Raw genomic sequence first — 144,179 nt, 5'->3', positions numbered from 1 at the left:
TTAGAGTATCTGATGCTGTAAAAAAAGGGGGAAATCATTCAAAATCATTATGATTCCCTATTTCTTCTTCTATGTGAGGGGTCCAGAGTAAGCCCCCTTTTTCCATCTGACATCAATCCCTAACTCATGGATTTCTACATCGTCTTGTCTATTCAAGGTTCTGGTAAGTCTGTCTATAAACTGCAGTGACTTTGTCCAAATTGCTTGACCTCTCTGGTATTGTATTCTTGCCCTGAAAATCAAGCTGTGATCCCTAGGCTCCATACTAGTTTTTAAAATCTAAAAATCTGTGGCTATGCTGCACAGAGATAGGCCTGTCCTCAAAGAAGCATTCTTTATTGAGGGAATCATTTCTGTGTATCAATCTTTCGCATCAGAAGAAATGCACCAAGTCACAAACAGTAGGATGGAATGGAATACTTTCCCAGGAAACCTAAAGAGCTTTCCAGAATGGCCAGGGTGCTCCACTCACACCAGCCTTTGCAATCACACTTGACCCAGAAAGAATCCATACCATCTGCAAGGATGAGTGGCTGTAAAAAAAAAAAAAAAAAAAAAAAAAAAAAGGACAGGGATGGAAACCACAAGATATTTCAATAGCTGGAGCGAATTTCAAGAAGCAAAGGCTGGAATGACAAAGTGGCAGTAGACAACCATGCCATCAGTCCATGATTTTTGCCATGGTTGGGTCTTCAGCTACCAATTGTTCCCCAAGCCTAGGCTTGCCTTAGCCCCCAAAGACTTTAAAGATGAGGCTGGGAGGAGAAGCAGAGCAAGGAGAGGGTGAGGTATATGAGTGAGGTTGACAAGTTACCTCAATGCTTCCCCGAGCCCTGACTGAGGTAGTGTTTGTGCAACCGGTAACCAGAGCTGCTCATGTACAGTATGGGCTCCCCCCCACCCTGCCTGCTGGGCCTGCAGGGTGTGTCAGTTATGTTGAAACAACTCTGGGCTCCAAAGGATGGCTCATCACCAATGGAATACTGTACCCAGGCGCTGCCCTGGCCTAAGGCATCTCCGGGGTTCTGCTGCGTCAGGAACCCGGGGCTGCAGTCTTGGCTTGTCCTTTTTTTCCTTTACTTTTTTCTTTTTTCTTTTCTTTTCTTTTCTTTTTCGTCTTCCAAATGAATGGTGACAGGCAGCCCAGGGAGGGACAGTGTGGCACGACACTGGGGAATGCTAGATGGCATGTACTCTCATCCTGAGGGATGAGAGTAGAAGATGCCAGCAGCTCTGGGAGCTCTGGTTTAGTGACCTGGTGTCATGGGCATTTGCATGACTTGCTCTATACACATTTCCTAGACCAGAAAGCAAGGGGAACTACCTCCGTTCAGCAGGAGAGGTGAGTCCCACTCACCTTGGGTGTAGAGATTCCATTCTGTCCCATGCGTTAGAGGACAGTGGCACCTAGGGGATCACACACGAACACATAGACACACATGTGGATGCACATGAAGGCCTACCCTGCCACCATGCCTCTGGCTGTGACTGAGGAGCCCCAGACTTTCCAGCACCCTGGTGAAACCCCACTGTGCTTTCTGTCATGGGCAACAATGGCTGGAACCAGATGGACCAAGGGCTGAAGAAAGTGTCCCGGTGTGGCATTAAAGTTGCTGCAGTTGCTACTGGTACTCATGTAGGGGACTTCAGCCTCTGCCAGGGCAGTCAGAGCACAAAACTCACTCCGAGATCCAGACTCCTGCAGGGTCTCTGGGTACAAGTCCCTGCTAACTCCATACCACCCCAGACGTTCCTGACCAAGAATGAACGTCATGCCCATCCTGGAGCTATAGTCACCCCTGCAGGGAAAGGCAGGTTGGGTGGGGTCACCTTGGAGGAGGCTCCCCAAAGAACACCTGCTCTGAGAATGGTACAGATGATTCACCATATGGCATGCTTCCCTCCAACTCAGCTCAGACTTGGTGCCCAGCCTGCTGGCGGGGGCTTGGAGCAGTCCTAGAGGATGGCTCTTAGGTGAGTCACAAACCAAGAGGCTGACCATTTGCACTCATGGGGGACCCAAGACTTACTCAGAAAAAGGCAGGCGGAAATAATTTCTAGTCACTCTCCCTTCTTCTGGCTTCTGTTTGCCCATGGTGATGATGACAAGTACCATAAGACATGCTGATACGCGTTTTCACTGCTTCCAAACTGTTGTTGAAAGTTTCTGGATCATGTTAAGCAAAAAAAAAAAAAAAAACTTAACTGGAGAAGGCACTACAGTTTCTCAGTGTAGGTGATCAAATTATAAAGCCGATCACCTGAACCTTCACATTCAATATGGTAGCCATTGGCTACCCATGACAAGTTAAAATAAAATTAATTAAAATTTAGAATTCAGTCCCCAGTTACACTAGCCACATTTGAAGCACTCAGTAGCTACATGTGAGTACAATATTGGACAGCTCCACTATATACTCCATCATCACAGAATTTCTATTGGACAGAGCTAATCTAAATACATAGCAAGTGTTAGACGTCCATGTGACTGCTCATTCATTTGTTTATCAACAAGTATTTATGGAGGGTCAGCCATGTGTTAGCAACTGTGGGGGGAACAAAGATGAAAAACAGGTGGCCCCTGCATCCCAGCAGTATGAAACTGATTGGGAGTATATACGTGTAATCAAACTGATGGAACTGTTCCATCTTTGGAATGAAACTAGATATCCAGGAGTGAACAAAACTCTTACAAAAGGCCAGCTTTAGGCAAGAGGAGCAGAGGAGTAGATCGACCTGGTTGGACTTGAGCTTATAAATGCTTCATCAATATCTGCAGCATATTTGTGTGTGATAACTTAGCTTAGACCTGAGTGACATGTGTCACAGTCACAGAGCAATGAAGCCAAGAACAGGGAAGCTGAGACCCAAACGCCTCCCAGGAGAACGTCTGATTGTGCCTTCTGAAGAGGGCAATCTTGTGAACACAGCTGGACAAAGAGAGGGCCATTTTCTCAGGCAATCATGTCCCAACCAAAGGGCTCGTGTAGGTTAATTTTTGCCATTCACCTCCTGGAATTCTGGAACACTGTGCTTCCCACCATACTTCTGAGAAAATGGTGAACAACCAGCTGGCTCTTTCTCCAGAACAGCTGTTCCTTGTTTGAAGGATTTTCACTGAATGATTTTTAAATGTTTTTAAAAGGTGTTCAAATTGGGCAACCACATTTGATATGCATAAAGTACAGAGTCTGGACAAGCAATCACAAAGCACCAAGAACTTCTCAGCTAGGTCATCTCGGGGAGGGAATTCCCGAGAAAGAAGACCATTGGAATAAAGGGCAGACACTGGTTTATTCAGTAGAAATACTATCTGAAAATGACCAGTTCAGGGGGAAGGAAGCATATGGGAAATTGTGAAGACCTGAAACAGAGCCCCCAGATGGACAAAGGGTATTTCAACCTCGAGAGGGTTCTAATAACTTATAGCTGGATGATATGAATTTGGGGGGGGGGTATATTTCTTAACAATGAGTGCTCACTGGAGGTGGTATGAATCATAAGAACAGGTGCTGGATCCTTCTGACAGCCAGGCTACACCAGTATTTTGAAAGACTATGGAAATAGGAAACTAGTATCTTTTAACTATAACATTTTGAATAGGGTACATATTCACATGATTCAGAATTCAAAAAATATAGAAAGGTTTTTCAGTGAGAAATTTTCTCCTCACACCTACCTCCTATCTGCCTGGTTCCCAAACCTCTCTCACTTCTACTTGGACAATCATTTTGTACCTCACCCAAATTCTTTTAGGTGTTTACAAGAGAAAGCAAATATATAGTCTCATTTCTCCTTCCCCTTGTCATACACAAAAGGTACCAGCTATATGCCCTGGTCTACCTTTTTCTTATATTTCTTATAACTGTCTTGGATATCTTGGAGTCCTTCTCTGTCATGAGCACGTCTCATTCTCTTTCACTGTTGCATGATATCCCATTGTACAAAGTCTACCATCACCATCTGTGGAATGGTCCCCTACTGATGGGCACTTAGCTGCTTCCTACGTTTCACCATTATAACAATCCCATAATTAATAATCCTAAATACACATTATTTCACATGTATACAGTATATCTCTATGGTCAAATCCCAGAAGTAGTCTAAGCAGTTACTATTGGATATATATTGGCAAATCACCCTCCACCAAGCTTCTACCAGTGGTGGCTGAAATTGCTAACAGAATGTGTCTGGGATTTTTGCCTGCATAATCCATGAAAGTGGGATCTAAGTAGAGAATTAATTTGCATTTCTCTTACTATGGGTGAGGTCAAGCATCTTCTACATGTTAAAAGGTCGTTTGTATTTCCTTTTCTGTGAACTATCTAATCATATCTTTTGCACCTTCTCAGAAGTTATTGGCTATTTTTAAAAGTGAGTTTATTAATTTTTAAAAGCAACTTTCTTATTAATTTCAAGTTCTTTCTTTATCAAGGACACTAGCGCTTTGTAATATGAGAAACAGTGAATAGAAACACAGAGCTAATCAATAACTCTCTTGCTCAAAGATGGTTTGATGATTTCCCATAAAATTCTTGACAAGGCAAAGCCTTCCATTCCCACTCCCCATGCTCTCCCCCACCCAACTTAGGTCACACCAGGTGTCTAGCTATCCCACTTTCACTTGGTTTTCTTCCTTGGGGCCTTTGTATTGGCTTTTTCCTCTTCCTGGAATGAAATTTCCCCTTTGTCCTCCTGGTAAATTCCTTTTAACCTTCTCAAGGCCTGTGGCACCTTCTCATTAGAAAGAGCAAGTGAGGACGGAGAAGATTGACAACCAGAAACTGTGAGACTCTCCCTCCAGAGCCTAGTGAACTGAGGGGAGACCCAGGCTGGGCAAACAATGATAAAGCAGTGCAAGTCAGGAAGTGAGGGTGAGTGGGAGACCCTGTAGAAGGCAGAGCAATGTGAGGTCCGGGGGAGGGTACAGCTCATGCGCATGCGTCTCTAAAACAGGTATGGAGAGCAGACCTGGACAAGACATAAGGGCCTGATGGGGCACCAGGCCTGGGCACATCTGTTCACCGGGCTGTGCTTCCAGAAGGGACCCAAGGACAAAGGACAAAGAACTTGGAAAGGACATGAAGTATGACTGCTTTGTCAAAACATGCAGAAGTAGACGCTAAACTATCTACTGCTGGTTGTTGACAGGAGGTCTTAGTTCCTTACCATGCCATCCTCTCCATGGGGTAGTCCATGGGGTTCTCACAGCATAGCGGCCAGCTTTCCGCAGAGTAAATGATCCCAGAGAAAGAGCAAGGAGGAAACTACATCCTGACCATAAGAAGCAACTTACTAAGCTCAGCCCATGTTCTAGGTCGGGGGTGGGGTGGGGTGGGGTGGGAGAATTAAGCTCCACTTCCGGAAGTCACTTACGGACTTAGTTTCAAACCACCAAAAGGGAAGGAAGGAAGCCAGACTTCCTGAACTGCTCCATTGTCCTGATCCCCAAAATGTGATGGATTATCATGGATCCAGTGATAATAGCATGAGGAGGCCCACTTGACAAGACTGGAATTGGGGTTCAGACACAGATGGGAAAGGTTAGGAGTCAAAATATAAGAGCACAGTCAAAATTGTCTCTCCTGGGATGGGGCTTTCAGGGAACCAGCATGAGGGGGGATGTAGAAGCCACGTGTGAGCATCGTTAGCCAAGATCTGAGCTTTCTCTTTATATAGGATGAAAGGATCAGAGGGATGGAGCAGAGCCTGAGAGATGAGAGGGATGAGGAGGAGAACCCCAGCCCCAGGCTCAGGGTGGACTGTCCAGCGGGCCCCCTAACCATGAGCTCAGAGACGCAGTCCAGCAGGTACTTACTACAAAACTAAAAAAGATTCAGCTTCAGTGAACAAAAATGTTGCCATCAAAATATCCCAAGGAAAGTCATTATAATTCCAACACTTATATAAGTTGTGTTTTAAGAGTTGGCATTGTTTTTCTTTTAAATTGTATTTTGAATTACATTATGGGGATGGGAATTCAGAATTTCTAAGGCACAATTTGCTGATTGGCCTCTCACAGCCCCCACCAGAGCTGTGCAGCTAATGGCCAGCCCAGAGAACCTGGCATAAGGAGTGCATGTGTGGGGGCTGAGATCCAGCCTGTGTCCTGTCTACCAAGCCTGGCACCCTGGCTCAGGGATGAGCCAGCCTGTAGGAAAGGACACATTTTTGTTGTTGTTGTTGTTATTTCTAGTTTCCACCAGCTTCTGGCTCTGCTAGTAGGTTACAGACCCACTGAATCCAATCCTAACTGGACAACTAACCAATCAAGCATCAACATGGTACCTTGGGCAGGAGTGCACGTGCTAGATGAAGGGTTTCTTACAGTCTCCTGCTTCATAATTGATCCCCAAGTATGGGTGGCACGGGGCTTCAAGGAGGCATGGAAGCAGAGCCTGAGAGAAGCAAAGAGATAGGAGCCTCTACCCAGGGCTTGTCCCCTATGGCTGGGAGCAACATGCTGTGAAAGCTGAATGGACCTGTCCTTCCAGAGTTTGGAAGTTGGCTGCTGGTGGCAGGATGTCAGCAGCCCTTCAGCAGTTCTGCTCCACTCCCCGACCTCACAAAGTGCTGTGCCTGCGCTATCCTCTGGGATGCTCCTCCCTTAGAAGAGTTCCATGCCATCAGTGGGGCTGTGAGTTCGTCCGGAGCAGCAAAGGGATAAGGGATGGGTGGCCAGGCCCCCCGGCATAATAGAGCCGGAATCTGATAGTAAGAGGTCATCCTGGACAGCTTTATTTGTCCACAGGATTTGGTGTCCGGAGCCTGTGGGCTCGGCTGTGCTGGAGGCAGTGACATATGCAAATAAGTCCCAGGCCTGTGCTGCTGAGACTAGACTGACAGCTTTATCACGCAGTACCCAGATCTCCGGGGGCCTGTTTATAAAGAGGCCTGGAGTCTTCTCTTGTCTTCTGGCAACTCTCCAACTTGCTCAGGCATGACTTAGCACAGAAATCGGGTTTGACTTTAAAAACGCTCCTTGTGATGGTAACTCAGCAGCCAAGACCGGCTCTGTGCTGAATTACTGAGTGGGGCGCATGTTTGCCTTCCTCAGGCAGAACCTTTCTTCTCTGGAGCTCCATTGCCTAACACGTCAGTTTAAATATGCAGCGACTCAAGGCTCTGTGCTCCCTCGGCCTAACGCTGAGCCAGATTCCAGTCATGCTTGTAGAGCTGCCAAGACACCCCCGGCATTAGACTTGACTCCAGGGTCATGGGCATGACAGATTTGGATGAACGGATATCTTGATGATCTCCAAGCTGTTGTCCTGCAGGAATCATATATTAATACAGCTTAAACCAAAATCATGAATTCATCCCCCCCAACCAACTCCTTCACCTGTTTTCTCTGTTTTCACAAACGGTGCCGCCAAGCACCCAGCTGCCTGAGCCCAGGTCTCAGTTCACCCTTAACTCCTGTGGCCTCCTCTTTCTGCAACATGGCGGTGGTCTCCAAGTGTGTCTCCGGAGCTTCTGAAAATACTTCTTAGGTATAGTCAGTCCTCTCTATTCTCACTACTCCTGACTTGCGGCTTTTATCTCTCCTTTGGGCTCCTGACTAGTCAAGCTCCCCTTCTCCCGTCCTTTTGTAATACCGTATCCTCCTATTACTGTCCCACCTTCACTGGTTCTTATTAATCGGAGGATAAAATTACACTCTTTAGCATATTAGTCAGAGGGAGCTCAATTGGAATGTGAATTTTGCCCCTTGCAACCCTCTGACCTTGGGTTAGTCAGCCTGTAAAATGAGACTGAAAGCATCAATGAGGAATGCGTGAGATAATGCGTATATGCGACATAATTTGATATCTGGTGTCTAGAAAGTGCCAGAAATCCTAACTTTTGTCTCCTTGTCTAATGAGTGACTTGCTACTCATTCTTAAGGCACATCTCAAATATTACCTTCCTTGAGATGGTCCCATTGCTCCCACCTTAGCATTCTCTTAACTTTTGTAACTCTCTTATAACCCGTTGTCTTGAAATATTTGTGTTCATGTATGCTCTTCTATCATATGGTGAGCACTCTAGGAACAGAGATGATTATCCATTCTATCTCCTTCGTTCAATAACAGGCACATGGTATTCCTCATGGGTCAGGCACAGGGCTGGACAATCCAGACCCAAAGAGGCATGAGATACTAACTCTATTAATCAGGGTGATTAATTATCAACAAAAGCATCTCCTCGAACTAGTTTAAACAGAAAGGGGTTTGTTTTATTTATTTGTTGAGTAGCTGGCAGAATCATGGGAAGGGCCAGGGCTAGGCTTGATATCTATACCGGCAGCAGGAATGCAGCCTGGAACTGTGCAGATTAGGACCAATGACACCAAGGCCATGTTCTAGGGGAGACACCATAGACCACAGCCACCTTGTGCTTGGGGCTGGATCCTAGAAACTCAACTGTACCTGCTCCCAAAGAATCAGATATCAGCACCAAGTTTGCCAGAAGATCCACTCTTTATTCTTTGCTTCTATTTAAAGACTCATACAGGTATACCTACTCAATGGACCTTCTATTACCTTCCTAGATCCCAGCTGCCAGGGAGTCCTGTAAATGCATTCCAACTCAAACAGGAAAATAGGCTATGACGGGTTTGCAATGAGTGTTGAGTGAGCCAAATTACGATATCCTGGCTCTTAAAGAGCTCCAACTCGGGGAGAGAGGCAGACAAGTAAACAGATATTCCAGTGTTATCAGCGTGGCACGGGGCTGTAACCAAAGGAACGGTCCCCAAGCCAGATGAGGGGGTTTTGTGTGGAAGATAGAGCTCTATATGCCGGGCTTTAAAAGTCTGCATTTGATCCTGAAGGCATGGGATAGTCATTGAGGGATTTAAATAGGTGTGCGATAGGGTCATATTTTAGTACTGGAAGGATGAAACTGGACTGGAGAAGAGCAAGGCTAGAGAGGAAAAAGCCAGAGCATCTGGCTTTAGGAGATGCATCTGGGTAAGGTGATGATGATCTAAACCAAAGAAATGTTAGGAGAGCTAGAGAAGAAGGACAGAGATAAGAAATATTTTAGAGGGGCACCTGGGTGGCTCAGTGGGTTAAAGCCTCTGCCTTCGGCTCAGGTCATGATCCCAGGGTCCTGGGATGGAGCCCCACATCGGGCTCTCTGCTCAGCGGGGAGCCTGCTTCCTCCTCTGTCTCTGCCTGCTTCTCTGCCCACTTGCGATCTCTGTCTATCAAATAAATAAATAAAATCTTTAAAAAAAAATCTTTAAAAAAGAAAGAAAGAAAGAAAGAAAGAAAGAAATATTTTAGAATCCATGATAGGTTGGCCATTAGGCCTGGAAGTCCAGTGGCCAAATCCCAGTTTGGGTGGTTGGGTAGGCTGTGATATGCTTCACGAAGATGAGGTACACCAGGAAAGGTGTAAATCTATGTGGACCGATGGCGAGTCCTCCAGCATGTGTGCTACTGAAGAGTTTTCAGTGGGGTAACTTAGAAGTGTGTGTGAGACATCCAAGTGGGGATGTTGAGAAGGCCATTAAATAATCCAGCTCTGCTAGTTATGAGGGAAGTGACAGCTGTTATCATAGCCATTGACTTGTTTTCTGGCCCACCCTACCCATCTTGTTTTGGGGAAAGTACCCTTTTGGGAAGCCATGGGGTTGGGAGGAACTGACCTCCTCTCTTATACAAGGGGACATTTAACCAGGCTGTCCAATCAGAGCCCGCCACCCTCAACCACAGGGCCTGGTTCAGGTGTGGTCACGTGACCCACGCTGGGCCAGTCAATAAGGAGCACACCCTCATTTTGCTGGACCCATCAGAGAGGAGGAGATGGTATGTTTTCATGAGGTTGATGGGTTGGTACATGAAACCGCAGAGTGGTTTTCCATCAGGTATCTGTGATCGAATATCAGGGTGCAGGATGTTACCAGGAGGTAGACTGGCTAACGAAGAGGAGATGTGAGTCACCCAGAGTGAAGTAACTTTGCATCTCCTGTGCCAGTGGCAGTACCAGGACCTGCATATAGCGAATGCTCAACATACATTTAATGAGGAAATGATGAAGCCTTTAAAACGTGTATTTATAAATACAGTATAGTCCTACAACTAGATTATATTCATTTAAAAAGTCAAACCTTGAAATTAAAAAAAAAAACCTATCAGGTGGATTTACTGGATATACAGAAATTTAAAGACAGTTGGATTCCAGGTTTTCCTGGGGGCGGGGAAAGGATCACACAGGGCATATTGTTTTGTATCGCACAGTGATTTCCCTTGTATGTGTGAAGACACAGTTGAAGAATATTAAACATATCACAATACCCAATACTGTATTCAACTAGATCCCCAATCCCTTTCCTTCAGATGGTTGACGGTATAAATTAACCAGCATCACAGCAGGACTGGCTTTCAGAGTCTAGGAAGCCTGTTTTCTAGGGGCTGGTGCACTCGGATACCTGGTCTTCTTAAGTGGCAAAAACAGCAAATGCAGTATGAATTAAACTGTCATTTTAATGAAGCAGAGATCCAACATATGAAAAGATATCTAAATACATTTTTCTTAACATTGCATACCATAATTAATTCCTAGCTTTTGGGTTGCATGTGTGCACCTGAACAGAACTAAACCCTAGCCATACCTCTCCAACTTGCTCCTTTCTTTGGCTCATCAGCAATGTGAAAAACAGATCTTGCAGATCTGGCCATCGGTAATTGATTTACTTGACCTCTCCTTTTCTTTCCATCTCTCCACATATACCAAGAACCAACATATGTCTTGAGCTTTAATTAAACAAATTACCCAGAAGGTATCAGCAACACTTGTCTCACTGGGAAAATGGGAATATGAGGGCACTTCTGGTACTTGGAGTTTGTCTTGGGCTGTTGGGAAACTCATGGAGAGGGATGCTGAAGCGAGAGAAGAGAGGAATAGAGCAGGCATGGCTTCAGCTGGCCATGGCAGAACAGGTTGCACACGTCTCCGCCGTCCCCCTCTTCCTCCCCACCTCTGCCACCAAAGCTGCAACAATCAGCAAGCCTGGTGGGAAGGCACTGACTCCCCTTTCTCTCAATGGATCCTTTCCTTCGACTCCCACAGTCTCCAGGGCTGTGCTCTTCTTGGCAGGGTCATGCCTCCCCAGTCTCCTGAGTCTGACTGAGGTGGTGTTGGCAGAAAGGAAGCCTGAATGTGCATGGGTAAATGGGAGTATTTCTTCTATCATAGGATGAAGAAATATTCATACACACATGCGCACGCACGTGCACACACACATACACACACACATACACACACACAGGCACACATACAACCAAGCATGAAATTTTCAAATCCCATGGGAAGTTCTAACCAAAGTGTTCAGCTACACCCCATTACCTTTGTCTGAAAGGCAGTGCTACCTCAGGGCTGATTTTTAGCCCAAGGGGCTTGGCAGGGGTGGGGGGGGGGTGCCCCGTGGCCACAGGTGAACTGTTAAACAGTTGCCAGCCCTTTCTACTGCCCCATCTCCTTTCTGAACCTGTCCGCCTTCCTGCTCTCAGACACCCTCTTTGTCACACCACCCTCCAGCTAGCTCACATACCCTTGCCCCATCTTTGGGAGAAAACACTGTAGTACTTAATAATGACCTTTCAAAGAACAGACAGAAAGGAGGTAGCTACAGGTGTGAGCAGGGACTGGAATATCAGCCAGTCATAGAACAGGTGCTCAGTTAACATCTGTGGAATGTCCAATATACAGAAAAGTACCTAGATTAACTCATAGAACCAAAAGAGCTTGTGGGGCATTTGGGGGGCTCAGTTGGTTTAACAGCTGACTCTCATTTTTGGCTCAGGTCATGATCTCATGGTTGTGAGATTGAGCCCTGTGCTGGGCTCCACACTGGGCATGGAGCCTGCTTAAAAGCCTCTCTCTCTCCCTCTTCCTCTAACCCCCCTCCCCTCCCCCTCTCCCTCCCTCTCTCTTTAAAAAAAAAAAAAGAGAGAGCTTTGAATGTCATACAGAAAAACCAGATTGTTCTTTACCCACCCTTCTATCCTACTCTACCCTTCTACTGGCTTCTCTGGACCTTGTTCCCCACACCCCCACCCCCCAGAAATTGTGGACTTAAACATGCTGCCTTAACTTAGCTAAGCCCCAAAATGATTAAGTAAGACACATATCTGGATGGCCAGAGGGGCCAGTTTTGCTGGTGAGAGCCCCAGACCCCCGCCATGTTGAGGTCAGGAGAGCTCTATTGTATCTAACATCACGCAAGCCACAGCTTGTAGGAGGAAAAAGTCCCCACAGGTCTGATTGTTTTTGGTCCAGTCCAACTAGTGGGAGCTCACAGTGCTGAGACGACGCTATTATGTGTGCGCACTGATTATTTGTCCCGTACTTCCTGAAATCATTTTATTCGATTATACAACAACTCTAGTTCTGTCACCCCACTTCACAGTTGGGCACATTGAGGCTCAGGGAGGTCAAGGACACATGGAACAGTGGCAGAGCTATGATTTGAACCCAGATCCAACTCCTTCCCTCCCCCAGCACTGCGGGACCTTACCTAAGGACACTCACCATCAGCAAAGGGTACCATCTATTCAACCACGGCATGTTAGAAGTCAAACCCGACCATTTGTTTCCTGCAGGCCAGCCTTCCTCTTAAGAGAATCCTATTTTGCCTGTTACAGAGACAGATATCCCCATAGAAAACCCTGGTGACCCATTAAAATGTTAGGAAGACTGCCTCTGGCCAGTCCAGGAGCCACGATGAGAACACAAATGGCATCCTCCAGTGATTTAAGCACTGGATTAGGCTGTGTTGGCTTCACAGCCTAGTGGGGCTGGTACAGGTACAAATACTATTAGGCAAAGCCACAGAAATAACAGACCAAATTAAGCTTTAATCTCCAGGCCATTGTAAGGATAATGAGTGTACTTTATAATAATTGCCAGAACTGAGCGCAGGAAAGAAAATGCTGGAAAAGGCCACAGCATCAGTTTCTTCCTTGGCAAATGAGCGATCAAGCTCCTGAGTCCCTAGGGGGCTAGAATAAAAATGCAGCACAATTCAGGAGGAGGGAACAGATTTAGAAACAGGCCGGCTTTACCAGTGTGTCTGCCAGCTCCAGGCACCTAGCTGGCAATGACCGTGATGACCACAAGGACGGCGCCTTACCCTGAGGCAGGCTTGCCTGCACATTTTCCCCGTAGGCTGGAAATCTAGCTCACCCATAAAACAAGGCTCCCAGGCAACACTCATCTCTAAGAGGAAGGGACTCTGGATTATTCTCATTTCTGTAGCTTCCATGGGGGGAACTCCCTGCTTCCGGAATTTCGTGAACTACCTGACCCTGTCCACCAAGCCTCTCTTCTCTAGAGCTGTTTGATTTATTGTCCAGAACCCTGGTGGGTAGCAGTCACCCATCACAATGGCTTGTCGTGCCTGGGAAGCAGAGCCCCAATGGGGGTAAATGGATACAGCTTTTGTCTCTCTGTGGCTCCTGTTCTCACTTACGCTTTTGCTCAGATGAAGAGATGGTTTTCTGCAGAACCACGAGGAAACTGGCAGCGAATGCCCAGGGAAGACTGAGCATTTGTGTACACATACCGGTTTGAGCACTGTTTTCAGTTGTTTTGGGTATATTTCTAGGAGTGGAATTGCTGAGTTGTGTGGTCGAATTCCATTTATATGTACCACACAAAATAGATAAATGCAGGGAGACAGGAAGTAGGCTGGTGGTAGCCAGGGGCTGGAAGGAGAGGGCCATGGAGAGTGGCTGCTAATGGGTACAGGGTTCCTTCTGGGGGATGGACATATTTGGGGTCGTATTATAGAGGTCGTATTGGCACCACATTGTGAATGTACTAAATGCCATTGAACTGTACTAAAAATTTATGATACGTGAAATTTACCTCAAAAATAATTTTTTTAAAAGCTAAAGCCTGGGGCACCTGGGTGGCTCAGTGGGTTAAGCCTCTGCCTTCGGCTCAGGTCATGATCTCAGGGTCCTGGGATCGAGCCCTTCATCAGGCTCTCTGCTCAGCAGGGAGCCTGCTTCCCCCTCTCTCTCTGCCTGCCTCTCTGCCTACTTGTGATTTCTCTCTCCCTGTCAAATAAATAAATAAAATATTTAAAAGCTAAAGCCTTAGTCGCCTGAGACCTGCCTTCCTAGGGACATACAATATAAAATAAAAGCTACTGAGAGATCTTAAGCCCAGATCCCTTGACACTGAATGCAGTTATGGGGTGGTCATATTTTATGGGGAGAAGGAGATGGTCTTGTAGTTTCAGATTCATTCATGGACAAAAATCTCCATACTGTTATGATTACCGTAGGTGTTTCTTAAAATATAATAAGCCCTTTAAATTGCTCTCATAAACAGTATTCACAGTCCTAAGAACAACTTTCTGGACAGTTCTTATGAACATCAAGGTTGAGAACTACTGAGGTAGACTGAACGAAGGGGAAAAGGCAAGTGTATGATGCACATGGTTAGTCCTTCTAAGTATTCCATCTTGAAGAAAAAGAGGGGGATCCATCCAGCATGGCGACTCTAGTTAATAACGCTGTCTTGGCTATTAAAAGTTGCAAAGAGAGCAAATCTTAAATGTTCTCGTCAAAGAAAAAAAAAGTCTGTAACTCTGTGCAGTGATAGATTTTAACTAGACTTACTGTGGTGATTGTTGTGCAATGTATGCAAATATTGAATCATTATGTTGTACACCTGAATCTAATATAATGCTAAATGTCAACTATATCTCAATAAGATATTCCAAGAGGACACAGCAGAACACCCCAACAAATAGGAAAACATACCATATTTTCTGACAAGATGACACGATGTTATTTTCCTCTCTTATATCAAGAGTATGCTGATCTTCTTAATTTGATTTTTAAATTTAGCACAACATCAATAAACCCATGCACAATAAAAAGGAAAGGAGGGTAGGCAATTTTGAAAATGTTCCTACTTGTTTGTAGGTTTTAGTCCCATTCTGTGGACATATTAAAACTCCATAATATAATATTAATACATGTTAATAGATTTGGTATGATGTCATCTCATTTGGAGGCAAGTTGAAAGAGTTTAGACTTCTGTTAAATGACAGTTTTCTAAACAAGAAAGGTAAAAATCATGATTCTCATACAGATATTAAATGATCACCAGTCAAAGATTTTATTTAACTTATTAACTGGCCAAGGAGAACTTGGTTAGCTGCCACCTGGGTCATAGTCTCTATTCTCTTGCATGGGGACTGCTAAACTCAGCCTGGCAGCCCCCTCTGGGCCTCTAGCTGGGCCGGGACCATCATTCCATTCCTGATGTTTTTCATACTCAAATGTTTCCTCTCCATGAACCATCCTGAGCTGGTGGATGGGATGGCCCTGGCTGGGGTAAACTTATAATCAGCAGTTTAAAACAAAGAGAGCCATACTACAGACCCAACATGAGCTCTCCAGGTCCATGCTAAAAGCTAGCTTTTCCCTGGGCTAGACACTGCAGGTCCTGGAGGGAAACCACAGGGAGAGGGAAGGAGCATGAGGCTGAGCAAGGGCATAGAAAAGACCCTGCCCCCACCCTTGAGAAGACTGCTGTCTATCCTGGGACAGTGGAGGCCACTCTGTATGAGTCAGGACTCTCTAGAGAAACAGAACCAATAAAATCTGCACATGTAGAGAAAGAGATTTATTTTTAAAAATTAGCTCACATCATTATGGATACTTGGCAAGTCCAGAATCTGTAGGATGGGCCAGCAGGCTGGAGACATAGGGGTGAGTCAATGTTGTGGTTCCAGTCTAAAGGCCATCTGCCACAGAATGTATTCTTGCTCAGGGGAGGTCAACCTTTTGTTCTCTTCAGGCCTCCATCTGACTGCATGAGGCCCACCTCCATATGAAGAGCAATCTGCTTTATTCAAAAGTCCACTGATGTAAGTATAAAGTTCATTTAAGAACATCCCCATGGACACATCTACAATGTTTGGCCAAATATCTGGTTACCTTGGCAGAAGCTGACACATAAAAACCATCACACGTTCCTAGGACCATAGCCTAGATCTTAGGAGCCAATGGGGTCAGTGGTCCAGGAGTTGGAGACTCTGCTGAAGAACAAGGCTGGTGCTGGGAGAAGAGAAAGGAAAATATGGCTTCAGCGTGACCAAACAGAAGGAGGTTGGGGAAAACCAAGCCCAGCCTTATTAATCCCTTGTCCACCTCTCTCCCTGCTACCCCCTGTTCCCTAAAGTAGCTTTACTACTGGTCCTACCTCCAGGCTTATCAAGGAATTTCTACTGAACTCCAAAAATGAGCCAAGACTGCTTATCATGGCTTTGTTCAGCCAGACCACTCTTGTGAGGACCCAGCGAGCATGCCAGAAAATTTGGACTTCCTTTTCTCAATTCCTGGGGTGCCCTGTGATAACCTCTCAGGCTTCTACCTGTGGATGCAAGGGAGAATTCTGGGACCCAGCAGCGTCGTGCTATGTGACAACATAGCACATGAGAGGATGTGAGAGGAAGAAGTTCAGCCACCCTGGAACCAGGGGTTTCTCTGTCTCTGCTGGGGCTTCAGGCTCTGGGTAGTAGGTTGAATGGTGCCCCAGAAAAGATATACCCATGCCCTAATCCCTGGAACCTGAGAATATGACCTTATGTGGAAGGGGGTTTTCTGGGGTATATGTAAATTGAGGATCCAGAGATGAGATCATCTTGATTATCCTGGTGCCCTGCCAGAACCAATCAACTGGTACCCCAGAACCCATTTCCAGTCAACACCTTTCCTTCCCTGGCCTGCCTAGCCATAAGTCCCTTGTAGGAGTCGGGTTGAAAAGTCCAAGCAGGGAGTCACCCTGCCTGAATCCGATCCCTGACCTCACTGTTTCCTAGCTCAGTAAACCCGGGAGAGTATTTACTTCGAACATACCTCATTTAATTACAATTCACAGAGACTGCGTTGGTCAAAAAGCGAAGGTCGGGTGGCAGCTCCGCATTGAGCGAAGGCATCTGTGCTGCTTCTCAACTGCATTTGTTTGCTTTCTATGGCCAGGTCACATTTTGATAAGTCACAACAAGATTTCAAACTTCTTTCTCATTGTTACATGTGTTATGGGGATGTACATGAGCTCTCCAGGTCCATGCTAGCTTTTCTCTGGGCTAGATGCTGCAGGTCCTGGAGGGAGACCACGGTGAGAGGGAAGTGAGAGAGAGAAGAAATTCTGTGGACAGCTTGCTATCCAAGCGATGACAGCTTGCTAGAAGCTCAGAAGTGGTTAGCATCTTTGAACAATAAAGCATTTTTCAATTAAGCATTTAATTAAGGTATGAGCATTGTGTTTTGGACCTAATTCCAGTGCACACTTATTAGAACACAGCATAGTGTAAACACGGCTTTGATGTGCCCTGGGAAACCGAAACTTTCATTGGACTCCTTATTGCGAGGTTTGCTTTACTGCAGGGGTCTGGAACCAGACCCACAGCCTCTCTGAGATGCACCTGCATTTGCATCGGCCTCAGTTATCCCTGCGTGAGCTTTCATTTCCTCCTCTCTGAAATGCAGACGCCAGTGCCTTCCTCCAAGGGCTGTTGGATGGATCAGATGTTCAACCCTCTGTAAATAGCAGCTATTAATATGTTTACGGAGCTGGTCCCTTTGCCTAGTCATCCTCTGTCTCTCATCAGGAGGCCTGGGACCTCTTCTGGTCTAACCTAGAAAGTTCTGTTTCTCTGATCGGGCCAGAAAGGCATCTTTCAGAACACGTGAGGACAAATGGCAACCAAGAGAACAATGTGGCAGATAGCATGCAATGGGGAGGGGAAACGGGCCCTTCAGTCTGACTCAACAGTGTGCCTGCCTGGACTTTCAAGTGGCAACAGTGCAGAGGGATGTTAGGGTCCATGACTCCAACAGATGCCTTCACACCTAGAACCACTGCGCTCCTCTGGGGCCCATTTGCACCTACCTAGGGTGGCGGGGCGGTCCATTCCCTGCAGCCTGTTGCACTGACATGCCAAAGAAGAATGAGAACTTGGACTTTCAGATGCTCCCAATTCCTCCCTACCTGAGTCCTGAGTTTTAAATTCATTAAAATGGGGGGCACCTGGGTGGCTCAGTCTGCTAAGCAACCACCTTCTGCTCAGGTCATGATCCCAGGGTCCTGGGATTGAGTCCCTCATGGGGCTCCCTGCTCAGTGGAAAGCCTGCTTCTCCTTTTCTCTCTGCCAGTCCCCCTGCTTGTCCTCTTTCTCTGACAAATAAATAAAATCTAAAAAAAAAAAATTCATTGAAATGTCAATTCATTAGAATTCGTTAAAATGGTATGCGAGTAAGTATTACGTTCATAGCAGCACTGTTCACTATAGGCAAAGTGGGGAACAACTCAAATGACCATCAGCAGACGAATGAGTAAACAAATTATGGTCCATACATTTAACAGAGTATGATTCAGCCATGAAAAGGAATGAAGCCCTGGCCCATGCTACAACTTGGATGAAACTCAAAAACATGGTAAATGAAAGAAGCCAGACACCACAGCTCATGTACTATATGGCCCCATGTATGTAAAACATCTAGAACAGGTCCTTCCACAGAGAGAAAAAGCAGACTGGTGGCTGCCAGGGGTGAAAAGAAGGGAGAATGAAGAGTAACTGCTTACCAGGTACCTAGTTTCCTTTGGGATGATGCAAATGTGTTGCAACCAGATAGTTGCACAACAGAGCAAATGTACAGATGCCATTGAATTATTTGCCTTAAAACGGTTAGTTTTTTGTTTTGTGAATTTCACCTCAATTTTTTTTTTATTTTTTAATGACAACCTTCCAACATGAGAGAATCCTGACTGGGGATTCTTTTGAAAAGAGCCAACTAAAAAGGCAGGTCTTATTGTCTGCACAAGATGTATTTCAAAAGCAACTTGTTCTTGGTTATGATATCCGTTTTTTTGCATTCAATTAAGGCTTCCATTCCAGAAATATTAGTGTTTTTTAATACCTCCCCCACACCAACTGTAAGTTCTTACAGCAGCTTTCTGGATTAACAGCGAACCCCATATTCTTCAGAACACGGTTGGCCAGAACGTTGGGCGTCCCTGTTGAACATATGGAGAGAAAATCACTCCTCTCGCTGATATACCAGTTCTTTAAAAAGTCTTCCCAAAAGATACTCCTGGTAGCCATTGCGCAAATGTGCAGACAAGGTAAGGTTACATTTGGAGGAACTCCTGCTACATCAGATGAACACACACCAGATGCCCTAGTCAACGCTGTGGATGCTCCAAAAGCAAAAGACTTCCCTGGGCCTCTCAGTTGGAATCCTCCCTCTCATTCAATCACTGTAGACATTCCAGGGTTGGGATGGCAGTTTGTCACGTTGGGAGTTTGGACTCTTTCTAGATTATATATGCGAGCTTCAGGATGCTGTCCTTATCTGCACTGTCCAAAATGGCACAACAGCACATCCACACTCCAGCCTGCAGAAAAGAGAAAATAGGAGCCATGGAGGACAAAGCCATTTCCTTTTAGGAACATGACCTGGAAATTTCACACATCACTACTGTCAATATCCTCTTAGCCAGAATCTTGTTGCTCTGTCACACCTAGCTACAAAGAAGGCTGGCCATGTGCCCAGCTTAACCTTCCATCACTAGAAAAAAAGGAGAATGGATACTGAGAAGAACAATTAGGACTCAGCTCCACTGTCTAACTAGTGTTCCTTCTTCCTCTCATATCCCAGTCCCTTTGCTGTCATTCAACAAGGGTTCATGCCCTACCTCTGACCCTTTATTCATGCTCTTTCCTAACGTGGAAGGTTCCATCCATTTCTCCACACCCATATTGCCTTCAATGTCCCCTCTGACCCCGTCTCTTCCTTCCTGACAACCTTCCCCAACAATCCCAGCCCTTAATGACTTTCCAAGGCATTCCTTGACCTTTATGTTTTCATTATACATCATGTTCCATGTAGCTAAGGCTAAATTTTAGAACTAAACAGTACATTTCTTGAGAACAGAGTCCCTATCGTATATTTTTCTTATATCCTCCATGATCTTTAGCTCAGTGCTGAGCACACATATACATTTAGTAATTATGCTCTGAAATGAATTGAATTTGGTTAGAATGATATCCTGAACAATTTGGGACAATATTTTTATTTTCCTTTAATTATGGTATTTTTTCACCTAAGTGGTCAGTATAATTTTATATATACATATATAAAATTACATATATGTATAATTATATATATACACACATATACCCATAATTTTATATAAATAAATACATATTTACAGATAGACACATATCTAAAAAGCTTAATCCCAAGGCACCTAGGTAGCTCAGTTGGTTAAGCGTCTGCCTTCAGCTCTGGTCATGATTCTGGGGCTGGGTGGAGTGTGTCACTGTTCAGTAGGGAGTCTGATTAAAAATTCTCTTCCTTTTCCCCTTCCTCTTTCCCTTTCCTTGCTCATGTTTTATCTCTCTTTAAAATAAATAAATAAATAAATATTTTTAAAATAAGTAAATAAATAGGATAATCATAACCTAAGCATTTAGCACAGCACCCAACACACAGCCACTACTAAGTAAATGCTAAGATGAAAAAAAAAAAGTCAAGGGCAAAGTATAAATGTAAACTGAGTTAAAACTTACTGGGATGCCTGGGTGGCTCAGTTGTTTGAGCATCTGCCTTAGGCTCAGGTCATGATCCCGGAGTTCCTGGATTGAGCCCCACTTCGGGCTCCCTGCTTGGTAAGGAGTCTGCTTCTCCCTCTGGCCCTCCCTGCTACTCATGCTCTCTCTCTCTTTCTCTCTCTCATTCACTCTCTCTCAAATAAATAATACATTTTTAAAAATTTTTTAAATATTTAAAAACCTTACAGTAAGAGTAAGGATCCTGGTATTAGACCCTGGTTTGAACTTTGGTTCTTCTATTTATTTATAGTTTTTTAGAGTTGTAAGTGAATTGATTAATGTGTGCTTGTTGATTACCTCCAGTTCCATGGACTCCACTTACACTTTGATTTGTAATGCTGCGGGCTTGAAGTCCAGAAATCAGATTTCCCAGATTCCCTTGCTAGTTGACTTCCAGTTAGGGTCTGCAAGTGGAAGGTACAACTGGGAGATTGGGAGGCCAGAAGAGAGAGGAAGGGACTTTCTTCTTCTTTGCACCTTCCTCCAGATGGCTACAACTGTGTCAACTTTTGACCCTACACCAGTGTCCTGTCACTTTCTAGAGGCCCCATCACCAGCCACACAGGGCCCTCTTAGCAGTCTCAGTGCGAGGTACATGATGGTCCTACAGCAGCCCAGCAACCAAGATGGTGGCTCTTCCTCTGCAGTCCCAAGTTCTGGTTATTCCTCTTTCCTTTGCTACCCCCAGCCTTAAGTTGCTTCCCTGTATTTACTAACCTCACTGGTTTCTTTTGGATGTTTCTAACACATTTGAAATCCATTCAATCTATTCAATATTCTCTGGTTAAGGTAGCTGTCATAATTTCTGTTTTCCTTATGGCATTTTGACTGATACAGCATGTGATGTGCTTAGTGCACTTCATCCTCCCAACAAATGTTAGTTCTCCCCTAGGTTATTCCATTCTCATGTTTTTTAAATTATCATGTCTTTTCAGAATTCTTGAGTTTTCTCCATGGACTCCCAGTATTCCACAAAGACACTGGTTCTCAGTCCTATGTATGAAGAATGGTCAACCGCAAAATCCTTAAAAATGCAGGTGTTCGGGGTATCTGGGTGGCTCAGTTGGCTAAGCGTCATGATTTGGGCTCAGGTCGTGATTTCAGGGTTGTAAGATCTGTGCTCAGTGGGGAGTCTGCTTCTCTCTCTCTCTCTCTCCCCCTCCCCACTGCTCATGCATGTGCTCTCTCTAAAAATAAGTAAGTGAATGAATGAATAAATAATATTATAAATAAATAATAAAAAATAAGTAAGTGAATGAATGAATAAATAAATAAATATATATTTTTAAAAGACAGATGCTCAGACCCATCTAGCACCTGAATTTCAAAGAATGGTTATGTGCATTTTGGTAAGTTCTCCAGGTGATTAGTTGTGTTGAAGTCTGAGGACCTCTAGTTTAGAAATTCAGAATATATGGTACATTAATGGTTTCTTAATGCCTCACAAGTGGTAAAATTTTATGTGCTTATTGGTATCTCAGAAAATGTTCCTTAATAATGACATTGATACTTTATCCCAATAACCAGTTGAATAATCCTTTCTTTCAGTGGCATCAAATTAAGACCAACTTGAGCTGTTTCAGAGCCATGGTACTAGATGTTTCTTGGCTCCATTTCACATGTGAGGGATAGTGCAAACTACCATGGACAGTGAGTGACACAATCAGGGCTTAGCCTTGGTTGAAACATGGGGCACAGCAAGGACAACTAACTTCCCAACATGCTAGCCTTATACCACCCAGATATAATTGAAACCCAGGATGGGGGAACCTAAAGGAGAACAAAAGAGAATACCTCAAACATTGATCACACCATCTGTTCTCTTGGCCACTTTTACCTCTTCCCTTCCCATTATGCTTTTATGCTGACCTAATCTAAGAAAAACTTAAACCCGTAACAGCACTTCTCCTTTAAGCCCATGTTTCTCTCACCCATCCCCCATGCCAATTTTCCTAGATTCAAATCAGAAACCCATGAAGAGCCCCTTGGGTGAAAAGTGATCCCATAAACGTTGAAGGAAGCTTTACCTTCACAGGACAATCAAAGCACTAGGTTATCATGAAATCCTGTTCTTTGCAATTATGGTTGTACCAAAATTCCATCTCAACAGAGAAATTCACAAGGAGCCAGCAAAGTATAAGGAAAGAAGGCAGAGCCCAGGAAGGGTTAGTGTAATAAGCTGGGTGACTGCAAATAATATGCCTTTATTTATTACTTTAACAAATAAATCAGAGCTTACATTTTCAAATAGTAAAGTTTTTTTCAACCATGCTGCCCATGGCTCATGATATTTTTAAATTATCCCTAAAACTTACTGCAGATTTTTATGAAAAATTCTCTCTGGCCTCAAATCTTCCATGAGTAGGTTTGATGATTTGGAAACAATTGAAGTTATTCGTAAGTAATCTGGTGACCAAGGTATGTGATCAAGGCTGGAAACACCATCATTTGGTAAAAACTGGCTGTAACTGGGGGGCACCTGGGTGGCTCAGTTGGTTAAGCAATTGCCTTCGGCTCAGGTCATGGTCCCAGAGTCCTGGGATCAAGTCCCATATTGGGCTCCCAGCTCCATGGGGAGTCTGCTTCACCCTCTGACCTCCCCTCTCATGCTCTCTCTCACTTTGTCTCTCTCTCTCTCTCAAAATAAATAAATAAAAATCTAAAAAAAAAAAAACTGGCTGTAACTGAAAAAAACCAGGACTAGAGGGGAATGTAAGCTAGTTGTGAGTACAGCTTTCAAAGAGGAATTGCATGCATTTTAGATGGTGTTGGAAGAAGTAATAGTCTTCCAGGATGACTATTTTAAAGGATGGTTCGCACCCTGAGATCATGTGTATATGTAAGTGTGTGTGCTTAATCAATCTGACATTATTATATTTATAGATGTTGCTCTCAGTTCTCTCTCTGCATATAAAGTCCCCAGCTGTCCAGGGTACTCTTTCTTGCCTATCATGACCTAAAGCAATGAGATTGTCTGAAAAAGACAGGGACCTTGGGAAAAAGATTGGTGTGCAAATCTGTACCTTAACTTACTCTTTCTATAATTTTAAGCAAATAACTTGAGCTCACTGCACTTCAGTTTTCTTATCTATATAATGAATATAACAGTACTTACCCCAGTGGAGTAATTGAGAGAATCAAAGGAACTAACATATGGAAGTGCCTATCACAGTGCCTTGACCCAGAACAGACACTCCATAAATGGTTACTGTTATTAGTGCAAACATTATTTCTTAAGTTTTTATTTTAATTCCAGTTAGTTAACGTATAGTGTTATGTTAGGTTCAGGTGTACAATATAGTGATTCAACAATTCCATGCATTACCTGGTGCTCATCACAACAAGGGCATTCCTTAATCCCCACCAACTATTTCACCCATCCCCCCCACCCACTTCCCCACTGGTAACCATCAGTTTGTTCTCTGTGGTTAAGTCTGTTTCTTGGTTTGCCTATCTTTTTTTCCCCCTTCGTTCATTAGTTTGACTTCCTAAATTCTACAAGTGGAATCATATGGTATTTGTTTTTCTCTGGCTGACTTATTTCACTTAGCATTATATTCTCTGGCTCTCTCCATGTTGTTGCAAATGGCAAGATTTCATTCTTTTTTGTGACTGAATTAAATAATTATATATATATATATATATATATATATATATATATATATGCACATACACTCATACATACACATCTTCTCAGTGGACACTTAGGTTTCTTCCATATCTTGGCTATTGTAGATAATGCTGCTATAAACATAGGGGGTACATGTATCCTTTTGAATTCATGTTTTGGTATTCTTTGGGTATATACCCAGTGATGTGATAGCTGGATCATGGGGTAGTTCTCTTTTTTAACTGTTTGAGGAGGCACCCTACTGTTTCCCCCAATGGCATCCCACCAGTTTGCATTCCCACCAACAATACAAGAGGTTTCCATTTTCTCTACTTCCTCACCCACACTTACTGTTTCCTGCATTGTTGATTTTAGCCATTCTAATAGGTATGAGGTGATATCTCATTGTAGTTTTGATTTGCATTTCCCTGGTGATGAGTGATGTTGAGAATCTTCATGTATCTGTTGGCTATCTGGATGTCTTCCTTGGAGAAATGTCTGTTCATGTCTTCTGCCTATTTTTTTAATTAAATCATCTGTTTTTGGAGTATGGGAACATCATTATTATAATCAGTGCATAGCTGTGGTGTCAAGACGGACTCTCCTCAATCGTTTCTCCAATGTAAAAATACTGATATATCTATTTATGTAAACTAAGCCTGGAGAAGTGTGATGAGTTCTAAGTAGAGGGGGGAGGAGCCAATGATAGCACACCAGAATTGTTTCTTCTTCTCTTGGTCCACCTATGGAATCTTGCAAAATGAGAAAATTATATCATCTCAAAGTACATCAGTCTTATTAATACAAAGAGATCTCATTTAACCATTAGTATTGAGAATGCAGTCTTTTGCATACTCCAGATAACTAGAGTTTCCCATTTAAGAACCAATACTTTTCCCAAAATATTAATCATTTGGAAGAAAAACACTCAAAAACATACCACTCCCCTCTCTACTTTTTAAAGCAAAGGACATGATTTAACTTTTTTGCTATAAGCCAGGGTAATCAATATGAACATCCATTGCAGTGTGGGCTCAGATCTGGGCCTACTTTTTTATTTTTCAGTCTTCTCCTTCCTTGATGTCGGACATTGTCTGGATATGACAGATTTGAGATGCAGTATGTTCCCCAACCTTGGAAATGGGCAGATACTCAGAAAATATCAATGCTCAGGTCAGTGGCCACATGCTACTTAGGAACATAGATTCATTAATAAGCAGACCTGAGGTGAGATCCTTGTAATCTTGAGCAAAGTACTATACTGAACCTCAGTTTCTTCATCGGTTCAATGAAGGTAAAAATAGTACCTACTTGAGAGGGGAGTCATGAGTCTCCAATAGGAAAGTAAAGTGTATAGCATAGCACTGGGCAGATAGTGAATGTTCAATAGACATTATCTACTTCCATTATCATTACCAGTAGCAAGCAAGGTCTCCAAGAAAGTCTGACTTCCCTATTGCAACATTCAGAGACACCCACCCTTCGTGGGTTTTTCCTCCCATCTGTTAAATAAGACTGATTGAAGGAGTAGTCTGAACAGTCAGTGACTAAAGCCTTCTCAATCTTTTCCCCCATAATCTGGTGAAACTCTCAGATGAGAGAATTTCAGCCAAAGAAGAACTTCCAGTAATTCTGCTAAAAGTCAATCATTCTTGTAAGGGCCAAGTTTCCTGTATGATTTGAATGGCCACCAAGCCCAGCTGGATCTGCCCCTCTGGACCACAGTGGGCTCCGGGGGACCAAACTCCTCTGTCAGATCAAGTCATCAGGCCACGGCTGGTGGTCGGTCCCTGGTGGCAGAAGGGCGGGAGGCAGGAAACCCCCAGAGCCTCTCATCTGGCACCATTGGGAGACTAAAAAGACATGTGCTATGGAGTGCTGGCAGGTGGCTCTGGCTGAGCCAGTGAGGATTTGGGACCCGGCAGCTCTCTGAGTGGTTCTTTTCTATCATGTGTATCCTGCGGGGCTAATGAGAATCTTCAGTGGTGGACTATGCTGGTTGTCCTACCACTCGGGGATATAATTTAGGGTCACTCTGAAGTTTCAGAAAGGCAGCAACAACAGAGGCAGCCTTTGTGCAGTCCAGATTGGGAACCCCTGGGAACCTTCCCACCCCCCACACCCCGGCCCACTTCCTCACTCCCATCCCCCCACCCTGCACTTCCCCATCCTGACACCACAAATACCAATGACAGGACCAATGACAGGGCTGCAACCAGCCCGCAAGTGTTTTCCCCCAGCACGTGCCACAGGGTTAGGGCTCCAGGCTTTGTACCAGCTTCCTGGCCAACACTTGCTTCTCCAGGGGACTCACTGCCTTGAAATGATTTTCCCAGGATAAGAGCCAGATTGGAGACCATCGGACAGTTTTTTATATATATATATATATATATATATATATATTATGTCCCCAGGCCTGTTGCCTCACCATCAAACCTCCACAACCTCCATTTAGGTATCAGCATCCCTCACCTTATCCAGCATTGCTTACTTATCAAGTTGGGGCTGGATGGGGTTTTTATAAAGCAAGTCATATTTTGAATATACTAGGTGGCCTTGAAATTGTGTTAGTTCTCTATTGCTGCATAGGAAATTATCCCCAAGCCATAGGGGATAACACAATAGTAAATATTTATTATCCTCACAATACCTGTGGGTCAGGAATTCAGCTGTGACTTAGCTGGGCAGTTCTGACTGGGAGGGAGAGGGTCTCTCCTGAGGTTAAAGCCACGATGTTGGCAGGGGGCTGCCGTCTCCTGGAGAGCCTGCTTCTAAGATGGCTGGCTCACCGGGCTGGCAGGTTGGTGCTGTCGTTGGTGGAGGCCTCATTTTCTCCCCACCTGGACCCCTCAGCCTATTTGAATGTCCTCACACCAAGGCCACTGACTTTCCCCAGCATGAGTGACCCATGAGAGAGCCAGGGGAATGCTGTCCTTCCTATGACTCAGCCTTAGAAGTCACATCTTACTGACTAGGAAAAGAGTCAGTCTCTCAGCTGGGGAGGGAATTAGCTCAACTTTTGAAGCAAGCAGTGCCACAGTATTAGTGAACACATTTTAAAGCTGCCACAGACAGAGTAAATCATTCATTCATTTGACAAGTGCTTATTGAGTACCTACTATATGCCCACACTGTTCTAGAAGGTTAGGATGCATCCAGGACAAAACAGACCAATGTCCCTGCCTGCCCTTGTCAAATTAAATTCTAGTGAAAGAGAGAGAGAGGAAAAAAAAGAAACAACCAGCATAACAAGGACATTTTGTAGTGTGTTGCTGATTTCAAGAGTCTGGCAAAAAAAGGATAGAGGAAGAGTGCTCCAGAATCCCAGAGTCAGAGTATAGTCTGAATAGAGTCATCAGGCTTGTCTTCACTATGAAGACAGAGTGGGGCAGGCAGGGATTTGGAGAGAGAACGGGACCATGTTGTGCCTGGCCTCATTGTCCACCATATGATGACAGAAGCCATGTGAATCCTGGCGGTTATCACCATGTTCCCTCATGGCTACAAGGATCAGGAGAGGGGTTTCTCTGCAGCCCATGAAAACTGCCAGCATTTCCTTACCCTAGGTCACTTAGGAGAAGGTGTTCTTGTGGCCATCCCCAGCTGCAGGTGACCTCTATATTGTTCAGGGGAAGCATCTATGCCATCCTGAGATAAGCTACAGATGACACTGAGCCCAAGGGGGAAAGACAGGTGTGCCACTCAGTCCTGAAGAGATCCCATTCAGAGGAACAGTACCTTTGCGATGCTGAATGTGTACTTTTAGTGCTTGATGGATTGTGGTGTTTCTACAACAGAAGGTAAGGTCAAGACCACACCCAGTGAAAGCCGCCCAGCCCAGGGAAAGGCAGAACTTTGAAGTTTTCAGAATCCTGGAGGGAGGAAGCAGGAAGAGGAAGACATTCCAGGCTTACGTGTGGCCAAAAGGAGGTCAGCACACTACTGGCTGTGTAGAATCTCTCACCCTTGCCAACAGGGTGCCTTGGCCTGGTGGAGCCAGAGAGGAAGCAGTGTGTAGACTGGGTGCCAGAGGATTCTATGGGGGCGCCCAGTTCTAATTTAGCCATCCAGACTGGCTAGAGGAGCCCTAGGGCTGGCAGAAGGGTGGGGGGTATTTGCACAGAGATGTGTGAATCCTCAAGGGGCAATTATTATCTAGAGAGTGTGATGATTTTTCCACTGGAACATGGGCTGCCCCTTAATCTCCATGAAGAGGGACCATATCCAAAGGGAAGAGAGAGGGTGAGATGCACAAGAGAGCCCAGACAGGGCTTCAGGGTCTGAGGGAGATGTGCACATGTAGCAAGAGAGGGTTCCCTGACAGGGTCATCTGTCCCACCCAGATGACCTGGCCCAAAGACGGTTGTGAGGAAAGAATGAATGAGAAAGCTCTGCCCCTAGAGGAGCTATAGACACAGGGCACTTACCATGAGAGCAGGCAACAGGCACCAGGATAACTGAGGAGAACATGAAGACGACCCTGGGTGTCAGAACAATCATCTGTAACCATGTCCAAAGCCCATGGAGGCTGACAGGGGCATAGGGTGCAGAGGTTGACTTATACCAAAGAGAACATTTATTCTTACTCAGAGGGCAGTCCCTGAAGGGTTAAAAGTCAGGGGCTGGGTGGGGGTGGATATACCTAAGTTTGTGTCCTGGTGATGTCACTTACTGTGTCAGGGAAGTCCCTTAGCCCGGTTACCCTCACCTGTCAACCTCACACAGCAAGTGAGAGATAAGTGAGAAAATACCTAACATGGTTCCCAGCCTCTACAAGCAGTCTTCAAAGTAGTCTTCAAAACAGCTGCTATTTTTGTTACTATTTTTACAAATGTGGACAGCCACTGTGGAGGCTCAGTTTGGTTTCCTTTGGAGTTGCTGCCCCATCCCACCCCCATGCACTTGGTGATGGTGAGCAGCTAACCCCAGGACATGTACAGAGATGGACAAGAGCCCAAGTTGGGTCCACCAGATTCTCTCTCCCAGGGATTGGAACCCTAAATGTCTTCATGCAGGAAGGCAGTTATAGCTGAGTCATCCTGTGACAGGGAATTTCCTGGAGTGGCTCTGCTATCATCCCTCCCAGGGTCTGAAATCCAACTCATCCTTCCAGAGTCTGACATGGCCAGCCTCCCGGCAATGAGCCCCTCATTGCAGTCAAGTATTGCCTCTGAAAAAAACAGTCACAGGGTGGGACATCACTGTATAAATGGCCATCCAAATGACAGTATGGGGACACAGAGGCCAGGAAAGAGGATGTGACCTTCCCACTTCCTCCCTTTCCCTTTTCAGTTCAGCCCATCAGGAGGACTTCTCTGCCCCCTGCCTTCTCTTTTTTTGATTACTTTTTTTTTTTTTTTTAATCAGTGTAATATATGTATTTAAATGTGAGAGTCAAATGGTGAATAGAATTGGGACAACTGGGTAGCCATCTGGAAAAGATGAAGCTGGATCAATATATAGGATAAATTCTAAATGGATCAAAGAATCTAAAAAATAAAAAGAAAACCTTAAACTTTGACTAGGAGAGAACATAGTTAAATTACTTTGTAATCTTTCCATGCAGAGGACCCTGCTAATTATGACTCATTACCCAGAATCTATCAAAGAAAATATTTCTAAATATGACTACATATCAGTCAGAAACTTAGCATAAAATAATAACAAAGACAAATGACAAACTGAAAAATAAAATTGCAATGCAAAGGATTAATTTCCCAAAAAGGTAAAGAACTCCTAGAAATCAAGAAGAAAAAGATACAAAAAAAATGGAATGTGGGCAAAGAACATAATTAGAGCATTCAGAAAAAAAGAATTCTAAATTACTCTGGAACATTTAAAAGATTCTTAACCTTACTCATGAGAACAGACCGGCAGACATTAAATTGAAAGAAAAACTCAAAAGTTTGGCAACACTGTGGGAAAATAACCACTTTCACAAAATTCTGGTGGGAGAATAAGATGCTACAAACCCTTTGGAGAGCAATTAGGCATCATCTATCAATAGTACCAATGTATTTGCCCTCTGACCTCTGGAAAGTTATCCCACAGCTTATGTGCTCACAAATGAAATAACATACGTATAAAGGTATTCACTTCAGCCTTGTTGGTATTAGTAGAACATTAGAAACATCCTCAGTGACTAGTGTTAAGAAAAAATCAAAAGTTTACTTAAAAAAAATCTATCCCATGCCCCACCCTAACCCCATCCCCAATTCTCAATTACCAGAAGCTTTAAAATCATTTAATTGATTTTTCAGATATTTATCTGTGTATGTCTCTTTTAAGGTATTTATATTATTTCTCCATTTTTAATTTAAGCATTATCTACTGATTTTCTACTAGAGAAGGGAAGTATTTAGCTCTATTATATCTTCCACCCCTTATGCACACACAGAGATAGTCAGTATTCACCTTCATTTTTCCCAAATGGTATATTACAATTTTTTATTAAATTCATAATTAATATTTGAGTATTATGACTATGTAATTATTGCTTACAGTTGAGACATAGGTATATAATCATTAAAATTCCTTTCTTGAACATTTTATTTTTGAAAGATTTATTCATTTGAGAGAGAGCATGAGTAAGGGGAAGGGGCAGAGGGAGAGGGAGAGAGAGAATCCTCAGAATCCTTGCTGAGCATGGAGCCCAACAAGGCTTGATCCCAGGACGCTAAGATCATGACCTAAGCTGAAATAAAGAGTCAGCTGCCCAACCGACTGAGACACCTGGGCACCCCTTTCTTGGCCATTTTAATTTTTTTCAGTTAATAACTGCCTTGTTTTTCATTTGACCATTTCATTTTCATTTGACCATTTTTAGTGTATTTATCAACAACGTATCCCCCAAATATTCCATGTATCATAAATCTGAGATCCTTTATCAATTCCTTTTTTTCCCTAGAATTTTCCCCTTCATTCTTTTGCTGTATTCACTTGTTTCCCTCTAGTCCTGCTGCAGAGAAGCCATCTTATGACCTGTCTTTACTATCACCCTGAGACTCTCCTTTGCTCACTTTATCTTGTATGTTGGATCCATTCATCATGGGGTCTGGATCCCTACTCTCCTAGATTTGGTCACTTATTTTAGTTAAATTCTCTAGTAGATCCTTAAGATAGAGTACATAGAAAAAATCTGATGTCCCTGTATGCCTGAAAATGTTTTCATTATACCTTCACATTTGGCATTAGTTTAGCTTTATACATCAGTTCAGAAATACTTTTTCCAAATGTTCCATTTCCTTCCAGCATCCACTCTTGCTGTTAAGAAGTCTGATGTCATGCTGTTTCTAGTCCTTTGCTGTGGTTTATTTCTTCTCTCAGGAAACCTCTCTGGAATCTTAATTCCTGGTGTCCTGAAATTTCTTGATAATATGCCTTGATGTGAGGTTTTATTTTACAATTATTTGTTTGTGTTTGGGCACTCCATGGGATTTCTTGAATTATTTCTTTGGTGATTTTCTTTCCTCAGTTTTCCCTGTTGTCTCTTTCTGAATAAGCTATAAGTTGAATTTGGGACTCTTGAATCAATACTCTCTATTTTGTATTATTTCTCTCTTACTTTCCAAATCTGATCTTCCATTTTCTTTCTATGAGAGTTCATTAATTTCATCTACTAACCTTTCTATTGCATGTTATTCCATCACTGAACTTTTATTTATTTTTTATTTTTTTATTTTTTATTTTTGAGAGAGACTGAGCATACAAACCAGCGGAGGGGCAGAGAGAGAAGGAGAGAGAGAATCTTAGGCAGGCTTCATACTTGGTATGGAGCCTGGCACAGGGCTAGATCTCATGACCTTGAAATCATGACCTAAGCCAAAACCAAGAAACAGACACTCAACCAACTGAACCACCCAGGTGCCCCTCATCATTGCACTTTTAATTTCTAGATGCTCTTTCTTCTTCCCTGATTTTTATAGGATCCTAGTCTTTTTCATAATTTGACAATGCTTTTTTTTTTTAAAGATTTTATTTATTTTATTTGACAGAGAGAGAGAGATCACAAGTAGGCAGAGAGGCAGGCTGAGACAGAGGGGAAAGCAGGATCCCTGCTGAGCAGAGGGCCCGATGCGGGGCTCAATCCCAGGACACTGAGATCATGACCTGAGCCGAAGGCAGCGGCTTAATCCACTGAGCCACCCAGGCGCCCTGACAATGCTTTTGATTATTTCTGCTCCCCACCTTTTTTCCTACTTCCTTCAGGTTTCCTTTTTCTCATTTGGTTTCTGTCTTTCATGCAATCAATCTGCCATGTTAAACATAAGTCTCTAGTCATTCTCAAATGTTGGAGTCTTCCAACTCCTAAATCTAGTCTCTCATGTGTTTTTTCAGACTGTTGACTTTTTAAAATAACTGCATAAGCAATATATAAATGTGTTCTCATTGTCAAAATTCCAAACACTATAAAAGTATACTGAGAAAAATGTAAAAGTCCACATATATTCCCATTCCTGTTCCCAAAGGTAACCACCGACAATTTAGTGTGCCAAGATATTTTCTACCATGGAGTCTAGAACATCTGTGTGTGTGTATGTGTGTGTGTGTGTGTGTGTGTGCATGCATGCACGCATGTGCTTGTTCTGTTTATTTAGACTACAAGAGTTATTTCATTTTGAATTGATTACCCAACATTTGAATATTAGGAGATCATATAAAAATTCAGATTCCCAAACTCTCCCTTAAAAAAATTGGAAATTCTGGCAACACTGGACCTATATGCCCATATTATGAGATGGCATCTTTTCTACAGTTCAGTTGGTCCCTACTGAACCTGTCCCTGCTAATATTACTTGCTTGGCTCCTTTAAGCCCTGGAGTTAATGATGCCTGGGTTAAGGTGTATACTCCGGTGGTGTATACTCCAGTGGTGTATACTCTGGAAGTTGTAACACATCCATCACTAATGAATAACAGAATAGTCTACCAGATCACAGGACAATCTGTCATAGGAAAACCTAGAGGGGAAAGGCTCTCACTTAGAGTGGCACGGAAAAGAGTGGGCTGGAGTGAACTGGACACTAGGTCAGTGGGACTATTGGACATGGAAGATTCTGTGGCAGCAAAATACACTTTCTGACTTCTCTATAGAAGAATAGGTACAAGCTGGAGGGCAGATGAGGCAGGGAGTAGCAGACACGTTGATCTACCAAGATGAGAGGACACCCGAATGAGCTATCTATCTGTCACCATGGCCATTGCATCACAAATGGCAGCCACTTACCCTCCTATAGCTGGTTACCAAGGCTGCTGACTCTTCACACTTTCCTCAGTCAGGGAGGGGACCCACTGTGCCATTTTTTCCTAAACAAATGCAAGGAGTCTTGGTGCCTGTAGCTCTGATTGCTCTGCACAATCCTACCTATTTAACCTGGTAAATAGCCACACGCCCCCTCATCCAAGGCAAATCATGACTTAATCTCAGACAATGGCTAAAGAATAGAGATTTTTATGAACGCTTTTATATTAAAAAGGGCTAAGGAGAATCTAGTAAAATCTTTTCTGTGGGTGGATACTTAGCTGTAAGAATATATTACATATTTGCCAGCAGAAGAAAACATCTCTGGCCCATTTTAATTCACTGCTAGATAAATTTTAGTGTTCTTTTTTTAAATTTCACAGGTGCATGGAATGATTTGGGAGAAAAGAGATGGGTTAGACCTCATCATTTGTCTATAGAACACAGAGCAAAGGGCTCTTGAGTGCTGCCAGTCTCCACTGTAGTAGTTTCTCTCTTGGGACATTTTTCACAGAAGGGCAGTATGACCCCTATTTTTGCCATTGTCATGTCCTTACCCCACCTTCAACTTTTCTTCCTCTTTCCCACCAGCCTCGCTCCCAAGGGTCCTATAAACTGTCTCCCATGGGCCCTTGCTCTGAAACCTGTACAGAGATTATAGAAACATTATTACAGCCACAGTGGATGTTTATTTTCTTGCTTCCGATGAGATACCAGCCTTTCTTCCACTAAATTGCTTCACTGTACTGAACTTGAGAAATGACAGGGTCATCTTTGGTCACAGTTTCACCCTGAGCAGAAATAAAGCGACATTGAATGGGGAATACAGATGGAATGATCCAGGCTCCCTCCGTAGACACTATTTTAGGATGCAGGCAGGGAGGAACGACAGAGAGGGGAGTAAGGAGACAAATTATATGATACTTCTCTCTCTTCTCTCCCACATTAAATGTCTTCCAGCCTTTGCTTTCATCTAATACTGCTATCATAGTTTCTCTTGAATGCTTCCCATTATCACATAGAAAAATGGAATTCTGAACCATGATTGAATCTAAATACTAAAATCATTTAAGATACACTACTCCTGGGACATACAGCAAAATGTAATAAGTTTCTCAAAATGTGACCTAATTATAACTGTCCTTTTAAGTTTTATTTCCCGCTGGGACCAAATGTCTGCAGTTAAAAATAGTTCTTGAAACAGGTCCATGTTGCCACAAAACTTTTCAGAGTCACTTAAATGTTATCCACATACCCAATATATTTTTCTCCTCTGTTCCTATGTGATAAAAGCCAGACATCCAGGAGAGACAGGAGGCCAGGCCACACTTCAGGCAGAAAACATGCTGGGCCAGAATTCTTACAGTGGAAGCCTTCCCATCTGACCAGATAAGGGGTCAGTTTCACTATTTCATTGACAACACGTGCATCAGTGATCCCATGTCATGGGGCCTTGAAGGCCGTCAGTCTGCCTATCTCTTTTCACGCCCCCAAGAATACCAGGCTCCTATGATTCAAGCTTTATTCTCATTTGCTACCCTGAATACTCCTTCTAGCACTCAGGCCTCGATCCCCCTCCATTTCCATGGTCCAAAACGTTCACTCTCTCCTTCCAGTGCCCGTTGCAACATATCTCCATTTAAAGGCAATACTGTCTTCCTAAACAGCAAAAGCCCACTCTCAGGGTGGCCAGCATCCCCTTGCTTTATTTCCACTAACTCTGATGGTCCTGGCTCCCGACACCAGGGTTTTCTAAGGACACTTTCAGAAGCAGTTGCTTTCTCAATGTCTCCATTTAACTCTCTGTGAAAAGGAACAAAAGACGAGGGGTTTTGTGATCTAAGGCCACACACCTGGAAGGTTCAACACATGTGTCCTGAAGTCAGACAGCCCTCGGCTCGAATTTTAGCTCCTCCCCCCACGCAGCTCCAGACACCGGCTTGAACTCCCCGCGTCTCAGTTTCCTCACCTGTGAAGTGAGGATGATAAAGGAATGACTTTAGGAGGGTGTTGTGAGGATTAACATTGACAGAGAATGCCAAGCAATTATCACAGAGCCTAGCATGTGGCAAACACTCAGTGGAGAGGAGCTATTATTATTAGAGCGTTTGAAAAAAATCACTTCTTCCAGCTAAGATAATGCCATCAGTGCAGATGCTATTTCGGCTTGGCAGAGGGTGCCAGGAGGATTCAAGCCAAAGATGGCTAGAAACTGAAGTACCTTAGTCCTCTCGGTGCTTTTCCTAGCCACTAGACCACCAGGGCGCACCTCTCGGTGCTCTTCCATTCTGGTTTCAACTCATAGGAGTGGTAGACAGCCAAGCAGAGAGGAAGGGCACCGCTGGGATCATACCCAGAAGGCTTGGGTGAGACCCCACCAGCAAAGACATGCCATTTCCCGGAGCTTCCCCAACCTGGGAAGGGGGAGCTGAGTTTTAATAAGACCAGATGCATTTTTGTTTTTCATTTCAGATATGCATATGTATTCTGTACTAAATGGTACCTGGGAATCCTCCCGTGGGAAGGGGGGTGTGACCAGGTGATCGATCAGCGAAGCTAGATCTGAAATACCGAGTCTGATGCTGGGATCTTTATCAAATGATACAGACAGGCCCTGAGAGCTCCCCACCCAGTCTTGGCTGAAAGCACTGCAGACTTCCACCGAGAGAAATGAGAAGAAAAGAAATGAATAAAAAAGAAAAAAAAGAACATTGCTGGCTGGGAGCAACAAAGAACAGGCAGGCAAAAACGAAAGCTGCGGGAAGCACTACTTGGCAGTGACTACAACTGGGACCAGGAGGCAGGAGAAGGGACAGACGGGGGTGGGGGGGAGCAAGAACCCCAGCGGTTCACTCGCTGTGTCTCTACCCTGAGCTGGGTGCCACCAAGGCTGAAGCCAGGGGCTCCGGTCTCCCCACGAAACATCTGGCATCATTTCTGGCATGTGTGCAAGGAGATGGTTGATTGAGTGTAGGATTGTAGAGCTCACACCTGAGACAAATGTAATGGGAACATGAGAACCTTCCATTAACTAGTAATAAGTGATATTAATAATACTGAGTTACTAGGGGCGCCTGGAGGGCTCAGTCGTTAAGCATCTGCCTTTAGCTCAGGGTCCCTGGATCGAGCCCCGCATTGGGCTCCCTGCTCAGTGGAAAGTCTGTTTCTCTCTTTCCCTGCTCAGCTCATACTCGTTTGCAATCAATCCCCATTTTCAACTCAGCCCTAAGCAACCTCTGATCTGTATTCCCTTTTCCCTTTCTGAATGGTCCACATAATTGAAATTACCTATTATGTAGACATTGGCTTCTAGCTTCCTTCCCATAACATAATGTTTCTGAGGTTGGTCCTCCCAATAGTATATCTACTAGTAGTTTCTTCTTTGTTGCTGAGTTGTATTCTACAGCATAGATGTGCCACAAATTTGTTTAACCCTTAACAATCCATGAACATTTGGAATGGTTCCAGTTCAGAACTATAATGAATAATGTTGCTATAAACATTTACCTACAAATCTATGTATAGTCCTATATTTTCATTTCTCTTGAGTAAATACCTAAGAGTGAAATCTAACCTTCTATTTGAAAATTTTCAAATCTATAGAAAGGTTACAAAAATGGCACATTATAGTACGTTCTTTAGCTCCATTCGACATTGGCAACATGGGGCCATATTTGCTTATCTCTGTCTCTGTAAGATATTTTTAAGTACCATTTGATAGAAAGTTGCAGACATCGTGATATATTACCCCTAAATTCTTCACCTCCTAATAGTAAAGCCATTCTCATCCGACACCACAATACCATTGTGTCAGCTGAGACCCTTTGCAACCATTTTGAATTTTCCAAAACTACCAAAAAAGTGGAAAGAATAATACACTGAAGTGAACCTCAATTTTGCCTCTATTTCGTGTATTATTGCTGTGACTCTTCTTTCTCAAATCTTCTCACTGCCACTGCCCCTAAAATATTTGCATTGGACCCTTCTCGGTGCACGGCCATGGAATATTCCCGACGTGTCATGCTCTTAACTCCTCTGTTGTTTATTCCCTGTGTTTTTAGGATTGGTTTCACAAGACTCCAAGGTGCCTTTAGCGTCTTGTCCTGAGGGATATTGCAAAATCCTCAAGACTTCCCTCACCTCCTCCTAGGCTTGGGTCAGATGTCATCGTCTTAATGACACCTTTCCTCCCAACGCTACTAAAAATCTCAACCCATCTTTCCCACTCACCAGTACTCCCTAACCCCTAAACTCTGTGGTAACTTTCCCCCCAAAGTACACATCACCTTTTAACATAATGTAGAATTTATGTTTTTGTGGTATTCATCCATTGCCTCCCCCCCACAACATAAGCTCTATAAAGGCAGAGATGTTCTTTTTTGTTCACTGCTGAATCCCTAGCCCTGACTTTAGTGCCTGGAACCTTGAGGGATCAATAACTACTCATAGAAGGACTGGCTAGAAGATGCATGTAGGCATATGCCTGGTGCGTATCCTGTAACCCATCATGAGGAGCAGTGACCGACTGACCCCAAGCCAACCATAGCCCACAGATAAGAGGGGTGGGAAAGGATCTGGGGTTTAGCCTCAAAGAAGGCTTCAGAAAACCATCAGCCCTTTAAAAACTGCAAAATGAACAGCCCCTCCCCCACTTTCAGGAGAGCAGACCAGAACTTTCCAAATAGAAAGTCTCCCAGTGCTTTTCTGAAGAAAGATATTTTTTGCCTCAGAGAGCAACCATGAGCAAGGAACTCTCCAGGGACCACAAAATCTGGAAATCCATCCCTGGGTTTCCTGGAGGAGGCAAATACCATGCTCTCCACTCCCCCAGCGCACATGCGTGTGCATACACACACACACACACACACACACCCTTCCTGGAACACATGCACGTGCCCGCAGCAGCCATGGCAGAACTCCTGGCCATCTCCATGTCTGTCGTCTCCCTGGGGCACACCTGACCCCAGGGAAGAGAAACCAAGCCACCAGTTCTGCCTGACACAAGGTCATCGAGTCCTGTCCTTGCTCCAGGAGCCTGAAGGAGGAACAAGAGGGGCCCTCAGTGGAAGAAATGCTGAAAGGAAGCTGACAAGGGCTGTGTGGGTCAGAGGCAGTACTGGGGAGGCTGTGAACAAACAGAAGTCATGAGGAAACACAGGGGAGCAAAGCTGTGAGATAGAGGAAAACCCTTTGAGGAATAGCAAGAGAGTGATGAATTCCACAAATCCTTGCCCCTGAGGTCCTTCCAGCTGCCCCGGGTTCCTCACGATATTGGGTTCCCATCTCTTCAAGGCCTGGCTGGTCCACAGATCCCGTGTTCCAGAAGTCTCCATCACCCTCACTGCTTTGCTGTTTCTTCATCACCAACCTCAGCCCTCAGACGAGGTTGAGTGACCTTTTATTTCTTGCAGCCCGAAGAATCTAAGTAGAACAGAAAGACATGCGCTTGATGTGCACAAGAGGCTACAAGGAAAGGCACAATCCCCAGAGATGGTGTCTCTGCTCGAGGAGTTCACTGTTTTCCCCCGTGTTTTTTTTCTCACCAGCAACACATCCACTTACAGCCTTGCTGTTCAAGGTGTGGTCCAAAACCCATCTGCAGGGACATTGCTTGGGAGAGGGTTAAAAAAAAAAAAAAACAGAACCCAGGCCCCCACCCCAGACCTACTGAACCCGGTAAATTATGAGAACATTAACGTTTAAGGAGCCCTGATTCCTCTCCCCTCCCCCCGCCCCGGTGGCTAATAGTCCCAAATCCATTGTCCCAGTCACCTTTCCACTCTGGGATTTCCATCTGCCACTGATCTGATAGCCAATGACAATAATTCTATGGGTATCAAAGCTATTGTTAAACATCTCTGCCTGTCACATGCAGCCTTCTTAAAGCTGTTTCTTTGCCTTTATCCTTCGGGTATCTTTTATTAGATTTTGTCTGAATGGTGTAATAAATGCTTATTATTATAATTTTTTTTTCCCAGAGTCTCATTCTGTTTTGGTAAAATCTTGTTGGGTAAATTCAAGGAGTGAGGGAGTCTGTTCCTCTACCCTGTTCTTCACAACCGTAGATGATCCCTAACGAGCATTTTAACTACATTCTTTCAACATACCGTCATCCTTAAGAAGGATCTATAGTTCAAGTTACAGCATGTTTTCATCTCAGAACACTGGAGAAAGAAAAACCTCGTCAAGGGATGAAACAACAAGAAATAAAACAGAGAGATTCACGTTTCAGGTTTCTCAACCATCTGCCCTTGACTGTGGACCACAGGGGTCAGCTACTGGCCTGGGTCAGCCATGCCACGCACGCTGGCGAGTCTGCGCACAGCTTTCAGAAAAGAGATCCTCAATGGGTCCAGGTTCTGTGTGTACCTCCCTCCAGCCCTCTGTTCTCCTGTGTGCCCTTTATTAGTCTTTTCTTCCTCCCAAAATGATGTCCGGAGGGCTGACGATGGGCTACTCACCGCACTGGATATTGGAGATGCAGCCGTAAAGAAGACAGATGTAACCCAGGCCCACCTTGTCGAGTTTTCTAACAGGGAGGACTGCATAATTAATCATCAATAAATCATTTCAATTATGAGTGCTCTGTAGGAGATTCACAGGATGATCGGAGAGTGAATGAGGGTACTTGACCCTGCCCGGGGAACTGCGTTGAGAAAATGAGGTCTGAGCCCAGGCCCAAAGGACACCCAGTGGGTAACCCAGGCAAAGAAAGAAGAGGGGTCCCGCTGTTTCCTGGTTGGCCTCTTTACCCTTTCTGTCCGCCAACCAAGTACCCCAGTCCCCACTTGGCAGCTCCAGCTTGCTTCCACACTGACCTTGCGCAATGCCCTGTGGTGCTGGCAGTTCCACAGCCCAGGCTTGGACACTTGCCTCTGTTCTTGTCTGTGTCCGACCTTGGCCTGGGTCATTTCCCACCCCACTTCACTCTAACAGCTCACAGTATCCCCACCCACTGGGGTAGCAAGACATGTGATGGCATCACTTTCCTTAGGTTATTAGAAAGCACTTCTTTCCAAACAGTTGTGTTTTGCTCTCCGGACAAGCCCTTAGGGCTTGGTGCAGGGTTCTGTTTGTGGTATGGTCAGTGGTTGTGCAGGAAACCATTTCTAGCACAGCTGCGTCTTGTTGGTGGCAAGCACCCTGCTAGGTGTTGGTGGCGTGGTGAGCGGGACCATGCTTGCTGGCTCGGGTCAGGGTGCATCCGGCTGCAGCCCTCGTTCAGGCTGGTAGCAACTGGAGTGACAGATCCCACATGCTCCTCCCCAGGTTAGACGAGTAGATGCTGGATTTCTCTCTCATTCTCAATATGTTCACTTGTTTTGCTCACTGGACTACAGCTTTTTCCAGAATGTCACAGGCATGTTTTGGGGTTTCTGTGAACAAGTGCTGCAGGAAGCACGACTCATTTGTTTATTAGGATGTAACCCCATGTTTTGAAAAACAAGTGGAAAAGAAAAAATGACCTATCCCATGGCTTTTGCTCTTTTCAGCAGGCCCTAAACTATGAACAACTGTTATTACCTTTAGTTTACAGAATCCCCATCTGGTTAGGTACTTTGATTTATGTTGGCTAGAATCCAGAACGGCTGATTTAGTTTATTTTAAGGAGTTTTATTTTAAGAAACTTTTGACATTTAAGAATTTAATTGGAACAATCTGTACCCAGAAATTTTTAAGGCAATCTAGGATTAAAAGATGTTTCTCACAGTGTGCAGGGTTTTAGAAGAAGGCAGGGCTCTCCACACCTGGAGAGTCTTTGTACTTCAGGAGTTTGTTCAAGGTGCAGCATGGGAAGGAGCACCTGGCTCAGTCAGTAGAGCATGCAACTCTTTATCTTGGGGTTGTGAGTTCAAGCCCCATGTTGGGTGTGGAGTCTCTTTAAAACAATTGAGGGGGGCACCTGGGTGGCTCAGTTGGTTGAGCATCTGCCTTCGGCTCAGGTCATGATCCTGGCATCTAGGGATCGAGTCCCACATCGGGCTCCCTGCTCAGCAGGGGAGTCTGCTTCTCCCTCTGACCCTTACCTCTCTCTTGCTCTCTCCCTTTCTCTCTCTCTCTCTCTCTCTCAATAAATAAATAAATATTTTTAAAAAAAACTGGGGGGAAAAAAGGTGTAGCAGGAGAATCCTCAGGTTGGGCCTTCCACCAGTGCTGAGATGTGAACAGATTAGCTACTTCTAAAAAAGTCTACTCTGACCTTCAAACCCATTCTTTAAGTTCAACTAATGGAGTTCTGCTGGGGTGGACTGTCCGCCATGGGCCAGTTACAGTGAGGTGGTGAAGGGCACGTTTTTTTCTCCTTTCAGATAGCCCTCATTAGCTGGTCAGGCCTAATTGGGACAGATTCAAGAAATCTGCCCCATTGTCTGAGCTAAAGGTCAGGTTCTCCTGGTTTTGAGAGGCAGAAACACTTGGTTCAGAGTTTTTTCACCCTGAAGCCAACTGAAGTCATGTCTGAAAACTCAAGAGCCTGGTATGGTTTGATACTTTGAAGAAGCATCCTAGCTTCCAGAGATTGGCCTAAACCCCCAGGGACATTATGTGAAGTCCCCAGAATCCTTAGTACTTTTGGGGGGCTACTGTTGATCTATGATCTCTAATATTGCTACAGATTAAAGTGAAGGGCCTCTCAGTCTCCATGAAAGAAATGAGAATGAGAGAAACCAGGGACCCTCCATACCCAATAAATCCTAAGAAGTTGGCAGGGAGGCATCTGGGGTGACTTAGTCAATTAAGTGGTCAACTCTTGATTTCAGCTCAGGTCGTGATCTCAGGGTTGTGAGATCAAGCCCCACTTCAGGCTCCACACTTAGCAGGGAGTCAGCTTGCAGAGTCTCTCTCTGCCCCTCCCCCAACTCGTACTCCTACACACATGCTTGCTCTCTCTCTCTATCTAAAATAAATAAATAACCCTTTAAGACAGAAGGAAAGAGAGAAATAAATGGAAGAGAGGCTCCTGTTTACCAAGAGAGGCTTTACCAAGGCTTTTCCTCTCTTTACCAAGAGAGGCTCCTGTTTGCCCTGGGTAGTGATCTTCCAACCATACCTCTGGCCCCTACTTCTCTCCCAAATTCCACTTTCGCTGCCAGGTCTCCCCTCATTCTCTACTCCCCTTTTCTGCGGATGGTACTTCCCTCCTCCCAGTCACCATCTCAGCGTGATTATCCACCTCACTCTGCTGCCTGAAGACTCAGTGATTAATTGTGGGTCTTGCCCAGTTTCTTCATCTCATCATTTAATTCTTCGTCTCATCATTTAAAAAAAAATACCTCCCTCATAAGGTTTTTACAGAAGGCCTTAGATGTCAAAAGTTTGAACTTTCTTTGAGAAAGAAAAGGGGAGAAAAAGGTGTTCACTTTTTCTAAGCACCTACTATATGTGTCAGACTCTATTAGAGTCTATTAGAGTTACGGGAGCTTTAGACTTGATAGATATAGTCCTCCCTCAGCTTTTCAGCTGTAATTCCAATGAATCTCCCATATGTCTCTTACTCCAAGCAAACTAGACTATTCTTTCTTACTTGAGCAAGCTCGAATTCTCTCCCAATTCTTTGTCTTCAGTCACACTCTTCTTTCTACCTGCCACAGGCCCCCCTCTTCAGGACAAAATCCTACACACCTTTTAAGATCCATCAGTGGTGTGCCAGTAAATACTAAACAACCAGCTCTGTGAACAGAAAGAGCCTGGATTTGTAGCGTTTTGCCAATTTTCGTAGTGTTAATACTCCCACCAAGGCCAATTTCAAGCTACCACCTTGACTTCAACTGACTCACAAAATTTCTGAACATCTCCCTATCAGTTCTCAGAGACTAGAAGGAGAAGGCTCCAGCATACTACTGAACCTGTGGTGTCACCTTTCTTGGTCCCCCCATTCTGTAGTATGCACGCCCTCCTCTGAACCTTGTTGGTAATTTGACCTCTCTCATGAAAAGTATTCTGGGTGATATTATGGTTGTCATGAATCTCTGTTATCATTAACTTTTCAAGGACACGAACCATGTCTTACTCATCTATGTTTTCACAGTGGTGCCTAGAACAACAGAGGTGTTCAATAAATATTTGCTACATTAGACCGATGATGAAGATTATCACTAGGGCCTGACACACGGTTGTGGGGAGGATACAATGACATCACACTTGTGAAGCACTTACCAGAGTGCTTGGCCTGGGGAGTGCTCAATTTAGTGACAGCTAATTTTACGATCGACTGTGGCTTCTCGCAGGAAAGGAGCACAAATTTTAAGAGCTAGTAGTGGTTCTCAACAACTCCCCCAGCGCAAAATACACACATATTAGAAGCACCTGAGGAACCTTAACAAATCCCAATGCCCAGCCCCATCAATCAGTCATCGGTATTTTTTTAATTTCCCTGAGCAATTTTGCTGTGCACCAAGTTTGAGGAACACTATTCTATAGGCTTCCAAACCTCTCCCTGGCTGATGAACCAAGAGTGTCAAAAAGGAAAGAGAACTGTCTATTCCTTTAAAAATCCTCCTGTTCACTAAGCAATTCCAGTAAATAGAAGGAAAACTCACTTGCAGGATTGCCTTACTTGGCGATCGTGTTGGGTGGAGTCACCTGGGAGGGACAAGGCTAAGAATGAGTAATGGAGGCTTCTGTAGGGGCAGGAGAGAAATGTCGCTCTGTCAGCACACTCCTGGAAGGGAAGTTTTTCAAGCTGAGGAATTTCAGAGGCATCTGATTTCAACGAGATTTGGGCCTTGTGATGATTTCATGCAGACTACATAGAAGTAAACTTTATTTCCATGAGCATCAGTGTATTCTGTTCCATTAGCATTTTGTTGTATTAAAATAACTGAGCTGTTGGGGTCCCTGGGTGGCTCAGTGGGTTAAACCTCTGCCTTCAGCTCAGGTCATGATCCCAGAGTCCTGGGATCAAGCCCCACATCAGGCTCTCTGCTCAGCGGGATGCCTGCTTCTCCCTCTCTCTCTGCCTGCCTCTCTGCCTACTTATGATCTCTGTCTGCCAAATAAATAAATAAAATCTTAAAAAAAAATAACTGAGCTGTTCAGGCTCGAAATGATTCTCATTCTCACATTTGTGGCAGTGAGGAGGGACTTCCTTTAAATCAAGACAATAATGCACTTCTGTCTTTGAGAAGCAGGTATCACTTTCCCCTTTAGAGTTGGCGGAGCTGAGCCAGTATGAAACCTGAATGGCCCAAAGTGGCAAGGGGATGCCAAAGAGGAGCCAAAGGATTCCTGTCCTAACCGCGGGACACACTTCATCTTTTATGGATGTTTAGTTATTGTGGATTTCTCATCTCTCTCTCCTGTTAAAGGTATTCACCAAAAAAAGAAAAATCCTTGGGCACCTGGGTGGCTCAGTTGGTTAAGCGTCTGTCTTCAGCTCAGGTCATGATCTTAGGGTCCCGGGATCAAGCCCCTCATTGGGCTCCTTGCTCAGTGGGGAGTCTGCTTCCTCCCTCTGCCTGCCACTACCCCTGCTTGTGCTCTCTCTTTCTCTCTCACTCTCTCTGGCAAATAAATAAATAAAAATCTTTTTAAAAAGAAGAAGAAAGAAAAATCCTTCAAAAGGATTTGATCTGAAAAGTAAAGTGCCTCTGCTTTAGTGGGTTTCTCCCTTTGTTTTTCTTATGAGCATGATAGCCTGGTAGTTCTCTTTAAAGGGGGAGTTTGGGGAAGAGAAAAGAGGGTAGGGATGACAGTATGTGTTACAAAGTCAGTTCTAGAGGTCTAATATTTCTTAAATGCCTCACTATGAATGAGTCTTCTAAACATGATTTTTAAATATATTGTTGAGACATCAGAGAAAATAGAAATGCGAGGTGGCTACGGAGATTGCTTCTAGCAGCACTGTTGGCTCCGTTGGACCATTGGCTCTGTTGGACCACGCCAGATGCTTTTTGCAAAAGCCATGTTTATTCTACTCTTAGTCCAATTTGGAACTTTCTTATAGAGACTCTGGATTGTCTTTGGAACAAACATTTTTAGCTATGCTATTCAGCAGATTATAATTCTTTTTCTCCTATGGTATATGCATAGAATATCATTTAAATATGTGGGGCTTTTTTTTTTTTTTCTCTTAAGGAAAATGTGCTTTTTAAAGAAATCTTGGCAGGACCTCAGATTTTAGATCAAGGCTCTATAATGCCATAAATCCTTCAGATTCATGGCATCATCAGAACTCTGGCTGCTAGGCGAATCATAGCCCCAAAACAATGACGTGCCTTTCTATTACTTTTTCTCAGTTCTAACAGTATACACTTATGAAGGACGTGTGTGTGAGACATCAACTTCTAGTATATCAAATTTATTCCAAAGTACAAAGGGACTACTTTATACCACTATGGGTAGAGCTCTGAGGCAGGAATCAAGAAGTCTACTATTATCTGCAAACATCACAGTCAATCCAAGTTATGAGAGAAAGTTACAATAGAATAGAATCAACAGAATAGAATAGAATTGACGGGAAGATCCAGCAGATTCGACTTGTTGCTGTAAATCTGAAAAGAGACAATAGCAGTAGAAATGGAAAAGTTCCATCTTCAGGTCCCACACATCATTCTCTGTTCTTTGCACAAGGACTCTGACAGAATCGTGCGGCTGCGCTGTTTGCATGACCATGAAAGGAGCATCTCAAATTCCCCTTTTCCTGAGAGAATGGAAAGGGTTGTGCAAGTTTCCTGTGTTCTTTAAAATCTGGGCCCTGCCCAGAATCCGAGTCACCTCAAGTCCCATTTTATAGCAGTTAAGTGGTGAGAAAAGGATGATAAACCAAGGTCGAGTATGGTTGCAAGGATGAATCGAGACTAGAAAAAGAGGGAGGGGACTATTGTTATTGCAAAAATTGTCTGAAGGGGAGAAGGGCGATGGGTGGGTCCAATTCTCTGAATGCCTGAGTCAGGAAGCTTTAGATGTCTCATTTACTGGGGCTACTAAGGAAGGAAGCATTTAATATACTAAGTATACTATACTAAATATGCTAATATTTATATATAATATATTAAATATACTAATTATTTACTAAATACATTAAATATACTCTAATATACTAAAAGAGCAACTTGCTTGGAAATGTACTCCCATTTTAACCCTGGGAATACCTAGACCGAAACTGGCCCATTTTTAGGTGTTCACCTATTGTGAAAGATGTTAAGATGCCCAAGTTCTAACTTCAGAAGATCTGGTAACCTGCCAGGTTTATAGCAAATAAAGGCGGGACATCCAATGTGCACATCTGAAAGAAAGACACTGCTTATCACTTGAGATTGGCTTCAACTGCATATAACAAACAAATAACATTGGCTTAAAGAAGACAGAAGTTTCCTTCTCTTTCATCCTATAAAAGAACCACTCAAGGCAATTATGGCAATTATGGCAAAATATGGCAATTACATGGCTATAGGGACCCAGGCTCTGTCATCCTTGGGACCTGGGTTCTGCCTCCCAGTTCAAGATGGCCGTTTGAGATCCCCCACAGAGGGAAGGAGGAGGGGAAGAAGGAAGAGATTGAGGAGCCAAGGGCACATAGCAGCTGTCTTTTTGGCAACTTTTCCAGAAACTGCCTTCCATGCGTATTCCTTGGACATAACTGAGTTCAATTAACCATATCTAGCTGCAAGGGAGCTTGGAAGACAATGGTGTTTACGGCAGGTAGTCAAGGCCAGGTAAAAACTGAACGTTCTCTTACAAGCGGGATGAGAAGAGATCCTGAGGTGGGAAGCCCGCAGAGTCACAACTCAAGCAGCTTCGGTGCTGATATTCAGGGGGAAGAGGCCACCACAAGTAAGTGGAAAGCCTAGAATTCAGGAGGCCTTGGTCCCTTCTCACTTCGCCCCAAGTTTCCAAGTGACTTTAGGAATGTCATCTGTAAAATAATAGCTATGTCATGACTAAAACTTAAATGATGTGACACAGAATATGATAAGCATATAAGATAAGTATTGGTTTCAAGTATTGGCTCAATCAATCACCTGATCAAAAGCACATAACCTGTGAAATTCAGACACACCCACAAGAGAAAATAGAATGGTCAAATCTTTGAGTTGAAGGGGACATTCAGAGATGTCTGATTCAACCTCTCTCCCAATGTAAGATTCTCCGCCACAGTAACGGTGACAGATGGTCCCCTGTCTCAGGCTTAAGCATTTTCAGAATGTGTTATTTTGCAGTTCCATTGATAGACAGCTCCGATTGTCAGATAGTTTATCTGGGTAATGATCTCAAAACTCCCTCCCTTGAACCCCTGTCTCCTGAAATAGCAGAGAACAAAGCCATTCTCTCCTCTTCATGACAGACCTTCCACAATTGGAAGACAGCTTTTATGTCATCCTGTAGTCTTCTCCCTTTCAAGCTAAACATTCCTGATTGTTGCAACTGTTTCTTAAATAACCAGGTGTCCATCCCTCACACCATCTGGACATCTTTCCTTCCATCAGTGTTTCTGGAACTCTGTTGACTACGCCCCACAGAAAGAAATCCAATTTATATATCATCAGGACATATATACATGATGTAAGTGAAGCCAAAGTTCCAGAAAACAGTAATCTATTGTGTTCTTTTTACTTTTTGAAAGGCTGGTTGCTGTCCACTAAGTGGATTTGATACTCACTTATAGGTGGCAACCCACAGTTTGAAAATCACTATTACACATGTGCTCTGGTCTGTAGATATTCTGAGAAGGTGGTGCCTTGATATAGCAGACCGATTTGAGTGAGCAAAAAGGGCTTCTAGTTCCTGAGTCCAACCCTCAGTGTCTTTAAGGGAATCTCAATGCATTAATCTTTAAAGTAACACCATCATACCATTGGCTGAACATTTAAGTCAGTTATAATTGACTTTCTCCATATGAGCAGCTTCCAAGCCTGCTTTTTCCCACCCTCTGCTTGTGCATTGATTTTTTTTAACCTAAATGCAGAGCTTTAATTTAATCTTGTCAAACTTCATTTTTTTAGTTTCAACTTTTTTCAATGTTTCAAAAACTTTTGGGATCATTTTTGTCATCAGTCCTTCCAACTTTATAGTATATGCATGTTATGTAAGTCAACTTTCCATAGAACAATGAGTTTTTTTATGGTTTTGCTTTCAGAGATTACTGTTTACCTAAAACTTTGCCTCTGTTATAGCTATTCATAAACAAACGATTGAAAATAAGCCCAAAAGACAGAGATAAGCCCAATGGTACTGGATAAGAAATAACATTTCTGAGAGGTGGGACTTGAGATTTTTATTTTTCACATAAGTTCCCCACTGAAAACTCAATTTAGATAGTGTCTACCCATCATGGGGCAAGAGGATGCCAGCATTCTTCAATTGGATGAACACTCAGTTTACGGAGATCAAACATATATGGACTGTATTGTTAAGGCTTGGGAAAATCCTCCCCCACCTCTGAAACACAGGAGAGACAGAGATCCTCTGATACAGTGGCTAGGAGGTAAAGTTAGGGCAAGCGTACTCAATTTTCATTCATTTATTCATGTATTTATTGTATAGGTATTTGCTGTGTCAGACATGAAGGAGCAAAAGCAGAGAGTTCTAAATTAGGCTGTGGAAGTAGGTGGCAGAGGAAATGCGAGCAGGGAGGTCAAAGGCAATCACCTTCTACTTAAGAAGGAGGTAGCCTGTACTAATCAGCCACTAAGTCTCATTGAGCTCAAGAAATAAGGCCTTAAGGGTGCCTGGGCAGCTCAGTTGGTTGGGCCTCTGCCTTTGGCTCAGGTCATGATCCCAGGGTCCTAGGATCAAGCCCCGCATCAGGCTCCTTGTTCAGCAGGGAGCCTGTTTCTCCCTCTACCTCTCCAAGACCAACCCTGGCTTGTGTGCTCTCTCTCTCTCCTCTCTCTCTCAAATAAATAAATAAAATATTGAAAGAAAGAAAAAATGACTTAATGTTACTAAGAATTAGCTAGACAAAGAGAGGCTACATGCTAGAATGCTCAGAGGTGAGAAAAACATGGGTACTTAATGAATGGCAAAGGACAAAAACACTCCTAGAGTTCTTCAAAAAGGACATAGTTTTGAACACATTGATTAAAAGATATTTACTTATGATGTGTCCAGGCTAAGGCTATGATGAGAAAACCAGAGGAGGTGGCTTCTTTTTTGTGGAGGAACACTGTCACTCTGCTGAGGCTGTGTACTGCAGAATTGAGGGACAGCTTGAGGACCCTGAATGCTGTTGCTCCCTGTGAGTTCTAAGCTCTAACCCAGTCAATAGGAGCTAAGAGCTGTTGGCCAGAGTGAAAGAAGGACTGAACATGTAGATGGAGTTAGCAAGAAAGAGAACAATTTTCTTTAAATCTTCACTCTAAGTTCCAGTCTCAGCCCAAAAGAAAGTATTTTTTTTCCTTGTCCTTGATTTTTCTACTTTTTTAAAACTTTTGGTTTTGGTTTTTCGGTTTTTTTTTTTTTTTTTTTTTTCAATTAGTAAAGGCATTCTTCATAGTCCAAAAATTCAAAAGATTCAAAAAAGATGAGTGGTCAAGTTTCCCTTCCTCCTCACCCATTGTGGCCCTATTTCTCTTCCTGGAGACAACTGATGTCACCATGTCTTTCTTTTATTTCCAGGAATAGTCTATGCGCATACAAGCGATATGTATGCATAGATACACCCACATCCTTTTTTTAGTCAAATGGCTGCCTAATACACAGATAATATTTTTTTTCCTTTTACAGAATTGACCAAACCAAAAGGGAAAAAGCATTTTTAGGTGGAAGAGAAGAGATTAGTCTTCAAGGAATAAGAAAACTAGTGAATATCACGAAGACAGAAAAAAAAAATTTTTTTTTAAATATGTATAGATGTATTCACCAGCCCCAACCCCGGTTTCACCATTTCTATATCTCAGCTTCTCAGGAATAAACAAGAATTTGAAAGGGTAAAAAGTATAAAGAGAAATACTGTTGGCTCTTCTTCAAGATGTTTACTAAAATCCTTGAATTATAAAAACATTTGCAATCTTTTGCTGTCAAATAGAAAAAAAACATGATAAAAGAACACTGGGTAGAATTATACTTTGTACTTAAAATATTATGTAAGCTTGAGAATTCAGAAAGCTACACAGGATAACCTTCAGAAATATTAACAATCGGAACTGACAAACAGGGCCATCTAATTTCCCCGTTTATGCTACCAGATTGATGTAGAAACCAGAGAAAGAATGTTCAGGCTGAAATGAACAGAAAGAACATTATTAAGTGAGTAATAGGATAATTAAAGCATGGAGCCTATATCTCAAGATAATGGTAATGGTAAGTGTAGTTTTAGCTCATTAATTGGATAAGAACAGTTTGCCTCGGTGACTCTTATATGTTTGAGTAAGGAATACTTTTTGCTTTGCTAGAAACTGAGAATGGAATTATGGAGTTTTGTAAAACAAATAGGTGTTGGCCACCAAAAGTGTAATTACAAGTCAGAAAACCTGGAATGAACTGGTCCTACAGAGATAATTTCCCCCTCCACATTATAGAATTCATTAAGATTCATAGAGAGAGGGTAAATCTCCCTTCTCCTAAAAGACTTCCACTTCAGAACCTTTTCACCACATTAGAAAATGTTTCATTACATTTGGGACTCAATACATTTTTATGTTTATTTATTTATTTAAGTAATTTTTATATTCAACATGGGGCTCAAACTCACAACCCCGAAATCAAGAATAACGTAATCCTCCAACTGAGTGAGCCAGGCGCCCAACATGTTTTTAACCAAAAACAATACTGCCCAGCTTGTGGGATCATGTACCTTATTCATCAGATCCAACCTCTGATAATTTTTGGCAGTTTCTAAATATCAAACTCACCCTCGAAGTGGGAGAATTTATCAATCTGATAATGTTCAAAAGAAAATGCCATGAACTCAGAAAGTAATTCCACAGGAGAAATTCCAGAAACGTTGTGAGCTAAGTCAGCAGCATTAAAATAAATGTGTGGTGATAGCCTGTCACTAACTCCCAAGACACCTTGAAGAGGACTTGCTCACTTAGATAGTTAAGTTCTGAGAGATTTGCTATAAGTCAAGATCTTAACGTTATAGTCATAACTTAGAGACATATTGCCAAGGAAATCCAAACTTCCAGACTTAGAGAATGATGACAAGAAGCAAATCCAAAAACTGTCTTGCAGCTTGAAATTGATTTTCAAGTTAATTCCCTAATAGAATCACAATTAGGTATACAAATAAGGCATAAGAATGAAAATGGTAGGAAATTTACCAGATCCTTAACATGGATGAGGTGATAGTGGATTTTAGTCTCTATTCCTCTAAAGTTTACTTCCTACATTTTTCACAATGATTATGTAATACTATGGTAATCAAGATCAAAAAGACGTTTAAAACTGAAAAAAAAAAAAAAAAGTTTGTTCCATCTGCGTATGTATTCCTTTTCCCCTGCATGCTGGGATGTCATCCTCAACATCTGAGCTGATTCAGGTTCCACTTATTGTTCTCAATAACAGTTTCCTAGGTAGACTGGAAAACAAAATGAGAAATAAAAACTAAAATACAAATCACCATTTTATGACATAGATTTCCTTCTGCCTCTACAGCAAAGCAATCTAAATACAGCTTTACTCTCAGCCTTTGAACCCAGGTGTCATCTTTGGCGTTTTCACTAAGGGGGAATGGTCAATGGGGAGCCATTGTCTCTTTAGTTAACTCCCCTCTCCCCTACCTCCCCCACCCCAAGTAATTCTGCCTCCTTCCATTAGATACTGGATATTTAGAGCTCTAAATGGTCCTCTGCCTTCTACCTAGAGCAGCAATTTCTGCATTTTTAACCAATCCTTCCAGCCATTCAGGATAAACAGCTATTTTAGAAGCTGGCCCCAGGTTCTTCCTTCCAGCTCCTAGGCCATCCCTTCTGGGGCCTCAGAGAACTCCCTCGGGGAGTCTTTGAGACCGAGGGGGAGGAGAGCCAACTTCAGGGAGCGTCTGGACACTCAAAGAGGAGGAAAATTGATTCCTCAAGTAAAAGGGCACCTGTGTTTATACCCAGATGCCTCTTGTCCTTCTCCCAAGGAAGGAAAGGAAGGAAAATTCTATGGAAGGCAAATGCCCAGGATCCTTCCTTCCTTCTCCAAATTCAGTAGACTCCATGCCAGACAGTGACCTTGAGAAGTCTCTGTTCTGGTGGTTCTTGGGGAGGGAGTTGACTGGCTGGTCACCAACAGCTCAGAAGGGCTGTCATTCCAATTCCGGTTTAGCCTGACGTACTGTAGGATATCTGAGGACACACGCAAGGACCTTCTCTCTGGCCTCATTAGTAAGGAGAGTTGTGCTTTTCCAGGGCTGGGTTTGTTTTTAATCTGGGAATTATGAATCTTGTAACAGTTCCGGCTTCTCCTGAGGAGGCTTAGCAAATCTGTAGCCTCCTTGTAGTGAGTTTCTGGGGCTTATCTCTTGTACTTTGTACTCACCTCACCCTAGTTCCTGACTGACTTGGCTAACTTTATTTCTTTTCTGTCATTTCTCTTACTTGTTTTATAGGATCGTCCTTACTTGTCTCATTTTGTGATATCGTACGTCCCTTTTAAAACTTCTTAACGTCTTTTTGGGGACAAGGTGGAACAATAAAGCCAAATCAACTTTTAAAATATCTGTTAGGGGTGCTCATTTTTCTACTATTTTTATCTTCTTAGCAGTTTCCCCCTAAATCCAAAAGTAGATCCCAATTCCATGATTCTCATTATGCAGATATCTTAAACTTCAAAAATGTGGTATTCATTCAACTACAAATCTTTAGCAGGCAGGGATCAGGTCAGATGAGGCATAAGGGGACTATGGAAAGCAGAAGGAGCCTTGGCCGGGAGTTTCATTTCCAGCTCTGCGGAGTACTAGGTGTTTGACCTTGGGCACGGCCCTTCTCTCTGGATCTCTTTCCTTGTTTATAAAATGAAGGGGTTGGACCAGGTCACCGTTAAAATCCCTTCCAGCTCTGAAATTCATTGACTCTCTGACCCACTGCGGGCGCTTAATAAATAACAAGCGTACTCACAAGAATGGCTTGCGTTTGGACACTTTGGTCAACAAATGTTTACTTGGCATCCACTGGAATGTGGCTGCGGTGAGGGACAAATCGGAGACGGCCCCCTGCGGGTCCTGTGGAGGCCTCAAACCTAAAAGGGAGACTTAGACATGTGTTTGTCCCCATTGCCTGAGGGTGCCAAGTTTTTACAAGATCACTAGAAGCTGAAACTCCTTGCCAACAAAAAGAACCAAAGGCACAGGGAGGAAAAAGTAGCATTCATGAGAAAGGGACTTCATCTACTTTTAGACAGAGAAAATTGTGTAGTCATTTAGAGTAGAGGGGGACAGAGGCTTAAAAAAATAATAATAATAAGGTCAATGGTTGATTTTAATACTCTAGAATTCAAAAAGAACCAGCTTAAGAATATGAAAGATACTATGTGTAATTTAGTTTTGCCATAAAATTATTATGCTTGGTATAGTTCTCCTTTAAAATTAATCATTGTTCATTATAAATGTGCTGATTGTTTTTGTTCTAAATTGTTGCACTTTTTAACACACATGGAATTCTAAGCTGCTGACGGCATCTCTTAGGGCTTGCCAGTTTATGACGATTGGGGCCAAGCTAAGAATAAGCCATCAATACTATAAAGAAGCTTGTGTGTCCATTAAGTATCCCATAATTATAAGAAGGACCCCCCCAAATTTTCAAGGAAAAAGCCCAGAAAGAAAGAAAGGAGGAGAAAGTCTTGCCAAATATAATTTTGCCACATACACAAAGGTAACCTCCTCATATCTCTTAGTTTTGCAAACCATTTCAGGAAGAGTAGTTAAACTATTTGCTGCATTTTCATCATCCCAGAGGATCTCGAAATACGGAGGATTTCTTTTGAGACAACGTGTCTTGATCTTTCTAAAGGCCATATTGTCACACTTTGCCTCATAAGTATTGACAGAGGCAGATTCGTGTTCCCGTTTTCGAGGGTCCATGTGTCCCAGGCAGAGCAGGACAAAGACTCGCCATCTGGAGGAGGGAGGGACGGGTTTGCAGACTCCCAGACCCAATGTCTGGACAAAACACCTGAAAATCTTTTCCTGTCCTGCAAAATTTAAAACCCTACCCCCCACATCAGGGCCATGTGGGCTTTGTATTAAAACAAACTCAGGAGCACCCTAATTCACATGCGTGCCTTCTGCCCCAGGAGCTATGCCTCACTCTGACTACTTTCTGCTTCATAGTAAGCATTTCGATTTCCTTCCAACCTTCCAAATGGAAATAAACGGGAAGACTTTTTTTTTTTTTAAGATTTTATTTATTTATTTGACAGTGAGAGAGGGAACATAAGCAGCAGGAGTGGGAGAGGGCAAATCAGGATTCCCCACAGAGCGGGGAGGTTGACTGGATCCCAGGAACCTGGGATCATGACCTGAGCCAAAGGCAGACACTTAACGACTGAGCCATCCAGGCACCCAGTCTTTTTTTTTTTTTTTTAATTGTATTTATCAAAGTCTTTCCCTGAGTGTTAGTTGGCACAGAGACACTTGGCTGTAGATATGACCTCTGGGAAATTAAAAAAGGCTGGAGTCGTTTCCCTTCTTTGAAGGTCCAGGTCTAGTTTTCTTTTAATGGAGACATTCAAAGTAGGGTAAAACTATATGGTATTTTTTTCAAATGCTGGGTTTTAAGAAGCTGAAGCTTTTAAAGCACACACACATACAGAAGTACAATGCAATAAGAAATAACGAGTAATTATAATAGTGCAATAAAATAAGGCTAGACAGTTCCAGAATGTATTAAAATATTAATTTATCACACATAACAAGTGGTGCAGCTTGTCATGGGATTAAGTCAAAGTTGCATGAAGATCATTTTATTTTGATCCCATCAGGCTTTTCTGTGATTCTGTGATTTTTTTTTATCATGCAATATTTTCTTTTCTTTTATTATGTTCAGTTAGCTAGCCTATAGTTACTACTTCAACTAAAGATGAAGATGAAGCTCTTAAACTGAAACCCGAGGCCCCAGCACAATGCTCCCCTCCCCCACCTTTGGCCACATAAAACCCGCTTTTATTTTTATTTTTTTTAAGATTTTATTTATTTATTCGACAGAGAGAGCACACGTAGGCAGAGCGGAGAGGGGAGGATGGGAGAGGGAGAGGGAGAAGCAGGCTCTCTGCTCCATTACAAAGCCCGATTACAAAGGCCCTACATGGACCTCCATCCTAGGACCCTGGAATCAAGACCTGAGCCAAAGGCAGACGCTTAAGGGACTGAGCCATCCAGGTGGCCCTAAAACATGCTTTTAAAGTCTTCAGGGCCACTTGCAGAAAGCATCAGGTACAGTTATGTTAAAACTAAGGAACTGAAAAGTGGCCGCCCTAAATAGAGGACCGCACCTCTCCTATCAATGTGCTAGGGTTTTAAAAGACATTGTTTTATCCTACGCAATCCTTCCTTTTGAAGACAGCAGCTCTCCTATGAATAGCTTTTTATATTCCTTATCCCTTCCTTGGATCTCCCATAGCTCTGGAGAGCACCCAACTTGATGACGTCACGAGGAAGCAAGTTCGGGCCATGCAAAGAGCATCCTATGTGGTAATCCGAAGTCCTCGTTTCTGTTCTTCTCCACTGTGCCCCTGTTCTGTTCAGTCAGCAAACCAGTCACCTCTCCCTGTCTTTTGGGGGGGCCTCCCACACTGATCACTGATATCTGCAATCTTTCTGTCTTCTCTCCGTGAAACAAGCTAACCAAAAATACGTTGGGGTGTTGATATCACAGACACTGTGACCTCTCTCTCCGTTAATCTGTAAATATTTTGAAAGATAATGCTTGACGGATTGCTGCTTAAGCAGAATCCCTTCCCCAGTCATACTCTGACTCTAAGGGAAGGCTTTTCTCAGAGCCTGGCTGCAAGGCAAACAATATGCTGATCTTAATAATTAAAGCACTTCCTGCCAGGATGCATTTTTGGTTGTAGGCTGTAAGTGCTCCAGAAAATATAAATTGGTCTAGTCATTACCCTTCCTCCAGCCCCTGGATCAGTGACGAAGCCAGAAACATTTTTTTTTTTTATAGAATAGCATCAAATATTTGATTTCTTGAGACTAATGATTAGATGCTTCTGGCAATGATGCATTGAAAAAAAAATAAGAAGAAGGCAGTCGTGGGAGTTCTAGATCGAGAAGTACACGAAAAGTTAGATGGGTGGTTGCAGGGAATTATTCACTGTGAGGATCTCATAATCACGTTTAAACTTTTTTATTTTGTTGAAGATACAGCTGGAAAGCCTTATGAATAGCTCATCTTCAATTGTATTTTATCTCTTTTAAACATGCCAACACAATTTTTTTTTTTTTTTTTTTTTTTTTTTTTTTTTTGAGGAGGAAGAGGAGGAGGAGGTTTTCAGGAAAAACAAACAGGGCAAATGACCATACATGGCTCCCTTTTATATCCTCAGCTCTTCACCCTCTCAGTGCCTGGCAGCTGCCCTCACATGAATGCCACAGAGAAAACAGAGGTAGTGAGAAGCACTCCAACAAGTCAGGGCTGGGTTCAAATTCTGACCCCAGCCATTACTAGCAGTGAGACCCAGAGCCACTTCGTGCCTCCATTTACTCCTAGAGCTTTCATGAGAATGAAAGGAAAGAAGATACCTGGTTTTCCTGAAATAAATTTGTAGTAGACCATGCTACTTCACAAGACCATTCTTGTGAGATGGTGAAGGTTCTAGAGGACATGAGGAGCTTCTTTGACAGTCTCAGTGTGGTGTGAGGTCTTAAGAAGAGGATGTAGGGGGGATGCCCGGGTGGCTCAGTTGGTTAAGCAGCTGCCTTCGGCTCAGGTCATGATCCCAGCGTCCTGGGATCGAGTCCCACACGGGCTCCTTGCTCGGCAGGGAGCCTACTTCTCCCTCTGCCTCTGCCTGCCATTCTGTCTGCCTGTGCTCGCTCTCTCTCCATCTCTCTCTCTCTGACAAATAAATTAAATCTTTAAAAAAAGAAGAAGAGGACGTAGGTACCGCCATAAAGAGGAGCCCTTGCCTTGTCGTGGTGGGCCATGTGGAGAACCTACCAGCCCCCACCTCTACTCATTCTCGGGTCCCTCCACCAGGCTGCCAACTGCCACCTACCTGAGTTACTGTCATTTGCCATCTCTTTGCTGTTCCTCCTCCCCGGTGGTCAAAAAGCAGGTGTGGTGGGTGCCACCATATACAGGCAGACAAGAATCCTCAACCGTGTAGGACAGATGCTAAAGACATTCAAATGATCACGATCAAATGCGGCCTTTAAAAAGAGACTTCACCCTTGCTTTTTTGACTGTTTTTGAGGAGTATTATTACGTGGCATGAGCAAAGCTTTCTGTATAGATCTAGTAAAATTTCTCATTTGCCTATTTGCGTTTTGCCCTGCTGACCTTCAGGAGCAAGGACTCGGGCCAACCCTGTGGAAAGCCCACCCCGCCCACGGTCACGGCACTTCCTGATCCACCCGTCACATAGAGTCTTGTCTAGTTGGTGCTCCTCTCCCAAGTTTGTTCTTCTGATGTCGAGGACCGTGAAGATCACTTAGGATAGTTATATTAGGTGGGAGGAGATATAAGCTCTTACTGGGCTTTTCAGGTCCCCTCTCTCTGCACCGAGGTCCTCTCTCCTGTTCTCTGAGATGCACTAGAATTAGGGTCTGGAGGCTGCTCCTATTAGGGCTCTGGTTTTTTCTACCAGTTTATTCTCTTCTTCCTTTTTCTCTGTTGTTTCTTTCTTGTTTCTGTACATTGCTTTTTCTTGTCTCCTTTCTCAACACCAGCATTATTTCTTGCCTTTCAATTCCTCATGTCTCATCTTTTCCATAGAAGGAATAAGCTTCATCATTGCTGACCAAGTCTATTTTTTGTTCTCTGTGGGCTTACGCTGAAACTCCATTCAAAACTGCCCGCATACACTGAGTCCTGATAAAACTATAGAAAGTGGAGAACCTACCCCCAAAATAAATAGTCACTTCCTTCTTGGAAGGGCCTTCAGTAGTGCAACCAATATGTCTTTCACTGAAAGCTGTGGAAGGCAAACTATTTCCATACCAAATGAGCTCCGTGAAACTAGCCTCCTGGGTGTAATCGACAAGTATTTCTGGAGCCTCAGGAGGGCCGGGCAGTATGAGAGGTGAGGAGTCCCAGACACTAACTGGTTTGGTATCTGTCCTTGAGAAGGTGAGTAAGCAAAAAGGCCCAACAATGATACCCCTTCTCCCATTCTATACCCTTTCCCCTACATTATTTTTCTCCATATCACTTGTCATCCTCTGACATGCCCTATAGTTTCCCATTGTACCGTCAGTTTTCCCACAACTAGAAGGGAGCTCCATGACAGAGGGATTTTTGCCTCTTGATTCAGGGCTGAATCCCTAGCACCTGAGCACTGCTTGGCATCTGAAGGTCCCAAACATAGACGCTGAAACAAATGAAATGCAGGTAGAATTAGAAATGTGGATGCAGGTCTATGGAATTATAGGAATCCACCTGAAACTAAGAGTCATCGTGTGTGTGTGTGTGTGTGTGTGTGTGTGTGTGTGTGTAAAAATGAGATTCAAAAGACCCCCCCACATGGGCTTCCTACTCAGCAGGGAATCTGCTTCTCCCTCTCCTTCTGCCCCTCCCCACACTGCTCATGCCCTCCCCACCCCACCCCCCCCCCCCCCCACTCTCATGCTCTCAAATAAATAAAATATTTTCAAAAAATCAGATTCAAAGACAAATTTGATGCTTTTGGAGCGATGTAAGTAGATTATCAAAGAGTTCAGAAGGGGCACAGTCATCTGGTGCCAGGTCAAGATCGGCCCAGGAGGGGGAAATGTGACCTTTTCTACCCTTAAAGCTTATGAAAGTGTGTGTTCTTTCATTGAGTTGTGTTAGAAATGTCTACATTTTCATTCAGAAAGAGAGGAATGGGAGCATTCTCAGGGCTTCCTTAGAACACAAAAGGCAACCTAGGTCATGGCAGCCATAGGCACAGGGAAGGAGCCTAAGAACTCAGCTGCGGGGAGTCCTGGTTTCTTTCCTGTCTCTGCTACATGACCTTGAGCGTGTTACTTTTCCTCTCTGAGCCCTGCTTCCTCAGCATAGAATAATATAGACCTTGTAGAGGTAGCCTAAAGATTACATGAGATAATGAATGTAGCTTTTAACCCAGCTTCTGCCTTTAAGCCCACAATAATAGAAAAGGTAGCTATTCTTATAGTAATTACGATCACAAGAGCAAAAAACAGAGCTCCTATCCTTGTGGCGTCCATATCATTGAGGAATGGGGACACCACATTGCTAAGAGGACATATGTAGTTTCAATAAAATCTAAACCAATTTCCCTCCCTACCCCGCTCTTTATTCCTATACAAAGTGACACTGAAGGCAACATAAATATTAATATTCCCAAGCTTTCCCAAACCTAGTAAGAAACTGAGAAGAGAGAGATCACGCTCATCTCTTTTTTTCTCCTGCTCCTGAGAAGCCAGGATGGTTTTCTTCCACTCAGAATATGGTTACCTGGGTGACAACATCCTTATCCGGCTCCTCCCCTCACACTCACACCTTTTCCACCCTCCATTACTTCTGCTAAAAAAGCTTTTAGCAGAAAAACTTTAACCCACAATTTTACAAGCTGCTATAGCCATCTATTTAAAACATTCTTGTTCTTTTCTGCATGCATGCAAAACATATTTGTAATATAGTGTAGAAAACTCCTCTTGCCTGTGGCAGAAGAAGGGAATTTAAAAAAGGCACACAAGGGAAGAGAAAGAAAGAAGGTGCTAGAAAGCAAGAAAGCCAGTGGGTCCTCTGGGCCTGCAGGGCTAACCTTCCTAGGGGTTGACTTTCTGGGATTGAATGGCTTTGTAAATTTGTGTTTGATTTCTGAAAAAAAGGGGGAGTTCTCAAGGTCAGGCTTGGCTTCTGAGTCTTCCTTTTCCTGCTTGGACTACTTGGGCACTAGATGAAATTTTGGCCTCATAAGGTAAAGCTCTCTTCTTTCCTGAAAGTTTTAGCCTAAACTTGTTATCCTCAAGCAGAGTGCCAAGCAGCCTTGGCACTGTTGTTATTTGGAACCAGATAATTTTTGAGGAGCAGTCCTGTTCATGGCTATAAGATGATTGATTGGCAGAATCCCTGCTCTTCACCCACTAGATGCCAGCAGCAACTCCCCCTCCAATGCAATAGTCACAACTAAAAATGCTTCCAGACATTACCAACCAAATGTGCCCTGGGGTACAAAATTTCCCCCATTTAAGAAGCACTGCTCTAAAGTTATCATTGAAGAGAGATTAGAAGTAGGCACAATATTTGCTGGATTCGGAGATGGTACCAAATTATATAATGTTTCGAAAATATTTGATTTACAAAAGTCGAATCAACGCATACCTTATTTCTCCCCACCACCAAAAAAAGTGCTTAGTTAAGCAAAGTACACCTATATAAAAACAATCCCTTCTTGGGGAGCCTGGCTGGCTCAGTCAGTAGAGTATGACTCTTGATCGCTGGGTCCTGAGTTTAAGTCCCACATTTGGTGTAGAGTTTGCTTAAAAAAACAAAACAACACCACAACCCTTTCTTAAAAATAAATGGCACAGGGCTGCCTGGGTGGCTCACTTGGTTAAGCGACAGACTCTTGATTTTGGCTCAGGTCATGATATCAGGGTTGTGAGACTGAGCCCCACAGTCTGGCCTCCACAGGCAGCAGGGAGTCCCCGGTGGAGATTGTCTCCCTCTGCCCCTCCCCCCCCAACTGTACTCTTGCACTCACTCTTGCTCTCATAAATCAGTACATCCTTTTGTTTTTAAGATGGCCCAATTAATACATACTATTGCTAAGTTTGAAAAAAAGGCACCATGACGACCAATTCAACTTCAACCTTAGGATTTAAATAAAATATTGAGAAGGTGATTTCTCCTATGAGCCTCCCTTTGAAACAGGAACAGAAGTTAGTCTTACAGTAGAGCAGTCCAAGGAACAAGTCTCCTAGAATATGTCTTTGCGTTTCCTGTTCCCTCTGGCCAGTAGACTTTTTCCAAAGAGCTATGCGTCTCGCTTACTTACTTCGTTCGGGTATCTGTTTAAATATGTCCCTATCGGAAAGGCCTCCCAAGACCAACCTTTGAAAATGGCACCTTCTCCAATCTGGCATTCCTTTTCTGGGAAGGCACCTCTCACTAGTGGATATACTGTCAATTTCATTTCTCCTTGTTGTCTGCCCTCTGCACCCCTAAAATGTCAGTACCAGGTGATCAGGGTTTTTGTTTTCTTCTCTGCTGTCTCCTTGCCCCTACGAGTAGTGCCCAACACTGGAGAGTTCTTAGTAAATATTTGTAATGGAGGTAGTGAGTGGTGGGCAAGGAGATGCCTGTCAGATCCAAGGAGGCAGGAGGGAGGCTTTTCACTGAGTAGGATGCCTTTTGAGTTTTGAATCCTATAAAAACAGTAGCTGCTTAAAACAACTGAAATGTAAAAGAAAAACATGGTTCATTTGGTTCTTCCTTTCACCAAAGGGGGCCAATCACTCCTGCCCCACACTACTGTGTAGGAGGGGGGTACATCAGACGTGTTTCTGCCACGTCTCATGGATCCTTGGTGTAAAACTGGCTTGTGTTTATTGTTTGCATAACATAAAATGACAAGATTGTTTTAGATCCTCATTCCTCATTTTGATGGACTTTTGGCCTCTTTTAAGTCATGTATCAGTGTTTCTTCAGTTTTTCAAGTATTTTCAGCCTTATAAAAGCAAAAAAAAAATAGCAAAACTATCACTATGTGTCATCTACGATTATGAAGAGCAATTATTTGAAGCGTATTATATCCACTTAACTTGATAGCTGCTTTCTGAGAAAAGTGAAGTGCAAATTCAAATTTTGTAAATCAAAGAGTTTAAATGCATCATGGAGACATTCTAAGATGATCCTGTGGTGAATATTTTTATTTTTCAAAATAAGTGACAAAAATCCTTGTATGACGCAAGTAATTATTCCTGGGGTATTGTGATTTATAATATGAAATATATATTTGGTCTTTGTCCCAGGTTTCCACTGTAGAGCTCCTAAAACCCTTGGGATTTCCAAAAAGATGTGAGTGACACACGTCTTTTGTTATGTTAATAAAGTGACTTTTGGACCACACCTAAGGATGGGGGCTGGTTGCCACGGGAACCAACCTAGGGATTAGAGGGTTGGAACTCTCAGTCCCAGCTGGAACTTCCCTTCCCATCGAAGGGAAGAAGGGCTAGAGTGGCCAATGATTTAATCAATCATGCCTATGTCCATTCTGGAAAAATCTAAAAGGACAGGATTCAGAGAGTACATGAACACGTGGAGGTTTGGGGAGAGTGGCACGCTTCCAGAGGGTGTGGAAGCCCCTGGTCCCTTCCCCATACCCTGCTCTACGCATTTCTAACTTCTGGCCGTTCCTGAGTTATCCTCCTTTTATAATAAACTGGTGATCTAGTAAGTAAAGGTTTCTCTGACTTCTGTGAGCCATTCCTGCAAGTTAATTGAAACCTAAGAAGGGTGTTGTGGAACCTCTGATCTACAACCCATTGGTCAAAAGCACAGGTGATAACCTGGACTTGTGGCTGGAGCCTGAAGTTGGCGGGTGGGAGCAGTCTTGTAATAGGGAGCCCTTGGCACGTGGAAGCTGATGCTATCCTCAGGTACGCAGTGTCAGAATTCAGTTGAATTGTAGGACACCCGACTGGTGGCTGAGAATTGCTTGGTGGTGTGAGGGAGAAAGCTCTACACACATTAGAAGTGGGTGTGGAACTGTAATCCCTTATTCTATCCTGGCCCATCCTTATCAGACCCAAGCTTCACACAAACATCACATCTGGCTTCTTGAGTGGCACGATTGAAAATACAAAGGGCAGGGTAGAATTACAAAGATCCTAAAATGTATCTGCCTGCTCAATGCATTTGAGCTCTGATGGGCAGGGTACATGGAATGGTCAGGGTCGGGGTGCACAAAAGTGAATAAACATATAAATGAATGAGTGACAAACAGATTTAGGACTGCTTTGTGGCAAAGCAAAAGCAGAAGTTTATTGCACAAGTCATTGCATCTTTTTGGAACTCAGTGCCAGGGAGCAATATAATGCGGAAAGCAATTTACGCAGAAAATAATCACTTTAGGCAACTTTTGGGTAGCCTGATAGTTTTTCTGGAGTGCCATAAGTATGCAGAAGACAGGCCAGCCTGACATTCAAAATTTAGAGAAGTAACAGCTCCTGCTGCGGCCAACACAACCACAGGAGGTGACGAGGCAAGCTGGGTATGCTCAAGGCATCCGAATTTGCCCAAACCGAGAACTAAGGGGTAGTACTGAGAGCCTCAGCGCCAAGCAACCTTTTCACCTGCTTTTACAAAGAAGAAATAACTATCAGCACTGTCATTTTGAAATTCAAAAACCGACTCTTTAAAGAAGCAACATGCCCAGATCACCTGCAATGATACAAGGATATTGGGTGGCAAAGGACTTGTTGCTTCTTCGGAGCTTCTAAGTCCCTCTGCTCTCTGGGCAGCTCAGTGCGGCAGGGTAGAATTACAATAGCTTAGTGTCCTTCAGGATACAGCCTGAGCACCTCCTTCAACTTCTCCATGTGCACTTAAATGTTTGAGCTTTCCAAAATGACAGTGTTGAATTGGTGTCCCCATTTAAAATGGACAGTTTCACATCAAGCTGCCATTAGTCTACATATGGCTGGCTTGGGCTGTGGACCTATCCCCTGGCCAGCCCCATCAGCTGCAGCGAAAGAGCACAGTTAGTCACTCAACATAGAAGGCACAAGCCATGACAACTTGTGCAGGAAATGATTACGCTACTTTGAGTAAAAGGCAGGTGTGCTTACGCTGGGAAGAGCTTATTTCCCAAGCAAACTGTGTCTCTTGATGGTTAGGATGTCCTAGCCTTCAGGGTTATCTGCAACCTCTTGCCTGTATATCTGACCAATCGTCAAGACTTCTCAGGACTTCTCTGTCAGATTGTTCCATTCTTCCCCTCTCAGAGCAGACAGACATGCCTTGCTCAGAGCCCGGTGCAGGAAATGATTTGCTGTCCAGCTGTGGGGAGTGTGACTGTCCAATAGCCTCCAGCAGTCGGCTGTTTCAGGCTCTGCCTCAGCTTCTCAGGTCAAAGTACACTTTTCTTGGGAGGCTCCCAAGCCAGTAACTGAACAAGATGGTGATGCAAACACCTAGCCATTTCCCCTCAGCTCAAGATTCCTCTAGCAAGCTATTGCTTTGACGGGGCTCCTCATGGGGCTAGCCAACTTGGTCAAATCTGATGGCCTTCTGACTGCACTGCCTGCCCAGCTCTGCTGCCTCCCCTACTCCTTGATAGGTCTTTTCCTCTCAGTAAACCTTTTGTAGGTATGTCTCTTTCTCAGCCTCTACTTCCTGGAGAATCTCTCTTCCCTCAACCCTGAGGGTTTGTCAGAGCCCATAGCAGGTTGTGGTGTCATTTGAAAAAGTCTCCCAAGATCCTGGACCCGTCCCAGTGATTCTCATATTTCCAGCTGGGAATGGTGGAAAATACTGCTGACTTTTTCCTTGAGAGGAGGGGTGTCAAGGGAAACACAACTGACGTGTTCAAAACTTGAATAATCAGCAGGTGAAAACAATGAAAAATGGGTACAAATCACTAGGCTTGGGTTCCATGTCAGGATTTTTTTCTTTTTTCTTTCCTTTCTTTCACGTAAAAAAAAAATAGCAGAAATATTCAGCAGCAATCAAATTAGTGGCTGTCTAAGATGGGAAACTCCAAACACTCGGCTATTCAAAAGGCTGTATTTATTCAGTGAGCGATTGGGCCTTATGAATTCTAAAGTCTAGGTTCTATGATTTGAATGAGAATTCAACTTTCTTCACCTGCTGCAGGTGACACAAAAAAGAAAACTGTCCTTGGGCGCCTGGGTGGCTCAGTGGGTTAAGCCGCTGCCTTCGGCTCAGGTCATGATCTCAGGGTCCTGGGATCGAGTCCCACATCGGGCTCTCTGCTCAGCAGGGGGCCTGCTTCCCTTCCTCTCTATCTGACTGCCTCTGTCTACTTGTGTTCTCTGTCTGTCAAATAAATAAATAAAATCTTTAAAATATATATATATATATTAAAAAAAAAGAAAACTGTCCTTGACTCTAATAGTTCACAATCTAATTAGCAGGACCCTGCCTCAAGCAGATCTCATTTAAAGTTATTCTATATAAATAGAACTGTTTACAATGCCATCTATTCTATACCAAATCTGTGTACTCCACCAATATGTAAAGTCATAAAAACATACTTAAAAACTAGAATTGAGCTACATACAACCACACACACACATATTAGAAGCAGAGACTCCTTGTTCCTGTAATTTCCTCCCTCTACTACAGGTTTGGAACTTTGACCTCCAGGTCACGGAATAAGAACCATCTATTTCTTTGAGCTTTTGTCCAGGTAGGAGCCAGACTAAAATGGAAAAGGGGAACCATCAAGGGGTTGTGTTGCAGGGGATTTTAATTTTGAAATAAAATAAAATAATTTTGAAAAAAAATTGTAGTTCAAAATTAAGATTTTAAGAAGTGCAAAGGTGAAAAAGCAAAGAGATAAGCAAAAGCTATAAGATAATACTCAAACTCGTTTGTTGTTTTTCAATATGCTAATTAAAAATTAATATTGGTCAATAGCAATATTCATCCTTTACACTAATCCTTAGGAATTTTTTAATATTTTTTAATTGGATGGAATATCAATTGGAAGAAATCAGCTTCTAGATATTAGACCTAAAGGGGAGAAAACCTAGGTATGCTTACCAGATCACATACTGTTCAAATTATACATATGAGTTTCCAAAAAATGAATAGGATAATATATATGTTGATATCTGCAAATATAGTTGAGGGCAGGTTTAAGGCAAGGTGAGTTTTAGGATAGTTCAAGCTTAGAAGTACAAATAAAGATGGGAGGCAGGAGACCGTACTGCCTAAAATCCTAGTGCTTAAAAAACCAGTGTCAGAATCTGGCTTTATTTGGATTCCTGCTCTGCCTCTTCCTAACTGAAGAATCTTGAGGGAGTTACTTTAATTTTGTCTGTCTCTGTTTTCTGTGAAATGAGAATAAAGAAACCTATTTCATATTAGTTATAAAGCACTTGGCACATAGATTGGCACATGGTAGGTGGCCAATTAATAAAAATGACCTATAAAAATGCAACATTAAAATAAAAACCTAATCACCTAATGATGACTTCTAATGTTTAAGTAGTTAAGCTATAGAATAGGAAGACTGAAATATGAAAATAATAGTTATTACTGATTGACCCTCTACTGTGAGCATATTAGCAGATATTTTGCTTACAAAATACTAATTTTCATGTTATTCTGATATGATTATCTCCATTTTATAGATGAAGAAACCAAGGATCAGAAGTTCAGAGAGGGGGCAAGGTCCTCTACACCCCAATCTCCCTACTATGCCAATTGCCTCTAAGAATTGTGATCAATCAAATCAATCTATAAATAAAATTATGAAATTTTTAAAAAGATTTTTATTTATTTATTTGACAGACAGAGAGAGATCACAAGTAGGCAGAGGGGGAGACAGAGAGAGAGGGGGAAGCAGGCTCCCTGCTGAGTGGAGAGCCCGATGTAAGCACTGATCCCAAGACCCTGAGATCATGACCTGAGCCGAAGGCAGAGACTTTAACCCACTGAACCACCAAGGGACCCCCAAATTATGATATTTTAAACAATGTAATAAATTGCAGACTTCCACATCATTCCTGTCAGATGTCACACAACATTTGTGGGAACATTTCCAATGGTGGGAAGCTTACTATCTTTGAGGTGGCACATTTCGCTACCAAAGGGCTTCTTGCTACAGAATTCTCCTTTATTTTAGTGAAATATGCTGTAATGGTTGATTGATAGCAGTGAAAGTAGAGGAATTGCCCTCTGTTGTAGTCGGTATGTTAACACATTTTACAGTGTGATTAACTTGTATTGGCATCATAGATCTTGTAGTGCCTGGTGGACCCTGGTCTCAAGTCTACTGCCAGTTTTTAATCTACTGGATTGAAATGAAAAGCAAGATGGGAGAGCCCACTGTCCTCCCTCCCTCTCAAGTGCCTTACTTTCTGGATTTGTGGCACTTACTGCCATTTCTAGAAGAGGCATGCATCAAGGCACATTTTTTGCAAAATAGAGAAGCTTTTCAAAGTTAGAAGAAGGAATGATTACCTTTGGGAGGGGCTGGAAAAATTACTAAGAAAAGTTATTCACTAAAATCCTAAAACACTGGCTTAAATAAGTTAATTCCTTCAACATGTAGTTAGCAGTTTGACCACCAAAATATCATGTTTATTTTAACTCATCAATGAATGAGCAGTAAGCACTCTATGTTTTTCAGTTATTCGATTATATACCCTTCTTTAAACAACTTAGTACTGTACATGGAAATCCAAATATATGTACCAGATAAATTACAATACTTCTCTCTCTCTCTCTCTTTTAATGAGGGGCAACATTTTGTTTTTTGTAAGACCTAAAATCTTTAGAACCTGGGAAGAAGTACTTCAAGATTCCTTTGAAGGTACGCTTCCTCAAAACACTTACTTGGTGTTTTTTAGACACATAACCAGTAAGACCAAAAAAAAAAAAAATTTAAAAATGAGGAAAAATAAAAGTTACACAAATGGCAAGTAAATACTTGAAAAAATGCCCAACATCGTTTGTCATTAGGGAAATGCATTTTAAAACCACAAGGAGATAGCACTACACACCCAGTAGAGTGGCTATTATCAGAGACCAATAGTATTAAGTGCTGACAGGATGTAGAACAATTGGAGCTCTTATATATTGCTTGTGGGGATATAAAATTGGAAAACAGTATGGCAGTTTCGTTTCTTTTCTTCTTTTTTAAGATTTTATTTATTCATTTGACAGACAGCGATCACAAGTAGGCAGAGAGGCAGGCAGAGAGAGAGGAAGGGAAGCAGGCTCCCTGCTGAGCAGAGAGCCCAGTGCGGGGGCTCAATCCTCATGACCTGAGCTGAAGGCAAAGGCTTTAACCCACTAAGCTACCCAGGTGCCCCAGTATGGTAGTTTCTTATAAAATCAAACATATACTTATCACAATCCCTCAATCCCATTCTTAGATATTTATCCAAAAGAAAAAAAAGCATATGTCCATGTAAAAACTGGTATGTGTTCACAGCAGCTTTATTCATAATAGCCAAAAACAAAAGCAACAACAAACAAAAAAAAATAGCTGAATGTCCAATATCCAGTGAATGGATAAAGACCTTCAGTATGTCCATACATGGGATACTATTCAGTAATAAAAAGAATGAACTATATAGACCAGCGCTAATAATGCCCAACTGATTTTTGGCAAAACTGCTAAAGAAATTCAATGGAAGGGGGCACCTGAGTGGCTCAGTGGGTTGAGCCTTTGCCTTCGGCTCAGGTTATGATCTCAGCGTTCTGGGATGGAGCCCCGCATTGGGCTCTCTGCTCAGTGGGGAGCCTGCTTCCCTCTCTCTCTGCCTGCCTCTCTGCCTACTTGTGATCTCTGTCTGCCAAATAAATAAATAAAATCTTAAAAAATAAAAGAAATTCAACGGAAGAAGGACAGACTTTCCAAAAAATGGTTCTAGATCAATTGGACATCTATAGTAAAAAAAAAAAAAAAAAAAAAAAAAAAAAAAAAAAAAAAAAAAAAAAAAGACCTCAACTTTGAGACTTTGAGTCATAGCATCCATGACAAGTATACAAAATAGATAACCATTTTAGGGCTACTTATACCATTATTGGTAAGGATTAGGTATGACTTAAATGATATAAACCCCAAATTAATAGGGACTTAAATGACATAAGGGTCTAGTCATTAACAACTAAAATGTGGATTAGGGCTAGTACCCCAATTCTCATAAGTTGTGAGAGCCCCAAGCCACTTGTGCTTTGATGTTCCCTTTCCTTAGAATTCCAGCTTGGTCCAGGTTGGCTGCCTGAACCATCCCTGGGTTTACATTCTGATCATTAGGAAAGAGAAGGGACAAAGCAGTGGTCATCCTTTTCCTTTATGGACACTTGCCAAGAGTCTCATCTGAAATCTCTCCTTCCACTTCTTGGCCATCAATTAATTTACAAGGCCCACCTTGGTGAGTGGGCTGTGAGAAGTATGATCTTTATTCCAGGTAACACTGTGCCCAGATATATATTAGAAACTGCATTGCTATTGCTAAGAAAAAAGGAGGAAGGTATATTGGAGAAAACTTTCAGACTCTCCCACAGGCTACATTTACATTTTCTTCTTCAAAGGTTCTCAAGCCTCTATCATCTTGAAAGCTCTGAACAAGAAATACACTTTTTCTATAAAAATCTAAACCCAACACTTACTAACTGAAGTGTCATTCATTCAATAAACATGGAAATAACACAGAAATACTTTCCTTTTTCAAGAATCTGTGCTAGTCCAGGACCAACAAAAACTAAGAATCTGTGATCACCAAACCAGCCCTACAAGAATTATTGAAAGGGGTCCTCTAAGCAAAGAGAGAGTCTAAAAGTAACATAGATCAGAAAGGAACGGAGACAATATACAGTAACAGTCACCTTACAGGCAATACAATGGCACTAAATTCATATCTTTCAATAGTTATCCTGAATGTAAATGGGCTAAATGCCCCCAATCAAAAGACACAGGGTATCAGATTGGATAAAAAAACAAGACCCATCGATATGCTGTCTGTAAGAGACTCATTTTGGACCCAAAGTGAGGGGGTGGAAAACCATTTACCATGCTAATGTACATCAAAAGAAAGCTGGGGTAGCAATCCTTATATCAAACTAATTAGATTTTAAATAGCATCCTTTCTTGATTAAAACTCTTCACAGAGTAGGCATAGAGGGTACATACCTCAATATCATAAAAGCCATCTATGAAAACACACAGCGAATATGATTCTCAATGGGGAAAAACTGAGAGCTTTTCCCCTAAGGTCAGGAACATGGCAGGGATGTCCACTATCACCACTGCTATTCAACATAGTACTAGAAGTCCTAGCCTCAGCAATCAGACAACAAAAAGAAACAAAAGTCATCCGAATTGGCAAAGAAGTCAAACTCTCACTCTTTGCAGATGATATGATACTTTATGTGGAAAACCAAAAAGACTCCACACCAAAACTGCTAGAATGCATATAAAAATTCAGTAAAGTGGCAGGATATAAAATTGATGCACAAAAATTGGTTCATTTCTATACAGCAACAACAAGACAGAAGAAAGAGAAATTAAGGAGTCAATCCCATTTACAACTGCACCCCAAACCATAAGATACCTAGGAATAAATATAACCAAAGAGGCAAAAAATTTGTACCCAGAACACTATAGACTACTCATGAAAGAAATTAAGGAAGGCAAAGAAATGGAAAAAACGTTCCATGCTCATGGATTGGAAGAACAAATAATGTGAAAATGTCTATGCTACCTAGAGCAATCTACACATTTAATGCAATCCTTATCAAAATACCATCACCTTTATTTCAAAGAAATGGAACAAATAATCCTAAAATTTATATGGAACCAGAAAAGACCCTGAATAGCCTGAGGAATGTTGAAAACAAAGGTGGAGGCATCACAATTCCAGACTTCAAGCTCTACTACAAAGCTGTAATCATCAAGACAGTATGGTACTGATACAAAAACAGACACACAGATCAATGGAACAGAATAGAGAGCCCAGAAGTAGACCCTCAACTCTATGCTCAACTAGTCTTCCACAAAATAGGAAAGAATGTCCTGTGGGGAAAAGAGTCTCTTCAACAAATGGTGCTGGGGAAAATTGGACAGCCATATGCAGAAGAATGAAACTGGGCCATTTCCTTACACCACACACAAAAATAGATGCAAAATGGATGAAAGACCTCAATGTGAGATAGGAATCCATCAAAATCCTTGAGAAGAACACAGGCAGCAACCTCTTCGACCTCAGTCACAGCAACTTCTTCCTAGACACATCACCAAAAGCAAGGGAAGAGGGGCAAAAGTGAACTTTTGGGACTTCATCACGATAAAAAGGTTCTGCACAGCAAAGGCAACAGTCCACAAAACCAAAAGACAACCGACAGAATGGGAGAAGATATTTGCAAATGACATATAAGATAAAGGGCTAGTATCCAAAATCTATAAAGAACTTATCAAACTCAACACCCAAAGAACAAATAATCCAATCAAGAAATAGGCAGAGGACATAAACAGACATTTTCTGCAAGAAGACATCCAAATGGCCAAACAGACACATGAAAAAGTGCTCAACATCACTCAGCATCAAGGAAATACAGATCAAAACTTCAGTGAGATACCACCTCACACCAGCCAGAATGGCTAAAATTAACAAGTCAGGAAATGACAAATGTTGGCGAGGATGCAGAGAAAGGAGAACCCTCCTACACTGTTGGTTGGAATCCAGGCTGGTGCAGCCACTCTGGAAAACAGTATAGAGGTTCCCCATAAAGTTGAAAATAGAGCTACCCTACGACCCAGCAATTGCACCACTGGGTATTTACCCCAAAGATACAAATATAGTGATTGAAAGGGGCACATGCACGCCAATGTTTATAGCAGCAATGTCCACAGTAGTCAATAGCCAATAGCCAGAATAGCAACTGTGTTTAATCCCTACCTTCTTGTAGCCAGATTATGTAAAGAATCTGGATGTCCATCAACAGAAGAATGGAAAAAGAAGATGTGGTATATGTATACAATGGAATATTATGCAGCCATCAAAAAAATAAAATCTTGCCATTTGCAATGATGTGGTTGGAACTAGAGGGTAATATGCTAAGCAAAATAAGTCAATCAGAGAAAGATAATTATCATATAATCTCGCTGTTATGTGGAATTTGAGAAACAAGGCAGAGGATCATAGGGAAAGAGATAAAAAAATGAAACAAGATGAAACCAGAGAGGGATACAAACCATAAGAGACTCTTAATCTCAGGAAACAAATTGAGGGTTGCTGGAGTGCAGGAGGGTGGAAGGGATGGGGTGTCTGGGTGATGGACATTGGGGAGGATATGTGCTATGGTGAGTGCTATGAAATGTGTAAGCCTGATGATTCACAGACCTGTACCCCTGGGGCAAATAATACATTATATGTTAATAAATTTAAAAAAAAATCATTGCTTTGTGACAAAAAAAAAAATCAATGGAAGAATAAAAAGAATAACTGTGGTCTTTCCAGAACCCAGATCCATCGATGGTGTTCTGTTTTCCCAAAGATGATGAAAGTGATCCATGGTCATCTTGCACATTTCACCATATTCCAGAATCTCCTGGTTCCAATAATATTTACTTGCCCTTCTAGAAAGTCCTTTGAGAATTTTCAGCAAAGGAGAACAGTAGGATATCATAGTCAAGGCCTCATAATAGAACATGCTCTTCTTTCTGGCTATGCAGAAGACATCAGGTGTTTTCCCTGTGTTTAACATTCCCTTTATTCTTGGTCAAGTGCAACACCCACTTCTCCCTGACCTCTGACTCTCAATTTACTCTAAGAAAATAATCAAGCCTTTTTTTTTTTTTAATCCCTACCCTCTTGTAGCCACAGATGCTGCCTAGCTGATATATTTATATATTTTAACTTATTTATGCTGCTCGTATGCATAAGCTCTTGCTGCCTGTGCTGCTGTGATAGGAAGAGTCACCAAAGGAAGGTGACCTCTTCTTATAAACTGCTTAGATAGATCTTTTAACAACTGGTGGTTTAGAGAAATGTTATATGCCTGTGTCCTTTCCTTTCACTGATCACTTACTAATTCAAATGTGCCTCTAGTTGTTATTTATCCTTTTTTTAATTGTTCAAGCCTGAAACTTACAACTATGTATTAGCCTGACTGAAAAAAATCAATGTTTAACAAATAAGTGAGGCATTAACTGTATGAAAGTTAGTCATGTCAAAAACACACATCTGACTCACCCAGAATAACCATCTTACGTCCTAGAGAGGGGGTTTGATATAAATTTCTTATCAAGTTGCTGAAATATTGAAATGTTTCAGGGATTCCTGAGGATTTCATGGCCAAGAAAGTGTGTGAACTCCTAAAAATAATTTCAAGTCGAGAGCAATTGCCCAGAGGAAGACCAGGAAAACTAGAAAACAGAAATTCTGCTCTTAGGTCCAGGAAAAATTTTATATCAGGGCCTGGGAAAACTGCCAGAAATTCACTTTGCCCTTGATTCCTTTTCCAGATGCCTGTTTTACTAGAGGGGGGATTTTTTTTTTTAAGTGCCTTCTGATATGTATGCATTCTTATTGTATTTTAAATCCTTAATGAATTCCAAATGTTCCCTTTGCTTATTCTTGGGTACTCCAAGACTGAAATACATGCCAGAAAGGAACAAATTCTTTTTCTGACCTCTTACTCCATGATTGCCACTGATCACTTCTGAATTGTAAATTATGCACTTTTGAAACTGTGAGCTCCCAGCTGCCTTTACCTTCCTCAAGCCATTGTCACCTGGTGACAAGCTCGACTGAACAAGCAGGTATGGTAGTACCTGTCTTTTTTTCCTTTTTCTTTTTTCTTTCTTTCTTTTTTTTTTTTTGTACATATAAGTACCTCTCATATGAAATGACTCCTGAATGTAGACAAAATTCCTGGTATGTATTATAAACCAGTACCTTCATCTCAGATTACCACTAATCTCAGTGGTGACTTCCAAAAGCTGTTCTAATACTTAACATCAAATTAAAGTCTTTACCTTTGATTTTACAAAATATAAAAACTATGATACCTTAAAAAATTTAACAGGTCAAGAGAATTAGAAGACAAGCCACATACAAGAGAAAATATTTACAAAAGACATATATGATAAAGGACTGCTATCCAAAAATATACAAAGAGCTCTTAAAACTCAACAATGAGAAAACAAAAAACCAGATTGAAAAGTGGACCAAAGACTTCACAGACACCTCACCAAAGAAGATCTACAGATGACAAATAAGTATATAAGATGTTCCATATCATATCTCATCAGGGAAATGCAAATTCAAACGGTGAGGAAAAATAACACCAATAACAACGAGGAGCTGCCACTACATACCTATTAGAATGGCCAAAATCCAGAACCCTGACAACACCAAATGCTGACAAGGATGTGGAGCAACAGGGACTCTCATTCATTGCTGGTGGGAATGCAAGATAATACAGTATCTGTGGAGGACAGTTTGGCAGTTTTTATATGAAACCAAAACATACTTTCATATACAATCCAGCAATCGTGTTCCTTAGTATTTCTCCAAAGCAGATGAGCTTTATTTATAATTGGCAAAACCTAGAAACAAATAAATAAACTGGTAGTCCAGACAATGGAACATTATTCAGCACTAAAACGAAATCAAAAGCTAGGAAGGAAAGCTATGAAAAGACATGGAGGAATGTGAAATGCATATTACTAAGGGAAGAAGTCAATGAGCAAAGTTTAGATACTCCATGACTGCAACTCTATGACACCATAGAAAAGACAAAACTATGGAGACAATATAAAGATCAGTGGTTGACATGGATACAAAGGAGAGATGAACAGGTGGAACAGAAGATTTTTGTATGATACTATACGGTATGTGTGTATGTATGTATGAGATGATTTGCATGATACTGTAATGGTGGATACATGTCATCATACCTTGTCCAAACCCACAGAAAGTACAACGCCAAAAGTGAAACTTGATGTAAAATTTGGACTTCAGGTTCACAATGATTTGTGAATTTATTTTGACAAAATAAACCATTCAATTTTAACAAATCAATTCTAGGAATTTTAACGGATATACTACTCTGGTGCAAAATGAAAACCGGGGAGGCTGTGCATGAGTTGCACATGCAACATGAGAGGCTGTGCTATGGATGAGTATCTGGGAAATCTCTGTACCTTCCTCTCAATCGTGCTGTGAATGTAAAACTGCAATAAAAAATAAGTTCTATAAAATATATGTTAAAAATATATATACATATGTTTAGAAACACAATTTAACTGAATAGATTTTAAAGATCCAATTGGCTTTATTCAATAATTCATGAATTGTGTAGCATCCTATCTGGTATATACAAAGAACCCTACAAAATGAAAGACTTTTATAGGCAGAGGGGGCAGGGCAAAACAAAAGGGGGTTAGAAGCAAAGAGTGGGTTGTTTCAGGCAAGGTCACCTTCTTTTGGGGGATGGCAGGGGTCTATCAGGTGGATTACCTCTGGAGTACTGACCAGGAAATTCCAGACTCACTGGTTGAGATTGCATTCCTGGGAAAAGCTGAAAATACAATTATATTAGGGATTAAGTCTTGGCTTAGCGACGTGGGCTTAGTACAAGTGACTCCATTTGGGGCTTGTTGTCTCTTTCAAAAATATATATATATATATAAAAGTGTGTGTGTGTGTGCATGTATACACACAATTGGCTGGAGACGTGAGGGTTAAGATAATAAAAATGGTGTCAAGCTAAATTCATCTTCCCATTAAAATATCATGAAGGAGTTTCTGAAAAATAAGAGTTGACTATTTATAAGAGGAGTTTTCACTTACAGTTTGGAGGAGGCTAAATCTAGAAACTTTATCATGGATAATTTATCTTGAAAAAGAAGAGTAAGCATTCCTGACTGACTCAGTAGGTAGAGCATGGGGCACTTCATCTCAGGGTTGTGAGTTCATGCCCCACATTGGGTGTGAAGCTTACTTAAATTCAAAAAATTTTTTGAAAAAAGGAGAGCGAAGTTGTTAGGTAGAAGTTAAGCCTTCAAACTGTTACTCCGTCGGAGTCTACAACCCCCCAAAGGTGGCGGCAAAAAAGGACAGAGGGCTAGGGAAGCAGGGGAGGCAGGTTACAGAATGTGATGCCTAGGCCCCAGAAATAAGGAGCTGCAGATAAAGCAGCCTGTGGAAACCCACTGAGAGCCCACAGTATTCATCCTTGCAGTTTTTACATTTATCACGGCTGATTAAAAAAGAACCACGGAGAGGCTCTGATTGTTGACAATGCAAATTCTCATCGCAGACAACTGGACGGTGAGTCAGGACAAGATCTTGTCGTGGTGGCTGCTCAGCAGGCGATAAATGTAAACGCCTGCTGGATTCCAGAATTTGGCCAAGGGAGCATGTACTGGCATGCTCCTGCAGCTTCAGACCCAACAGTTTTCAAGAGTATGGTAAAGAGAAGCAGAGGAAATTTCATCTATCTGTTGGCCAACTCAGATTGGAAGGCACTTCCCTCCTTGACATGTAATAGGAAAACAATCATCACCACAACATAAGAACGACCAAAAATTCTACAGTTCAAGGAAACAGAACGCTATCTGAAGATTCCAATGAAGGGCACATATTTGAAAATGACTTTCTGTAGGTAAAGATTACTCTAGAAACTGTCTGTGTCCTTAATAGAATGTGAGGAGCCATGATGTCTATCAAATAGTGACCCATCAATTAAGAATGCAAGGAAACAAACAAACAAAAAAGAATGCAAGGAAACTAAAAATTTCACTGGGAAATTAAAAATTTCATTGGAGGCCAGAAAGCAAAATAGACTCTGTTGATAATCAAGTCAGTAATTCATAGGAATTAGTGTGAGTTTTTTCAGGGAATCTTCCTCACCTTTCTATGGACAGTTGGTGCTTACAGCTCAGATTTCCCCAAACACACATAGCGTTACTTCACCATCCTTCACTGTAATTGCATTTAATGTCTGTGTCTGTCCAAGACTGTGAGCTCTTTTAGGGAGGGACCATGATCTACACATTCTTATCCCCAGTGAGCAACATAACCCCTAACCAGTGGGACCTCTTTAATGAAGTGCTTAATGAATTTATGAGATGAGAGCTCACAGTTGGCTTGGTTTTGCTTATGTCTTTGACTTTTAAATCATTGTGCAAAAAACCCCATCTATGACCAAAGTATCATAGAACATAGGGCTAGAGTCTGGGCTGTGAGGCTTGAATTTAAAAGGTATATGGGACGCCTGGGTGGCTCAGTTGGTTGGACGACTGCCTTCGGCTCAGGTCATGGTCCCGGAGTCCCGGGATCGAGTCCCGCATCGGACTCCCAGCTCTATGGGGAGTCTGCTTCTCTCTCTGACCTTCTCCTCGTTCATGCTCTCTCTCGCTGTCTCTCTCTCAAGTAAATAAATAAAATCTTTTAAAAAAAAAATAAAAAAATAAATAAAAGGTATGGGCTGAAAAAAATACAATTTTTTTTTTTTTTTAGAAAAAGCTAAAGTAACAGACAAAGGAATGAGGATGGCATCAAGAGTAAATTGTTTTAAATTTTATTTTCATTCCAGTATAATTAACATGTGGTATTAAATTAGTTTTGGTTGTACAATATAGTGATTGAGCAATTCTATATAGTACTAGTTCTCATTAAGATAAGTGTAATCTTGGGGCACCCAGCTGGCTCAGTCAGTAGGGGCACATGACTCTTCATCTCGGGATCATGAGTTTGATTCCCACAGTAGGCATAGAGGTTACTAAAAAATTTTAAAAAGATAAAATAAGTTTATCCCTCAATAAAGTCTAAAATGATCTATATATTGACCATATATATATAATATATATATATATATATATTATATATATATACACCCACTTTCCTTTAAAGCCTTGCAATCCTCTCCATTCAGTTGGCAGAAAGAGGTCTATTCAGGGACTGAACAGAGGTTCAAATGGGAAGATTTTATGGGACAGGCCTACAAGTGCAGTGCGTCGCTTTGGTTATACACCATTAGTCAGTGCTCACTCACATGGCCACACCAAACAGCAAGAGAGACACAATGGAGTCCAGCTGTGGCTCTGAGAGAGCACAGTGGGTTTGGTCAAGAGCTGATGAGTCTGTCTCTGGCACAAACTCCAGATTATTCCAACAATAGATAATCATAATCTAGAGTATTATGTGCAGCTCTCTCCTTTCTTACTTAATGTTTGCAATAATCTGATGGAATTGAGTATTAGTATGTGCAGTTTAGTAGCCTAAGGTCACATAGCTCTGATAGACAAACCAAGATTTGTACCCAATTCTGATTCCAAGGCCCACTGCACTATGCTGCATTTCTCCAATTAAATCATAATGTTAGGGGCGCCTGGGTGGCTCAGTGGGTTAAGCTCTGCCTTCGGCTCAGGTCATGATCCCAGAGTCCTGGGATCGAGCCCCACATCAGGCTCTCTGCTCAGTGGGGAGCCTCCCGTGTCCCCCCACCCCACCTGCCTCTCTGCTTACTTGTGATCTCTGTCAAATAAACAAAATCCTTTAAAAAAATCATAATGTTAAAGTGAGACTATAACCTGACTGATTGGCAATTAAACTTAAAAGATCACCTAACTGTTGCTTCATCAGTACAGTCCCATCTTTTGTGGTTTTTCCAATTTGAATAATGCACCTGTGCAAATTCCCCTGAACTCTTATTTTAATATATAGCTTAGATATGAAGAGGTCACAAGAGTCCCTTGTACATGAGTGGAGCCTATTCACTGCCTCATCCCTTAATTCTCATTAGTACTAATAAACTAACACAGATTTGTTTCCGGAGGGAACATCCTTATACCTCATTTTTTCTTTTTAGAGATTTTCATTTATTTGAGAGAGAGAGAGAAAACACAACCAGGAGGGGCAGAGGGAGAGGAAGAGAGAATCTCAAGCAGGCTGCATACTAAGCAGAGCACAATATGGGGCTCAGTCTCAGGACCCTGAAATCACGACCTGAGCCAAAACTAAGAATCAGGTGCTTAACTGACAGCAAGACCCAGGTGCCCCTTATCTCACTTTTTAAAGACAACTTAAATATATCATTTATTTTATCTTCATAACCTTTTGAACAGTAGAGACATCAGATATGTCCACTTATTAATAAATAATAGTTCTATTACTTTGTGCAATGAATGATGCTAAGCAATATATATGATTATTACTTACATATCTCATAATTATGAAAGACATATCTTATATGTAAGTTATTATATATTTATATCTTATATATATATATATAAAACTTCATTTAATCCTCAATACCACTTAATAAGTTAAGTGTTTTTATTACCAGTATTTTATTGATGTGGCAGTTAAGGCATAGAAAGTTGAGTAAATTGACTCAGGCAACAAAGTTGAGCAGTGAAGAAAATAAAATAGGTCAGGCTACATGAAATTCTCCCAGTAATTTTTCCCAAGTTCAAGTTCATAGTTCTTCTTTATTTTTTGTCATTATCCTTGCCATATATATTCCTATTCCTCAAAATACTTACCACTTGAGACTTTTGTGACTCTATTCTTGCTTCCCTCCAACTGCATTACACCTTTATTCCATGAGCTCAAATTCCTTGAGTATGTAAACCTAGTAATTCCTATTGTTTCATACACACATGCCTTTCTATTTAAAACATGAGGTGGACACCTAATTTAGCTGTTTCCTAAAGTAGTCCACAATTTATAGATGCATAGAAATCCCTACACTTCCTCTAAAACAAAAGGGAATATTCTATCTAGACACAGGTTGAGATTAGAGAAACATCGATTTCCATTTTAAGTAAGATTTAACTTAATATCTTTTTTATTTATTTAAGTAATCAGTACACCCCATGTGGGGCTTGAACTCATGACTCCGAGATCAAGAGCTATAGGCTCTTCCAACTGAGCCAGCCCTAACATTATCTTCTGTCAAATTTCAGGTGCCATGCTTAGCACAAAGCCAAAGACAACTTAAAAAAGGGGGGGTGAAATATTATTTTAAATAAGTCACTCTCGAAAAGACTTTACCTGGGAGTCAAAGAACAGGGACTTTAACATCTCAGAAATAAAACCCCGATCAATTAAGTCTAGTATGAATCTGTTCTGATGTGAAGTTGGGAAAAAAATAAAACACCCTGAAACCGAACTGGTCACTGGAAAACTCCCTTCCTGGTTTATACTTTACTATCTAAATGCCAGCTGGAACCTCAGGCAAAACGTAATTTGCAGAATGGTCTGGGGCAGAAATACTGTATCCAACGGAACAGAACACACAGAACAGACAAGGTGCTGGGAGAGGGAGGACGGATTTTATGTGTCCGCCACTGATAAATTCAGTCCTTTGCACAACTGGAGGCTGAACTCTTTAGTGAGGCTCCTTTGTCAGCTGTTCTTTAGGCAGGCCCCCTAGTAGGTGCTCAATAAAGGTATGTTGGGAGAAATAGACAAACCAAGAAACATACTCTTGACTACAGAGAACAACAAACTGATAGATACCATTGGGGAGGTAGGTGGAGAGATGGGGGAAATAGGGAATGGGCATTAAAGAGTACACTTACCGAGATAAGGGGGAAATGATTTTCAAAAAGGATTTTTTGGAAAACTCAGGCCAAAATGGCGTTTGCAAAGAGGTGGTAGGAACAGATTTGAGGTTTCATTGCTAACTATATAAACTCTAGATGACTTTTGCAACTGATTTTGCAGGTCACTAATCTTTTCGTAGCTCTAACGTTCAAAGGGAGAAGAGGCAGGGGCATTTTACACTGTGCATGTATCTCTCTGAACTTCCTTAAGTTGACTGGGTGGAGGCTCTACGGTTTTAGGCTGGCCCGTTGGTAGGCACCTGCAATTTCCGCTCCTCTTTCCCCCTCTTCCTGGCTCCACTGCCAGCTGGGTCAACGGGGGCCCTGGGAAATACCACACCCCTCAAACCTTGCTTCAGGAGAAAACAGGTAATGATCTTTATGTTTTAAATCACTGCAACATGAACTCTTCCAGTGGATGCTTTATTTGGATAGAAAAATCTAATCTACGAGGAACGATCCAACCTGTTCTTTGCTCAGGCCTCCACCATCCCCGGAGCCCTCCGTCTAAGAAGGCTGCCGTTTCCCCGCGGGAGCTGAAAGCGGCGGCCTCTCCTTCCAGGCCTCACCTCCCACCAGCTCCGCCCCAGCCGACCCACCTCACCCCCACTTCGCGCCCCCATTGTCCCCTTCGCAGCTGTCACTGCGCACGGATCCGGAGTCCCCGATTGGAAAACTTTCCCGTCACTCAGCCCATACACTCCGGGGCCAGACTCCTCACTCTCTCTTCCGAGCCTTAAAAGGTCTCAGGCCGCTTTCCCCCAGCCGGCAGGTAAAGCTGCCGCGGAAGGGAGGAAGGGAGGGGCCGCGCGCTCAGGTAGGCCCCGCCTGGCGACGGGGTGAGGCGGACTGGGGGTAGCGCGCCACACCGCCCCTCCTCGACCGTCTGACCGCGCCCTCCCCCGCCACCCCCAAAATCCTGATCACAATGCCAGAGCCGCGGAGCCACTCGCGTAATGCAGCCCCAGGACGGCCCAGGAGGCAGTTACCACCGCGAAGCACGGAGGGCGGGGCGGGTCAAGACGCGGGGAGGGGGGTGGGGGGATGTGAAAGGTCCCGGATGTTGCTGAACCGGAGCCCCTTCTAGAGGGAGTGACTGGCGCAGGCGCAGGAGGGCCGCAGGGAAAGCTAAGGTGGGGGTGGGGAGGAATTTCCTTGCTGGTTTAGAGGAAGAGTGAGTCTGTAGAGGTTGCGGGGAATTCAAGAAGGCGAGGTAGGAAGGCACTGGTAGGAAGGAGAAAAAAAAAAAAAAGGGAAGGCGCTTCCTGCCCAGGCTCACTCTCCCAAGAGCAGAGAAGTTGGGAGCTGAGCGGGGTGGGGAGGAGCGTTGGTAGCGGGAGAAGTGGTACGCTCCTCCGCTCGCCCTCTAGCGCGGGCGGGCAGGACGCGCGCGCTAGGGAGCGGCGGTTGCACTGGGCCCCCAGAGCTGTGGGCACCAATCAACGGTTGCCATAGCAGCGTTTGACGTCATCGTGCGTGTGGTGCCCCTGCTGTCGGGGCTGGTGATTGGAGGAAACCCCGTGTCTGCGGAGCCGCTGTAGCCTGTGAGCAGCGAGATCTACGGACAGAGTCTCAGCCTCGCCGCTGCCGCCCGGAGACTGCTGAGCCCCCGTCCGTCCGCCGCCACCCACTCGGGACACAGGTAAGGGACCCGGCCGCCGCCACCTAGTCCCATTCCTTCCTTCCCCAGACCAACCTTCCAAAAGCCTAAGGGCCGTCCCCGCTCCACAGCCCCTCAGCCCCGCTCGCCCGGCGGTAGCGGCGCTGGGCTGAGGCGGAGTCTCCTCAGGCGGAGACGGGCGGCGGCTTTTCCGCTGGGTTCGGGCGGGCGGCTCGCGGCTGCCTAGGGCTACTTGCTTCCGGACCGATGTCTTGGCCCCGATAAGCGCCCCTTCCCAGCCCCCGTCCCCGGGCTGGAAAGGGCGCCCACACGCGAGATCCCCGGGGACCCGCCCGGTCGCCGGCTCCCGGGGGTGACCGAGGCTCCTCTGGGCGCGTTCGGTTCCCACCCGCGCCCCCTCCTCGTCGCCGCCCCGCTCCCGCCCGAGATAATGACTTGGCGACTGCGGGCATTGCAGTGGCGCAGGTGAGGCCGCCCCCTCCCCTCGCGGCCCTCCCCTCCCCCTGCTTCTCCCGCTCGCTGCTCCGCGCAGCCTCCGCGCCCCGCGCTGCGGCGACGGCACCCAGCCCTCCCCCACCCGGGCGGCGGCGCGTTAGCAGGGCCGGGCCTGGGGACCGGGCCGCGAGCCGAGGCCGTCCCGGAGGCGCCCGCCAGGTACTCTAGGGCGAGGCCTCGTTTCTGGCACGAGGGGGAGCCGGCTCTGGGGTGGGGCTGGCCTGGGACCTGGGGCCGAATTTCCTGGGTTCCTTGGCGGGGTGGGGGATGGGGCTCAGGTTTTTTTTTTTTCTTTCTTTCTTTCTTGTTTTTTTTTCTTTTTTTCCTCCCCCTCACCTCATGGTGAGTGGGGGGCTCCGAGTCCTGGTGGGGATAGAGAAGAGAATGGGGGAAGGCGGTGGACCGGCGTCTGGCTCGCCTGCCCGGTGGGCTTGAACGGGAGGGTCGGCTTTTTAGACGGTGTCCCCCTCACGCACGGGGCGGGTGAGGCTGAGCGTAACAGCCGGCGGTGGCCCAGCTCGCCTGGGTGTGGCTCTTGTCCCCTCCCCCACCTGCTGCAGCTGTCGGGTCCCTACAACCTAAATGAGCACCAGTGGTGTCCGGTGGCGGAGGAGACGCGGGTGGGAGAATGGGGTGTGTCCGCCGCCCCGCGGGTCGTGGTTCCGCTTCTGCGGGCGGCGCTGGCGTCTCTGCCCCCGGGGCGGGCGAGCGGCTCCCCCCCCTTCCCCCGGCTCGGGCGGGGGCGCGCTGCTCCTCCCTCTTGCTCTGGTGGGGGGAATTAACACTCGGCAGTAGGTTGGGCTCCTTGACACAGATCCGCCATGACAAAGAGGGAGAATCGGGGACTTGGGCGGAGCCAAGTAGGGGTGGTTGCGGATAGCGCGCATGCTAGGATTTGCACTTTAAAAGTCAAGGTCTGTGCTTGTTCGTTTCACCTCAGTCTGCGTCTCTCGTCGGCTAAGGGTTAAAATGGGTGCGGCGAGTCCTCTCCGCAATACAGAGGCGAGGCCTTGGAGTACTACTCTGTGAGAAATGCACTTCCCCTTGTACCCGAAGGGTTGGGAGAGAAACCTTTGTACTGGTGTTTTGATAATTTTTCGTTAGAAGCAGCATTAACCTGAGAGCGTTTTGAGTTCCTAAGGGAAAAATCAGTCATTTCAGGGGTGTGTGGGGGGAGGGTATGAGATCATAAATTTTAAATAGTTTTGCATTGACACGGTATACCTCACAAATAAGCTAGCTGATTACGTCTTTACCCTGTTCGATTTGGCTTTTTTTAAAAGTGTTGTGGGATTTCCCTAGGAAGTTAAAGGATGTGATACTGGAGAGTCAATAATTCTTAGACAGTGGCAGTGGCTCTTCCGTTCACCCTTTATTAGAGCACTTCAGACTGTATACTTACCTTTAAAATCACTTACTCTGTTGGATCAGTGTATGGCTTAGTATCTTTCTGTGCTGTTTTAGCACCATCCAGAAGGGTCTTTAAGGAAAAGCATAACGTTTAAATTAGAAAGGTCTAGGGAGCTTAAAAATGAAAGGATTAGGTGAGAAGTTAACGGTAAAGGCAGCTTGAATGATAATTGAATTTTGACGGCTAGAAACAGTGTTTATATTTAAATTGGAGCAATGACAGAAAACACTGATCACAAGAGATGCATTTCATATATCATACATTTTAGTGTTTGTGATGGTAAGTTGTAGGACTCGGTATGTGTTAAGCATGTATGCATATAACAAGATACAGGTAATGAGTCTTTAGGGTCTGTTAGCGATTGTGGGGGCTTGTTTTATATTCAGAATGCCTTAAATCAAGCTATTTGATCTATTCTCCCAGAAAATTGTCATGTTCAGCTGGCAAGTGTTGCAGAGATCAGTGGGTTTGGGGTGGGGGTAATACCAATAAAATTTAAACTTAAACACTTCTGACAAGAATAACAGGTATTATTAAAGTAAAAATACATGAATTACATTAAACTGACCTGAATCACATTAAACTGACCTGAATGATGATTCTGGAAGTATGGTAGAGGTTGTAATGTTGTTTGCCGACAGTGCTTTCTCAGTAAAACAAAACAAAAAAAAAATTACTTAATTTTGGATCAGTTACGATATTGGAATTGAGATTTTGGCCAAGTAAGGTAAGGGTTGGAAAGCCTCATTACCAAATGTGCTTTGGCTTTATGTGAAACTAGAATCTTCTGGACAAAGATGGTGCAGTGCAATTTTAGTTTTGCTTCTCATTTGTTTTATATTAATGTATTTAAATTTGACTCCTGAATGTTGAGTATGCCCTCTTCCTCCTTTTCCCCCCACATTCTGGCCATCCTTTTGTGAGGCTGCAGTCAGTTCCTCATGCGAAGACGCTTCCATGGGCATTTAAGTTTGAGGTGTTAATATAACTTATTTACAAAAGGTATAATTTTGAGTATATTTATTTCGATGGAAAAATCTAAATGCTGCTTTTTTTCCCTGCAGAACATCCAGTCATGGATAAAAATGAGCTGGTGCAGAAGGCCAAACTGGCCGAGCAGGCTGAGCGATATGATGACATGGCAGCCTGCATGAAGTCTGTAACTGAGCAAGGAGCTGAATTATCCAATGAGGAGAGGAATCTTCTCTCAGTTGCTTATAAAAATGTTGTAGGAGCCCGTAGGTCATCTTGGAGGGTCGTCTCGAGTATTGAGCAAAAGACGGAAGGTGCTGAGAAAAAACAGCAGATGGCTCGAGAATACAGAGAGAAAATCGAGACCGAGCTAAGAGATATCTGCAATGATGTACTGGTGAGAATCATTCAGACTAGCTTCATTATAAAATAAGGCTCCTATAATGAATATCAAGTGTTACTTTCAACTTCTTTGGTTTTTCTTTTCCTTTAAAAAATTGAATGTTCTAAATTTTGAAATCTTCAGGGTGTCATTACTAAAAGGTATTAAACAGTTGTAGTTAAATTGGTATAAAATAACTGCAGTACTGATTATCAGTTCAGGTAGACTAAGAAAGACTGGTAGTGTATTTTGTACTAATTGGAAAACTATTACAATTTCAGTTGTGGTTAAGGTATTTATAGTAGTTATAGAGCTCATTTTCTTAAGCGTACATTTGGGGATTCAGGAATTTTAGGTACCTTGTTTTATGTAAGAAAAATGTAATAGGAGACTCATTATAGATACAATATTCTCCCTGGTTTAGCCACTTAATTATGCAGAAGACTATGGCTTCAGAGTTGCTTTTTGCCTCTTCCTGCATTAAATGTTAGAAGTTAACTTTGTACACAAAGATTATGAATGAATAACAAACTTGATTTTTCTAGGTTCAATCAGGCAGTATTTTAAGAAGTTAGTACCTACTGTGTTGAAGCCCTGCTTCTCTAAAAAGCTTAAAAGAACAGAACATTGCATTTTAGCTAATTGTAATCAATCTTCTTTAAGTGATAGCTTTCTTATTTGGAAAAGTTTAAATCTCAGGATAAATTGGTAGGAGATCCAATCATTTAGCATGTAACATAGATACATTAATACTTTTCCTTTTTAATGATTCAGGAGTGATTTTACTAAATGATTACATGTAGGACTTCCAAGTTACATACATTGGGTCTCAGTATGGCAGTATTGAGTATCTCATTTTTTTTGGACAGGTTACTGATTCTGGGCCTCAGAGTAGAAATCCAGGTGTACACTTACTTGAAACTGGTTCATGGAAGGGCTACTTTAATGAGCAATATAGGATTATTTCTGATGTGGTTTTAGGGTTAGGGCTTTTGTTTAAGTTATGCTGATAATAAGATTCCTTTACACAAGTTTTAATTACTAATGGGATAGCTTTAAGTCCTGAATTATCCTCAAATGAAAATTCCTTTAAGCTATGTTTTAAAGAAAAATATTTTTTTATCTTTACATGGGCTTACAAAATCTTCTCTTGTAGTGTCTGTCTTGGGTGGGGTCTTGTGGTTTTTTTCTTTTTTTTTTTTAACATGAATAGGAGTCATTTCTAAGGTGGGAAAGGATTTTCTGTGTCTTTATTAAGGCTAAATAACATGTTTATCTTGTGATTTGCTAAGGTAATAAGAATATTTAAAATTCAAAAAATATGTCTTTCTATAATAAAATGTGTTGGATTTTTCTCTCTTGCTCTCTTTATGGACTAATAACTGTACACATTACTGAATTTTGTTCACTCCGGTGTATTTTCTCAGATAATTTTTATGTTGGTTTCAAAGAGTTGGTTGTTTTGAGTTACAATTTAAGACAAAAGCCAACTTTAGGAATAAAGGGGATGAGTAACATTTACTCTTTACTAACAAGCTTCTTTGCTATTCCAGGTAGGTATTTGCATGTTTTTCCTACACAAAATACAAAGACTGTAGCAGTTTTTATTTTGCTTCCATTTGATTTCCTTATCCAAAAAAAAAAAAATTTACTGCATAAAGTGAGTGGATGGTAATAACCAGGTAATCTCTAAATAGCTTCTTTGTTGATATGATTATTAAGGGGATTTGCTATTGGTGACTTCCCATGTTCTTCAGAATAGTACTGGCCTCTTGCTAAGTCTAAATGAAATTTCCACCTTGAGCGTATCTATAAATGAGGTTAATTCCTTTGCCATACCAAAGCTAAACAGATTTTTGCTTCCAGCCTTGGTCTTTTAGTGATCTAAAAGCTAATCTTTTAGTTCTGCTCTGTTAGTGATCTTTGCGTAGTTCATGCTTTCTTACATAAAGTATCTACTCAAGTATTTACTGAATAAAAGAACAAAAAGTCTTCTTTTGGAAAAGAGGATAATAGAACTGGTCCAGCAGCACTGCTAATTTTCTAAGGCCTTTTCTGTTTCATCTTGGGAAAACTCGGTATTTACAGATACTGTGGTTTTTCAAGAAGACCTATCATCTTTTTTCAAACAGGTCCTGTTGATTCTGGAAAAATATCACATAAAATCCCATTTCCCCCTTTGAGTAAAATGGAAGAATAAAATACAGCAGAACAGATATTTCTCCTAGAGAAAAATCTTTTTGATGTACTTGATGATTAGTGAAAGTCTGCCTTAATAATATTTTAAGGTCTTACATGGTTAAAAGAAAGAAAAATACAATTTTTAGTATAGTTTTTTCCTAAGCTTTGATATCCCCCCGCTGGCCATTTGAGAAAAATAAGGAGGTAGTCCCTTTTCGGAATTAAAGTTACTGATCAATTGCATCAGTGATGAACCAGACTTAAGTATTCTGTTAAGTTTTTGAGCATCTGTATCGTACTGGCCAAAGACCTCTTTCCATAAAAAGGAGCTCAGTTTTTCTGAAGAGCTCTTTAGTCTTTTATTAAGTGGTTACTCCCATTCTGGTTATAAGCATTTATCAAGTGTTTAATTAATATCATTTACTAAACAGAGAAAGGGTAGTCATGTTACTTTGTGCAAGAGTTATAGAACATTACTGTGGGAAATGGTCATAGGCATTCACAACATGGACTTCTCTTTTTGCAAGAGAACTTGGTTCTTCCTTATGTTGTTAATTTGAAGTTTGCCATATGTGAACCAAAATCTCTCTTGTAGTGGGGGTGGGGACTAAACAGTAGTGATCTCTGCTACTTCCTCTGCATAAATAGACAAGAAGCAGCCAAAAACTGGATAGTTTTGTCTTGAATGTGAAATGACAAAATACATACTAGAAAACCCAGTTCCAGCTTAAAGAAGAATGTAGTGGTGTAAAATGAACACCACGTTCTGAGTCAGACCAACTTTTACCATTTAATAATTGCAAGGCCTAAGGAAATTCTTCAGTTCTCTGAGAAAACTGAGTTCACTTAAAGGACAGTAATGTCTACCCCCATAGGATTGTTACGGAGAATGAAAATGAGGAGTCTCTTAACTCAAGTTCCGGAATGGGATTTAAAAGGTCTAGGAAGCCTTAAAAACTATTTTTGTGGGGCAGAGGGTCCATACTGACTAGTGAATTTTCCATAGTGTCATTAAAAAATCTGAAAGGCACTGGTATAAGGCAAAAAACAGCTTACAAGAGGTGAAGCAGTAAAATCTTGTATCTAGCATCTAACAGTTGGGAGCAGTAGTTGAGTAATCGTAGTAATACTTAGTTAACCTGAGTCCCATTTTATATGCTTCTCTACATTTTTATTTGCCCAAGGCAGTTTTAAGGTGTGGTTGCTGGGCACTACTTTTATCTGTAGCCTACAGAACTGCTGTTAAACAGGAACAAGCTAGGAAACCAGGTAGCTTTGGGTGCTTTGCTGGTCTGAATATATTACGTGCCTTGGGCTTTAAAAACTGCTATATGGATTGTAAGCTGACAGTCACTAGATAGTTTATTTATTGGAATTGGGTTTCTCAAAAGAATTCTACAGTGTTATGACTACTTAATATATTTACAGGTTTTTGTCAAATGGATTTTGGTATGTTTGAAAATACAAAGTCCTTTTGTTGCTTAGTAGATACCTCCATTCTTCCAGGGAGGAATACATTGGACAGAGTCTTTTTGATAATAAAATTCATTATTTTTGAGGAGTTGTCATGATAAGCAGTAAATATTGCACCTGGTGAGCAACTTCATACAGTTAGAAAGTCTAAAGTGGAAATGAAAGGAAATAGAGGAATGAAAATAGAAAGATAGGTGTTTGCTCTTTGGTGGGAAGGGGAAAAATAACCAACAACTGAAGAGCAACAGGCTACCCTATCCGTTTTCAGTAAGAATCTCTTTCTGCCTGTTACAGTAAGAGATACAGATGATAGGAGATGTTTAGTTTTAGTGATGAGCTGTGATGGTGATGATGAAAATGGGATTAATGTGTTAAAAGTGAACTAAGAGGAAAAGTTGAAAGGATTTGAAATTAGAATTAGAGTGAAAAACCTGAGTTAAAATCTCAAGAATAGGAAGTACAGACACATAAAAAATGATTCAATTCCTAATCTACCTGAGAAAAAGAAAGAAATTGTATGTGGCCCCCCCAGAGGCATTTTGAATTAGAAAGGTGGAAAATAAGCCAGTGTTGAGTTATAGTAGCTCACCAAGAGTAATTTTGCTTTTCATTTTTTTCTTTTAAGAGCACTCAACTTTACTAGTAAAGAAATCCTAGTGGTAACACCTCAATAGTGGTACAATAGAAGCATCTTAATTGGCTAATTGAAAAGTAGTTTTTATATGATCATACTTGTTTTAAATATTTGCTTTAAATTTAAAAAAAAATTCATGTATATGTTCATTTGTCCATTTCTAATGTGAGACCAAGTCTTTGCAAATAATTGGCTTAACTACCCTTATCAATGTATCCTTAACAAAATACAGCTTGAGTCTGCATAGTAGAGTGAGAGCTTAAATGTGTGGTACGCATTTGCTTCAGAATCCTTCTAGAAATGTGTAATTTTTTTCTTTTCATTGTTCAACCCAAGCTGTTTTTCTGTATGTAACTCCCTTTAAAAACTGGTTGCTCCTTAGTTCTTCCAAAGCACTCCATTTAGTTTTTATAGTAACATATCTTTTCACCCTTGTATATTCTAACATTTAACATAATACTTTAAGTAATTAGAGCAGTATAGTGGCATGGTTTGGGAAATAAATATCGGACTCTTAATCAGGTATCTTAATAAATAATCAGTAACTGCTATTAGAAGCTGAGGAGGATTCCAGAGAGTAGCTGAAAAGTGTATCCTCAAGCATTTAGTCTAAGTCATGGGTATTGTTGAATTTGCTTACCTAGGAGTGAAGAATATGATTTAATCCAGGTTATCAATTAAGTGAAATTTGGTTAATCTTGCATCTTAAGGGTTTTGTAGAAGAGTTGTGGCATTCCAGATCATTCTGTTTGAACGTTGGCAGGGGGGATTGCTTTCCGTAAAAGGCTTTTTCTCAGTAATTTTCGCAAGAGATGGGACTAGGAGAGCTGGGTACTGGCTAGATTATACTATACTGTTTACATACCTTGTATAATGGTATAGAAGCTAAGGAGTGGGGGACTTCAGAGGCCATGGAAAAACTTCAGGCCCTGGAAGGTGACACCAAATTTTGCCTCTTAGAAGGTGATTGGTAGACATGCAAAAAGAGTTGTTTTTATAAAGAAAATATGCTTTTAAAATTTTACAAATTTTTTAAAGATTCGATCTGGCTCTTTGGACTCATTTTCTTTTACTAATATCAGAATAGATTCTCAGTGCCTGTATAATAGATATATATATTAATCATTGTTTATTTACTAATCTTGTTTTTTTTACTTGGGGTTTAACCTATGAAGGACTTGGGGTTTTCCCCCCATTAATATATAGTATCTTCATATCTGGTGAGTGCTTCTAGCATATAAAGGGAGCCCAGTATATGACATAGTAATGGGTTATATTATAATATTGAGTTAAATGTTACTGGGCTATTGAGATTCATTTGACTATACATTTTTGATCCTAAAGTAAGTAAGTTGGCACATTCATAGTGAAGAATGCGCATGGATATGAGAAATTCTCTTCTAAAAGTTAAAATTAAAGATGTTCTAATGTTAGCCACATTAAAAAAAAAAAAAAACTTGTCTATTGAAATTACAATAGATTAGAATTTTTTCCCCCTAGAATTACTAAGGTCCCTGTTGTGATTTCATCCTGGTTCTTGTACTTTCTTTGGTATGACAGTTTTACATTGAGAATGAACAATGCACTTTAGGGGATTTAGAATTGCTGTAAGTTTCAGTATGCCAAAAGCCAGAGTTCATCTTTCTTTTGAAGTTCCCTCTCCTTTCTGTCGACTTAATTTTGGTAGTTCTGTGCTGCATACAGCTCTTAATTATTTCTGTAAAGCACGGATTCCCTTGTCCTTCTGTGTGATCTTTGCAAGAATCCCATATATAGAGCCTTTCGCTGTAGTTTGGTCTTACCGCTGTCCTTGAGACAAGCAACTGCTAATTCCCGTCTTTATGGCCTGAGGGTTTCTGCTTCATTACTCTGATTTAGAATTTACTTTAATTTTGTTCATTTCCCCCCCCCTCCCCACCCCAGCTTCAGGGGATTGATTCCATCTCATCATCCTCCTTGAAAACAGAAGGGAACTTTGATGTTTGTGGTATTTAATTTGATATTAAGCATATATATATATATTTTTTAGGTAGCACAGATTTTAATTTGGCTTGGGAGGAATGGAGTGTTTAGCCACTATATTGCAGCAGTTTCCATGGTATCAGCACATTTCTGTGCAACGGGTCATTCTTAATTTGTTCTTTCTGAATCAGAAACGTGTATCTGCAAAAATGTAGTACCGGTTGTCATTGATTTAGTTTTGCATTTAATGTGACATAAGTAGTAACGTGTTATAGAATAGTCTTTTTTTTTTTTTAATTCATGTATTTGACAGAGAGGATACAAGCAAGGGGAGCTGCAGACAGAGAGAGAGGGAGAAGCAGACTCCCTGCAGCAGGAGCCTGATACAAGGGGCTCATTCCCAGGACCCTGGGATCATGATCTGAGCCAGATGCAGTTGTTTAACCAACTGAACCACTCAGGCGTTCTATAGAATAGTCTTATATCTTGCCACAGTTCATTTTTGTTTTCTGTTGGCTTATTTATTTATTGCTACAGTTTGTCTCCTGAGGCAACAAAGCATGGATATATAGCTGATTGGGTATCAGTATGATCCTATGATATGGACATGCACATTTGTTTACACTCGAATAAATTATACTAAAAAGTTTCAGCATATAAACTTCTGCGACTCTGTTTTGATAGTATTTGTTGTGAGCATTTTTCCCTTCTCCCCCCAAATAAAAATACGCTTGCAGTGGTGTTAGCCACAGGTACGATGGCAAGGTAAGACTGTAAGGACAGTCTGTCAGATGTTAATATGTAGAGTTGAATAGACCAAAAATAAGACTTTGTTCAGTGGTTTGACACTGAACATGCCTGTTCATTTCTTTTAAATGTAGGAAAGACCCTATTGCATTTAGTTTGCAAAGAGTACTCAATTTTGTTTTATTGGGATTTCATTTACTTGAATTGTTTAAGTGGCTAAAAATGTTTTTTAGTGGAGGTTAATTCCTATCTTAGAAAACAAGTTTTGGGATCTAAGAGGATTTTTGTTTGTTTGTTTAAATTAGCAGTATTACCAAGGAACCTACTCTGAGTTGAGTGGGTTTCATCTTAATGGATTAATTACAAATGCTTTTCTGAGAAAAACCTACTTGTTGATCCAAGACTCATGAACTGTCTGCTTATAACTTTTTTGCTTCTTTAAACATATAATAAACACGATTGCCCAGAGTTTAGGGAGGACATAGACCTAAAATTGGACCACATTTTAACATTTAACCCAGAGACATTTGGTGAAATCCTACCCCAAATGATTTATTTGTAAAATGTGACTCTGTGAAATTGACAGTTGAGGGCAGTATTACATACAGGCAGGCTGTAGTATACTTAGAACAAATTCTCAATTCAGTAATTTGAGTATTTTACTACTGTGTTTGGAAAAATATTCAGAAATAGGACTTCCTGAAGTGATCCTGTTTTTTGTTATGAGTAATGAATTTTCCCTCCAGTTTCCCCTTTGGTTGCTTTCATCTGATAGAGGGTCTTGTCATCCAACTTGTAAGATCACAGGGATAAGACTTAAAGAATAATCTTGTGTAATTTTTCTAAAAATAAAGGAAGCTAAAGTGTGTACTACCTTTAAAGGGATGATAGAATCTAAATCTAGCACAGGCAATGTAAACTTTTGGGGTTTGAAATTTTTATTCATTTTATGACTTGGGGCAAGTTATTCCATCTCTGTGACTGTTTCCACATCTTCAGAATGGGAATGATGATAGTATCTACCTCAAGGATGTTTTTTGTTTTTGTTTTTGTTTTTGTTTTTTAAAGATTTTATTTATTTATTTATTTGACAGAGAGAGATTACAAGTAGGCAGAGAGGAAGAAGCAGGCTCCCTGCTGAGCAGAGAGCCCAATGCGGGACTCGATCCCAGGACCCTGAGATCATGACCTGAGCCGAAGGCAGCGGCTTAACCCACTGAGCCACCCAGGCGCCCCTGTTTTTGTTTTTAAAGATTTTATTTATTTATTTATTTGACAGAGATCACAAGTAGGCAGGGGGTGGGTGGCAGGCTCCCTGCTGAGCAGAGAGCCCAGTGTGGGGCTCAGTCCCAGGACTGCAAGATCATGACCTGAACCAAAGGCAGAGGCTTAACCACTGAGCCACCCAGGTGTCCCTACCTCAAGGACATTTTGAGAATTATTGAGTTAACACACACCCATGGTGATAATAAATAGCAAATATACGGCTTACCTTTTTTTGTACCTGATAATTGTTTCATTGTGGTTTGATTTATTAATTTTGAGGTTAAACATAAGACTTAATTAACTGCTTAAATTCCTTTTATTAATATTTATTTCATAAGCTCCCTGTGCTTTTGAAAAAGAAATATATGTGATATGTAATATACATGTATAGAAATAAAAGAAATACATATTTAGTAAAAATTTTAATAAAAGCCCCTGCTCTTAAAAGAATCTTGATAACTTAGGGAAGTGGTCACATAACACAAATAATGTAACAAAGACTTCAAGTTTGGTTGACTATAAAAGAGCTGGTCTTAAGCTTTTTTTAAAAAGCAACTGATAAAATCTAGTCCTACTAGGAAGTTTATAATCCTAGACAGTGTGCATATGCACATTAAGAAACACTAAAAATGATGTGTTTTAAGCAAAAAGTGTTTTGTGGTGGAAATACTGAGAAATGGGGCCTTGGTTGGTGGTCAGCCCAGATCAAGGTTGATGCCAACTATAAAAAGGGTTGTGTGTCAGGGAAGGGGGGAGGAAAGCCCCTGAGAATGGTAGAAAAATTTTAACAGTTGTTCTTTGGTGCTCTATATATTCTTTTTGATACTTCTACAATTTACCATTTTATCATTAGGAGCTACATTTTGAATGTGAGGTAAAATATAGATTACCCTGAGATTATTTTGCCTAGTATTAAGGATCCAAAGGTAGACAGTTCTCTGAACCTGATTTAATTTATCAGTTTTTCATCCCACTTACTGTGAGTCCTTTCACCCAGTTGTTTTTTTTAAAGACATACATACAAAATGTTTTAGAACAACAGGCCTTTTTTTTTTTAAGATTTTTATTTATTTGACAGATCACAAATAGGCAGAGGCAGGCAGAGAGAGAGAGGAAGAAGCAGGCTCCCCACTGATCAGAGACCCCAATGCGGGACTGGATCCCAGGACCCGAGACAACGTCAGAGGCTTTAACCCACTGAGCCACCCAGGTGCCCCCCAAAAAAGGCTTTTTATCAGCATTAAGTTTTCTGCAGATACCTTTTGATTCATTTTAGGGAAAATTTAAGGAGCAGCTACTCTAGCTTTCAACAGGAATTAGGATGAATATTTAAGGCTTACTTTAACATTCCTTAACACCAGGGTTAATATATCTTGGTTTTCTCAAATTCGGTGATTTTTTTTAGAAACTGAATGGTGAAGATTGCCATTTATTTATTAATGGAAAATGCATTCAGCTAAGTGGTTACACACCTTTGTGATCCCATCCTTGAAGTTAAGCGGCTCTGTCTTTTCCTAGATGACCATATTCATAGGACACCTAAAATTTTACTCTTGTAGGCCAACATTTCATAGAAGGATGAGTTTAAGCCAAAATGTCTGCAAATTAATTTTTGGCAGTGGCCTGATTCATTAGCATTTCTGGTGGAGCATTTTTCTCATTGGTTGTTTGGAAGCAACTGCGGTTGAAAGAGGCCATTCCAGCCACAAGGGGGAGCAAGAGACTAATTTCCAAGTTGGTGGGCCCCAAATGCAACAAAAAGCCTGCTTGCTTTTTAGAATTTTAGATCTAGGAATGATAAAAGGCTCAGTGGCTCTGCAGAATAAAGTGAAAATTCTGGTAAAATTCTCTGCACAAGGAAATTGTGCAAGACTAGAAATTCGAACTTAAACGATGTGCTTAAAATTGGAATTAAATTTCTTATTGAGGGTGTTATTAAAAATGACTTTAGGATGTTATGAGTTTTGTAATTAATAAATAAATTGGAAGTTGAGCTTTATAGAACCACTGAATTTTAGACTTGAAGCTGCGTCCATTCTAGATTTTTTATTTTCGCAGGTGAGGAACTGAAGCTCAGAGGTTCAGTGACTTACATTAGGTCATACCGTAAACATAGTATTTAGTCTTTTCCTGTATCACCTTAGTTGTAGATTGAGACATGTTTACTCTGGGTAAATGCGTAAGGTTTTAGGAGGGATTGAGGATTGTGCGAATAACTGGATAAAATTAACAACTTCAATTTCACTAAAAACAATGGCTTCAGTTTTAGGCTGTTATTTTAGTATTCTGTACCTAAATGAAAGTAATGAGAATCTCATTTGTGAAAGCCTTTGTGCCTCAGCTTCCTGCCCCCTTTTTTTCTTTTAACCACTGGCATTTTTCATGCATAATTTGTATGAAATAGAATATCTGTATCCTAACCTCTCTCTATTCGTTTTCATGGAAGAGGGCCATGGTAGTACAGTCTAAAACAGGAATGGGTTATGGAAGCTTGATCTTTCCCATTCACATATTTGGTGAGGTTAAGTCAAAGGAGACATCCTCTAGGTATATTTTCAAATTGCAGTCTATAAATGTCTCACTAGGGGTTCTTTTGCTTTCATATTCAGGGGCTATTTACTATTTGCTAAAGATATTTTATGTATATTTATTTTAATAGAAATTAAATTTAGCATTATTAGGGGAATACTTTTTAAGAAAAAGTGGGAGCCTGCTTTCTATCCCTCATATTTTTGTTTACAGATGTATCAGCACTTGTTTTCTCCTAAATACAACTTTTTACCAATCCAGTAAGGAAGTTTGAAAAACACAGTTTAGCAAAAAAGGATATAAAGGTGGAGAACAAACTCACTGGTATTGTCATGTTTTAAAAGTAGTCACTCTTAGAAAGAATTTTTTTAACTTATTTTTATATAATATTAAATAACCAAAAGGAAAAATAACTTTTTTTTAACCTGTGTTAGTTAAATTCTTTCTAACCAGTTACCCTATTTTGAACTTTCGATTTTGAAATAATTCCAAACTTAGGGAAAAAATATATACCCTTTACCTGACTCCCTAAATATTAGCATGTCCTATATAACCACAGTATAATTGTCAAAATTAGCATTTTGTAAAATAACTGATGAAATAAACTCTATAACCTATACAGTTTATTCACAGGCAATACCACTTATAACCTCCTGGTTCACTGTACTGGTGGTCTTAATTTTGTTGACTGTCCCTCAGTTTGGATTTCTCTGGTGAGTTCTTATAATTCAGATTGTGCATTTGAGGAAGAATTCCATTTCCTAGAAGTGATAATTGTGTCCTCTAGGAGATATATGATACTGTCCTGTATCTAGATAGGATACTAATTTAAACCACTGAGGACTTGTAGAAATCAGTTGAGTTTTTTAAAGATATATGCCCTGTTGTATGATTGTTCTGTCAAAGGTTATGAACTGAATGTATTTTGCCAAAGTACTTTCTGAATGGATTATGTCATTTTCTGATGGATTCTTCTTTGAAGAGGGGAAGATGTCTCTGTTCTATCACTTGTAATTTTACTTTGAAATACATAGTTCATTAGCTAGCTGGCTTCATGTATTCTAATTGGCAAGCCCAGATCACAGCACATAGGCCAGTGATTTAATTGAAGTGCATAGTCCCTGTTCTTTAGGGCTGAATAAATGTATATAAATACTTGATAACGGGTGTTCGTTGATTTTTAGAGCTTAGTCTAAGGACCCTTTGTCTATAAATTCTGATTGTCATTTAGGAAAGAAAGAAAGAAAAAGTAAACTTGAATTTAAAGAAAAACTAAGGAATAGCGGTGGGATAGGAAGTGCATTAGAGAAGTTTCCCTGGAATAAAATTTGGTTTTGAAATTAATGTTGGAGTGAAAAGCAGGAAGACTTTCTGGATTTTTGTCCCTCTTAGTGTCCTTCAGGGTTATCACATAGAACCCTGGAGCTTATCCAGGGGTCCTGCAAGCATATTAGGATATATATGTACCTAGCCTGCCCCTTGGCTGCTATTTCTGGATATAGTTGGCCCTTGAATGATGTGGGGGTTGAGGTGCAGACCACCCCCAATGCAGTTAAAAATTGGGTAACTCCCCAAAAACTTAACAGCCTGCTGTTGATTGGAAGCTTGACCAGTAACATAAACAGTCTTTTAACACATGTTTAGTATGCTATATGTTTTGTACAATGTATTCTTAAACTAGAGAAAATACAGTGTTATTAAGAAAATCATAAGAAAGAGAAACATGTCTCTTTTTTTTTAAAGATTTTATTTATTTGGCAGAGAGAGATCACAAGTAGGCAGAGCATCAGGGGGTTGGGGGGAGCAGGCTCCCTGCTGAGCAGAAAACCCAGTGCAGAGCTCACTCCGAGGACCCTAAGATCATGACATGTGCTGAAGGCAGGGGCTTAACCCACTGAGCCATCCGTCACCCCCAGAAACGTCATTTTTGAGCAATGTCTTAAGTCTTCAGAGAGGACAATATAGTTTTTTTTGTTTATTGGGTTTTTTTGCAGAGTAATCATGATCTAAGGTATAATACTAACCTTAAGAATTGGTATTATACCAATGATAGACATATAAAATGTCTTTCATATTTTAACTAGAAGTTCAGTGAGATGATCAACTCTTGATAGTTTTCAGGTTGCTAAACTCAGTTTATTTCCTCCTTTACTCAAGATTATTCTATGTTTCTTCTGTTTTATCAAAGTGAAGCTGTTTGAACTATGCATATGTAATTCAGCCTGGGAATTTAATATTTAAGTGCTTAATATGTATAAAACTTGAGTCTTTAAAGAGCCTAGAAGTAGGTTAAGAATAGATACGTATGTGAAAAGTTGAAGGTATAAAATTAAATTTTTTTTATTTTAAATTATAATTACTCTGGATAATAATTTAGGTGTTACAGAGCACATAGGATACGAAGTAAAAAAATAAAGATTTCTGATTTTTGTCCTGCCTGCTCAGAGGTAATCTGTTTTAGTCCTAGTCCTATTTTTATCCTTCTGGGAATTTATCATTCCTATGCAAACAATTCTATCCTTGAAGAAGACTCATGAGTTAGTATTTATACACAAAGTATTCTGAGGGCACCTGGCTGACTCAGTGGAGTATGGGACTCTTGATTTTAGAGTTGTAAGCTCAAGCCCCATGTTGGGTGTAGGGATTGCTTAAAAATAAGAAACAAGCAAAACCAAGGAAGCCCCCCCACCCCCAGAAAATAATTCTGTAAGTTGTGCATACACGGACTTGCACACATACATGCACTTCGATGTGTGTCTTAGGCTTCATTCCATACTGACACACACCTCGTGTTTTTTTTTTAATGTTTTATAGTGTTATATGTGGGTGTCATATAATTTATTTAACTAGTCTATTATTGACAGAAGTAGGATATTTCCTTTTTTTTCTTTAATTAAAAGCTCTTGGGGCACCTAGATGTCTCATTTGGTTAAGCATCAAACTCTAAATTTCAGCTCAGATCATGATCTTAGGGTTGTGGGATTGAGCCCCGTGTTGGGCTCTGCTCAATGCAGTCTCTCTTGTCCCTCTCCCTCTGCTCCAGTCTCTGCTTGTGCTTGTTTGCTCATTTGCTTGCTTGCTCTATCTTTAAATAAAACCTTAAAAAAAAAAAATCTTCACTTAACACTAGAGGTATAGAAAATGAAGGCCTTAACTGGATAGTTTTGAGAATTAGCTTTAGGGAGAATGTTGAATTAGAGCTGGATATTGAAAGGTGGATGGTATTTTAACACAGATAACTTTAAATTTAGTTCTTAAGAGTGATGCGTAGGCTCCTTGTAGAGGGGGTCTGTGAGGTCACAATTATCTTCATGATAATACTGAGTCACCATTGACTCCACTGTGTGGACATTAGGACTGATGGAAAAAAGTGCCGGTCCCAATACTAATAAAGATAGTGGCACCATATTGTATTTTTTTTTTAAAGATTTTATTTATTTATTTGACAGAGAGAAATCACAAGTAGATGGAGAGGCAGACAGAGAGAGAGAGGGAAGCAGGCTCCCTGCTGAGCAGAGAGCCCGATGCGGGACTCGATCCCAGGACCCCGAGATCATGACCTGAGCCGAAGGCAGCGGCTTAACCCACTGAGCCACCCAGGCGCCCCTTAATAATTTATATATCCCTCACCACCACCCATCTAGTTTGGCCAGGGTGGGGGGTAAATACTGGCTTTACTTACTGTTATTGAAGCTATAAAATCAATACTAGCCCTTATGTCGATATCTTTTTAGTATTCTGAGGCATAATAGGAAGTCTAGCAGTTATTTCCAGGAAAATTTGGGGGGTTTTTTGTTGTTGTTGTTATTTTATTTATTTATTTTTTTGGTAAGATTTCATTTATTTATTTGACAGACAGATCACAAGTAGGCAGAGAGGCAGGCAGAGAGAGGGGGAAGCAGCTCCCCGCTGAGCAGAGTGCCCGATGTGGGGCTTGACCCCAGGACCCCGGGATCATGACCTGAGTTGAAGGCAGAGGCCTCAACCCACCGAACCACCCAGGTGCCCCAAGGAAAAGTTTTTGTGATTATTTGAATCATGAGCTTAACTAGCTGCTCCCTTATTTCCCCCCACAGAAAACTCTTCAAAGAATGACAGGCAAGCTGGTTATTCATACTTTGAGTATTTGGCAGACATCTAGAAAATGAAGGAGTGAGCTTGTCACTTTAATGAAAACAAATGGTATTTGTGACCAGTGATAAAAGTTAAGCTTTGAAGCATAAATAAGAATTTTGGAAAACTCCTATTCACTTCCATGATCTTGACAGCTTTCCAAATTTTCTTAATGAGTATAAAGCAGTCCTAAAACCAAAAGTCTTTAAACCTTAAATTAGGGGGCTGTTGTTATTACTTAGTTTTTTTCCCAGAACATGTATCTATTTATTTTTTAATTTTTTAAAAGATTTTATTTATTTCGAGAGAGAATGCCCAAGCAAGGGGAGCAGCAGGCAGAGGGAGAGGGAGGAGCGGGGAGCCCAATGCGGAACTCAATCCCAGGAGCCTGGGATCGTGACTTGAGCTGAAGGCAGATGCTTAACCGACTGAGCTACCCAGGTACCCCAAAAGTGTAAGTTTAGAGAGCAGTAGTAAGTACTGTGGTTGGGAGGAATAAGTTAGCATTTTTGAAACATAAGGAAATAGAGCACCTGAGAGGAAGGGAGTCTGGAACTAAGGTGGGTTTCTGGGTTGGCTGGTTAAGGTGTCATTTTAAAGTTAATTATCTGTAGTCCAAGTATTTCCTTTGATAACTTATACTTGATTAGTTTAGACAATACTTGAAAGAAAATGGTTGGAGAATGCTGGATCAGATTATACTGTTCTGTCCTCCAAAGGGTATCCCTTCTTGCTCTCTTCTAAATGCTTTCTATATATTAACTCATGTAATCCTCTCAACATCTTTGTATATTATATCTACTAATAGTTTTACAGTTGAGAAATCTGAGGCCCAGGGAGATTTCAGAACTTTGTCAAGGTGATGGAGCTAGTAAGCAGTGAACTGGGATTTGACTTTAGGCAGTAGGCAGGCTGTCTCCATAGTTTTTTTACAAGTCCGCTATAAAAAGAATAATTAAGGAAAACGATACCTTCCCTTTAAAAAAAAAAAAAAGATTTTATTTATTTATTTGATAGAGACCACAAATAGGCAAAGAGGCAGGCAGAGACAGACAGGGAAGCAGACTCCCCACTGAGCAGAGAGCCTGATGCGGGGCATGATCCCAGGACCCCAGGACCATGACCCGAGCTGAAGGCAGAGGCTTTAACCCATTGAGCCACCCAGGCACCCTGATACCTTTCCTTTGATATGACAGTACTGCTTTAAAATGAAAGCTCTTTGCATGTTATTTCACCCCCTTAATAGTTACACAAATTTAGATTATTGAACTCAGAGTGTTAAAATGAGATTATTTGAATGTCAAAATCTCATATGTTATATCTGAATAGAGTGCCTGCTCTCAGGAACTGTGATTGGTGCTCTTCTGTTTACACTGTCATTTAAACCTCATAGCAGCCTTTTGAAGTAGTTCATGTAGATCATTTTATATAAATTTTCATTTAGTTTTATAGATTAGCTCTGAGATAGAAATTTGCCCAGTATCTCAAAATTAATGATGAGCGAGGCATTCAGAATCTGTCTGATTTTAGAGTTTATGCTTTATTACACCAAGCTGATGTTCTAGGAAATGCTTGAATACCCAGAGGTTAGGGTCTTGCACCAATTCCGGTAGTAGTTTTGATGATCTGTGTGGCTTCTAGTCCAATTGTTGCCTGAAGTTTTGATATTTTACTCTTCCTCTTAATTTGAGACTGGAATCATACTAAAGAACCAATAATAATGATGTATTAGTAGAATAGAGATAGGTTTTTCAGTTTATAAACCTTTAATTAGAAATATTTGACGACAGTCAGGATTGAATGTTGAAGTTTTTGTTAATGAAGGCAGGTTGAACCTACCCCAGGAAGGGCAGTCATATTCCACAGTCAAAGCATTGATGGTATGTAGCTCATCCTTTGATCAAAGCATGTGTTAGAAACTTGCTTATATATTCTGCTTTGGTAAATTGACAGGTTGAGGGAGGATCATTACTTGACCCCATATATCTTAAGTGTTTTTACAACCTAAGAAGTTAATTGTATCTGTAAAGAGAAAACTCTTATCTCTTAAGATCTCAAGGGTCACATAATTTATTTATTGATTAGATTAAATTTCAGTGCCTTCACAAGAACATAACATTTAGCATTGGATTATGAACCATTTACAGAAAGATGTTGGATATGGGCTTCTAGTAGCATCTTGCTGCTTCCTCTCCCACTTTACCTTATTAGGTTGACTACTGTATAAGGTCAGAATATGTGTTAATTAACTCTAATTCTGCAAATTAATCATAGATATTTTTGCAGATGTTGGCCATGGCATCTTTAAAATACAGTGGTTGTCATCAAAAGCAGATTTTTTAAATTACTGAGGCAATACTGTGAATTTTTAAATCAAATTATATTATAGCAAGATTCATACAGATTATGTAGCCTTAGGGTTTGAGTGTAAGATGTTCTTTAATTTTGTGTTTGACTTAAATATCCTTTTCCATTTTAATTACATTTGTCTTAGAAAGTTAATGTACTGTGTTATATGAAGAATTTTGTAAATGGAAGTACATCAGTGGTCAGTTTACCCTTTCTTTCATGGTTGGAAGTTGTAATATCTCATCTATCACTTATGTAATACTATGTTGCCCAGAGCAATCATCACTTTCATTATACTATAATAGAGGAATGAAACTTATTAGAAGGTTGCATTATGTATTTAGTAGGATATTCTCTTAAGCTTCTGTATGTTTTGAAAATAGCTACTATTGGTCCTGTCTTCCATTTGACTTTTAAGTTTGTTCACCTCCAGTTTTTTCCTTGTCACTGCTGCTTTCTGGTAAATGCTGCTTCCTTTTTTCATTTTCTTCTTATTCTTTCCATCTTGGTCTTTTCCATACATTTGGGTCTTTTCTGTGGCTTCTAAATCTGGAAAATGTAGCTTTTATTTCTCTTTGGTCAGTTTGACAAATTAACATACTTAATCACCTCTTTAGTACTAAAACTAACTTAATTGAATAAACTCTATCTCTTCCATATCTTATGTTAGAGTTGAATGAAATTTTATAGAGATGTGCGAATCTCTGTAAAATACCCCAAGTGATCACCTTATTTTTCCTTAAAATCTCTAAGAGTAGATGGAACTATTTTGACTAGGTGGCTTATTCCAAGTTTGGACCACTCATACAAATCTCTTCTTAATGAGCAGAAATCTGTCTCTTGCTAAACTTAACTAGTCTTTTCTAGAACCATCATTTAAAGTCTAGCTTCTCTGCCATTCTTGCTTGCTTTCCTGGATCTTCTCCAGTTTGTGAATGCCTGTCTTGATACATTTTTTTTGAAGAAGCAATATACTGTAGATTTGGTCTCATTAGTACATTATAGAACTAAAACATTTTCCTTAATATTAATTCCTAATTGTATTAGTAATGTCTTAGAATCACATTATCCTTTTTAGTAGGCATAGCACCCTATTGGGGCAGAAAAAAAATGCGTAATTATAGTAGTACAGGTCAAATTGCCTAGTTGGAGTTGTACCTTCGCACATTAGTTGTGGTTTTGAGCACATTGCATAACGTAGCTGGGACCCACTTTCTTCTGTAGGGTACTTTAGTTTATCTCATGGGTGGGATTATGAAAGGATCAAATTAAATAATTTAAATATTGGAAGTGTCATCTTTATTATTGAAATAGCTTTGTAAACTTTTGTCTGTTGCTGGATGACCATTCAAAACATAGTAACTTAAAACAGTGATTTATTCTTTTTTATGATCCTCTGGTTTGCCTCAACTGCAGCTCTACGCGTGGTATTGGCTGGCTACGCGTGGTATTGGCTGGAGTCACTCGTGCTGCATTTGGCTGGGGCTGAAATATCCTAATGGTGTTACCTGACACGTCATATTCCTGGGGCTAGCTTGGCCTTTCTCTCCAGCAGGGTAGTTTGACTTTTTATATACTTACTGGCCTAGAGTTCCAAAAGCAAAAGGGGAGGCTGCCTGTCCTCTTAAGGTTTAGGCTCAGAAATGGAACTCCGTCCCTTCCACTGCATTCTCTTGGTCAAAGCAAGTCATGAAAGTTAGCCCCAACTCAGGAGAAAGGAAGTGAATTCCGTATCTTGACAGGAGGAGGAATGGCATATGTGGACAGGGATGGCAGGGGAATTAGCGAAGCCTGTCTTTGGAGACCGTTTTTTTCCTAGTCTGCTGAACCAAGTGTTAGCCCTTTATTTAATCTTTAATATCTAGTTTGTCTTCTTGTGTTTAAGTTTTAATGTTTCTTAGTGGTATGACATCAGAAGATATCATAGACAAAAGTATGCCATTTATCCTGTTCTCAGCTTTTTACTTGAACAGCTTTATTGAGGTATAACTAACATACTAAGAACTTCATGTATTTGTAGTGTTACAGTTTAATGAGCTTGCTTTCTCATCTTGTAGTCAGCATTTACTAGAAACATTTGTTTGCCACTGTTGATACTTAATTCTTGGTCCTTTTAGTCTATTGGTGGGGCAGTAAGCTGCTTGGTTACTTGCCAAGGAAGGTCTTGCCTTCCTATTATTTGTAATTTCTGGTTAATATTTTTTAAAGTTGCTTTTGTTCTTGTTTTCGGTGTTCGGGCTTATGCAGTGTTCACTTTGGGGGGTGAGGTGCTCAACTACTGTTTAAAAAATTTTCCTTGTGAGTTACTGTAGTGTAAAACAGTGTTACTGAGGATACAGAATTAGTTCTCATAAAAGATGGGTTGTAACATTTCTTGTCACCTTGCCTTAGTAACTTCTACAAGTTGATGTACTTTAAAGTTTTACATCTTAAGTGATTGACTCTTGACTGCACCTGTTTGTGGTCTTCCTCTTGACATAAAATGGGTTAGTCATTGAAAAGTGAAGGACGTGAGTAGGCAATGTTATTCTCAGTTTCATTTTTCTTCCTTGCTAGACCACTTATGGACAAAGTTAGAGATAATCTTATTCACCATTATATTCTCAGTGTCTAGCATAGGCATTTAAGTATTTAGAGAATTAAGTGAATGTGAAAAATACATTGAAGTAGTAAAATATGAAATAGAAATGCATAGGTGAAAAATAACTTTCATGGTTGGGCTTAGTTATTGTTAGTGTTTTATTTGAAGATATTTTAGTATATAATCTTACATATGTGAATGAGCCAGAGACTTGTATATGGAGCCTTCTTTAAATTTATGTATTATTCTCTTGCTGTTTGAAATTATTTGTGAATTCTGGTTAATCACATTATACTTTTCTTTAGTTAGACTTTGTAGTCTGAGCTTTACCTTAGCTAGTCAGAAATAGAATTTACCCTTTGTCTTCTGGAATGCCACCATTTAAACCTAGACTGACTCCAAAGCCATTAGGCTATATTATTTTCCATAGTTGAATGAATAATGTATTTGTATTAGGATATAAAACTTGAAAAGACCTACTCATTTGTTTAAGTGAAAAATTAATACTTAAGTGAAAAATCCACTTATTATATTAAACGGAACTATGTTCTCTTTTTTATTATTTTGTAAGACTTAATTGTTTATTTGACAGATAGCAAGAGGGAACAAGAGCAGGGGGAGTGGGAGAGGGAGAAGCAGACTTCCTGCTGAGCAGGGATCCCGATGTGGGGCTCGATCCCAGGACCCTGGGATCATGACCTGAGCTAAAAGCAGGTGCTTAACGACTGAGCCACCCAGGTGCCCCACTGTGTTTTGTTTTTTAGGCAGATCCCAAAAGAGCCGCCATAGTCAGTGTTCCAAGTGCTTATGTCCTAAAGAGCGTGGTGTTCAAAGGACAAAGCACTTGCAGCTAATAGGTCTTTGAATAAGAAGGTATGGGTATGGTGTAATAATGAAGTTTTTGTTATCCTAACCAAAGTGTTCATCTGATTTTAGGCCACTAGTTTCAGATACTGGTTAGTAACCACAGGAAACATAGTACTTTGACTTCTTACCTTGAACCACTTCCAGTAATGCAGTGCAGCTTGGCCTTACTGCCATGTTGGCCCCTACCCATTTCATGTGGTATCTGTAGCTTCAAACTGTTTTGTATAAAAGTAGACTAAAACTGCTGCATAACTGCCAGAAAGATAGAAATCAAGAATTCGAAAACTCTTCTTGTAAAAATAGACTAGTTTGGGACTAAGCCCAGTTGAAAACTGATTTCACCTTGATTCCTGGGGTGTGTTTAGCTAGGAGGAAAATTTGGGGTGGTGAGAATGATTTTGTTATTTGAGTATTTTTATTAACATTTGCCTAATTGTACTACTGGAATTCTTTTTCCCTCTTAAAAAAAACCCACTAGTTTATAGTACCTTCTCCCCTTAATACAATGATCTGATTTTTTTGCTTTAAACCAATTGTAGAATGTAATTATTACTAACTAGCTTGTTAGGATTTAAATTAGTTTAGATTGTTAATAGTTTCAAACAAAATTATACAGGATGAAACTTTAGCTGGTGTGATCTGTAAATGTGCATTTTATTAGCTAAAAATCACTTTAAGGAAATTAAAGGTTCACTTTTCAGATCTGTAATTCTCATAAACCTATCTACCACTGTCTCCCCCACCCCCCCACCCCCCACCCCCCCGCTAGATTTATTTATTTGAGAGAGAGGGAGAGAGCGAGCAGGGTTAAGGTGAGGGAGAGAATCTCCAGCAGGCCCCCTGCTAAGTGGGAGCCTGGTGCAAGGCTGAATCTCACCATCCTGAGATCAGGACCTAAGCCAAAACCAGGAGTGCAGTGCTTAACCAGCTGAGTCACTCAGGTGCCCCATACCACCGTCTTACTTTAATTAGGAACAGTGAAACTTCAAACAACTTTTTACCTCTTGTGGCTTTGCTTGAATTGTGTTCTTCTAAATAAAGTTAATTTTATTCTGCTTTCTCAGTTTGGGACTCTGGTAGTATCTCTTACATTATTGGTTTTTGCTTGAGGCATAATCCTCCAGAGTCCGAGAAGTTTAATCTCTTGTGTGCTTTCCATCCTAATGACTACCTTGAAAATGGAAAGTTTGTCATCTTGTTAGTAAAAGCTTGTTAGGAGCTGTCACTGTTTCACATTCACTGAAGCATATGGTCGTTAACAGGATGTAGATAGATAGCACTGTGCAGGGTAGTCACATACTAAAAATGTGTCCTTAAGTAATGAACTCAACCTTAACTTCACTTTTTAAGTATTGCTATCCAAAGCATTCTGCTTTTAAACCACAAATTCATGAGTCTACTGCAGCCAACTATTGTAGTACTGGCAATAATTGGGTATTCGAATTTTATATTGGGTATTAGAATACTTAGGCTGTATTACAATATGCTGTTAAGAAATGAGGATTTTTATTATTTTTTTTTTTATTCAGTCTTGTAAGTATTTTCTTCTTACTGTGACTGTTTCTTTTCTTCCAAAGTCTCTTTTGGAAAAGTTTTTGATCCCCAATGCTTCACAAGCAGAGAGCAAAGTCTTCTATTTGAAAATGAAAGGAGACTACTACCGTTACTTGGCAGAGGTTGCTGCTGGTGATGACAAGAAAGGTAAACTGTTTTTCAACATGTTTGTTGAACTTCTATAAAATAACATAGTATGGAAGTAGTCTCTCTGAAATGTAAACAGTTGTAGGGGTTTTTTTGTTTGTTTAATTGCTTAGAACACTAGTTCTAAGAAGAGCAGTAATTAACTTTTCTCTTTTTTAGAGAGGTAGGGGCAGAAGGCGAGGGAGAGAGAATCCTAAGCAGGCTCCATGTTGGCCTTGATCTTACAACTCTGAGATCATGACCTGAGCTAAAGTCACCCACATGCTCCAGTAATTAACTTTTTTTAAAGTCCTGCGAATGTGTATCTACTGCCTAATACTGGTATTCTAAAATGCTTGCTTGCTGAAAAACCAATTTTGTGCATAGGAATGTTTCCTCACAATTTTAAAAGATCATGATCACAGCATAACTGTAGAGCAGTGTGAACTAGTTATTAAAAATATAATAATTCTGAGATGATCACAGGAGTTGTTTTTGTATTGACATTGACTAATGGTTAGTGTGGTGTTCTTTGAGATTTTTTATCTTTGAGATCCTCATTCAGTCAAGGTTGCTACAGCTTAATATTTCAGAGCATACATTGGATATTAAAGGTCTGGCTTGAGGAGTGAAGAGGAAGTGCAGATTGTCAATACGTTTTGGCACATTTTATTTTCCAGGGATTGTAGATCAGTCACAACAAGCATACCAAGAAGCTTTTGAAATCAGCAAAAAGGAAATGCAACCAACACATCCTATCAGATTGGGTCTGGCCCTTAACTTCTCTGTGTTCTATTACGAAATTCTGAACTCCCCGGAGAAAGCTTGCTCTCTTGCAAAGACAGTACGTATTTTACCTGTTTTCTGGAAATTTAGTAATCCTTATTATTTGAGCACTGACATGTCCTTTTTTGTATCATAGGCTTTTGATGAAGCCATTGCTGAACTTGATACATTAAGTGAAGAGTCATACAAAGACAGCACGCTAATAATGCAATTACTGAGAGACAACTTGACAGTAAGTACATAACAGCATCATGAATGGCCAGTGTGGTTGAAATTACGTTCTTTTACAGATTATTACTAAGAATATTTCTGGACTCTGTTGAATATGAAATTGTATTTGCTATTAAAACTATGAAGGAAAACCGCCTTATAGAAATTTAAATACTAGATCAGGGACCAAAAATGTGTTCTTTAATTAGTTGCATATCTATTGTTAGAGTTTTAGTTCTCAAAATAATTTCGTAAGCTATGGTTTTGGACTTTCAATCACTTAGGCTGTTTCATTTTCCATTTCAATTTGGTTATTTCCATTTGTTCCATTTTAGTCACAGAATAGTTTTTATTATCAAAACTGTGCAAGTTCTCTTCATGTTTAATTTCCATTAAAAATGGTTTTCTTGGGGCATGTGGGTGGCTCAGTCAGTTAAGCATATGCCTTTGGCTCATTCAGGTTGTGATCCTGGGGTCAAGTCCATGTCACGTTCCTTCTCAGCGGATAGCCTGCTTCTCCTCCCATTTCTCCCAGTTCATGCTCTCTGTCTCTTGCTTATTTTCTGTCTCAAATAAATAAAATCTTTTTTTTAAAAAGTGATTTTCTGGATCATAAAGTTGCTTCCATATTTAGATAGCTGTAGTACTCCCATCAGTAACTTCAGTTACAAGATTTCAGATACTCTGTGGAATTCAATTGGAAATGTTTTGCCTAGTTATTAGCCTCTTAGTAAAAAACAAGGCTTGTTATGGAATCTCATGCTTATCCTTAACATTCTCCAGACCAAGAAAAAGAACCACAATGCCATTAACACACAGAAAAAATTGGCAGTAATTCTTAATAATGTACATCTAAATAGTACTCAAACCCCAGTTTTTTTTAATTGTCTATTTTTTTTTAAAGGGTTTTTTTTTTTTTTATTTTTTTTTGGGGGTGCCTGGTTGGCTCAGTGGATTAAAGCTTCTGCCTTCGGCTCAGGTCATGATCCCAGAGTCCTGGGATTGAGCCCTGCATCAGGCTCTACTCATCCGGGAGCCGGCTTCCCCCTCTGTCTCTGCCTGCCTTTCTGCCTACTTGTGATCTCTCTTTGTCAAAAAAATAAAATCTTAAAAAAATTTTTTTAAAGTTTTTTTATATGAATTGAGATCCAAATAAAGTCTACACCTTGTATCTCTTTAGTCCCATAGCTTTTCCCATTCTCCTTCAGATAAATAATTGAAGTTTTGAGCCTTAGGTGTAAAAATTATCAAGTGCCTGCTATGCCAGGTAATGAGCTAGGAGTGAAGACTTGCATTGTAGAGCTTGAGAACTATAAATCATTTTATACATTTTGCTTCCAGCTTTATTCTAACTCACTGCCAATTTTCTGAACCAGGTCTGTATTCTAGTGTTGAGTTACCATCAGAGTTTTTTGAACCAGATTGTGTACTTGGTTATTATTAAACACCTTAAATTATTTTAGGATGTGTAACTGGAGGCTACTTAAAACCTTGGGGGATTTTTATTTTAGTCAAGAGAGTAACCTGTAGTTTCTTAAAGAATGAATTTTTATGTCGAATGAAAGAAGCACTTCACTTTGTTAGCTGTTTTTAATATAATGAATTTTCATATTTTCTGGTTTGAAGTGATGAGATAGTTGTCATTCCTAAAAGGTAGAAATTATTAACACTGTCATCATTTTCTGAGAGGGCCTGACCTGAAATAAATACTTACAGCTGATTTTGGTTAGTATAGCATGAAAAAGCATACTTGCAACAGCTGAGTGAAAAGAAAACCAAGATTGCATTCTGATTCTATCACTAGTTACTGTGTGTCTTCTCTAAGCCTTGGTAATATCACCTGTTATTATAGGTGGATTGGATCATTTATCTGTTTGGTTTTTACTTAAAGATTTTATTTATTTATTTGACAGACAGATATCACAAGTAGGCAGAGAGGCAGGGAGAAAGAGGAGAAGCAGGCTCCCTGTTGAGCAGAGAGCCCGATGCAGGGTTCAATCCCAGGACCCTGAGACCATGACCTGAGCCGAAGGCAGCGGCTTAACCCACTGAGCCACTCAGGTGCCCTGGATCATTTATCTGTTAAGAAATTTTGCCATAACTACCTAGTATTTGAGATTGAATCTGGTTGACTAATACTGCCAACATACAACTCTAGTAGAAAAATGTGTCAAGTATTTTCAGGTATTTATGGAAAATTCAAGAATCCTTGAAGGTTAAAACTGGGAAGAGATGTTAAAAAGTTTCATTTTACAAAACTCCTGTTTAACAGGAACACAGACTTGCAAAGGTCATTTAGCTTAAATGTATGACCTTGGATGAAGTCTCGCTTCCAGGGCAGAGATCTCTTTGGTTAATAAATAAAGCTAATGGGTGATTTGGGAGTTAGAAAAATATTACTGCGGGTTTTTTTCCCCTTCATTTTTCATTAGAATTACATCTGAAAATCATTAATGGACTGTGTTAAAAGACTTGTAAAAAATACTAATTTTTGAAGAAACTGAAATAATTTTGAGGGTTTTGTTTGTTTGTTTTACTGCCAATAAATTAACATTAGTGAAAAAAATTAATAGAATCTGTAGTCTTACCACTGTTGGACAATTCAGTTTTTACCTCTTATAAGATGGGGTTCTGACCATACTGTTTTCTGTTCATCTGTCCAGTTTCACAAAGGTATGTTTTCCTAAGCTAAAAACATTAGAAAAGCTAAATTTGTAATTTAATTCAGGATTGATATCCTCACTCCCGAATTTCATGGAATGTGAGATTGTCTTTGGAGTAGGAATCTTAATGTTTTATGAAAGGAAAGTAGTCATCTTGAGCTTGAACTTGGGTTGAATTAAGAAGATTCTAGTTTGGATACACTAAACTTATACATTGATCTCTCGTGTTGGGGCTATTCAGAGCAGTTTGATATTCCCATAGCTTATTAATACTAAGTATTGTGTAGCACTTTGGTATTTTTTATTTTGCTTTCTTTTCTATGGTAACCAAGTTTCTTGTATCCGACTTGGTTGAAAACAACTTGTTTTGTACTTAACAGTGTTTACCACACAAAGGTTAGGGAGAAAATGAGGGTGTTCTGTATCTTGAAGCTGTCTTCATTGCAGTGATCTTTTAAAGAAAGCTTTCAGCAAAAGCTGTGTTTACATTCTGGTACCATGACAAATTAAGATTTTTTTCAAACTGAAACATGCTGAAAAATCTTTCCTTCTTTTACCAGTTGTGGACATCGGACACCCAAGGAGACGAAGCTGAAGCAGGAGAAGGAGGGGAAAATTAACCGGCCTTCCAACTTTTTGTCTGCCTCATTCTAAATTTACACAGTAGACCATTTGTCATCCATGCTGTCCCACAAATAGTTTTTTTGTTTACGATTTATGACAGGTTTATGTTACTTCTATTTGAATTTCTATATTTCCCATGTGGTTTTTATGTTGAATATTAGGGGAGTAGAGCCAGTTAACATTTAGGGAATTATCTGTTTTCATCTTGAGGTGGCCAATATGGGGATGTGGAATTTTTATACTAGTTATAAATGTTTGGCATAGTACTTTTGGTACATTGTGGCTTCACAAGGGCCAGTGTTAAAACTGCTTCCATGTCTAAGCAAAGAAAACTGCCTACATATTGGTTTGTCCTGGTAGGGAATAAAAGGGATACTTGGTTCCAGATACAGGTGTAGTTTTTGTGGGTACTTTAAGGTTTGGAGCACTTACGAGGCTGTAGTAGAAATGGGTATTCTGTAGATACCGTGTATGGAACCATGAGAATCTGTGGAATACTCAACTCTCAGTGTGCACACCTTTGATTACAGTTGCAGAAGTGTTCCTTTAGTTGTGACCCAATTTACTCTGGATAAGGGCAGAAACGGTTCACATTCCATTATTTGTAAAGTTACCTGCTGTTTGCTTTCATTATTTTTGCTACACTCCTTTTATTTGTATTTAAATGTTTTAGGCAACCTAAGAACAAATGTACAAGTAAAGATGCAGTAAAAATGAATTGCTTGATATCCATTACTTTATGTGTATCAAGCACAGCAGCAAAATAAAAATCCCATGTATTTAACTTTTCTTTTTCTTTCTTTTTCTTTTTTTTCTTTTTTTTTTTTTTTTTAGGGTTTTTGGTTTGGTTTGGGGTTTTTTTTTGTTTGGGTGGTTTTTTTTATTTTTGTTTTTGTTTTGGGGTTTTTTGTTTTGGGGTATTTTTTGGTTTTGCTTTTGTGATTTTTTTTTTTTTTTGATACTTGCCTAATAACATGCATGTGCTGTAAAAAATAGTTAACAGGGAAATAACTTCAGATGATGGCTAGCTTTGTTTAATGTCTTATGAAATTTTCATGAACAATCCAAGCATAATTGTTAAGAACACGTGTATTAAGTTCATGTAAGTGGAATAAAAGTTTTATGAATGGACTTTTCAACTACTTTCTCTACAGCTTTTCATGTAAATTAGTCTTTTGGTTCTGAAACTTCTCTAAAGGAAATTGTACATTTTTGGAAATTTATTCCTTATTCCCTCTTGGCAGCTAATAGGCTTTTACCAAGTTTAAATACAAAGTTTATCGTAACAAAATACTACTAATATAACTACTACTGTTCCCAACCATGTCCCTTATTCTTCCTCTCCTCTTAAAAAAAAAAAAATAGTTTTGTTTTTGTCTTTTTTTGTTTGTTTGTTTTTTTCAGAGACAGGATTGATTGGAAAAAAGTAGTATGTTCCATTTAAAGTTTTGGTATATGGCATTTTCTAACTTAGGAAGCCACAGTGTTCTTGACCCATCATGATATTGGGTAGCATTAACTAAGTTTTGTGCTTCCAAATCATTTTTGTTTTTAAGAATTTCTTGATATTGTTATAGCCTGCCTTCAATTTTGATCCTTTATTCTATTTGTCAGGTGCACAGGATTACCTTTTTTAGCCTTCTGTCTTGTCACCAACCATTCCTACTTGGTGGCCGTGTGTACTTGGAAAAAAGGCCGCATGATCTTTCTGGCTCCACTCAATGTCTAAGGATACCTTGCTTCCTTTGCTTGCATCCCACAAACTATTTCCCTCATCCTATTTACTGCAGCAAATCTCTCCTTAATTGATGAGATTGTGTTTATCTCCTTGTAAACCCTACCTACCTGAATGGTCTGTCATTGTCTGCCTTTAAAATCCTTCCTCTTCCTCTCTTTAAATAATGATGGGGCTAAGTTACACCCAAAGCTCACCCCCAAACTATTTCCTCAGTACCTTGCAGAAAACACCAAACAAAAATACCATTTTAAAAGAGGTGTATTTTTTTTTTTCTTTTAGAATGTAAGCTCCTCAAGAGCAGGGACATTGTTTTCTGTATGTTCTATTGTGCCTAGTACACTGTAAATGCTCAATAAATATTGATGATGGGAGGCAGTGAGTCTTGATGATAAGGGTGAGAAACGGAAATCCCAAATAACTATTTTGTTGCTTGTTTTATTATGACCTCAGATTAAATTGGGAAATATCAGGCCTTTGGCACAGTTGTCCCCCAGATACTACATTCAAATAAAAGTGCAATGGAGACCTTGGGGTCTTTCTTTTAAGGAGAAAAAAATCTCTTAATGCATTAGGGCAAAATAATCCTCTTCTTGGCTCTTTTTTTACTCATTTCTCCTGACCCCCAGGCCAAGGACATAAAGTAATCATTTATAGCTAAGGCGCATTAAGCTAAACTTGAGGAGATGGATCTCATTCAAGTATAAATTATAAATAAAATCTAAAGCTTGTCATATTGCCTATTTATGTGCATTAGTCTTCTAGTTTGATTCTGAAATAAATTGTGATAATACTTCATTAATATTAGCTGTTAATGTTTCTACGTACTAGTGCCCAATAGACTGAAGGAAGATTCTTGCCTTGGGATTTGAATAATAAATTTTTATAACATTTCTTTAATTGTCCCAAATCCAGGCTTCATGTCTGTTTTTGTCAATATAACGATATTTCTAGGAATTTGGAGAATATAATAATGTATTTTCTGTGTGTGGAGTACCGGGATTGTTTTTAAAAAAAAAAAAAAATGATGTCCGCCTCACAGTTGTCCTTTGAGAGAGGAGCCACCGTTGAGGTCAGTTGAAAGTATGGACTTGGCTGCAGCTCTGACTTACGGTCCTAGCTTTTCCATTTAATTGTTTTGCTACTACTTCACACCATAAAGATCATAGATATGGGTGGGGGGATGGGGGAGTATAAGAGAATTAAAAAATGTCAAGTAGTTTAACTTAAAAATTTTTTTTCTTCCTGTCTTCCCTACAAAATGGTCAGTAATCCTGCCATGGCCCAAAACATATTTGGAACTAGTAATGGCTTATTTGTGGTTAAACCTCAGTTTGAGAGTGAAACCTTGATTGGGTAATTGAGGAACTCTGACCAACAGTGAAAAGCCATGGGTACAAATCCAAGAATTTTGTAGACTTCCCAGCAGTGGCGGTATCATTGAAACAGTTTCAGGTCTACATTAGGGGAGAATGGCACTTATATTTGGATGCAAGTACATCATCACTGCATGAGAGCCTACAGTGTGTTAGGAACTTCCTAACTGGTGCTGTGTGCTCAGAGTCTTACCCATTCCTGCAGAGAAAGATCAAGGAACCACAAATGGCTTTATTCTCTTGTATATGGGAAAATAAGCAGTGGAATTCAAACATCTATAGTTTTAAGGTGGTCACTGAAACGGCACTTGGAAGATGGCAGGACTTGGATCTTTTTCTGAATGTGATATTAATGTCAATAAACTGCTCTTCCATTCTCTGTAGTGTGGCTTAACAGCAGTCACAGTCTTACTGGTTAATTGTAACTTTCCTTTTATTCTAAAGGCCTAAAAACAGATACTGCTGGGTCTGCGTAGGTACTTTTAAGAAACTTTACAACAGGCCTCTAGGAAAAGGGTACTCTTGACAAAATGGTATTCAAGATCTCACCACAATAGATCGACTTCGAAAACTTGAAAAATAAAAATGTTGCTGAGTACATCAAATTATAATCATGCTACTCAACCTGGATTGTTTTAAGTCATCTTTATATATGATTGTCAACCCCCAAGTGTTTCAGAACTTGAAAGTCACTGAAATAGCAAGACTTGATAAGCTAACTTTCTGGAAGACATCTGCACCTGCTCTGTATCATTACCATAATTACTCAGTTTATGAGGATGTCATCCTGGACAAGCAAGCATATGTGTCTTTTGGATATAGAAACCAAATTGAAAGTGGATGTATTTAGGCACAGCTATTACCAACCCTAGGTAATGCCAGAGATTCACTTAATAATACCTTTTTTCTGTATTTGAGCTCATTCTATGAAATTTCTGAAAGCCCAAGCTTAACCTGTCAAATGTTCTTAATAGACTTACGTATGAATTTCCAGATAATACCTTTTTTCCATATTCGAGCTCATTCTATGAAATTTCTGAAAGCCCAAGCTTAACCTGTCAAATGTTCTTAAAAGACTTAAGTATGGATTTCCAGACCTTAGAACCCATCAGTATTTTAAGTAGGTGCTTGACTTTTTGTTAATGAATGCTGGTTTGGGTCAGCCGCTTTTCTGAATGTTCAAGAAGGGCTTCTTGGATTTATGTTTTGAGTCAAGGCTGAATGAGATCCAGACAGAGGTTCTAGCATGTGCAAAGGCATCAAGTTAAGAGAACTTGACAACTTCCATGCACTCACAAGTGAGGGACTCTGTAGAAAGAAGAAATAGGCTCCCCTGTGCTGTAATATTGAGTGTCCTTGCTGCCAAAATTTATGGGGGGGGGTGGAAAACAATATTTGGCAAAACGTAGTGTGACATTACATTTTGAGTCAAAAAAGGCTATTTCTAAAACAACTATTGGTCTGCAAGACAAGTTCGTGGTTCTGCTCAGCCGATGATTCCCAAAGCAAGGAAATTAAGGATAAAGTTTACCTGTCCTAACAGGTTCTTCATGTTAATAACTGATGCAGTTTGGAAGCGGGTACCATATAACTTCAACTGTGTCAAGAGAAGAAAGTAACCAGTGTTTTTTTGTGCTTTAAGAAAATGCTATTTGCACTTATAAATCGTGCCGTGCACAAAAATCAAATCCAGAAGAATGAGTTAAAACTTAAGATGTTCAGAAGATGTAGGTGATCGGATCTCTCCTATGTGATGTAAGATGTGAGAAAACATCTCTCAAAATGAGCATAGCCTAACTAGGAAAATTATATGTAAACTCAGACTCCATATATAAACCTCAATATAAATTCAACTACATAAAAAATTTTAGATAACTGGGAGTAGAAAAGTACATAACTTTAAAAATTGGTATACATACGTAAACAAATAGGAAAGTGGGCAAAGGTTTTGAACAGGCATTTTTGGGGAGGCCAGTAGATACATGAAGAGGGGTTTAACCAGGGAAATGCAAGCCAGGACCACAGTTAGATACCACCATTTTACCCCCACATAATACTGTTTGAAAGTCTGGTCTTACCCAAATGTTGGGAGATGTGGTTTGAGACCTCCCAGTACTGATGGGAGTTTAATTACTACATCCCTTTGGAAAATAATTTGGCATTATCTCATAAAGTTGACATTCACATCCCTATAGTTGAGCAATTCTCTCCTGGATGTATTTCCTGGAACACTTGCCATGGTACACCAGGAAATTTACAGCTGTTCTATTTAAATAAGCAAAAAATGAAACAATCCAAATGTCCACTGAAAGAACAGATAGTTATTTTACCCAATGACATAATCTTCATTAGTGAAAATGAATCAATATTTAGTGAAAATACAGTATATCCTTATTAGGTTAAAAAATGAACAAGAAGCTTAAGCATACATATACATGATAAAACCTCTTTCCCATGGATATTTCTGAGAAAATTTAGAACAGAGTTTACCTATGGAGAAGCAGGAAGACAAGCTAGGGCAGGATGACATCAGTAAATGTAGTTTTTAGGTAATGTGACCATTGTGGGAATGGGATGGTGAGTTCACAAATACTTGTTAGAAAGCAATCCTTTCAAGCACAGGGATAATACAAGGATTATGTTTAATCCAGCTCTGGGCACTAGAGATCACAAAGGAAAGGAACTAAAGGGGAACAGTACAGTGGGCCAATAAATTCAGTAGTCAAAGGCTTGCTTGATGGTAATAAGATCAGGAGAGAAAATATGAAAAGCAGTCACCAAGTTTGGTAAAACACACAAGATGGTTAATTGCTGTCCTATTCATTACACCCTAAAATTGTCCTACTGTCCCTTCCATTTGACTCTGGAGAAGCAGGGAGCAAGACTTGGAGATTTGGTCAGAGGAGGACAGCCAGGAAGGCTTTATCAGGAAACACTGAAGTGAAAAAAGTACAGGTCTCCAAAGTGAAGGAGCAGGGAGTCTGTGAGAACTTCGGGTAGCACGTAGCCTATCTTTGTAGGGCCTAAAGAATTTTATGTTCAGCAGCCAAAACACGTCAGGGAATTCAGACTGAAGATTCCGTGCTTCTCAACCTTTGGAGGAAAACCTTTAGAAGAAATGCACTGCATTCAGTCCTGAATCGCTGAGATAACTATCCCACCTCCTGAATGACCAAGTCAAGATTCTCACTATTTTTTCTCCCATTCCTCTGTGATTCTTCAAGAGTTTAACTGGTTTCTGTAGGAGAAGTCTACTGATGATGAGAGTTGAAAGTACAGAATCTATTCATAATCCTTAAATAGTACTAGATAAAATATAAATATGGTTGTTGGGTTTTTTTTTTTTTTCTTTCCCAGGATTTGCAAGGGAGCTGCTCAGAAAGTCATTTTATAGACCTTAGTCCACTCTTAGAGAACTTTATAAGGGGTCAAAGTTGAGCCCAAAAATTTAGAAGTGGAAGAATTTGGAGAAAGCTTTGGAGTGCTGGGCTTTGGAGTTCCTCTGCACCATCACCTGACTGCTCAGTGAAGGAGGGGACAGCGTTCCAATGCGGACACTTCACAGACTATTCCAGAATCTAACCTATGTGGCCCAGAGTGACATTAGTTAGGCTCATTGGACATTCTCCAGTCAAAAGCCGTTGTCTAGCTTACTTTGCTGACCGCAGAGCAGGGAGAATTAACTCCATTAGAAATGGCCTGCCCTCTCCAGGTTTGTGGAGGCAAAGAATGTAGACATGTTTCTAGCCGGCAAGGGGCAAGACCAGAAACTTGGCTTCAAAGGGCTGCCTGGACACTGGAGTCTACGGGGCAGTCAAGCAGCAGCTGGCAGAGAGAGAATTGGTGACTGGCCTCTAAGGATCAGGGAGTAACTAAGAAAGTTGGTTTTAACATCTGTCCGGGGATGGCAGAGAGAACAATGGCCCAGTTCCCTTCCAGTCGAGTTAGACCTTTCCAGCCCCCACAGATGCAACTGTGGGCGGAGCCATGCCGTCAGCCACTGAAGAAGGTGAGGCAGTGGAGAAGGAGGCTGACCACAGGCACCCAGGCCTGGACCACGGAGAGGAGAGGTTGTCACAGGAAGCTCTGCTCACTTGTCAACAATCTCAGCTCCCAGTGGAAAGTGACCGCAGCCGGTCCACAGGTGATAAACTGAAAGAGTAACACACTGGGAACTCGAGTGAAAGAGCCTCCTGAGAGAAATCGTAACACAGAGACGTCTGATAGGATGAAGAGCCTGAAAGAAAGAATGAAAGCCAAAATGAAAAAAATAAGACACTGAAAAACAAAAACAAAAACAAGGTGACACTAGGGAATTAAATAATCTGGCAGATAATCCAATTTAGAATTGAAACCCAGTTCTAAACTAAGAAAACATATTCCTACTCCCTATTTTGTTGGCTGGTTGGTTTTTCTTTCAAGTCGCTCTATGGCAAAGCCCTGACCATGGGGAAGTCTACCTGATACAAAACAGCTTTATCCTGAGAATACAGTCTCATCATTCTCTAATTAAGAAATAAAAATTCATATTTTAAGATCTAATATAATCTGTGTGTCTTATTTTAAATAACTTGATTGCATCATACAGCAAATACTTGAGAGCAGCTTCTCTTCAAAAGAAGGCTGTTCAATGTTGTGGAATTTCAGGTGATTTGCAGTTAAAGGCCGCCTTTGGTTGCATATTCTAAACTATGGTAGCAAACAGTAAGCTTTTTTATTTAAAAAAATTTTAGGCCTGCGGCACCTAGGTGGCTCAGTGGGCTAAAGCCTCTGTCTTGGGCTCAGGTCATGATCCCAGGTCCTGGGATTGAGCCCCACATCGGGCTCTCTGCTCAGCAGGGAGCCTGCTTCCCTGTCTCTCTGCCTACTTGTGATCTCTCTCTGTCAAGTAAATAAATAAATAAAATCTTTAAAAAAAAATTTTTTTTAAGCCTACAGAAAAGTTGCAGAAATAGTACAAAGAATTATATATACCATTTTACCCAGATTTTCCAAATTTAATTTAATTTTGGATAAATTTCCAAATCTATCCACATTTCCTAATATATACACACCCTATTACTGTTTATATACAAGTATCTTTTCCAGAATCATTTGAGAGTAAATTGAAGCTATGAGTCCTCTTTACCTGTGTGTATTTCAGTGTTTCTTAAAAAGATAGTTTCATATAAAACTATATAATTATCAAAACCAGAAAATGTACGTTGATGGGATTCTAGTATCTAATCTACAGACCTTATCCAACCCGGGGATTGTCCTACTAGTGCCGTTTGTGGCAGAAGAAAGAAAACTTCCCCTGGGTCTAAGGTCTAGTCCAGAATCTTCGGCTGCATGTAGTTGCAGTGTCTCCTCTGTCTCCATTAATCTGGAACAATTTCTCAGTTTTGACTTTCATTAATTTGTAGACTCTGTAGAATGTCCCTTTGTTTTGTTTTGTTTTATCCTGATGTCTTCCCATTAGATTCGGGTTATGCCCATCTTCCAGGAATTCTCCTGACATGATGTCACATCCTTAGGCCCTTGTAAAAGGAGGCACATGACATTTCTTTGTCCTGTAACTGATGCTACTAAAAAAAAAAAAAAAAAAAAACCAGCTGCTCAAGAAAATGGAGGACATTGGGGCACCTGGTTGACTCAGTTCGTTGAGCAAGTGCCTTCCGCTCAGGTCATGATCCTGGACTCCTGGGATCGAGTCCCACATTAGGCTCCCTGCTCTGCAGGGAGTCTTGCTTCTCCCTCTGACCTCTCCCCTCTCGTCCTCTCTCTCTCAGATAAATAAATAAAATCTTAAAAAAAAAAAAAAAGGACGACACATTAGGCAACATTTTCATTGGTTTAAAATTATACAAGTAACACACACTGCTAAACCACCACACTCCCCTTGTTAACAGACCTCTTCCACCAGCAGCAACTATCCTGTTCTCCAGCAGGAACTCCTGATGGCAAAAACCGTCCTCAGCCAGAACCTGCACGCACAAGACGACACAGGGATGAAGTACGCTGTGCCTACTGCGGGGAGGCATTCTGGAGACCCTCCAGCCAAATCCTATACGTACTACAGACTGCTGTCAAAGCTTCTAGAGAGCAGCCACTGCCCTGCTGATCATTCTGCTCTCAGCTCTCCGCATACAACCTGGCCCAGAACAGATAAAACTAGCAAACGTGTGTACATAAGCCCTGACTCCCTTCTAACACCTGTGCTAACAAAGATTTCCCTTTCTGAATTTGTAAATAGCTCACATAGTGACTTACTCAGAATAGGTGCTAAGAAAAAAAAAGAAAGTTGGATTAGAGAGAAGGAATCTCATATGTGGTAATCTGTTCCCAAAACCTTATTTCCAGAATCAAGTTTGCTTTGTATTCTAACAGCTACTTCGTTTTTAATATTTAAAAAAAAAAGTCATAGAGATATTGATAACGGTAGCATCCCTTTGAGTTACTGGTTAATTGGGAGAGGACTTCAGAGATAAATGCACTTGGCTTCTAGTCCAAGGTCAGTTTTACTGTACATGTCCGTCCTCGGGATTGGTGGGGGCTGTTCTTGTTCACATGGAGGCATGGAATTGTGGCCTTTTCTGCTCCCTGACCTCCACCAGCATCTGTTTTGCTCTTTTAAACCTACAACCAGCGTGTTATATCTACCTTCATGTGCTTGCAGTAGTTCTGACGCTCATTTGTGGTCGCAGGATTCTGTTGGGACTCAGTCCTCTTTGAGAATGTGGAACTCATCTCTAGGTATGACTGGGTCAGGCTGGGACCAGAGCCACATTTACCTGGTGACACGCAGAAATACAAATGAAATTTCTAGGGCCCGTGTGTGTTGTGTGTGTGTGTGGGTGGGTGGGTGCGTGTGTATGTGAGACAGAGACAGACAGAGGAAGGAGAAGCTAGACCCAGCAGAAGTTTGCCAGCTCTGATTTGGAAAAAGCAGCTTCATGTGTGGAGAGAAGCAATATCCAACTGTTCCCACACCGGCAATAAGTCTTAGAGTCTTAAGGAATAAACACTCTAGAACGGTGGTTCCTAAACTTGGCTGCCCATTAGAATCACCCTAGTAAACACCCAAGACCTACTCCTTATCAGTATCTGGGGTAGGACCTATGTATCATTCTTTTGAGCTTCCATGTGTATAAAGCATACATGAGTCAAAGAGCCTTTGGAAAGAATCTTACTCTCTGGTGTTGAACATTCGTCCTGGGCCACTGGGAAGATCAGGCCTCAGCCCACCTCCCACTGCTTACTTGTTCTTCCTCGATCCTGAGCTCAGTCTCCTCATCTGTTAAAATCCCAGAGGAGGAAGGGGATTTGTAAGAAGCTGGGATCTCGAAGCCATGGCTTGGAGGGGCTCAGGCAGCTGATGGCTTCCGGTATCGCTGTTTGGAGCCTCTGCTGTCCTTCAGGTGTAGGAGCTGAAGACATAAATAAAAAGAGAAAAAAAGTCATTGCTTCTTCATGTCATCTCTCTAGAACTGCAGAGTGAGATGTTTTCCACATCAAAGACTCTTAGGCTGGAAGAAAGAGAAAAACAACCCACTGTGGATTTATCCTCCAAAATCCAGAGGAACTAGTGTTAGATTTCCATGACAAAAATGGAACAGGGAAAAAGTCCCAAAGGCCCTTCACACCTTCTCACATTTAACACACCTGCCTTGTGAGAAAGCGAACAGGTGCCTCTTACACCAGCACAATTAGCAATCCCACAAATCAAATTCCTTCTAAGCCCTCACAACAGACTTTAAAAATTCAGGATGACCGGATGTGCCTGTGCTTGCTGGTCCTTTCACATCAGTATTACCTGTCGTAATCCTTTACACTTGAGAGGGGCTTTGAAATTTGAAACCATTTTGACAATCGGGAACTTCTCACTACCACCTTATGAGCCTAATGGGGCTGATAACAGTTTCCCCATCTTGACACTGAAAAAAACACCTGTTTAGATAATTAGCTGGCTTGTTCCAAACCAGATATCCCCGCTGGCCTGGCCGAGCAGCCAGCGCTGGAGTCTGCGTTTGAAGGGAGAGAGCAGGTGAAGGGGAACAGATGACGGGACAGTCCGGGAGGGGAATGTGGGAGGCATATCTGGAGAAACCAGGGTTCCTGCATGGAAGCCGAGGGCTGGCAATGGGCATGGAGAGGCAGGCTGGGACCCCAGAAGATGTGTAGGGCATTGGACTTTCCAGTGGGGAGTCACAAATATCCCTTAAGCTCCAAGGAGCATTTTCTGGAACTTTCAGGGCAGAAAGACAGCTGTTTGTTTCAGGGGTCATGAGCTGCTTCCACTACCTTCTGCCTCCATGCACAAGCTGAGAAGCCCAAGGGGGCCCGTGCCCCCAGATTTATATCTGTGATAGAGAACTCCTAAAATGAGACTGGAGAGGATGCGACCTCTAGTTGACCCGTGAGCGGGACCCCCACCATCAGAGGCTCCTCACCCCCTCCCATGACCTTGCAATGTGGGCTCCTCCTGCCTGTCCTGCTCCCAGAGGCTGCTGCACGGACATGGCCTTAAGATAGCGCTGTGATGGTAAGAACACCCACAGATAACCCTGACTGAACTCAGATAAGTTCTCTAGATCGATGTTGAAGATCTGGCTGGTGCAGAGGTTTACTCATTGGCCCCTACCCAAGACAAGCCTAAGGAAAGTTCCACTGCTTATCAGACCTGCCATGGCCCCATCTGCGGAGGCCGGCCTCCTCTCCTGCATCTCTCTACCATCCATGCGTCCAGTGTGGGGGGCCAGGGTCCCAGTACCCCCGGGAAGCTCTGTCTGTTATTTCATTGTGGAGTCCCCACGGGACACACATTTTGTTAGGCTGGGGAAGGCATACCCAGTGTGGTTTCCCCACGATGGTTTATGTAAAAGGAACATCTGCAGACTAATCCACTGTCTTAATCTAGGGCTCCAGTGACTTTCACCTACACAAGTCAAGACTTAGTTACAGCTCCTTAAGGGAGCAATCACTATGCAGTTTCTCTTTCTTCTTTGTTAGACACTCGCTTCTAATTTCCTGCACACTCTCTTGGGGATCCTCAGAAGGGAATTAACTTCCTTTATCTTCAATTGCTTAAGATTAACTGTAGAACTCGGGGAAGCAAGAGATTCCCCCCCCCGACCCCACAAAATACACTTTGAGGCCACAGAGGAAGATCACGGGCAGCCTGCAGACCTCCAGCCCTTCTCATGGTAACTCTGATCTCCCCACCTGCCCAAAGGGAGCAGCCCCTTCTTGGTTGAACGGGCAACCTGCCTGTTTCCAGCCTCTCTAACACCATGTATTGTAGAAATCGTGGAACACAAACCCAAGACCAGGAAGAAGACTCAAAAGCACCTGGCAACTTCCAAGAGCTTCCCTCCCCAGAATGTGCTACCCAAACACTTTCAGAGAATATTCACGAGGATGCCTGAAGGGACCTCAGGGATCTTCAAGTTCGACCCCTTCATTTTACAAATGAGGAAACATGACCAGAGAATGGAGGTGCTCAAGGTCAAGCAGCTGGGGGACCCAGCAGAGGAAAGAACCCAAAGGTGAGATAAGGATTTCGTGAGGAGGGGAATATGGTTCCGGGTACATTGCCGCTACCAGTGGAACTATGTTGTCTGCGCAGAGAGAGCTGCTTCCCACTCACACATGAACCCTGAAGCTGCCTTCATTGGTTGGCCATATTCTTTTACTTCTAAGGAGAGAGTCACAACCTGCCCTATTTAGTAGAGTGGCAGCCACTCACCACGTGTGACTATTAAAAACTTGAAATGTGGGTATTAAGGAGGGCACAAATATTTGCACGGAGCACTGGTTGTTGTGCATAAACAACGAATCTTGGAACACTGCATCAAAAACTAATGATGTCGGACGCCTGGGTGGCTCAGTTGGTTAAGCAGCTGCCTTCGGCTCAGGTCATGATCCCAGCGTCCTGGGATCGAGTCCCACATCGGGCTCCTTGCTCGGCAGGGAGCCTGCTTCTCCCTCTGCCTCTGCCTGCCATTCTGTCTGCCTGTGCTTGCTCGCTCTCCCTCTTCTGACAAATAAATAAAATCTTAAAAAAAAAAAAAAACAACTAATGATGTATTTTATGGTGACTAACGTAATACAATAAAAATTTACAAAAGAGAGAGAGAGCGAGAACTTGAAATGTAACTGGTCTGAACTGAGACAGGCTAGATTTTTGAAGGATGGGAAAAGAATATAAAATATTTCATTGATAATGTTTTAATCTTGATTACTGATAGAAATGATCATCTTTGGGGCATATCGAGTTAGATAACATACACTTTTAAGATTCGTTTTACTTTTTAACATGACTGCTAGGAAATTCTAAATCACACGTGTAGCTTGCATTCTGTTTCTATTGTTGCTGTTCTAAAAGATAAAAAAAATGGGATGCCTGGGTGGCTCAGTTGGTTGGACAACTGCCTTCGGCTCGGGTCCTGATCCCGGAGTCCCGGGATCTAGTCCCGGGATCGAGTTCCGTATCAGGCTCCCGGCTCCACGGGGAGTCTGCTTCTCTCTCTTACCTTCTCCTTGCTCATGCTCTCTCTCACTGTCTGTCTCTCAAATAAATAAATAAAATATTTTTTAAAAATAAAAATAAAATAAAAGATAAAAAAATCACAAATCTCAAAAGATATAAAATGAACATGATCAAGAATTTTTGAAGGCTCATTAATTAATGAAGGAACCAATAAGATACTATGACCAGCACAAAGGACATATGAAAAGCTAAGCTATTTATAGGCAAATTAACAATAGAATATTAGGATACATTTACTTGGTTAGATATAAAACTGGTTAATGTCCAACAGGCCATACCACTTAGGTATGCATTTTCTGTTCTAGTCAGTAGAAATTACCTGCATCTCTCCTGGACAAAAATATACAAATTAGCAGGTGACCTCACTCTAAGTCTGGGACTTCTGATTAAAAGGAAACAATGAGCTGGACTACATTGCACTGCACCAATGTTTCCAAAAGAGATATAATACAAACCACATTTTTAAAAAAAGATTTATTTATTTGACAGAGATCACAAGTAGGCAGAGAGGCAGGCAGGGAGAGGGGGAAGCAGGCTTCCTGCTGAGCAGAGAGCCCAATGCAGGGCTCAATCCCAGGACCCTGGGATCATGACCTGAGCCGAAGGAAGAGGCTTTAAACTACTGAGGCACCCAGGTGCCCCATACAAACCACATTTAACTTTAAATTTTCTAGTGGCCACATTTCGGGAAAGAAATAAAAAAGAAACTGGTGAAGCAAATTGTAATAATGTATCTTATTTCACCCAGTACCTTCAAAATATTATCACTTCCACATGTAATCAACATAAAATTAGCAATTAAATATGTTACATTTTTTTTTTTTTTCCCAACTAGGTCTTTGAAACCTGTTGTTGAGTTTTTTCACTAATAGCACATCTCAGTTCAGACCAGCCACATTTGAGGAGCTCCCTCCCCACACCTGGCAAACGGCCATGGTGCTGGACAACACAATCCTACACAATCCTCAGATAGTCTTTGACCTGCTCTGATACTCAAATGATTGAAAGGCAGCCGTCCACCTCACCTGCCTGATTTCCAAGTATTGGATGGTGGTTTTTTGTTTGTTTGTTTGTTTTCCTGATGGTACCCAGATCTTCCTATGCCTTAGGTGGGCTCTGGGGATGTTCAGGATGGGTACGTTCATGCAGTGCATCCAAATGTGGGCTGTGGAGGCAGAGCGCCGGGACAGAGTCCTCACGGGGAATTTGCGATGGCCTCTCGCACAGCGTCTAGAACCTAGGAAATGCTGGAGCAGGTCCACTCCCTAGCCCCACCCCTTCTCACGCAGCCGCAGTTAGGCTGGCTTCCCCCACCGAGGCAGAGAAGAACTCTATGAGTCATCTGGACACACAGAATGGTGGTGACTAGCCCCAGCCCGGGCTAGAGGCTGAGAAGCCTTTCTGGAAACTTCCCACGCTTGTAGTACTTACGTAGAACTCTCTGTAGCCTTCAGTGGGGCTGCAACACTCAGCTTCCTCCTTCTCTTAATTCTCAAAAAAGCTGAGAAAGGGAAGAGCAGCTGCTAAACTTCCTTGGGCAAACCAAGTCCCCTAGGACCCAAGAGGAACCCAGAAGGGCCGGCTGCCCTGCCCACTCCACAGGGGACCCACAGCCCTGGCTGAGCCCCACAGAGCCCTTCCCTGTCTTGGGACAGTACCTCTCCTAAGTGAGGCCCCGGAAGGCTAAGAGGGGGCCACAGCCTTCTGTCCGAATGCACACAGGGAGGGTTTCAGGTAAAGGCTGGTCTGACCTTCCGGCGTTTCTGCCATCCCAGCTGTTCACACCCATCGCCTGTTCTGACTGACTGGTGTCCCCACCCCACCAGTGGTGGGACATGCGGTTAGTGCAGAGAGCACCTGGGGACATAGATGGCCCTAACTGAGCCTCTCTGGGAGCCTCCAGCCACCATGACCTGTCCCGCCTGCAGGCTTTCCTATGTGCTACTTCCTTGCCAGGTATGCCTTCCCTCCCTTTCCACATCTTTTCTTGTCCCACCACTGCCAGATTAAACAGCAAACCAAACCATCACTCCTGGGGAACTTTCCTGGCCCATGGCCCTTGGTAAAGGGAACCCCAAAGACTGTATCGCTCCACCGATGGAGCTAGAAGTGGTCACCAGAGCCCCGAACAGCTAACCACTGGCTGGCTAGTGACTTCAGCGTCCTGGATGGAAGAATTCAGCTGGACCAATCAGATTGCTGTTTCTTTCTAGCATTTGAACTAATTCTGTAAGTTGTGGCCAGGTAGTGATAAAACACACAAAGACAAAGCAGAACAAAAAAAATGTAGAAGTGTATCTAGATTCTAGGCTTGAGGTCCATGACCGCCATTTCGGGGTCATTTCCAAGCTGAGGAGCAGGCAGAAGAAGCCTCTACAGAGAATAACAAAGAGACACAGAGGGAATGAGAAATGAGAGAGAGAGAGAGAGAGGAGAGGAAGGAGAGGAAAGAGGGGTTGGGGAACCACTGGGCCTCTAGTCTTTCCAGTGTCCTGTTCCAGTTCAGTAACCCAGGGCTCCATAACTCATCTCCTGAGCTTGGGGTTCCATGACATTCCTCAATCCTTGCTAGAAAAGCTTCTTTTTCACTCTAACTAGAGTGAAGAGATCTCTATTGTTTGAAGCCAGAAGAAACTTGGCTGGAATATTCTCCTTGGAGACTCAGAATGGATGAGCGCCCCCCTCTACCCCCAGCTCTGCACGTGTGCAACCCCAACATGGCCGCCAGCTGTCATGGCACTTGGCTCTCGCGCGCTCTCTCTCTCAGTTCCAGAGTCCTCCAAAGAGGGGTGTCTCCTCCTTCCTTTGTATCCTCAGTATGCAGCATGGAGCTGACTCAAGATCTCTTGCCCATACCTGATTATTGGCCAAGAGAATTAAATGTGCCTGTGTTTTTAAGCTCCAGTAAAAATTCCTTATCTTTGCATACTCTTTATAGCTTATAAAACATGCTCATTCCCAGGCTTCTAGCTTACAGATGACCCAAAAAACCTAACTGTGTGTTTCTTAGAAGTTCAGTGCCTTGCTTGACAGTGCACAGTTGGTGACATACCTGGGACTTAAGTCAGGACCCCTGACCCTTGAACTGGAGCGTTCCTGTACCCTGTACCCATAGCCTGTATCCTTGCATTTGCCTCCACCTTTATGAAATAGGTTGTGTGATCCCCAAAATACCAAGGCAATCCTCAAAGAAATCTTTTAGTCCCACCTCTGAGAGCCCTAACCTCGCTCTAGGGACTGATCGGCGAATCTAGGGCAAGGTTTTAAAGGACATTGGCTCTCTGGAATTAGGGCAGCCCTGTCCTCTCAAAGCTTTGCACCAGCACTTGTCTCCCTGGTGCTCTCCCTGGTGGTCTGTAACCCCTCACAAAACCTTGAGAGTCGGGCCTCAGATCTCCACGGTGTCCCCATTCCCCGAACTCCCCCTCTACTCACCCAGTTCATTGCCAAAGCATTCCTGGCGACTCCCTCCCAAGGCATCATTTCTCTGCACCGCTGAGAAGGCTGAATGCAATGTACAAGCTCCAGGAGCAAAAGTCTCCGGTTCCCTGCTCCCATTCGCCACTTTCCCCCTGAAAGCGTTAACGTGTGGGATGTCTGTTCCTCCAAATGTTCTCCTTTAATCCATATGCTCCTAATAAGAGATCAGTTCTCTGCAAGATTTTAAGTGGAATCCCCAAATTCTAAGGGTTTACTTTTAAGGGATATTTTTTTCTACATATAAGATATTTAAAACTACGGGGTACATCCCAATATTCTGGGTACATCCCAATAATTAATATGATAGAAATCATTTTAGCATTTTGAATTTAGCTAGTGAATTTGTCAAAATGGCTTATGCTCATATTCTGCACTCAGTTGTGTGTCATGTGTCATTTTTGACAAACGCAAAATGTTTTCGGAAGCCCTATAGGAGGGGGAAACAAAAGATCCCCAGATTGTGATAAATACTTTGTCACACTTCACAAAAGCAGCTACATTTGTTTTTCCATTGATGTGAAATTCACATAACATAAAATGAATCAATTTTTAAAAGATTTTTATTTATTTATTTGACAGACCGCAAGTAGGCAGAGAGGCAGGTAGAGAGAGAGGAGGAAGCAGGCTTACCACTGAGCTGAGAGCCCTATGGGGGGCTCGATCCCAGGATCCTGGGATCATGACCTGAGCTGAAGGCAGACACTTTAATCCACTGAGCCACCCAGGTGCCCCAAAATGATCATTTTTAAATGAACTTCTCTGTGTTTACGGTGAACACCACAGTGGCTTTTAGTATATTTACAGTGACATAGAAATACCACCTCTGTGGAGGTCCACAACATTTTCATCACCCCAGAAGGAAATCTTGGACCCATAAAGCAGTTTCCTCCATTTCCCTCTCCCTCCAGCTCCTGGCAGCCACCAACCCACTTTCTGACTTTGTGGATTTTCCTATTCTGGGTATGACATGTCCCTGGAATCAGAGAACATGAGACCCCTGATGTCTGGCTTCTCTTGCTTCACATGGGATTTTCAAGGTTCATCCACGGGGAGCATCTGTCTGTGCTTCACCTCTTTGAGGCTGAACGCTGTTCCATTGTGTGGCTCTACAGAGCCTGCCCGAACTCCCGGGAGGGGACACGGAACCCACCTACCAATGGGAGGCATGTCAGAGAGTTGGTGGCCCTCCTTACAACACCACAATAGGTAAAACCAAATCCTTTTTTCCTCTTGCACTTTTTTTTTTGGTGGGGGGATGCTGTGCAGAGATAGTTCGAGGGCCTCCTCTCAGCCAGGCACCGGCACCATGTCTCAGCATCACAGCACCACGATTTTTTTATGCCCATTTCACAGGAAAGACCCAGAGAGATTGAGGAACTTGTCCAATGGCCAGGACTGCCAACCCCCGATCTCCACCTCCCTGGCCTGCTTCTAGATTTGCATTCTCTCCTTGGCTCCTGTCTTGGTCCAGTTGGGTTGCCATGATTAGGCAGGGCCACTTATAAACAGCAGAAATCTATTTCTCACGGTTCTGGAAGGTGGAAGTCCTAGATCAGGGGACCAGCATGATCAGGTGAGGGACCTCTTCTGGGCTGTAGATTTCTCCATGAATCGTTACTTGATGGAAGGGACGAGAGTGCTCTGTGGGGCCTCTTTTGAAGTAATTGTGAGGGCTCACCCTCATGCCCTAAGGACCCCCTAATACCATCACCTTGGGCATTAGGATTCACAGACGCCTCTGGAGGGGGTAGGGTGGGGAGACACAAACACTCAAACTTGAGGTTTGCAGCTTTCTGGTTGCAGTCGTCTTGAGTAGCCCTCTCCCTGCATTACACAGCTCACCGGGTCCCTCTTCTGTATCCTCAGGTCACAGTCCAAAGCTCTCAGCCTGGCCTCATTTCCTGCCCCTTCCCACCTTGAGCCTCGCAATCTGGCAACACTTACCTGCTTCCCGCGGACAGAACAGTCAGGGCGCCTTCACACATGCTGTTCCCTTTGGCGGAAGGTCCTCCCTGTTCTTGTACTTGAAAACACCTCTTTATCCTCCAAATCTCAGGTTCTCTGCTACAGCCTGAGCCCGCAGGCAGAGACCCTGCCTTCCCGTCTTGGCATCCCTAATACCCGGCACGGCACTGCCCCTTGACTTGCTCCCCCAGTGACTCTGTACCCTATCCCTGGCCAGCCCCCAAGGCAGTGATCCAGACCAGGAGGGAGGTCCTGGGACCCAGGGCCGGGTGAAGCCATTGTGAAACACAGAGGGTCTGAAGGGTAGTTGTGCAAGGGCTCCGCGGGACCAGGAGATGCTAGAGCGTTCCAGTTCTCTTTTGCAGAAATGCCCGTAGAACACAATTTCCTCCCTTTTCTGGTAAAGAGGGAAACAACTCTCCAGAACTGTTCATCATTCTTGAGGCCATTCCTTTCCCTCCGCATTTACCTCCCCTGTTCTTATTCTACCTTCTCATTTCCCGGTCCCGGCTGGGGTAAAGGGGTGGGACCACTTCTGGAGGTCGGGAGAAGGACTATAAGGAGAAGTTGTAGAGGGAGAAAGAAAATCTTCCTTTTTTTTTTTTTTTTTTAAATCATTGAGGGTTTTTGTTGTTGTTGTTGTTGTTCTCTTGAATTCTGCCCCCTGCAAACAAGCACAGTGACTCCATGTCCTGGTGTTTTCCTCACTCCCTGCGTTTTTCCCCTTTCTTGGGAAAGTTTCCTGGGATGGGGCCATGATTAAATGCTAGAGTTTCCCGTGCTGTAGCCGTTGAGTCAATGCCAGAGAGAGTGGGTGTGTCTGCATGTGAACAAGTGAGCAGTAGCTGGGAAGACAGTATCTGAGGAGCAGGAAAACAGAACTTGTTGGGGAAGAGCCTTTAGCGGCGGTCTCCTTGCTGGGGCTCCTGCTCTCAGGCTCCCTCACCCCCAACCCTTGCCGTGTCCATCTAGTCATCATGACTGTAGGAAATCCTACTCCTCAAGCTTGTCTCAGATCAGGCAAAACCACGGGAACTTAGGAAAACATTGCATTTCCAGGACGTTCAGTAATTCACTGATCCTTCTGTTGAGTCGACAAAAATCCTTGAACACCCTTCATACTCCAGGCAGGGTGCTGGACCCTAAGTTTACCCCAAAGAACCTGCTTTATGGGAAAATAGATGTCCCCCTATATCGCACATACTTCCTGCCTGGCTTCTGCCTGCCTGCCCTGACTCTTCATGCTGAAGAGTTTAGAGATCCCTAGTTCAGGGCATGTGTTTCATAGGTGAGAGAAGAAAGTTCCAGAGGAAGGTAGACTGCAGTCTTCTTTATCGATGGGGGCCAGGAGGAAGTACAGAGAAAAGAAAGCCAGGTCTGGTATAAACGGCTTGGTTATAGGCTGAATTGTGTCCCCCCAAAAAGATGTTGAAGTCCTAACCCCCAGTATCCACAGATGTGACCTTATTTGGCAACAGGGTCCTTTTTTTCCTGTTTCTCCCGCCACCCCCACAGCTTTATTGAGATATAATTGACTTATAACACTGTGTGACATTAAGGGGTGCAACGTGTTGATTTGACATCTATTGCAAAATGAATAGAAATCCTTAGGACCCTTATTTGGACAATTACTTGAAAATAGGATCATCGAACACTTGACCAAGTTAAGATGAGGTCACTGGAGAGGGCCCTAGTCCAATAGGACTGTATTCTTAGGAGAAGGAGGAAGTTTGGACACGGAGACAGGGATCGGGGGGCGTCGCGAAGGGATGGATGGGGACCATGCATGAACACTTCAAAAATTACCAAAGATCGCCAACAAGCCATTAGTGTCAAGGAGACAGGCCTGGAACAGAACCTCCCTCGGAGAGAACCAACCCTACTAACTCCTCCATCTCAGATTTCTGACCTCCAGAACTGAGACGATAGAGCTCTGTTGTCTGAGCTATTCAGGTTGTGGTGCTGTGTTAGGGAAGCCCCAGACCCCATCGGAAGTCAGCCAAACCGCACAGATCCGAGTGGGGCATGGAGCTGTTGAGAAATGCTCAGACACGTGGAGGAACAATCAGGGGTCCCCAGGGACTCACACATAAGTAAGAAACAGCACTGGACAAGCCCATAATTCTGGCTAAGATCTGCTGCAGCTTCCAGACCTGAGGGAGAGTCATGGTTCCTTGGAAAAGGATCTCCTGTCTCTGCCCACAGGGACAGAAAGTGGCCTCCACTTTATTGGGGGCAGAATCAATTTAAATTGCTGGCGGTTTGTCTTCCAGCTGTCAGCTCAGGCCAGAACATCACATATTTTCCATCAATAATTCACTTATCTCAGAAATAGAGGCCCTAGGGATTCCCTGGGGAGCTGGCTGGTTCCATTCATTATTAAGCGGGCACTTACAGCCTTGCCCCTGAGCCGGGAGAACCCTGCTCCAGGCTGGATGCCTTCCCCATTCACTCCTTCTCCCTGCCCCTCTGCCCTCCATGTTCATTTCCTTTTTTCTCCTCTTTTCTCTGAGGCTGCTTCCTATCCTCTGGTGTGGATACCTTCCAGATTTTACTGTTTCTGCCTCTCCATCTTGCTGTCCAGCACCGACTGAGATATAAAAGTCTAAGATGAAAGGTGTGTTTAAGAATTCTTTTAGGGGCGCCTGGGTGGCTCAGTGGGTTAAAGCCTCTGCCTTCGGCTCAGGTCATGATCCCAGGGTCCTGGGATCGAGCCTCGAATCGGGCTCTCTGCTCAGCGGGGAGCCTGCTTCCTCCTCTCTCTCTGCCTGCCTGCCTCTCTGCCTACCTGTGATCTCTGTCTGTCAAATAAATAAATAAAATCTTTAAAAAAAAAAAAAACAGCTTTTAAAAGAATTCTTTTAGTTCTCTGCCATGCTTAAAAAGGGTTCATGTGCTTAAAAAAAAAAAAAAGGGTTTGTGTGTAGGAACACATACAGGTTTTGTTTGTTTGTTGCCTCCCCCCCCCCCCAAGATGCTTGTGAATTGCTCCAACAGGGTGTCTCGGCTGGGCGGCTGGGAGAAGGATCACAGCATTCCTTCTGATGGCTCCTTTGTGCCCACTAGTTGTCCCTGAGCTGCTGGTAGCCTGGGAGGAGTGAATGGGAGGCGGGGCTATGAACTGGACAGATGACACCCAGGGACAGCTCCTGGGACAAGACCAGTGGGCAGCAGCGATGGTGAGAGTTTTTGGTGGCATGTCGGGCAGTAGACAGGAATGAGTGTATTTGGAGGAAAAGTGGAGTAACGTTGAATACGTCATGGTGATACTGGTTTGAGGGCACAGAGGGGCTCTCCTTGAAGTAACTGGGAGAATTGAACAGAGGAAGGGGGATAGCAGCATCAATGGTGCTGTAGTCAAGGGGCTGGGGGGCTCAGAGCTACTGCACTTTGACGTTGATATTAATGTGACTTAGAACTCATAGCCTATAGAAGTCTATAGCATGACTTATATTCTAAATATAAGGCAATTTATTTTTATTTTTATTTATTTAATTTTTTTTTTTTTTTTTTTTTTTACGGAGAGAGACACAGCTAGAGTGGAAACACAGAGTGAGAGGGAGAAGCAGGCTTTCCGCAGAGTAAGGAGCCCAATGCGGGGCTGGACCAGGACCCTGGGATCAGGACCTGAGCAGAAGGCAGATACTTACTGAGCTACCCAGGCACCCAGTACAGGGCAATTTGAAAAAACAACCGTTGCTCACTGTAAAATATTTATTATTCAGTATTCTGGTGATCTACGGCTAGGAAACAAAATGTCCAGACACTGAACGGTTTCAAACAACCATTTATTTGGATCCTGATTTTATAGGTCAGGAATCTGTGGAAGGCTTGGCTGAATGGTTTATCTCTGTTCTACATGATGTCATCTGGAGCAACTGGAAGATCCACTACCAAAAGGGCTTTTTACTCGAATATCTGGCACATTTAGGGTCTCTTGGTCTTTCTCTTCCCAGGCAGTATCTCGTCCTCCAGGCCTCCAGTGTGTGGAGCTGACATTCTCACATGGTGGTCTCAGGGAGGCTGCATTTCTTACACAGCCACTAGCTTCCAAGAGGCAGGAAGTGCAACAAGACAGACCATCCAAGGGCTGTCACAGGAACTGGCATTTGGGTCATTCCACTCTGTCATACTGATCCAACTTTATTTTATGCTACAAAAACAAGGCCCCCCAAATCAGTTGCTTAATACCCCTCAAGTTTGTTTCTTACTCATGCAGAAAAGTCTACTGTGGATACAGTCAGCTTCCAGGACAGCTGTTCTCCATGGGTTGGTTCATTTTTCCAGGGCACTTTGGTCTTAAGGCAACTCTGTATCATTATTGGCAGACATCACCCAAAGAAGGGAAGACAGTTTGCATGTTCCCAGGCAAAAGGGAAACATGTTCCTTTACTTACATTTCATCAGCCCAAGCAAGTTAAGTGCCCAACCTTATTTCAAGGGGGTGATGAAGCAGAATCCTCCCTGCCAGAAAGATAGGTGAACCCGGCATATTGGGGAACAGTGGGAACGTCACTTCTGTCAATTCGTTCCTCCAGAGGGTGATGTGAGGACTTAATGAAATCAAGTCATCATTGGGAATCACGCAGCCACATTGAGAAGGGACTTCTAGGAGGCTAGTTATTGCCACTCAACACTCAATGACTAACTCCTGGACTCCAGCCTTGTGGAGACAATTTTAACTGATGAGCTCGCAGTTCTGGCACATTTTTGAGTTCCCATGTTGTCTTGGTCCATGCAGGCTGCTATGACAAAATGCCATAGACTGGGTGGCAAACTAGCAATGGAAATTTACTTCTCACTGTTCTGGAAGCAGGGAAGTCCAAGATCAAGGCACCAACAGATTCGGTGTCTGTTGAGGGTTGGTTTCCTCAGAGATGGTGGTCTTCTCACTGTAGCCTTTCAGGGCAGAAGGAGCAAGCAAGCTCTCCGGTCTCTTTCCTAAGGACACTGATCCCACTCCTGAGGGTTGAACCCTCTCCAACCAGTTACTTCCTCCTAACACCATCACGTTGGGGGTTAGGATTTCAACACAGGAATTTTGAAGTGACACAAACATTCAGACCATAGTGCATGTCTATGTTTAAGGAGTCGAGACTCTCAAGTATTAAATTTAAAAATGCAAACATTCTGTTCATGTGAAATGAATAAGCAATGATTTCAAACAACTCACAGAGTGTGTTCCAATGTTTGTTTTGCTTCCCTATGTTTTCACCCTTTCCAAGTATCCCCCAGGACAACAGTAACCCAAACAGATCACTGTTCTTTAATATGAAAGGCCAGAGACACTCCTAAAAGCATTGTCCGTGTGTTCCATGCTTCTGCTCTGGCTCTCACCTCGCTTCAATTTTCCCTAGGAAGGATGTCAGTGGGGAGGAAGGCACGTTCCAACCACGTCAAGTTCTTCAGGTGCAAGAGGGGTTGTTACAGCTTAAATTGTACAATTTCCACTCTGCCCTCCCTTTGGAGAGATTTAAAACCCCTCACTAGTTGCCAAGCCTGCGTGACCTAATGCCGAGAGAGCTGTGTACAATTTAAAAAATGTCTTCAGTGCTCTTGGGAAAGGCTACTTAATCATTAGCCAACCACTTATTTTCTCTTAATCTCTTTAATTACCTTTTGGTAACAAGAGGCAGGAGGAGGGCCAGGAGCCAAACACACCTGACAGGGGAAAGCAATATTAAGAAGAGGCGGGAACACTAGCCAATCAGGGTGAGGCCGAGAGGCGGGGCAGACCTTGTGCGTCAGCACCGCCCCCCTTGCCGCCTCGGGGCACTGGGGCGGGGCCAGGCGGGGGCGGGGCCAGGCGGGGCGGGGCCAGGCGGGGGCAAGCTGGGAGCCAAAATCTTCTGAGGAGCTGCTTCTCTGGGTAATTGAGATTTAAATTTAACAAAGTTCTCCAGAAGATGTATCCGTTCCCTGTGTTACTACAGGAAATGTGCAGACAGTAATGCAACCTCTGATGGCTGACGTGTCCTTAATATTCCTACATCAGCCTAAGATTCTGCTCTCGTTTGTGAGCTAACTGGCCTGGAGGTTCCAGGGGACAAGGTCTGAGTCAGGTTTTGCTTGGTGTGGTAACCCCAGAGTCTCTTATGAGGCCCGGCACCTGGCAAGATCTGAGTCCATCTTGGCTGATGAAATAAATCCACAAGTTTATTAGAGACAAATGTATGGGGCAGTGCGCAAGGCTGTTTATTCCCAACACGCTTTCTTACTGCCCAGTCCGTGGGTGTGGACGGTATGGGAAGTGGAGCGTGGCAGGCAGTGTCTCTGCTTTTCTTTGTCTTTCATGACATTGACACTTTCCAAGAATACTTATTGGCCAGTTAGTTCTGAATGTGTCTCAAATTGGGTTTATGTGGCCTTTCCCCATTACCTTTAGCCTATGCATTCTTGGCAGAAATATGAGAGAAGGGATCAGGTGATATTAAATTTGAACGGGATTATGATGGTGTCTGATGGTTTTGTCCATATAAAGTTACTGTAGTTTTCTTTCTCATTCATAAGTATCTCACAGAGGGGTGTGTTGAGACCATGTGCATATCCTGTTTCCCATGACACTGTGATCCACTAGCTTTGGTGTCCATGGCTACCATGGACATCAAACTGTCTTGATGGTTTAATGATTCAATGGATGAACCAGTTATTATGGTGATGATTTCTAATTTTCATCTTTCCTTCTGCATTTATTAATATTCTACTGTAAGAGAGAGCTTTCCTCCCCCCCTCCACCATTTACTTATTTAAATCAGTTTTAACTAATTCTTGTTTGAATCAATAATCTATTACTATCATGAGTTATTCTGATGGCTTAAATTGTCCCAGGTTTGACCCTTGGGGGCTCTTATGTTTTACTGCCCCTGCCCCAGCCTTGAAATCAACCATTTTCCTAAGGTACCCTCTTTCCTTTTAGTGGGGAAGGTATTTAGAAGGCAAGATCTGGGTCCCAGGGAAGCCCATTGCTACTGGAGTGTCATTGCTTTTTGTCATTCTTACTGGAGAGATCTAGAAAATATATGTCTGTGTATACACACACACACACACGGGACGCCTGGGTGGCTCAGTTAGTTAAGCAGCTGCCTTCAGCTCAGGTCATAATCCCAGCGTCCTGGGATCAAGTCCCATATCAGGCTCCTTGCTCCGCAGGGAGCCTGCTTCTCCGTCTGACTCTGCCTTCCACTCTGTCTGCCTGTGCTTGCTCTCGCTCGCTCTCTCTGACAAATAAATAAAATCTTAAAAATAAATAAATAAATAAAATAAAAAATAAAATACACACACACACACACACGCATACACATACACTTTGTTTTATACTGATATCTCTAATTCCAACCTAACATCACAGGGCTTCATTTTAATTCTCTCCCTTTCCATATTTATGACTTCCTTTTCCAATAGTGAAAACCTGGCTCCTATCATCCATGATATTTTGTCTTTTTTCTCAATCCTAGAATATACAGAGAGTAGTTTCAAAATTGTTAACCCATACGTCTGCAGGAATAAAAAAGCAAAATGAAACTACTGACTTGAGTTCAGTGTTTACAGATAATTTTTGTCTCTAGCTTCAGGGTAGATGGTTCAAATACTTGGTGTGAAACTTACTCAAAATAGCTATGGCTATTGTTTTAAGTAAGTTTGGGGTGGTTTGTTTTGCAAGGGATTGTAGAGTGACTTTGCAAATGAGTGTTTATCACAGGTCCAACATGAAGAAGTCAGGCAGGACCTAAATGACATCAAGGTCTGAGGAAAGAAGTTTCACCTGACTCTTGTAGAAATAGGCATTTATTAGCTAAGGCACTTCTTGGATCAGTCTGGAAAGAGAAGTACTGGCCTTGGGCCTAATTATGAATGAGATGAAGTCAACATCCTGTCTCTCTCCTTTCTCTATTATTCCCATCTGAAGGGAGCCTCAGCCCCCCGGATACTCACTGCTCTCTGGCTGCCCCTACCCTCCTGCTATGGTTTCCTAGGTTTGCTTAGGTCTACTTTTTAAGCCTCCAATGAATCTCTCTAGTGTCTCAGCTGTAAATGACCTGTGAGCCCCTGGGGGGATAGCTGTCTAGTTAAACACATTCACGAGAGAGGGAGATTAGCCAGCTAGTTAGGTACCCTCCCCTAGGGTATATGTATACTGCAGTTATTAAACTCGGGCCCTGGGGAAACATAGAAGGGAGATGTCTTTGGCCCAAGCCCTTCCTATCCTGACCCCAGACTCCTGCCTACTTAATCTGTGAACTGGAAGTGTTCTGCTGGGAAGAGTTGGAGGAAATGCATGTAACGTATGCCGACTTGAAATCATTACATATTATTTATCACTTGAATGGCTTAATGCATAAGTAAGTACATTGTATTTCTATACTTAGGTTCCTGAATAGTGAGCTTCTGAGCAATTGTTCTGTATATCCTGATTCAATGGACTGTCTTTACCACTTTACTATCTACCATTGCTACACGAAGCAGTGAGCTGGCTGGAAGAATTGGATAGTGGAAATGATTAAGATCCCCATGCATTGCTGCTGCCATGAGCACAGGGTGGGATAATACCAGTGACTCTTCAAAGTAAGGAGTTTGAAGAGAACTCACTGCTTATCGAACTATGGACTTACTCAGGGACGTGGAGCATTTCCTATACGGACCAGCACAACCGCTGTCCCAGAAGGTGGTGGAGTGGGCTTCAGAAGAGGTTAGAAGGTTTGATTGTAGACTATGTAACCATTTCTCAGGTGTTTCAGAAATTATTTTGGGTAGGACAACCTTTTAATAAGAATGGAGCTTCTGTTATAATCAAGATGAGGGCTTAGAGTCATTGAACTTGAATTTTCAAAGAAATACATTAGTCTGTCCCCCCAGGCTGACCAGGCTGGACAGAAACTCCTGATAAAATGCCATGGCAGGTGAAAAATGGTGCCTGCCCATCCAAATCAGTATCTGCAGACAATTTCCCAAGTGTCTCAAGGACAGAGCTGGAGCAGGGAGCATGTGAATTTCAGTACTACGGAGACATTTCCAGGGAGTTACATTACAAATGAATAGGCTGAGGCTGAATTTGGAGGGATGATTAAAATACCTGGTTGGTCTGTCTTCTGTGGCAGAACTTCTTAACTTGGGGCTCAGGGTTAGGCTTTAGGGGATCCATGCCCTTTACAAACTATGTGCGATTTTATGTAAAGTCCTGCATCTTAATGAGGACAGAGGTGGCAGCTTTCCCTGGATTTCCCAAGGGGGCCCTTGACCCCTCAAGGTTAAAAAATCTTGATCGAATTGCATAGTTCTGAGACTGGGTCTCAGGAGACAAGCATTGAAGGCGGCCTTCACCTGAGGGGTGCCTTCTCTTGGGTGTGTTCCAAAATGTGACAGGAAGTAGGGCACCAAGATGTCTCAAAAGTGCCATCCCCACCTCTGCTCCCATAAGAGGACTCACTTTCCTCCTCCTCAGAGTATAGTCGAATGCAGGTGAGGGCTGGTTAAGGAGCCAACTGCTCTCATTTGCTTTAAAGAGGGACTCAGTCCCAACTAAGTTATGTTCAACATATATCACACTGGGCTGAGACAGGCTTGGGAAGCAAGGTTCTGTGGGACAGCAGACATACTCTGGAAGCACAGTGGAAGACAAGAGTGGGAATCATGCGGTATTTGTGACTGGATGAGCCTGTGAGCTCAGTTTCCTCATCTGCAAACTGGGGATAGAGATAATAGTACTGACTGCGCGGGGTTGTGTGTGAAGATTTAATGAGTTTGCACTCTAGAAAGCCCCAGAACGGTGCCCGACATGCAGGGAGCAGCCGACATGGATGGTTCTTACCATTCTCTTCACCATCAGTTTGATCTACGCAGGCGAATTCATCAGTTCGCTCCGTCAGTTGACTGCTCGTACAGACCCAAATTTTGAGTCCATTTAGGATTCCCTAGCTAGGTAGAGAAGAGTTCAGTTAAATAGTAAGTAGGTTTGATTAATTTGTTTTCAGGAGGCATTCATGGCAGGAAGTGGATGGGCTTATTTTTCAGGGAAACCCAGCTTCAGTCCCAAGGCTGTGGGGATAGCATTTCTGCCCGACCCAGGCGAAGTCCCAGCTCATGTGAAGAACAACAGTCCGATCTTAACGGCCTCCTTCCCGAGGGCCATCTATATTGTAGGGACGCTGCAGAGAGTATCACACTTCTTATTCCCAATAATTCTGTGAGGTCAGCTGGATATACCATTTCACATATGAGAAAATTGAGAATCCGAGAGGTTGAGTCATTTTCTTAAGGTCACACAGCTGACTGGCACACACACTGACCACCTCCAGAGCCCACACTCTGTCTTTTAGACTCAGCTTCTTCCTGACCTCACAGTTACCGAGCGAGAGGAGAATCGGTTTATGATGCCATCCAATCTTCCTCTGTTAGCAATACAGCTTGTTTCAAGGGATCTGGGGAAGGAAGAGAAATGAGAACCATCAATTTCTTCATCACTTCTCAGATTCAGTGTGCTCTCAACTAGCCTCGCTTTCTCACACTCCATATTTGACACACCCCTCCCCTGTTTTTCCTCTTCTGCAGCCCCTGACCCATTTAACATCCTCACTATCTTGCCTGTCCTTCCAGGCAGGAAACTGGGGAGTCTCTTGGCTACTTCCACATGAGCCTCCATTTTCAAGCAGTTACCAAGTCCTCAGATTTCTTTCTTTCTTTCTTTCAAGTAGCCTCCACACCCACTGTGGGGCTTGAACTCTCGACCCTGAGATTGAGAATTGGATCCTCTACTGACTGAGCCAGTCATGAACTCCCAAGTCTTCATATTTCAGTCTTCAAAAGGTCTCTCCATGCTTACCACGTTTGCCCTAGTCTGGGTCTCATCATTTGGGGCCTGGATATCTCAACACTTCCCCAGGGGACTCCCAGCCATCTGTCTCTCCCACTGTGATCCTTCCTTCATGTTGTATGCAACATTTCTACAAACAAATTTGGTCTTCTCTTTCCTTTTAGTCCCTCCAGTTGCCTACAGGATAAAGCCTGAACTCCTTGTTGTGGCTTACAAGGCCAGGGACTAGAATTTCTGGGATATTCATCCAGAAATGAGCCACAGATTCCCCTTTCTCTGGGTACTCTTCCCTCCATGTAGGATTGGTCTATCAAGTACCAAATTTGCAAAACATGACCTTCCCCCCCTTAGCCCTAGCAGACTGGACCAGGGGTGGTCCCATGACTGGAGCTGTACCAGTCAGAGTTCTCTCCCCAAGAAGTGGAATTGGGACACTTTCTCTGGGCCCGAGTCTGTAGCACACACACTCTGCTGAGCACTGAGCAGAGTGACCTATACCGGACAGTGTCTGGAGGGAGAGGGAAGGACAGCAGCTCCTGTCTGCAGAGAAAAAGGGAGGAAAAGATGGAAAGTGAGCACTGACTGCACTCAATCTGACCTTCTTCCAAGTTTGCGTTCTTCCTGGTGCCCCAGTGTGCCCTGCCTTTGGGTTCTGAGAACTTTCCTATTGCTTTATAGTACATTTTTCTCTGTAGCTTAAGCCAACTTCAGTGGTTGTCTACAGGCTATCCCACCCCATAGCTAGTCTGACCCTCCTCTTCTTCTCCCCACCTCTCCTATGAGCTCTTCCATCTTCCCTCTGTTTTTTCTGTGCATTCAGCTTTTGCATCAGCCAAGAAAGCATTCATTTCCTTGCCATTTGCCCCACTCCCATCGCTCTGTGCCTTAGCTCATGCTGTTCCTTCTGCCTGGAATCTCCTTCCATAGCTTGTTGGTCTCCGACACTCTTACTTACCCTTTAAGGCTCTGTTCATAATATTACTTCTCTTCTGAAGCTTTCCTTTAGTCCTTCCTGTGCTCTTAAGGCTTTGTGCATGCCCCATTCTGGAACTTGCCCTCTTGACTTTGTGTTTGTTTACGTTGTCTGGCTCCCTATGAGACTGTGAGCTCCCTGTGGGCAGGGCGCAATCTTCTGTCTTTCCTACATCCTATTGTCTGTAGCTCAGTTTGTCAAATTTCTTGAATCTGCTGGCAAAAGGAAGGCCTGTGGCTCAAAGTTCTTGGCTAGTTATTTCGATTATGCATTCCCTGCATAGACATGGGACATGGGTGGGGGCGGAGATAGCTTCAGAAGTGGACCCGGGACGGGACTGCTACGGAACGGGAAAGGTAGAGGAATCCCCCGAGGAATCAGACCAGTACTCCCTCATTCTGGACTCCTGCAAAGCAACCCAGAGCCTCCGGCATGACCCTGCTTCTTTTCTGGTCAGGAACTCGACACAGCCCCAGAGTATCAGGACCCCACGGCTGACCTCGGGTACCCCCAAAACTTGGCACAGAGTGACATTTGACATTGCTGTTTCTCTTCCTTCTCTCAGTGTCTCCTCCCGGGCACCTGATCAGCCCACAGTCCCTCCTAGCCACCCCCTTCCCTTCCTCTTCCCGCCACTCATGCCACTCCATCAGTTGCTCTTTCAGGACCCATATCTTTGGGGGTATAGCTCAGGGGCAGAGCATTTGACTGCAGGACCCATATCTTTGACACTTCCCTTTCTGAATTAATGAGAATTTATGACACACTGTGCCAGACAGTGAGCTCAGTGTTCCCCGAGAGTTTGAGCCAGAAAAGGGACCCTGTATGCTGGGCTCCCTGGGCTCAGATCCTGCTAGAAGTAGAACTAATAATGGTTTCTACCTCACAGGATTGTTATAAAACCTAATGCATGTAGGGTACTTAGAATAGCTCTGAGCATGCAGTAATGCACCATAAGTTATTATTCACGGGTAAGGGGA

The 144,179-nt window shown here is 42.1% G+C and overlaps 1 protein-coding gene and 1 long non-coding RNA gene across 4 annotated transcripts; one reads left to right on the top strand and one right to left on the bottom strand.

Annotated features, from left to right (window-relative positions):
- Window positions 1–82,290: 82,290 nt before the first annotated feature.
- On the top strand, window positions 82,291–114,441 carry YWHAZ (tyrosine 3-monooxygenase/tryptophan 5-monooxygenase activation protein zeta). 2 transcript variants are annotated; one of them, XM_004768885.3, is made up of 6 exons: window positions 82,291–82,428; window positions 85,378–85,682; window positions 107,947–108,070; window positions 108,730–108,893; window positions 108,972–109,067; window positions 112,269–114,441. In XM_004768885.3, the coding sequence occupies exons 2-6, from the start codon at window positions 85,389–85,391 to the stop codon at window positions 112,326–112,328; spliced, it is 738 nt and encodes a 245-aa protein (XP_004768942.1). In that variant the 5' UTR covers window positions 82,291–82,428; window positions 85,378–85,388; the 3' UTR covers window positions 112,329–114,441. The 2 variants fall into 2 exon arrangements, with proteins under 2 accessions (XP_004768942.1, XP_004768943.1); XM_004768886.3 differs by lacking the exon at window positions 82,291–82,428 and adding an exon at window positions 83,049–83,061.
- Window positions 114,442–115,547: 1,106 nt separating this feature from the next.
- LOC101688150 lies at window positions 115,548–127,203 on the bottom strand. Of its 2 annotated transcripts, XR_001182207.2 has the most exons (5): window positions 127,000–127,203; window positions 122,685–122,852; window positions 122,086–122,216; window positions 121,337–121,409; window positions 115,548–119,680 (listed from the first exon to the last, which is right to left on the bottom strand). It is a non-coding gene; the product is annotated as an uncharacterized LOC101688150 (long non-coding RNA). The 2 variants fall into 2 exon arrangements; XR_006606130.1 differs by lacking the exon at window positions 122,086–122,216.
- Between the last annotated feature and the right edge of the window lie 16,976 nt (window positions 127,204–144,179).

The sequence above is a fragment of the Mustela putorius genome, unplaced genomic scaffold (genome assembly GCF_011764305.1).
Source record: "Mustela putorius furo isolate JIRA1106 unplaced genomic scaffold, ASM1176430v1.1 tig00000228_pilon_pilon_pilon, whole genome shotgun sequence".
Classification (NCBI taxonomy): Eukaryota; Metazoa; Chordata; class Mammalia; order Carnivora; family Mustelidae; genus Mustela; species Mustela putorius.
This window is presented reverse-complemented; position numbering and strand designations above follow the sequence as displayed.

Bases quoted from the DNA above. Each gene is read 5' to 3' on its own strand.
- YWHAZ (XM_004768885.3), top strand. From the start codon at position 85,389: ATGGATAAAAATGAGCTGGTGCAGAAGGCCAAACTGGCCGAGCAGGCT. The intron at 85,683-107,946 runs GTGAGAATCATT...TTTCTTCCAAAG, and splicing joins ATATCTGCAATGATGTACTG to TCTCTTTTGGAAAAGTTTTT. The intron at 108,894-108,971 runs GTACGTATTTTA...TTTGTATCATAG, and splicing joins CTTGCTCTCTTGCAAAGACA to GCTTTTGATGAAGCCATTGC.